This window comes from Carassius auratus, chromosome 27, assembly GCF_003368295.1.
Source record: "Carassius auratus strain Wakin chromosome 27, ASM336829v1, whole genome shotgun sequence".
NCBI lineage: Eukaryota > Metazoa > Chordata > Actinopteri > Cypriniformes > Cyprinidae > Carassius > Carassius auratus.
In genome coordinates, this window is record NC_039269.1 from 20,011,894 (window position 1) to 20,126,313 (window position 114,420).

Sequence of the window (114,420 nt, forward strand, 5' to 3'; positions counted from 1 at the left end):
TAAAAAATAACATTACATTTCGTTTGCAATAACATCTCTCTAATCTTGTGTGATTATGAATAATGTTCATATAATCTGTCTACTTAATTGAGAAAAACAAAGTGCTGGAATCATGACAGTTTCTTTTTTCCAAAGCAGCATGACATACTGTGGAGGGCACTAGTAGAAAACATGCAATCCACCGTTGCCCATGTGAAAATTCACCATAGCAACCATGCCACTGAAGCAACTAGAGCGTCATTCACTGCAATAGACGACTCAGCTTGACATAGCGCAGACCAAATACAGTCACATCCCTGCATATCTTTTAATATGTACAGTATATCTTTGAATTATTAAGTGAATAATTAATTATTAATTCATACATTGAACATTTGCATACATGTTTTGTCATGTATTGTTTGTGCTGATATCAGTAGGCATGTTTTTGGTGTGTGTCTGAGTGTGTAAGTGTGCATATGTGAAGGTAGGCAGGCGTAGGCATGTTATCATCACAACCCGTATAAAAGAACACTGAAGTGTTATTTGGCGCTGCCCCAAAACCTTTGTTAAAGCAAATTGGAGTGTGTGATTAAGGCTACATCAGAGGCATTAGCATATTAAAACCGTCTGTTCCGTTGGTGAGGTAAATCCATTGTTATTTTTAAGCTCAAATGAGTCTGGACAGACTGAATGAGAAGGTGAGGGCCTTTTTGTTGAAGGTGCCATCACATCTGTTTTCCTACGCCATGAAAATGCTGCAAAGAATAGCTCTTGATACATCAGTGGAGTGAAGCAGCTATTCAAAACTACAAGCTTTATATCAAATTTTGCAAGGTCAACACACTTTCAGTATGTGGGACGTTTTATTTCCATAGTGCTATTGCTGAACTGAGTCATCAGAGTGCTATGGAGAACAACACTGCCAGTGTTGTAGATATGCTACTTATTTTCTTTACCTTTTGAGCAGTCAACCTGGTTTGAGAGCAGTGCCATCTACTGGAACTTTGAATAATGCAAAATTTATGAATAACATTTATAAAATATTTTCAACTGGAAGATTTTCCTGAGATATATAAATTAGTATCATTATAGGTCCATAATAATGTAAGTACATACGTCAGCAACATATATAACACTTCGGGCCCTATCTTGCACCCAGCGCAATTGACTTTGTACACCGACGCATGTGTCATTCCTATTTTGCACCTGCGCAAAGCGCGCTTTTCCCTCCACAGAAGCACGTCGCTAAACTAGTGAATGAACTTGCGCTCCCTGGGCGGTTCAGCGCAAAAAAGGAGGCGTGTTCCGGCGCAAACAATCGCTGGTGCTATTTTGCTGTTCAATTAAACAATTGCGCCACTGACCAGAAAAAACCTAGTCTAAAGTCAGTGGCGCGTTGCGCGTTGTTCATTATGCTATTTTAAGGGCGCATGCTTGACCATAATGTATAGCGTGCACAACGCGCATACACTTTGCTCATGTAATCTACACAGATGCAACAGTTATTTTTGCAAATCATAAACTGTTACACTAAAAAAAAATATTAACACATGAGATGACGGAAATCATTGTGGTGTGCCACGAAGATGTGAAAAAATAGGCATAAATCTAGCTTACAAATGATTCAGGCTAATTTTAGTAATTAAGGATCAGACCTGTTTGCCCAATAGTGGCAAGACATATAGGCTATGTAAGGACATCTGACAAATATGTTTGTCCGTCAAGAACCAGGAAAAAAAATCGATGAAACAATTGTGGCTATTTCCTCCCACGCCTGTTTAACCGACGCTATTTTGGGTGGGTTTCTCTCATCGCCATACAACACAACTTCTCTGTCTTTCACTGCTCTTACAAGAACATCAGTCTCCTCGGCTGTGAACCGCTGGCGTGCGCCTGGTAAATACGTCATAATAATAGCAATCCATAATGGAACTTGCGCACCTGCTTTTAAAGGGAATGTTGGATGACGCTCCGATTGGTTTATTTCACGTTACGCCCAAAACACACCTATGAATAATGAAGTTACTTCAGACCAACCCATTTTAGATTTGCGCCGGGCGCAAGAGCCATTTATCCCGCCGGGAAAATAGCAACAGCGCAGAGACCCGCCCACAAAGTTACTTGCGCTTCGCGCTTTGACACTTGCGTTTCAGATCGTTAAAATAGGGCCCTTCAAGTGTTTTCCTTTCAAGGAAACTTCGAACTGCGTCCTCTAGGGCTCACTATGGGGGAAGGCCTCATCGTGACCCGTTTTTAAAGCATACATTGAAAAAACACCAACAAGCTGGCCGGCAACAGCCCCTGACGTCACTACTGGTGTGATCATCCTCTATCAATCATGGAGATCTGTGTGCATTGCAAGCGTTTTTCAATGAAAATCTCTGTTCTTGTTTGTCTCTCTTTTCGAGAAAAGAGGGGCAGCCATCTGCTTCCAGCAGTTCAGGGCCCACTGCTTCTGAGGCACAGAGGAGAATGAGTTTGTGGGGATCACAGGTGGATCTGGCTGTGGACTTTAGAGAGGGACTCTCCCTCTCGCCATGGGCAAGAAGGTAGGAAAGACCTAAGAGAAGTGATCCAGACAAGACGTCAGTGCTTTTGTCCGAATCAGAGTAATACTTGAGTATTGACACGTTCCCTTTGGGGGTTTTACATCTGCCCTTATCTTCCCCTTTCTAATTCCCCTATAACCACCAGCTCTCCACCTGATCGAGGTTAGGTGGGATCTTCTTGCATGACAGTCTCCTATGCTGGACCTATGATGTTTTTGGATGGTTCTATGGTTTCATTGGAACATGCTGCAGGCTGAGTCCCCTCTCTCGTGAGAGTTGGGTTGTGCTCTCTCAGTTAAGTAAATTATTGCTATCTGTTCTAGTTTTGGGTTGGTCAAGCTCCCCACTCGTTTGAGAGTTGGGTGTTTGCCCTTCCCCTCAGCTAGATATTTACTGCTAGCTGCTCCAGCATTATTACCATAGATTGAGTTGATGACTCTCAAACATGTTGTTTTTGGGAAGCACCTTTTCATCTAATGGAGTCCCACGAAAGCCCCTTAGAACATTATCTTAAAATGCATGTTATGGTAAGTGTGCACGAGAAATCTTTGTGCATTTTCTAAAATCCACACTGGTACCTATTTAAACAGGGTGTTAATACTAGGGATCTGTTTAGACAAGATTATGCAGGAGCAATCAGTAGTCCCTGTGTGACAGACCAAGACTTAGTATATTCCCAGGCTCTTGGTCGTATCCCTTAAAAGGAATCTATCTTGATTCCAAGCCTTGAGCTCTACCCTGGGCCCAGGAGTCTGGCCCTAACAGGTAAGTTTGGGTATGTAGCCTAGGCCTTTTGCTGTAATGGATAATGTCACGGACAGCCGGCTAACGTCCCTGGGGCAACTCCCATGGAAATAGTACAGTTGGTACTGAGTACTCGCCATAGTTCTGTCCTGCACTCCCCTCAGCATGGTGCCATGGATATACTCTTCCCCTTAGCGACCCCTAGAGGATGTGGTTCGAAGTTCTTGGTTACTCTCCAAAATGGCAGAAGACATAACTCGGGGGAGAAGAATTGTTATTTTTAAATAAATTGAAATAAATTATGTTATTTTTCTTTTCTTTGTGCAAAAAAAAAGTATTCTCGTAGCACTAAACTAACTAAAGTTGTTTTACCAATATGCAGTATTTACTACGTTTCTGGACCTGGGTACCATTCAGTTGCACTGCTGTCTATGGAAATTCAGACAACAAAATTTCCTGCACACGTCCTCTGAATAAACGCATTATCTTGTTAGCGAAAAGTAGCTGTAGGCTATATTAGGTGGAAAGTAGTTGTAAAAAAACAGCGGGAAGGCCACCGGTCGATAAACGTGTACGTGACTCAAAAGTTAAATGTGTATTTACAACACACTCTCACTGACTGCTCACTGACAACATCTGTCATTCCTCCATGTTGAATGAGTGACTCCTGAGCAGGCTCCTGATTAGTTAACGCGGCGCAAATTGATGGCTAAGTTAAACATTTTCAACTCGGGCGGCAGACGGGAATTTGCGTCAAACACATAAATGTACAACAGCACAATTCACGTGTAACGTGCCTATCGAGCCAGACACTCAATTCACATCATTTGCTCGAACTAGACACGCGAATGAGGCAAATTTGCATCGTCCAGGCCGTGCTAAATGCCTCATTTGCACCGCGTGACCTCCAGACCCGCGTAAACACGCCTTTGCATTGACTTAACATCGAAATCATTCGTGCCAGACGCTCTATTCGCGTTTGGTGTGAACACAGCATTACAGGTTCGAAACAACATGAGGGTGAGTAATTAATGACAGAATTTAAATTTTGGGGTAATTAACCCTTTGATAGTTAGTAAGGTAGTTGATAAATGTAGGTATTGAGTAGAATAGGAACGTGGAATATGGTAATGCAGAATACTGTATTTTTCGGACTAGAAGTCGCACTTGAGTATAAGTTGCATCAATCCAAAGATACGTCATGATGAGGAAAAAAAACATATATAAGTCGCACAGGACTGTAAGTCGCATTTATTTAGAACCAAGAGAAAACATTACCGTCTCCAGCCAGGAGAGGGCGCTCTATGTCTTCAGTGTAGACTACAGGAGCACTGAGCAGCATATAGCGCCCTCTCGTGGCTGTAGACGGTAATGTTTTATATTGGTTCATTTCTCTTGGTTCATGTCAAATTAATTAATAAATAATCATAAATAAGTCGCACCTGACTATAAGTTGCAGGACCAGCCAAACTATGAAAAAAAGTGTGACTTATAGTCCGGAAAATACGGTTTGTGCTTTGTAAGTATTAATAAACAGCCAATATGTTAATAATAAGTATACTAATAAGCAACATATTAATAGTAAGAATTTGTCCCTAAAGTGTTACTTTTATTTATTTTTATTATTTTTCATGTCCATCCATTATTATGTAAAGTTTTGATGTCTTTGAATTCAAATTTTCTTGACCGAAGCTCATAATTATATTTTACTTAAAAAAAATATTTCATATACACAAAATCCACTCATTGTTTTATAATTCCAAAAAATCTTAAACAGTCTCACCACATGAGCAGTTCCAGACTATGACGACATAGTCGGTGAAAGTCCTTCCCATTTGGGATGCTCTATGTCCTATTAGCATATACACAACCTTGAGTGAGAAGCTGTGGTGCGTCATTACTGTTCTCTTGCTGTATCTGCTGGAGGTACAATGTCAGCGCCAAAGAGCCTTTAAAAATGTTATTTGTTGGGATGCACCAATGAACATATGAGTCTCCATAGACTGCTAAGGACACGGTGGTTACATTTTATTTTCAAAGGATATGTCCTATATAAAAGTCCTATACTTTGTGCTAACATTTTACACTGAACTGCCTCACAAACGAGGGTCAGTTCAGTTTCGGAGTTGTGCAAAGATTGCTTCTGAAAGACGGATCGATACCAACGCTTTGTGTGCAAATAATCAGATTCCAGACAAAGTAAGCATCATGCATAATATTTTGTTTTCCAAAAGAGATTCTCAACTCTCTTTAAGGCTAATGTTGCTAAAGCTACCATTGTCAGTGACTGTTTTCACTAATGCTACCTTCACATGCTACCAGAATGATTGTAAATAAGAATGTGGTAGTTAAAAATTGTGTTTGGAAGCAATGTGTGAGGTCAGTAACAAGGTCACCGTAACATTAGTCTTGCATAGCCAGACCTTCAGACTGAAGGTCTGGAATCTATGGCAGCTTTCATTTGCCAAGACCTTTCCATGAGGCCATTTGACCGACATGTCAAATAACCAATCACAGTTTGTTTTGTTCATCATCACATTTTGAGGCATGGAAATGTCGGAAGAACAACAGAGGTATTTTAAAGATTCTATGCTGCGAACTTAAAATATTTCACATACTTTTGAATATCCAGCATTTAGTTGATCCTGATAAGCACTCGTCAGTGATGCGTGGGTCAATCTATAAACAACCCGTACCCGACCAATGTTTTCAACTAAATTGCCCGCAACTCGGACCACAAAAAAAGAAAAGGAAAATATTGTACCTGACCCGCTTCCTGACCCACATTTTTTTAAGTAGTAAATGCTTCGCCCCTTTGTATTAATTTAATTACTTAAATAAGCTATAGCCTACAAGATAATAAGCATTATAACAACACACATGAGGCTTGCCACCTGTTAAAGTAATGATTAAGAATGTGTCTAAATTAGCAAGGAGACATTTAGTTGTTTAGTAATAAACTGGTGTTTTCTGTGTCGCTGCAAAGATGAAGTTGACGATTCAGAAGCCATGAATGGCAGAGAGAAATGCACATTTCATATAGATTACATAATCAGAGAATAGCTTATTTATTTTGGTTTGAATATTTTCTTTTAAAAGTAGACTGTAGTAAGTTAGTGGGTGGAAAGGAAGAGGACAAGGGGTCGGCTGGACTGCTGATGACCTTATCAATAAATAATAATAATTTCCAAACACCAACGGTGACTCTTACACCGATATTTCAACACAGCATTCACCTTGCGGTAATCCACACAGAAACGGACCGAGCCGTCCGTTTTCAGAACTAAAACTATCGGGCTCACCCAGTTACTATTGGATTCTTCTAATACTCCCATATCAAGCATTGTACCCAATTTAGCCTGAACTACCTTTTTTTTGTGCTCAGGTAAGTGATACAACCAACTGCTAACTACCATGCCCAGCTCCATCTCGATATGGTGCTGAATCAGGTTAGTACGGCCTGGTCTTGTAACAAATTCTCCATTGATAGCTGCCCCAAAGTGTGTAGTTTTGTTCTCAAATCCAGCACATACTGAATTTCGTTTTTACTTTGAGATGGCCCCTCCTCCTAAGTTTCTCTCAGGACATCCAGCACCCCTCGGGGCTGACGTCCATAGAGAAGCTCAAAGGGGGAAAACCCAGTGGAGGCTTGTGGGACCTCTCGCACAGCAAATAACAAGGGCTCTAACCACTTATCCCAATTCTTGGCATCTTCTTGAACAAACTTATGGATCATTGATTTAAGCATGGGATTAAATCGTTCGACCAGGCCATCGGTCTGTGGGTGATAGACGCTGGTTCGAATCGATTTAATGCTCAATAATTCGTACAGTTCACATAGCATTGACATTTCAAGCTTTCTTTTTAAACCCACCGACTAAAAGATTAAGACACTACCTGACCCAAAACATCACCCAAAGATTCTACAGCTTTTTTCTTAGCTATTTCAGAATCTGGAAAAATTACTGGGGCTAATTTGTTACTGCAGTCGGTTGAGCGATATGAATGTGTGTGATGTACGGCATGATAAATGCTTGTCAGTTCTGCTGCCGAAACTTTGTCAGCCTGTGGGTCATTTGGTTTATTGAAAAACGATTGCATAAAATGCAAAAAGCTCTCTCTGCTTCGCCATCTACAGGTCTTAACCAAGAGTATGTTGGGGTCCATTCGCTATTAAAAGTGCATCTTCTCTTTTTCGTGGCCACACTGGCCATGGCTGCTTAACCAGCACGCGCGCTCTCCAATTTTAGATTGTTAACAATGTTGAGGAGGCGTTCGTGTACCAGTCAACAGTTTGATTGATGTACGACTCGACTAAAACTTTTATTTCTCTCCTCTGAACTATTGGACACAGGTTAACAGTACGCCTATGGACGTATCCGTGTATTTATTAGGTAGGGTTGAATGAAAAAGAGTTACAGATGCTCAATTTGCATGAGGTGGGACAAAGGGTAAAATTGCTGTACAGAACAACATAAAGCGGGACAGGTGGCCACTCTATTCATGCCAGTTATTCAGCCAATAAAGTGTAGGCCTATGTATTTAAAAATTGTGTCTAGTATGATATAAATTACAAAGGTTTAATTGGCCTCTTTATTTCAAACGACTGTCACGGTTGAGGAATTCAGTGACGATCCCTTGCACTGTGTGTGTGTATTTTTTATGAATGAATGAATGTGTGTGTGTGTGTGTGTGTGTGTGTGTGTGTGGCTGTGGTCGCTGATTATCCTCCGGGAAATCAGCGACAGGTGTTGTGCATTACCACTGTCTTTTTTTACCCACCTCATGTGTCTTGTGTTTGTCAGATCGTTGTTTTATGTATGTTACCTGTTGTGTTCCTGTTTCTTCAGCTCCTTGTGTCTCCTGGTTTGTCTCCGGCTGGAAGTTCACCGTTGCAGTTTATGTCTTCACTCTTCACCAACACTGGGTTCACCACTTCACCACTTGTCCATGCAAGCCTTCGCTGCCTAGTCATCATCATCATCGGAGATACACACTCAGAAGGATCTGTGTACTGCATCTGCATCTTCCAGCATTACTGAGAACTGTGTCTGCTTCCCTATTTTCACTCTGAGGCTGATGCTATTCATCCTAATAAAGATCTGTTTTACTTGCTATTGTCCCCTCTATCCATTCGTTAGAGAACGATCTGACCATGCAGGGAGCAGCAGGCGGATCTGAAGTCACTGATTAATTCACACACAATGCAGCCCGTATGGAGCGGCAGGAGAAGAATCTCGCCGCAACTGGAAGAGCGGTGCAGGCATTGGTAGCGCAGGTGTCCGGGCTCACCCAGCAGGTCCAACAACTGACACAGCCCATTGCGACCAACCCACCACCGATTTCCCCCGCATCTGTCCATCAACATGAGCCGCATTTGCCGATGCCGGAGAGTTATTCTGGTGAGCCAAGTTATTGTAGAGCTTTTTTGACCAAGTGCTCAATGTTTTTTGCTCTCCAACCCCAGACATTTTGCACTGAAGATTCGAAGGTGGCCTCCGTGCTTACACTGCTGTCCAGGCATGCGGCGCTAGTGGGGACGGCGGTGTGGGAAAACCATCGATCCTGTTGTGACTCGTTCGTGGCACTCTCGGAGGAGATGAGAAGGGTGTTTGACCGGGCAGTCGCAGGCAGAGAGGCGGCTCGCCGGCTCACAGACATCGGCCAGGGAGAAAAATCCGTCGCCGACTATTCCATCGAGTTTTGCACCCTCTCCGCAGAGTGCCGCTGGAACGAGGAGGCGCAATGCGACATCTTCCTGCATGAGCTGGCTGACCGCATCCAAAATGAGATTTATACCCTGGACCTGCCAGAGAAGCTCGACGATCTGATCAAACTGGCCTTAAGTGTGGATGCACGCCTGCATCGGTTGGAAAAACACACTCGTACAACACTAACACAGAGGAGCTTTGGGATCTCCCCACTCAACGCTCGTGATGTGGTCAGCTCCGTCAACGATCACGAGTCCATGCAGGTGGATCAAGCCCAGAGAAGGAGATCTACTGTGGTGGATCTGGACATTTTCTCAATAATTGCCCAGTAAAAGAGCGGGCCCGGCAGTGAAGAAGAGGATCCTGTCGGGCGGGGTCTCCATCCAGAAAACCTCTTCCACCCTCCTCCCGGTGAGATTGCAGTGGGCAACTCGGTCACGTCACGGTCAAGCTCTTCTCGACTCCGGGTCAGAAGGTAACTTTATGGACTGGTCATTTGCACAACAGCTTCAGATACCCACCATACAACTCACTAACAAGATCTCAGTCAACACACTCAATGGTCAACAGTTACCCACAGTATCTCACACCACCAGTCAGATAACACTCATCACATCCGGCAATCATTCTGAAGAACTGTCATTTCTCCTCATGGACTCCCCTCAGGTTCCCATTGTCCTCGGTCACCCCTGGTTGGTGCTACACAACCCCAGGGTGGACTAGGGACATAACTCTGTTTCTGCCTGGAGCACTAGGTGTTATGCATCTTGTTTAGTGTCTGCTGGTTCGTCTCTGTCTTGTTCTGTCTTGCAGGAAGAGCCGGTGAATTTGTCAAACCTGCCCGCTGAGTACCTCAACCTGAAGGAAGTGTTCAGTAAGTCCAGAGCTGCTTCTCTTCCTCCGCATCGTCCCTATGACTGTGCTATAGATCTACTGCCAGGTACGTCTCCGCCTAAGGGCAAGCTATACTCTCTGTCTGTTCCCGACAGGGAGGCCATGGAGAAATATATTTCTGATTCTCTGGCATCCAAATTCATCCGACCTTCCTCTTCTCCAGCGGGGGCGTGGTTCTTTTTTGTGGGGAAGAAGGATGGTTCTCTGTGACCTTGCATTGATTACCGAGGGTTGAATAACATCACGGTAAAGAATACTTATCCTTTGCCGTTGACGTCTTCAACCTTCGAGAGGTTGCAGGGTGCGTCGGTCTTCACAAAACTGGACTTACGTAATGCTTATCTTTTGGTCCACATCAGGAAGGGGGATGAATGGAAGACCACGTTTAACACCCCTAGGGGGCACTTTGAATACTTGGTTATGCCTTTCGGGCTCTACAATAGCCCAGCGGTCTTCCAGGCACTCGTCAATGATGTGCTGAGAGACATGGTCAATCAGTTCATTTATGTCTACCTGGATGACATATTGATTTTTTCTTCGTCTCTCCAGGAACACGTTCAGCACGTCAGACGAGTGCTTCAGAGGTTGCTAGAGAATGGTCTTTTTGTCAAGGTGGAGAAATGTGCTTTTCATGCACATTCTGTCACTTTCCTAGGTTACGTAATTTCGTCTGAGGGAGTGTGTATGGATCCTGACAAAGTTAAGGCTATGTGGGATTGGCCAAGCCCAGATTTCGATTGAGGCCCTACAGAGGTTTCTGGGGTTCGCCAATTTTTACCGACGTTTTATTCATAATTACAGCCAACTAGCCGCACCTCTGACTGCCTTGACCTCCCCCAGAACGACATTCAGGTGATCCGGAACAGCCAAAGCTGTATTCACCAACCTGAAGAGCCGCTTAGTTTCGGCTCCCATTCTTATGACCCCTGATCAGTCACGTCAGTTCGTGGTGGAGGTCAATGCGTCAGAGGTGGGGGTAGGCGCAGTGCTTTCTCAGCGCTCTTCTTCATACTACAAGATGCATCCTTGCGTGTCTTTTCTTATCGTTTGTCGCCTATCGAACATAACTATGACATTGGTAACAAGGAGTTGTTGGCAGTCAAGTTAGCATTGGAAGAATGGCGACATTGGTTAGAAGGGTCAGGGGTACGTTTTATCATCTGGACTGATCACAAGAACTTAGAATACATTCAATCTGCCAAAAGACTCAACTCCAGGAAGGCTCGGTGGTCTCTTTTTTTCGGTCGTTTTGCCTTTACTCTTTCGTACCGGCCGAGTTCTAAAAACATCAAACCCGATTCTTTATCTCGTATTTTTGATCCATCCGAACTCCCGGCTACTCCCGAGTGCATTTTACCGGAGACTCTATTCATATCCACACACCGATGGGAGGTCGAATCAAAGGTAAAGACGTAACGCCTCCGTCCGGGTGCCCACAAAACTGATCGTTTGTGCCGGAGGGATAACGGTCTGACGTTATTCAGTGAGGTCATTGTTCCAATGTAGCCTGTCATCCAGGAGTAAATCGTACTAGATTTCTAGTTAAGCAACGATTCTGGTGGCCATCTATGGCTTGCGACATTCAAGATTTTGTTTTGGCCTACTCGATCTGTGCGATGGGTAAGACTTCCAATCGACCCCCAGATGGGCTTCTTCAACCGCTGTCTGTCCCTTCGAGTACCTGGTCCCACATAGCGCTAGATTTTGTTACCACCCTCCCGCCATACCCAAGGCAATACAGTTGTTTTAACCATAGTGGACCGGTTTTCGAAGGCTCATTTTATTCCCTTGCCCAAAGTGCCTTCAGCCAAGGAAACAGCGGTGACTGTCATCGATCACGTCTTTCGGTTACATGGACTCCCGATGGACGTGGTCTCTGACAGGGGATCCCGATTTGTCTCCAAATTTTGGCAAGAATTTTGTAAATTACTGGGGGCCACTGTCAGCCTATCTTTGGGTTACCACCCCCAGAGCAACGGGCAGACCGAGGGAGCCAACCAAGATTTGGAGAGAATGTTGCAATGTATTGCCGCCAAGAATCCTTCCTCTTGGTGTCAACAACTCTCAATGGTGGAGTACGCTCACAACTCGCTACCTTTGTCATCCACGGGTCTATCTCCATTTGAGAGTAGCTTAGGGTACCAGCCACCTATTTTTCCTGGTATGGAATCCGAAGTCGCGGCCCCCTCTGCTCACACTTTTTTCCAGAGGTGTCACCGTACATGGACCAGAGCCTGTGAGACTCTGCTCCAAGTAAGGGCGCGCACCAAGGTTAAGGCCGATCGCCACCGGTCAAGACCTATTCACCCATTAATCCACCAGCCCCGGTTCCCCCACCGCCGCGATTTGTAGATGGGGAACCCACTTATTCGGTAAATCGAATTCTGGACTCAAGACGGAGGGGACGTGGATTTCAGTATCTGGTGGACTGGGAGAGTTACGATCCGGAGGAGAGAAGTTGGGTTCCTGCTAGGGACATTCTGGATCAGTCCCTTATTGATGATTACTATCAACAGGTAGGTTCCTCTGGGAGCTCCAGGAGGCGCTCCTAGGGGGAGGGGTACTGTCACAGTTGAGGAATTCATTGACGATCCCTTGCACTGTGTGTGTGTATTTTATGAATGAATGTGTGTGTGTGTGTGTGTGTGTGTGGGCGTGGTCACTGATTATCCTCCGGGAAATCAGCGACAGGTGTTGTGCATTACCACTGTCTATTTATACTCATAGACTCATAACCGCGGGGACACGCTCATTTTGCATCATCCCCCGTCTCACTGGCACTCGTTGTTTACAGTTGTAAACACTAGGCTTTCTTCTTTCATGAGGAGGTTTGGCGCCACTGTCTCGCGGAAATCTTGTAGAATTCAACCAATCAAATGAGGACTTCGACACTCCTGAAGTGTTTCCACTTTTGTGCACCATACTGTATGCATCACTTAGCCAGTGGTCAGTGGGTGAGACATCTGAGGCTGAAACTATCACCGTATCACCGGTATGCTGCGACCATGAGCTCTTGAAGCTCCACACTCTTCTGAGAAGGGAGGCGGGATCACCAGCTCAGTTTCATTTAAAGGGGACATACAAATGAACAGAGCGTTTTGACTTTTACCCTAAAAGTGGAAATTTCAAGAAGCTATAAAAAATTATCTATGGGGTATTTTGGGATAAATCTTTGTATACACAATCTGGGGACATCAGAGAACAATTTAAAATGTAGTATCAATGCATTCTATTGCAGCTTTAAAACTATTACTCATTTTGGATGTTTTAATTTTTATTTTATTTAAAGGCGCAATATGTAATTTTTCTGCTTTGAAAATAGCAGAAATCACTATCTATGTTATATAAATTTTTTAGTTGTGTACTTACATCATCCCGACAGTTTCCACGAACTTTCAAATCCGGAGAAAATTATAGTTTAATTAGAAGACACGGCACGTTTCTTTGTTTCTGTTTTGTCGCCCGTCTATGGTGTCATATAAACTTTGACCCCTCTAGTTTATCTAACTTCCTGCGGAACTGCCAAATACAAAGGTGAACAGAAACAAAGACGAGATGAAGAAGAAAAAGTAGTAGCCTTGATCGAGACTATTATATTTTATATTTATATTGTTTATATTCGTATTTAAACCTCAATCAATAACTTAGTCATGGATCATGATTATGCTTTGCCTGCACGTTCTGTGAAGCGCAAACGCACGGGTGAAATAAATGACCCGAGATGGTTTTGGGACAAGAGAAGCAACAAGACACGGGTAAATATTGGAGTTGCATTTCCAAGATAGAGAGAGCTTCGTGACAAGCTGAAACTACAGAGAGATGCCGAACTCGCTTGCATTCTGATAAACAGGTATGCATCCATTCAGCTAACTGTATCTATCCGTATATTTTGTGAAACGATGATGTCTTGTGTAAAACGCAGACGGACTAGCTCTCATGTAAATCTACATTTGTTCTATATCTAGCTGAAAAAAGAAGCTTCAAATGCAGTTCTCTAACTTGTTCGATATCATAGTATAACGTAATTATAATTATTAACGAAAGGCGACTGTGTTTTTTAACATATATTACTACTAGCTAGATGGAATATTGATTTGATAGGGGTCTCATAATTCATATAAACGGTTTCATTTGGGCGCACGGTCGTGTATATCGGTCTGGCTGCGGTGCCTTCTACAAACACAGTTAAAGGCAAGGTGATGAGTAGACTGAAGTTGGGCTCAGGTGGTTGTGCTGCGGGATGTGTTTACCATACATTTATTTATTTTTGGAGACTCGCCACAATTTTAAAACTGATCTTTTTTCAAAAAGGCTTCATTGAATAAACATGAGTAACGTTACTTACTGCACTTTTAATAATAATAATTCCTTACATTTATATGTTTAAATATCAAAACGAGGCACAGGTGTTTTTATATCGCTGTATTTCTGAAGGAAGACTTGCATGTTAGATGCCTGATAGCAGCGTATGAGCGTACCAGCTCTGCTTCGTTTACAGCTGTTACTGGGGAAACCTCTATTTCTCGCGCTTTATGTCTATGCTTTAAAACATCTCCTGTTGGCAAATAATGAATTTGCATTTTCATTAAGTCCGCCTGATCCACGCAGCAAACATTTTGTTTGTTATCAAAAAATATCTACTCTAGAGGGACTTGGCTGTTGTTATTGATTCTATTTGGAAGTCTACCAGAAGTTAAGTTAGGTCCACAAAAGCGCTCATGCGCAGTAACGTTTGTTTATGTTGTTGCCGTTGAAACCGTCTCTCCATTCGAAAAGACGTGACTGTCAAAATACTAAGTTAGAATGAGTGAGGAATGATAGGGAGTGACAGAGCGCGTGTTCCAATGAACAACAACTCCCATGAGCCTTACGCTCTTTCCCGACGTCATCAAAGTACGTCTTATGTTATTATTTTGATTGAGTGAACCCTGGTGGCCAAAAATTCCATATTGTACGTTTAACCTTTATTTAACCAGGAGAGTCCCATTGAGATTAAAAGCCTCTTTTTCAAGGGAGTCCTGGCCAAGAGGCAACAACATTTACACAATTATAAACATACAAAGAAATATTAAATTAAAATTATACAGGTTAAGAAAAACAATTGCACATTATTGAGGCAATCTCCATTGCTTTCAGCTTAGTTTTAAAGGTGTGTAAGAACAAGAGCTCAGTCAGTTTCCAGTCCTTCTGCAGCATATTCCAAGCAAAAGGAGCCGAGTGGACAAAGGCTTTCTTCCCCAACTCAGTGCGGGCAAAAGGAACAGAGAGCAACAGCTGATCATTTGATCGCAGGGAGTAAGAGTCAACACTTCTCTGTGTGATTAAAGTACAAATGTATGGAGGCAGTAATCCAATCAAGCATTCATATAAAATAGATCACCATAATCTAGCACAGATTAAAAAAAAAGTTGCAGTGACAAGGCGCGTTTTTTCTTTTAAAAAAAATTATAAAAAATTTATTACGGAAGAAAAACCCCAGTTTAAGTTTTAATTTCGTCACAAGTTGTTCTATGTGTGATTTAAAAGTGAGGGAGTTATCAATCAAGACACCAAGGTATATTCATGAACCACCTCTATAATATTCCCTTCAAGAGTAGACAGTACTGGAACAGTCTGAGGCACCATTGTAAAATTTGAAAACAACATTAGCTTAGTTTTGTCAGCATTAAGGACTAGTTTTAACTGAAGAAGTGAATGCTGTACAGCAACAAAATCTTTTTGCAGGGTTTCAATGGCCTGAGCAAGGGATGATCCATAGCAGTAATTTACTGTATCATCAGCATGAAAAATGCATATTAGCATCAGAAACATTTTGACCCAAATCATTGATATACAAGATAAATAGGAGGGGCCCCAAAAGTGAGCCCTGTGGCACCCCCTAATGGACAACAATAAAATCAGAACAGAGTCCCTCATATTTAATGCATTGAGTCCTGATTTTTCAGATAATTTGAGAACCATGCAACTGCATGCTCTGACAATCCTGAGCAAATTATTCTGTTCTTTAAAACAGCATTGTCGACAGTGTCAAAAGCTTTTGACAGATCAAAAAAAAAAAAAAAAAGTGAAGCACAGAACTGTTGAAGTGCAGCTGAAGTGACACAGAAGTGCCACAATAATATCATTTATCACCTTCATAGTGATTTTATTTGAGATACTGTGGGTTAAAGGAATAGTTGACCAAAAATGGAAATATGCTGAAAATGTACTCTTCCTTAGGTCATCAAGTCTATTAATGCTAAATATCTCCCCTACTGTTTTTGGTAGGATTGGAAGAAATGATACTGTCATACATACATGTACAACACAGGAACTCACTACTGAAACGAGAAAAAGATTATGCTTCATCATTTCAGCATTTAGGGCAAATAAATTAAAGGTCACTTTTGCAGTCTTTAAATTTTAAATCCACATTTGTTTTTGTTTTCTAAAAGTAGTGCCAGACTCAGTCTGTTGATGTCCAGTTCACTGTTAGTGACTAATGACAGGCTGCTAGAATGCTAGAATGTGGTGTCCATGGCAATCAAAACAACAATGAACAACATGCTATTGGGTTTGCCATATTCTCGTTTGCTATTTTAATATGGGTAACATTTCAGAATAATTAGAATTTTTTTTTTTTTTTTTTTTTTTTTTTTTTTTTATCATACTGTCTGTGTCCAACCCACCCTGAATTTTTTTTTTTTTTTTTTAAATCAGCTTTAGAATATCCACTTAAACTATGCAAAAAGCACTTCTTCACCTCTCATTAAATTCCTGTCACTGTTCTGTTCCTTCAAAGTGTTACATCACAAAATGTTCTTGAGAAGCAAGGGCTCACTGAAGTCATCTTGTATGACTTGACAGCAGAGCTCGAAAATCAGATGTCCATTTTTATGGGGATGACCAGACCTTGGTTGTCTCACAAGAACCCCACAAATGCCTTTCTGCTGTGTAACATGTGGCACCCACAGATTTATGAATTAAAAATGACAGGTTGTGGGAAAATATGGCACTGTATGCTCATCATATTGTAAATAGCAGATTAGAAACACTGCAATATTACAAAGTGCACAGAACGTAAATGGACTTCACAGAATCACAGTGCACAGAATCTAAGTTTAGCTGATATTATCAAATATAGTTTATAGATACATTTCACACCCACATTTCCATTTTTATGGAGACATTTTAAAGATGTAGTTATACTGTACAAACTGTATTTTCTATACCCTAACCCTCACGCTACCTCTCACACAAAAATGTATTTTGTTCTATTTTCATTTTCTGTGATTTAAAAGTTTCCTCATGTGGATCAAAAATGTCCCCACAAGGTGAAAATTTACTGGTTTCCTTGTGGGGACATTTGGTCCCTACAACGTAGGAAATACCAGATACACACACACTTACACACAGGGAAATACAGTTCCTAAGGGCTTGAATTAAGTATGAGGATCACGTCACCTTTGAACACACACTCCACTTGTCTGATCAATACCCTGTGGGAAGAGTGACAGCCTTATTGGATTAGGACACAAAAGTGGGTTAAGTGCCTTCTTGGATGCCACAGATATATCAGATGTAAAGGTGCATTCTGTCACAAGGACAAAAGTAATAGGCCTTGAATTCTGTAGAAATTTAGAGGATTAAAAGTGATAGAACAAGAGGTCTCATCTCTAGACAACAGTGAAGAATAGGCCTAGTCTTGCCACAACTGATCTGATCAGTGAATCTTGTATTAGAACAAATTTACACTAATTAAATAAATATTTACTCATAATAATATATTATTATAATAATTGTATTTTTAAAACCTGATTTATTCATGTACATGGCAGATGTTATCTCAAAAAAGAAAAAAAGAAAAACAGTTAAATGAACGGTAACCAAATTTACCAACAGCTAAAATGAAGAGTCTGTATTTTAACCTTTACAACAAACAATGGTAACATTTGTTATCAGTATGCTATGAAGCAGGCTTGCAGTCTGATGACCATTGCTGTTTTTTTCCGGAGGTCTCTGTAAAAGCACTGGGTGACCTCAGCTGTCAGTAGGGCACGAGCCTGTGAATGCCCCACCTCACACACCCTAAATATCTAAAAGCATGCGTCATTTGAGCAGAAAGCAGAAAGTATGACAGATGCTACTGTAGGGAGGCTTGTGTCGTTTTGTTTTACATTTGCTCTGTCTGTCCTGAACACAAAAGTGCATGTTCTTGAATATATATTGGCCATTTTTTTATTAGTATGTAAAAATCACCATTAAAGGATAACATTGTGAAGGATATCAATTTGAGCTGGGAAGTTCATGAAAGATCTCAGCATTCTTCATTCTCTTCATTAGATGCAGCGGTAGGAATGTCCCGTCCTGCTGTGGGTCTCATTTTCTACAGCTAGTGTGAATAAACGGAAAGTATGCATGTAAGAATGTCTGACACTTGACTGCAGCTTGTGAGTCGCCTCACGTCAAAATGATTTGTGACACGGTTTTTCTCTACTCAGAAAGCAGCTCTGAAGTGTATAGCCTAATGGTGTTTTGAGTGAAGAGACATTGCTATGTACACTCTAAAGCCCAGGAAAAAGGTTTTCATATTAAACTAAACTAGATTAAAGAACGGCTTGTCTGCATAACCATTGTATCTCTCATTCACAGGACAGATCATATTTGGATTTAAGTCAAAACTCACTTCTCTCAAAACTTATTTTTTATTAACATTATTACTATTATCATTAACTTTATTTTTTTTTATGTCTGTATTTGGACAGTGAGACAATTAGAAAGAGCATTTATTAAAAATTTACTATGGTGTGTTTCCTTCCAAGAAAATGCAATCTCCAAAGATAACAAACACAGAGGCATAAATTGTCCCAAGCTTAAAAGGGTGTGGGCTGTCGTCGTTCACTGTTGAGACTATAGAGACTGAATAACTGAAGCTCACTGGCATTTCATTGGCTCAAGAGAGGACTGTCAGTCTTGTCTACAGCACCTGCGTGCTCCTAGCTGCTTGACGGCTGTGCGTGAACTCACAAAACCCTTCTGGATATCCGTTCATCTTCAGCCACCCGGTAAGTGTGTTTTCTGCTATTTTACTTTTCTTAGTGAAGATCAATTAACTAATCCCATAACATGCTGTTTTGTACAGTACATTTGTACGTTAATCAATGGTCTCAGAAACCCGTCTGTGGATTGGGTGACATTTAGTTTTGGGAAAAGTGAGGGTTTAGACTTTCACCCATTATTTTAAGTCATTAAAATATTCAGTGACATTTTAAAATGAATTTAATTGCAACTCAGGCCCCATTTTCTATGTTTTCAAACACGTTAGCACACCTTGCATGCTCACAAAAATTTAGCAAACAGTTGTTTTACATATATTGATGAATTTTGGATAAAATATTGCATAGTTTTATAAAGTTCAAGATGTCCAATATCTGCATTCACATATAATAAGTGTACAGTTCCTGGATGTTTGTTATTTGAGCAGATGCCACAAGAGATTTATATCTTAACTGACTGCTAATCAGATTAGAGGAGATTAGAGAGAAACTTCCTCTAGGATAAAACTGACAGGAAAACTGACCATGTGCAGGAGAGGCCTCCACAGCATGAAGTGTTCAACCCCAGAAACAACTGATCATATAAGATTTCATCTGCCAATCAGCTTGCTCGGTTTGCTTTGAATGTGTGCTGAAATCAGGGCTTTTTCTATAAAACTGTAAAATGAAACTTAATCTGTAAAAATTGTTATTTTTGTGCCTTTTTCACTCTAGTTACACAGTAAAATGCAGTGGTTAAATTTACATTGTAGTGCTACTGGGTTTTAGACTATGCCCTCACCAATGACAATTTTCAAAAAGAGGGTATCTATTAATAATTTAATTAATTTCTCATTTTGTTCATTCGCTTTTGTTGTGCATTTTTTTTTCTCTTGCCCTTATATGCATTACTTTCTGAACACTTTGTGGGTTTTTGTGTCAGGGAGCAAAGCGACCCAATGGTTTGGTGTGCCACTGTGTCGAATTTATTAGGCAATGTTCCCCTGGGTGGCCTTGTTATTTTTAGATTGTTCCTGAGTCTAGTGGAGTTCTGGAGCATTATGGTTTACCAAACACATCCATAGGATCTGTAGATGATGCTGTGATATTAATTGAAATTATCAATAAGATCAAAAGAAATGATGTCTCTCCTGGAAATGTTTTTGGACAGTCATTTTCTATACATTTCATTTTATTACCTACAGGCAAATACTAAGCAACTATCCTGGACAGTTTTTTAGTATGTTAATGAACCGGGCAGTGAGCAGCCTTATAGTTTGAAACATGGACAGAGACAGGACGTCTGGAGCCGGTCTCACAATTCCTTGGGGGGAAAAAAGCAGCTTGGGGACACTGGCCTTGCTGTCACATGACAGTGTTAGTCTTCTAGACAAGTACTTGTGTTGGTTTAAAACTTAAAACTGAAGTATCTTTAGCAAAGATATGACTAAAAGTGTAGATCAAAAGATGAGGTGAATTAAAATGTATTCTATATAATAGTCCATAGCAGAGTTTTTCAGGTACTTCTAAATTTACATAATCATGGCAAAAACTCAAATAAACTTCATATTTGACCCTAGTGCAAAATAAAACAAAGACTGCATGTTGTTAGTTTTTTTTTTTTTTTTTTGTCTTTGTGGTTGCTTGCTAAAAATCAAGATATTAACAGCCATTGTAGCTTAAGTCAGCATTACTTCCATTCATGTCAATGATAATTTAAGTAATAACAGTGAACCTTATTTAAACTGTACATGCTGATTAAGAATTTAATAGGAAGCACTGATCCGGCAGTGCTTTGCTTGTAACTTTAGAATATTGTTTCATATTCCTGCATTACAGCTGATGTGACAGTCACAGGAGGTCACATCTGGCCTATTGTAAGAGATATTTAACTGGAAATCGGGTGAATGAAGCATGAAACTACTTCAAGGGGCAAGTTCTAGCCTAAGGCTTTACTTGGATGTCTATGAAACCCGGCAGTGCCTTCGAGGGGTCACCCACTCAGACAGGGGCTACCAAACCCTGTCAGGCAGATTATTTATGGTGCATCGCAGAGACTGTTTTACCGCTGCTGCTATTCATGGAACTACAGTGATCTTTAGAAAGCAGGAAGCAAGTGGTGATGAATGGACATTAAATCAAGTAGTCAAATATCAGTGTCACTGTATGGAGTTTGTCCTACATATCACCCAACAACCCTTTGAGACATTGGACAGATGTCGAAATGCAGCCCTGCTACTATTAGCGATGATTTTGTAATGTCATATAAAGGATAAATGTTTCTTTTTTAATCTCCAGTGGTAGGATGGAAGAAGCAGAACTCTTAAAGGAGCGCCTTCAAGCTATTACGGTAACCACATTGTCTTCTTATTTTTAATGCTCTTGAATTTAGAATAACTGTATTGCAACCACTTACATACAGTAGCTATGCTCCTTCTATGTATCTATATAAATTCTTAAATTCATTTTTTCACAGAATAAGAAAAAAATCCAAGAAGAAATTGCCCACAAGCGGCTTGAGATTGACAGAGAGAAACTAAAGCTTCAACATGTCAAGGTACCTTCTCGATGTTAGAAGTTTTCGTTTCCTGTTCATCAGCATTTTTCTGAATTGCTACGGTCTGGGATTTGAAACATCTTTATATGTCTTTCATAGAAAAGATCCATGAGAGATCTGTGGCTCATGGATGGGATGAATAGCAGTAATGCACAGGAAACCCAAAAAGCTCTTGAAGATGCACAGCAAACTAAGCACCTCAAGAGCACCATACATCGGTAAGATGAAAGAATAAAGTTTTTACATTTCATTACCGTAGCATTATTTACACTCTATTTAAGCCAGTGACTGTGTGATCTAAACCTTATTGCTATTTAGCAAATCAGCCAATAGAGAGATAATCAGTTCAAATCAGATGCACTGCCATCACTGTCTTATCATTGTGTTAAGAGTTCAATCTCCTAAAGTCTTTTGTGTTTAACTCAAAGAACTTCAGGGCTGGTGTGATGTTTCTCAGCTAGTGTGATTTGCCCTGTGGTGCCGTAATGAAATCTATTAGAGTGAAGTATGAGGCAAGAGATGTGCAATGCTTTGTAACCACATTGCTTTGTAGTAGCAATGAAGTCAGAGAAGGATGCTAAAAAAAAGCTGTTCCAATGTCCTTGAAAAGCTGCTAAATGCAGGTCGCAACCTAGCACAAATATTGCTGTCGGTTTTATTATTAGAGAGTGTGTTAAATGATTCAGACTGATGACTGATTCTGACTGAACATCAGTTGTATGAATAAATTCAAATGTCTGTTATTATATATTTGTTTATATTGCTTTCATGACCTTTTAACAACTCATTGCTTATTGGGTCTAGAATGTCTATGAAACTAAAAGTGCAAACAAAGTGACAGTTGATTTGTAAAGAATGGCACTCTTGTGTGACTTAGTAGAGTTCAATCTGTGTGTGTGTGTGTGTGTGTGTGTGTGTGTGTGTGTGTGTGTGTGCGCCAGGATAACTCTTTAGGACATATTTATGCATATTTAAAAAGTCTTATTTAAACAATTATTGTAACAAATTCTCTGTAGGATAGAGAAAGAGATTGAAGCGTTGGAGAGAGAGGAAATGAACATCTCAACAAATGAGGGGCTGATTTTAAAGAGGCTCAAAGTCATTGAAAGGTCTCCAGAGGACATCATTAAGGTACTTTTTTTTTTTTATGTGGTTAAAGGCTTACTTCCCCACCACAAAATGAAAATTATGTCTATAATCACTTTCCCCCATGTCGTTTCAAACCCATAAACACTTAATTCGTCTTCAGAACACAATGTAAGATATTTTTGATGAAAACCGGGAGGCTTATGACTGTCAAGGTCCAGAAAAGTATGAAAAGCATCATCAGAATGGTCCATGTGCCACCATCCGTGGTTCAACCATAACATTATGTAACAACGAGAATGCTTTTTGCACAGGACAAAAACAAAATAACGATTCAACAATTCATCTCCTCTGTCTTTCCACATCACCGGAACACCATTTGGGGAATATCCACTGAACATAAACTGCGTACGATATTCTGTGTCAACCGTGACACAAGGATACATTTTCTACCTGTATTTAGGCTTTGATCTGAACGAAAACAGCGCATCTGTGTAACGCTGCTGACACAGAAGAGCGTAAGCTGCTTGCATTTAGCAGATATTCTCCAAAATGGCGCTACGGTGATGCAGAGAGACACAGAGGAGATTAATTGTTGAATAAAGTCATTATTTTTGTTTTCTTCACGTACAAAAGTATTCACATCGCTTCATAACGTCGCGGTTGAACCACTGATGGCAGATGGACTATTCTGACGATGTCTTTCATATCAGTGTAACTTACTTGGCAGTCAATGGGACAGTCACAAGCCTTAAATATTTAACATTTACCTGACGCTTTTATCATGTCAGAGGTCGCATGCCTCTGGAGCAACTAGGGGTTAAGTGTCTTGCTCAGGGACACATTGGTGTCTCACAGTGTATTCGAACCCAAGTCTCTCACACCAAAGCCATGTGTCTTATCCACTGCGCCAACACCACCCCCATATAAGGTTTATACATATATAAAATTGTGTTCCAAAGATGAACAAAGCTTTTACGGGTTTGGACCAACATGGGGATAAGTTGATTATTAATGGGATGATTAATGAAAAAATGTTCCTTTTGGGGTGGAGTGTCCCTTTAATTAATTAAAATGATCAAACACCGCTTTTTGCTTTGATGAATTACTATATAGGCTTTAAAATTGGATGTGATTCTGTTTGTATATTCACAGGCAGTGCATGCAGATTTCACAACAGGTAAATATTTTAAAACTCCATCACAATGCTGTACAGACCATAAAACAAACTGTAAGCATATTGTTGGGATACATTTTGCCATATTTATTCATCTTTTCACTCCTTTTGCAGAGCCAATCTATATTCAGTCAACAATTCCAAACATGCGAAATCCCAGCACACCGCTAAAAAATCAGAGGAAGAAACAAGACCTGGAAACTGAAGCAAAAACCGACCAATCCAAACCTGGTAAACTGAAAGAAGACTACAGACTGTTTTCAATGTTTTATATAATGTAAAACAGCAAAATAAATATATTTGACAGGCTTTTCCAAACTGGGGTTAACAAATCCCTGGGAGTTCATGAGATGCTTTAAGGGTTAGTTCACCCAAAAATGAAAATTAGCCTGTGTTTTACTCTCCCTCAAAGCATCCTTGGTGTATAATACTTTCTTATTTCAGACAAATCAAATCTAAGTTATATTAAAAATTTGCCTGGCTATGGCGAAGACTTATTGTTGTAGAGAATGGGTGTTTCTGTTCAAAAGTCCAAAACACGTGCATCCAAGAGTTTTGTTTTCTTTCTGTGTTCGTCACTAATCATGCAAACTGCTTCTGCGTATGACAGATGGAGGAAGTGATAGAAAAGTGTTTATTACATTTGACAAAAATGCATGGATTTGCCACAGGAGGCCTTTTTTCATCCCTCAGAGCCATGTGAGGCATGTTTCATTTTGGATGTGCGTGCTTTATTTAACATGTTTTGGACTGATAAACAGAAACACCCACCCACTACAATGACAATGAGCTTAGAAGTGCCAGGAAAATTTTTTATAATTCCGATTGGAATCATCTGAAAGATGAAAGTCATATACCCCTAGGATGCCTCAAGGGTGAGTAAAACACAGGCTAATTTTTATTTTTGGGTGAACTAACCCTTTAAAGCTGATTAAAAAATAAATTAAATTGTAAATATCAATAATGAATTACAGAATAAATGTAACTGTAATTAGTTACTTTTACTGAGAGAAAAAATGTGTAATTAAATTACAGTTATTTATGAAAGTGTTAACAATTACAATTATCAATAACAATTATCTGATTTTTTTCACACCCACATACAGATGAATTGATTTCGTTCCCAAATTGCATTGACTACTCTAAAATATGCGACACCAGTGTTTTAGGACTTTAAACAGGGGACATGCTGTTGCAAGGACAACTGTTTTATTTCCTATTTGGGTTCATGTTTTTACTTTATTTTTTAAGATTAACCCCCCATGGAGGCAATGTTAGATTCCAGTGTTTCCTTTTATAACTATTAAAATTTTTATTTCAAAAACAGTATCATAGCTCAAAGTAAAAGGTGCTAAAGTCTGATTTAGTGGTGGCTTTTCTTTAAAATTAAATAATTATAATATTCAGGATTTTAAAAGTCTGATGGTAATCAGAATCCTTCTCTAAGGTGCTTTAAATGTTTGAAAATGATTAACAGTTGAAAACATTAGAAATTTATCAAAGTAATCAAATGTAATCCGCTGGTCAAAATACTTTTTACTGTCATGAGTCCAGGCCCTGCATTTCGCCCTCTTTCCACCAGTGGTCGCCATCTCCCAGACTCCATTCCCCCAACTCCATACACCTGTTCACTCATTAATCTCATTACCCTCGCCCTCAGCTGTTCCCCAGTGTCACAGACTCTATATTCTCCTCTCACTCACCGCTCTGCCTGGCTGAATTGTTTGCAATTGTAAATGTATTGTATGGTGTGTTTTTTTTTTTTTGTTTTGTTTTTTTTTGTAGGTTGTGGATGCAAGCACTTTCCTTTTGCCGTAATCGTATCCCATTCCTGAACCCGTTTTGTTTTGCCCTGTCGGCCTTTTTGTTTATTAAAGAGTAGTTTTACCTGCACTTGGACCCAGACCCTGTTTTTCCAAGGTGCTATCTAACCAGCCCGTGACAGAATTCAGCAAGCAAACATGAGTCTTGCAGGGAAGTTTCTCAACATCTGCCAGGGAGACCGGAGCATTGAGGATTACACCAGGGACTTTGTTGGAGCGGCTCGCTGGTTGGCTATGGTCTTAATGTTCTTGTTCTGGGGAGGTCTAGCCGAGCTGGAGGACTACATTAACCTGGCCCTGCATCTGAGCAGCTCAGCGGTCAGGGTGGAGTTAGCTGCAGAGCCCGCTCACAGTTCTCCCGAAGTGGCAATCCAAGGGGTGTCAGAGGCCACACCCAGTACCTTACGCTCATTCCCGTAGCAACCCAGGCTGTTAGGCAGCATTCAGAAACTCCCGTTGATGTTGGTGTAAACAACATGGTCCGCTTACTAGGCTACAGAAGCGGCAGTGTCTGCTCCGAAGGCTCCAGAGGTGGCGGCGTCCATTCCCGAAGGCTCCAGAGGCTGCGGCGTCTGCTCCCAAGGCTCCAGAGGCGGCGACATCCACTCCGAAGGCTCCAGAGGCGGCGGCGTCCGATTCGAAGGCTCCAGAAGCAACGGTATCCGCTTCAAAGGCTCCAGGGCGGCAGCGTCCGCTCAGAGTTCCCCCAGGGTGGCGGCATCCGCTTCAGAGTTCCCCCGAGGCAGCGGTGTCAGGTGGCCACTGTGGTGGCCACTGGTTCTGCCTTGGGTCCACATCTTGCCGGCTCTGCCTCAGTCCCTAGGTCCCCCTCCAGCAAATGGACCTGGCCCCCCATCCCTACTCCTACATCTCCCACTCCTCCCATCCCTCCTCCTCCAACTCCTTCCATCCTTCCCCGCTTTGCCGTGCCCCTGGAAGCCATTCCTTGTAGAAGGGGTTCTGTCATGAGTCTGGGGCCTGCGTTTCTCCCTCTCTCAACCAGAGGTCACCATCTCCCAGACTCCATTTCCCAAAATCCATAAACCTGAGCACTTTTCTGTTGTAGTATTTGTATCCAATTCCTGAACCCATTTTGTTTTGCCCTGTTGGCCTTTTTGTTAATTAAAGAGTCATTTTACTTGTACCTGGACCCAGACCGTGTTTTTCCATGGTGGTATCTCACCAGACAGTGACAATTAAATTTTAAATAGGGTAGCTTGTAATCTGTAACCTACTATATTTCCAAAATAACCTACCCAACACTGCTTATATATTGCACACAATCCATTTGTCTCTTACAGCTTTGCTCGCCATGGAAATTAACGTTCAGAAGGACTTGCGCACAGGTGAAAGCCAAGTCCTCTCCACCTCCACCATTTCTCCCCAAGAGCTCCAGCAGAAAGGCATCAAAGTCTATGACGATGGCCGGAAGTCCGTCTACGCCCTGCGTACGGATGGTCACCAGCCTGGTGCGAACGGAGTGGATGAACTCAGTCCTGTTGAGGTCGAGGAGCTGCTGAGACAGGCGTCTGAGAAAAAAAAGAGGTCCAATCACGTTCAGGTTCCCTACAACCTCTCCCATGAGGCCAGTAAATTCCAAGAGAGCCACAAATCCAACGGATACCAAGATCCATATAGCGTCGACTTATCGGCATGGCCTGAGCTTGTGTACAGTAATGGTGTGTGCTATCCAGAGAATGTAGGTCATGGACTTCCTCTCCTGCCAATGCCTAATTACAATGACAGACCAGAAGAATGCTATCACAACAGAGGGGAAAGACATATGCATGGACAGTATTACAACCAAAGAGAGAACCACCAGGGAATGCGACTTTTGGATTGTGACATCAGAAACCACAGTCCATGTTCGGCCTACTCTGAGGACTCCAAACTCAGCGTGCTGAATGCCATGCCATCAGACGAGCCTGTCACCATGATCTTCATGGGATACAAGAATGCCGAAGATGACAGCCAGAGCTGTGAGGGCTCAGTTCAGGCAGAGCTGGTGATCATTGGAGACGGTGAAGATGAAGCAAGCAAGAGCTTGATCCCCCATCAAAACTCCAATGCCTTTATCCCCTCTGCTGGACGAAAGGGCAAAAGAGACGGCACGGAGGACCCGTCCACTACAGGTACCCCAAAGATTAAAAAGGTCAAAAGGAGACACAAGCCCTGCTGTGTGTTGATGTAGTTTCACTAACACGCTATCAGCTCTTCTGTGATGCAGCTTCTCACCAGACTGGCTTCTCTTGCTCTGCATGCTGGACACTGATGTCTTACGTTGTGCTTTTCAGTTTTTCAGTGTCTTAACAAACTGCTTTCTATTGTTCATGTTGGAATTTGCTTATGGTGTCTGACAATGTGTGTAGAAACACACTGTTGTATAGGTGTAGCTTTAGATCAGGGGGCTTCAACTGGCGGTACTGCGGTAATCATTTAATGACAAATAAATTTTTGTTGGTGAAAGAACGGTATTAAATTAACTAAAAATCACTGCTGAAGTTCATCTAAATACACTACTGTTCAAATGTTTGGGGTCGCCAAGAGATTTTTTTTTTCCTTTTAAATCTCTTGCTCACCAAGGCTGCATTTATTTTATCAAAACCCCAGTAAAAAAAACGTAAATATTGTAAAAACGTACTATTTTTTTGTTTTAATAAATTTTAGAATATTATTTATTTCTGTGATGACTCCAGTCACATGATCTTTCAGAAATTACTCTAATACACCAATATGGTGCTAAAGAAACATTTCTCATCAGATTTGAAGATGGTTGTGCTGCTTAATATTTTGTGGAAATACTGATCTTTTTCAGAAATATTTGGTGAACATAAAAAAAAAAAAACATTTATTTGAAATAGAAATCTTTCGTTAACAAAAGTCATCTGTCATTTTTGATAAAGTAAATGCATTCTTGCAGAATAAATTTCAAACAGAGAACATCTTTTGACTCCAGACTTCTGAGCAGTGTTGTATGTTATTGTACCTGCTCCCATATTAAGATGCATATTATTGTACATAAGTGTGATCAGTACTGATTTTTAATGAATGTGCAATATAAGTATCATAGGTATGCAAATATATTATGTAGGGCCAATATACATGTTATCTGACTAAATATCCACCAAGGGATCCTTGAAAAAGTTTGAAGACCCCTGATTTAGAGCTGTACCTCCCTCTAGTGGTAAAAGGACAGAAATTCACATCTCTTTCAAAATAATTTACTCTCCTTTATTTTCACCTGCCAAACTTTCTATACTATTTCTTTAGACATTTTGTTAGCTGTGCTTTTGCCACTTGCAATAATTAGCATGTGACACAGCAGATTGCATGCTGCGTGTTCTATCTATAGCACACTTGTACATACAATTTATTCTTTTTCCTGTTTTATTTATATTTATGCATGTGTATTTTATTAACATCTTATTTTTATTATCTGTGTGTCTCTGTGTACTGGAAGCTTGTGACACTAAAACAAATTCCTTGTATGTGCAAACATACTTGGCAATAAAGCTCTTTCTGACTGACTTCTGACATACAGTCATGCTTGCTGTCATAAATTGTGCTTCTTTTTTCAAGCATCCGCTTTCTTTTGCTTTGACTTTGTGAATATGAGTGTTGTGTGAAAAGCGTGGCAGATTAACCTTTTTTCATGCCATTTTCTTTTCTTTTTTTATATTCTGATAAGTTGTGCTTAAAGGATGGTTCACCCAAAAACATGTATTAATATGTTATTTTAGTATTATTTATTTTATATACTATTATAGCATTTATTAATATAATAAATTTAGATAATTAGCATTTATCCAGAGTGACTTATACAGGGCATTCAGGCTACACATTTTTTTTTACCATTATGTCTGTTCCCTGGGAATCTGAACCAACAACCTTTTGCGCTGCCCAGGGGCGTCGCTAGGCCCTTTTTAGGGGGGCTTCAGCCCCCCTAAACTTATGCCCAGCCCCCCTAAAAAATTATTTGATTAATTAATTAGTGATCGCTTCAGTCCCCTTTAAAACTCATTTGAAACGGTGGCAAGCTGCATCAAGTTCCGGCTCCTCCCCTTATCTGAGTCTGCACGGATTCAGCGCGTTTTTCAATCCACAGGGGCGCCGAGCAGAGCGAACATCAGAGAGTACAAGGTGTGTGTGTGTGTGCGTGTGCGTGTGTGTGTGCGTGTGTGTGTGCGTGCGTGTGTGTGTGTGTTCTCGCATCCAATACCAGTACGTCTTCGCTGCGTTCACCTTCAGCCTTTATCACAGTGCGACAGTTGTTTTTTCTTCCAACAAAAATGAAGCGATTAACACCCATGAAAACATACTTTAGAAAACGATCATGATTTATTTTAATTCACTTTTTAAAATTGAAAACATATTATTGTGTATTTCGGCATTACATTATGCAGCCATGCAAAATAAACTATTAACGACACACATCATTGTCTGAAAGTAGGCTACTAAATGGCACAGAGAGAGAAACATCATGTGGAGATATTTTGTTTTCTATTATTAAATATAATTTTGTATTAAGTAATAATGAATCATTAGTGTATCATGATACATATATTAGAGTAAGAGTAAAGGGATCTGTGATTTATTTTTATTTTTTTAAGTAATTGAGTTATAGAAGTGGCAAATTGATAATGGTGTTATTTTTAATAAATTGAAATAAATATAGAACAGATTAAACATATTGCCAATAGACAATTACATTAATACATGTTTTGTCTATATTCTTAATGAATATTAGCTGGTTAGTTAAATGATTTGAAATGAAATAAATTTCCAGGGGCTGACTTGATGTATAACCAACCATATTGTTGATTATAAAGGCTAAAAAGCTAAAAATTTATAATAATAATAATAATAATAATAAAATATAATAATTTATATTTCATTGTAGATGGATATACAACATTTTTTTTGTTGTGCGGGAGTAGGTCTGCAAATGAGCAACAGTCAGGTGAGAATAGAACAGACAGCCTCACACACACAATACCACTGTGTTCCCAAGATGCATTGCAGTCATTGAACCCTTATGTTGTTTTAATATTCTGCCGATTTCCACGTACATTTCATAAGAAAAAAGCAGTGGTATCATCAAAGGATAAACATAAATGTCCTGATACTGAATCAGTTAGTCTTTATTGTAAAAAAAATAAATAAATCTACATTCCCAATTCAAAATTTTCCAGTGACTGGTCACATGTAAAAAACTGTATTAGTTTTTTTTACAGTGTTATATATGGCTCAGTCAGTACTCCTACTCCCATATATGAAATACAGGAAATACAATGGAATAGTGGATTGCAATAAGGTTAGTAGTATACAACCCTACCCTAATAGTCAAATAATATTTTTTAATCATACCCTTATTGGGGGCTGAGCCCCCCTAAAATGAAAATCTTAGAATCGCCCCTGGCGCTGCCAATGCAATACTCTACCACTGAGCCACAGGAACAGAAAACAACAGAATATTCATCTTTGAGTGACTTATTCCTTTAATGCTGAAAAACAGAATGATTACGACATCACCGCCCACACAAATGTTGCTTGAAAAGATAAATGACTCACGTTCGACACCACACAAACTTGCCATTATGACAATATTTTGCTGCTATTGCTAAATATGAATGATATAGCATGTTTTATCTAAAGAATGGTGGACACACTCCCACACATTACCCCCTCTGTGTCATCTCTTCATTGTAGAATACACAATCCAGTCATGTCAATCTTCTTTGGAAACACACACACACACTCACACACTTGTGGTGGGCAGATAATTTGCGCATTTCTTCAAAACCTTAAGAGGCTTTTAAGAAAGCGTGCCATGTGCTGAAACACTCTTATAATCAATCTTGGGGATTATATAAATGGGGATAGCGTGTTTCTGAGGACAAATGTCTTTATAGCTGGAGTTTATTAAGATTGCCCTTTACTTAAACTGCACATAAAAGATTAAACGTTGAGGAGGTGGAATGCTTCTGAGAGCTGTCAGTGAAAAGCTACTGGTGTTGGATCCAGTGTGCTTCCTTTAACTTGTGTTTGGTTGGGAAGATAGAATTGAACAGCTAAATCAATGTCTTTTCTCTCATGCTCCCTACAGCATTACAGATACAGATGGAGAAACTGGGCCAATCTGCATAACACGCACATTTTGTGTAGTTCACACTCTGGGAACTCTGAGATTGTTGTACGATGGTCAAGAGCGGCCAGCGAGACAAGAAACGTGAACCAACGTCTCAGCAGAGTCTTCTGAAAGTGAAATATGGATGTGTTATTAACACTTTTTGAGAAAATATTTCAATTCTAACTCTTGACAACTTTAATTTACTCCTATACATAATTTACGTACAGTTTTAATGACAATAGTGCTTGAAAGAAATACAACGCACACATATCTGTTGTAAGCTATATGACACTGACTAATGTTTGAAATGACTTGTCAATAAACTCAATAGCTATATATTCCATTTTGAAGGCTGCACCATAAGGAGGATGCGTTTGAAGGCCACATTCATCGAGGATGTCTCATTTAAGAAAATTAAAGAGGTTTTATGATTCGATTTCAAGTTTTCCTTTCTCTTTGGATTGTTACAAGCTGTTCGTGCATAGACAAGAACCCTAAAGTTGCAAAGACTAAAGTCTCAAACCCAAAGAAATATTCTTTATAAAAGTTAAAGGGGTCATATGATGTTTTTTTAAAGATCATTATTTTTTGTATTTGGTGTAACAGAATATGTTGACAAGCTTTAATGCTCAAAAAACTTTTTTTTTTTTCAAATACTGTACATTATTGTCCTCTATGCCCCTCCTCTCTCAAATGCGTCATTTTCTACAAAGTCCCTCCTTCTGACAAGCGCAGTCTGCTCTGATTGGCCAACTGACCCAATGCATTGTGATTGGCCGAACACGGCAAGCACTCATTGGAAGTGTAACATCCCTTTCCATAATTGCGAGCTTCATCTTTCAAAATAAATGTAAAGACAGTTAATAATGTCCTTAGTTTTACCATCAGTTCAAGCCTGAAAAGGAAACAGAGTGGCGTGACAGATACAGTCATGAAGCTTGTATGTGTTCGCAGTACACAAGCCATCAATAGTTAAGACAGCTGACTCCACTGTGTGACCGTCTCACTCTCTCTCTCACTCACAAACACTCGTGCATACACACACGGGACGCACAAAACTCTGCATTTGAACATTCAGTAGCAAATACTTAAACTAATAACTAAACACTTACAGTAGCTGATTCAGAAGTGACAGATTGTCATAGCAAAGTCAGAATAGGTTCACGAAACAGTCGTCCACAAAATGCGTTGCTGTTCTGTTGTAAGTAATCTTGCATATACTTTCAGAAGGCCAAATAAAGTGCTTTTGCTTTCTCATAGATACACAAAGCACCTTGCTGACATGGCTGCTTCAACGCTAACTGTGTTTACTGCACCCAGCCTTTTTTCTTTGCATTACCATTTGGGCAGGATTATGCAAATATTTCCAGATAGTGACAAAGACATGTGGGGGCGTGTTTGAACAAGACGTTTTGGGGGGGAGGAGCAGAGTCTTAACTTTGATGAAGAATATCTCTTTGTTTTTTAGTCTTCAGTCTTTGCAGCTTTACAGATCTTCTTCATGCACCAAGAGCTTGTAACACTCCAAAGATAAAGAAATAATTGAAATTGCATCATATGACCCCTTTAAGACTTGTCCATGCCCTCCTAAAATGCCTCATTTAAACACATCCCCACATGTCTAGTCACAATGTGGGAAGATTTGCATAACAACGCCCAAATGTTCACACAAAGAAAGAGGGTGTAATTTTGATTCTTAGCTTAACATTTCCATCACACGCTTGAGGTATTCGGCCAATCATGCACTGGATACCTGGCCAATCAGAGCACACCTCGCTTTTCAGAATGATGAGCTTTGTAAAAATCTATGCGTTTCAGAAAGGCAGGGCATAGAGGAGCAACAATAAAGTACATTAAACCACTTAAAAACAAAACAATGTTTTTTTAGCAACGTCATATGACCCCTTTAACCATTATAAAATGTTATATTGTTCCTTGTGAGACATAAATTACTGTGATTTCTTTCATACTCTTCAATGTAATAGTTACTTTTTTTAAATGAGATGGGCTAAATTATGTATTTGGCCAACAAATGTCACCTCTGGAGGCCGCAGCTTTTGAATTGAGACAGCACATTTTCTGAAAGCTATGATATTTATAAGACTGAACCTCCAAAAAGGAACATTTTGCTGTTATATGTCAAAATACTGTATGAGGCATCCTTTCAGAATGACAATCAGTCCTCATGACGTGTGTGTATGTGGCTGACAGCTGTTGCAGACACCTATCTGTGCTAAAGAATTAATTTGTCTTGTTTTTCAATGTTCTTTATCGGATGAGTCCTTATTTGATAATGTTATTAATATTAAATAAAATAAGTGGTGCCTTTATTAAAACAACTAACACATATTAAAGAGATATTTCACCCAGTATGAAAATGATCACTTTTTCGGCCTTGTTTTTTTTAACTCATATGACTTTCTCTCTTCTGTGAAGCAAAAAATAAATGGAAAAATGTAACTTACATTTTTCATTTTTATTAGATTATATTTATTTTTTATTAGTTTATTAAATTACATTTTCAAAATATTTTTTAAATATTTAAAATTTCTGATTTTAATTAGATATTTTTAAACTCCTTTTTATTGTACAATGAAAGTAGATTGGGACAAGGCCCTAGTTAAAAATAAATATACTAAAATGTATTTGAAATACATTTATTTCATGCTTAGTATACTACGGATACATTTACATATTTATGTGCTTTTAGTATGGTATGCGACTGATATATTTAAAGACTAATATTATTCAAAGATCATGCAATTCTCATTAATACTGACATCAAAACACATTTTAGGCTTCAGATTAAGAAATGTGCATCGTGCACATGTAGTAATTCAATAAAGTTAAATTATAACTTTTATATCAGTAAGTCTCAAAAGATATATCAGTAAATATGTTAATAGATTTTAACTATACTTCAAATGAAAGTATTTTGAATATTTACTTTTTTTACAAAGAGGATAGTCGTAGTTACCATTTATTCTCATTATATAGAAAAGAGCAAGCTTGGACAATCTGTTAAATATACTTTTTGTATTTCACAGATAAAAAAAAAACTTTTCTTTAACAACATAAGGGTGAGTAAATAACAACAGTATAAATCTAAACTTTTTGGGTGAACTGTCCCTTTTACAACAACAGAAATATTTGACTTTTATATATATATATATAATGTATAATGTTGTTTTTGGTTACTGCAAAACTGATGGTAGAGAGATGTGGAAAAAAAATAATAATAGAATAAATCAGATTAGAGCTGATCCTTTAATACACTGAGCCTCATTTGATGTGCACTGGCGACTTACAGCAAACTGTCTGATAACAGACAAGCTTTTTTTTCAGAGTGGTGAGGACTGTGTGCAAATGTATTTTTAGATATATTTTCCTTTCCCTATGTGCCTGTGTGTGTGTGTGTGTGTGTGTGTGATAGCTGGAGCTTGTCATGTCTGTCACTGGAGTAACTGTGCTGCCATTGGTCCATTCCCACGCATTCAGTCACAGCTGTAGATTGTGTCACACACACACACTCACACACACTAACACACATACATGCACTCAGAGGAAGAAACTAGACCTTCACTGTTAAAGCAGCCGACCTCACAGTACCATCACTGACAGTAAGTACATCCAAATTCCAAACTTTTCCTTTGATGTCTATGGAACAGGCTATGTGACACACCTGTCAGTCTCTGGACAGAGAGATGAGTCACTTTGCAACTGCATCTGGTGAGATTTTATTTTGCATCTATAACAGAGTTTAAAAAGGGGTCAGATTTTCATTTAAGAGTTTTTGCAGTTTTGTGTATTGTGGTGGGAAGGTCTTACAGGGAGGAGAGAACAATTTCAAATTGGGTGTTACAATTTCAATTTATTGGAGTGTATCCATGCTGCTTTTCTGTCAAGCGTGTGGGATGCTAGTTACAAAAACACTAAAGATGTAGGGGGAAAAAACATACAGAGCTTGAGCCAGTAACACAGGCAGCAAATAGACAAAATATCCTTCACCAAACTTACTGTTGTTATCTTTACCATGTTGTTCTGCAAGCAGATTGGAAATGCATATTCTGGAATAAAACTTTGTCTCTTTCCCTGACACATCCAAAGATGATTTCAATTTATTTGCAAGATTCTCTGGATCTTTACATTTGTCAGTTTTACATTCAGATCACCCAAGATGGATATTAATAATAGGTAAACGGTCTAAGGACCAGGATAAGTTTGGTTTTTTTAATGATTATTTTTTTTTACTATTTTTTTGTTACTGAAACAATTGAACCTTGTTAATCTTAGCATTATTTTAAAAAGACATATGGATATGAAGTTAGAATGTGGTATTACACAATAAATAGTGTTTGCATCAGAGCTGACATCACTGCAATAGAACAGATGTGGCAGGTGAGTAATACATATTTCTGGGTTATTCCTGGAAAACATGATGATATGAGGATTGATTTGGCTTAGTCTAAGTCATTGTCATTATTAATGGAGGATAGGTTTTGACCATAGAGATGGGTTTTTAAAAAAATCTGTCAATCAACATACCACTACATCAAATCTAACTTTATTATTAAAAAACCAAAAGTAAAAGATATGTCAGCACAGAGGATTCAAAGTTGAAAAAAAGCCTCAGAGGATTTATAAGTAGCCTACAAATGCGGATTTCTCCAGAGACATTTTTATTTTATTTTCTGAAAAAGCACAATATAAATGCACGTTCACGCTTTATTTATTTTTTTATTTTTATTTAAAATAGTGATACAGTAAATACTTTAACCTGTGCAGCGATCAAGCTTTTTATTTTAATAAACATATAATATACGACTGATTGCTAATAGTTTTGGTAACTATATAAGTCAATTCATTAAATAAAAAAGATAAAGTAAACTGCTTCGTAGGTTTCCCGGATGAGCGTGCTGTACCGTGTTGAAAATACATTATTCCAAAATTTGTGGCACTGGATGCTGATTGGCCAATCAGAATCAAGTATTAAAAATGTAAAATAAATATTTTTCGTCCTTGACAGTACACACATATATATAAACATGAGGATAATGTTGCAAAGCGAGAGTGACCTTGGTCAGAATTATGGACTGTATGTTCAAAATTGCGTGGGCAAAGCAAAGCGTTCAATAGTTGGTTGAGAAAGTGTGGGCGCCCAGAGGGACAGAGCGGCTCTGTAGCTCAGTGCAACCAGTGCTGGCGGGGCTCAGGCATTCAGTCGCGGCCGTTTCTGTCAATATCTGTTCTATCTGCTCTATTTCACATCTGACAATCGCTGAAGGATCGATAGGTCTGGAGTTTGTCGCGAGCTTGATTTTCCCTCTTGGAGTGCAACCATATGAATTACTCCCGACGCGTCGCCATTTGGTTACTCGCGTTATCTGTACAAATTATACAGGCATGTGCGTATTGCGGTAGATTGGAGATGATATCCGTTTGGCTCCTGTTTTTAAAGCTGCTGGTAGGTATGAAAATACTGAAGCTTTGTGCATCTGTTGCATCCGTATCTGCTTGTACGAACATTTGCATGCACGAATAAGGCACGAAGAGGGAATGATGCAGGGATTCGGTGTGCTGCATTTGTATTTCGTATGCAGTGTATTTAAAAAAAAAAGTTGTGATGCTCCGTTGTCTCCATCCGACATTTCGTGAGTGAATGTTAGTGCGTTTTCTCTGCTTGCAGTGTCAGTGCAGCAGTGATACAAACACACGATTTATCACTAATCATAGTCACTTCAGTAACATTTTCAAGAGAAAAGTTAAAGGGATAATTCACCTTACTCACCATGTCACGTTCTATGGAAAACAAAAAGAGATGTTAGGCAGAATGACTAGCATCTATCTTTTTTTCTTTTTTTTCTAGATGAACTATCTCTTTAATGTAACAGTCACATTTATTGGATAATATCTGACGACACCATTTTGCGCTCTGCATAATTCCACCTCTGGCAAAGTGGATGCACTGTAATGTTCAGACATCAGAAATGTATTTTTCAAAACAGACAGGATGGGTCTGGGGTTAATGGTGGTCACAGCACCAGCAGGCATGCATAAAAGAACATCCCAACCACTCGATATGAGCAATAGATTTGTTTCTATCTCTCTCACTGGATAAACTCAGGCTGATAGCCATAATAAACCTACGGCATGGTACTTTGATAAGGTTGGCTCTGACTAGTGAGCTGCTTCTACATGGCTCATAAACAGGACAGCCTCCTCAGATCCAGCATGTTGCCAAGCAACCACAACTCTTCAGGGGTAAAAAACTCGAAACAGACTCTGAAATCATATCATGCCAATAAATTATGACTATGACAGTATCATATGAAATGGCATTTTGATCCTCCACGTACTGTTAGCTTTATATTGTTTGAGTGAAACACTGAAGAAGGAGACGGCAAACTGCTAAGTAATAAATAATAAAACAGAAATTTTAAATGATTTTAGCTATAGTTCTTGTAACTAAATGCAGTCATCTCATTAGATTTTGGATTAGTACTTTCAAGAATGAAGTGTACTTCCTCAGAAGTGCTCCTCTTCAGTTTATTTAAGCTTAGGAAGTTTTGTTATCACAACTTGCCATATATGATTTTGATTTATATTAGAGCCGGGATTTCAAGACTATTAATAGAGTTCTCCCTTGTTAAACCCAGTTGATCTGAACCAATTGAACCCAAAACTCATCAGCATATTACCTACTTAAATCGGGTAAAATTAAAGAAGAATTATGTGTTCTCTAGAAGCCACATATTTTGTGGCTCTGAATTTCTTTGAGGCTTCTAAAACATACTTTAATATAGATTTTCAGCCCACTTTGAGATTGCATGCTGTTAGAAACCACTTCTCATGGTTATTTGCTATCAAAGAGGTCCACCCACTTCTATCGCACAGCATGAATACAAGAATAGCTTGATCACTGACACTTTACAGTTCCACTAGAAACAGCACAAGGCTGGTTCTTCTTGCTCAGTATTGTCTAAATGAATTGCATCCAGAACTTTTCAAGGAGCAGGAATAGGAAAAAATATACTGTATATTGTTAGTGTTTGAAATGTTCAATGATTTTAGTATCCCTAAGCTTGGTGTTCCTTTAAATCTAAACAGCTCTTTTCGATGTAACTTCCATAGAGAGCCACAGCTGGTGTGCGAAGGTCATATGAAAGTGAACTAAATGACGGCAAAACCACCTCTGTAAATCAGCAACAAAAAGAGCAGGAATACCTCTCTGAAACAGTCACCATGGAGACCAGCCAGCTTTCAGAAATGGCTGATCTAACAGACTGTAAAATGGATCCTGGGTTTACAGAGGACCAGCCATGCCAATTCACTGAGGAGGTGAATGAATGTGTTGTCACATATTTCTCAGAGTGCCTGGATACCAAACAGACCAACCCACAAGAAGATCTGTGTGGGCAAGAAAACATAGCCATAACTAATGAATGTGATAGCTCAGGTGAATCTGATGAAAGCAAAGACTCTCAAGAAGGTATTCTGGTCAAGGTCAATGAACAAGACGACCCAAACAGCAGAGTCTCTTTGGCCTTTGAGTCTAATGAAGTCTCCATTGTGAACGACAAACCAGAAGAAGAGATGAAAATCAAAAATTCGGATAATGCCCAGAAGGAAGATCATGATGAACCTAAAGAGAGGGTGGAAGCACAAGACAATTCTGTTCTGGAAGGACAAGAAGGATCTGTGCTGGAAATACAAGAAGAATCTGTGCTAGAAGCACAAGAAGAATGTGTTCTGGAAGAACAAGTATCTGTTCTGGAAGCACAAGAAGAATCTGTGTTGGAAGAACAAGTATCTGTTCTGGAAGCACAAGAAGAATCTGTGTTGGAAGAACAAGTATCTGTTCTGGAAGCACAAGAAGAATCTGTGCTGGAAGAACAAGAGCAATCTGTGCTGGAAGAACAAGAGCATTCTGTGCTGGAAGCACAAGAAGAAACTGAGCTGGAAGAACGAGAAGAATCTGTGCTGGAATTACAAGAAGAATCTGTTCTAGTAAAACGAGATGAATCTGTGCTGGAAGCACAAAAAGGAACTGAGCTGGAAGTACGAGGTGAATCTTTGCTGAAAGCACAAGAAGAAACTGAGCTGGAAGAACAAGAAGAATCTATGCTGAAAGCACAAGAACAAACTGTGCTGGAAGAACAAGAAGAATCTGTGCTGGAAAAACAAGAAGAAACTGTGCTGGAAGAACAAGAAGAATCTGTGCTGGAAAAACAAGAAGAAACTGAGCTGGAAGAACGAGAAGAATCTGTGCTGGAAAAACAAGAAGAAACTGAGCTGGAAGAACGAGAAGAATCTGTATTGGAAGCACAAGAAAAAGCTGTGCTGGAGCAGCAAATTAATGAGCTTGTGATTTCTGTAGTCCCATCTGAATCTTGTCCGGATATGGATCGAGATGACCTAAGTGACTGTCTGCTTGTGGAAATGGCCATCATTTCATCAGACAGTGATGCTGAGGAGCCGTGGAGGTCTTTAGCTGTTGATAAAGAAGATATTGAAGAGAATGGTGATCTCTTGGGTATGGATGAAGCAGTAAACTCAGAAGACCAAGCAAGGCAGGAAGACAATGAGGTGATTAATAGCAATGCTGAACTTGAAGAAGTAGCTCTGGCTTTGAACATTAATGAAAGTGACATTCTAGAACAACCAGAGTGTCCCACTGAATGTGAGCTGCAAGATATTTCTTTGGAGTCCTCTTCCCAGTACTGTAGTTTAACAAAGATTGCAGAGGATGAGGAAGAGCTTGGTAAAACCTCAAAGCACAACCTTCAGCGCCTGTCTTGTTCAACTTCAGAGCTTGACAAAAAGTTGCCAAAAGACTTCTGCGTGGTTCAGGAAATAAAGAGCGAGAATGTCAGCACGGAGCACCTGGATTTCAGGGTGGCTCGCAAGCAGTGGCAGAAGATGGAAGAGCAAACAAAGGGTCTGGTGCACCGGCCAGTGATGAGGCAGACATTTTGCCAGGGTGGACACAGCTTCATGTATACGCCTGTCCGCAACATTGATCGCCCCAGAAGAGACCCTGACATTGAGACTCTTGGTCTGGGGGATTACCAGTACACTCAATTCAGCCCCTGTTCAGAGGACTCTGGTCTAGATGATACAAGCTACAGGTCTCCATATGATGAGCCAGAAACTCCAGTGGAGAGAGAGATCCGCGAAGCTCTCGAGCGAGAGGAAAATTTCAGACGAGAAAGAGAAATGGCAAAGATGTCTGTTGGTGACACTGTACAAGTTAAACCCAGGCCTGGTGTTCTTCACCAAAGCAGGTCAGAGCCTGGAGATAAAGGACGCATATTTGACACTCCAGAGGACAGAAGCAGATCTCAGAGGTCTCCTAGTGCAAAGACTCCAACTTTGTCCGTCACTGGTACATCTGGAAAAAGTCCCTCGTACCATGAAATGATTGCCAACAATGTCATTATACTTGATCCAGATTCGTACCCCACCAGCCCACAGAGCCGAGGAAAAGGAGGGATGCTTTCTCCAGGGACAAGCAGCTTCCACGAATGGCCATCAGACATGAATAATGTCATTATCCTGGAGACATCAAATCTCATCATTCGAAGTGCCTCAGAATTCTGCCTGAGCTCTGCATGTCAAGAGACACAAGAGAGCACCTTTCAGAACAACCCCTTCTTCAAATTGCGCTCCCACAGCACCCAGTCTCTGGTGGATCAGGAGATCAAGCTGGTGAAGCAAAGAGAAGAGGAGCTTAGAAGGCAGAGAGCACAACTATATGTAAAGGAGAGATACGACACAGTCCTTGTGTCCCCCAACCAACTGCAGAATTCCACTTATGAGAAACCAGGTACCACATTTAGCTACTATTTGGGCAGGGGTGTCCAAAGTCGGTCCTTGAGGGCCACTGTCCTGCGGAGTCTAGCTCCAACTTGTCTCAACACACCTGCCTGGAAGTTTCTAGTATGCCTAGGAAGACTTAGATTAGCTGGTTCAAGTGTGTTTAATTGGGGCAGAACTTCAGGACAGGGGCCTACAGGACCAGAATTGTACACCCCCTGCATTAGAGCATTTACTTCACTGATGTCATTACATAAAGATTTAGTAAATGTCCTTTCTTTTATTTGGACACTTAACAGGAGTGGTGCCAGCAAAATCCAAGTCATCCCCCTCATCTCCATCAAAGTCGCGCAAAATGGATCGCTCCGCTTTGTCCTGCGACCACAAGGTACATTGCATTTAGGCATGCTATGATTTAAAGTTGCAGATTTTTGAACTGGACATATTTTTTTGTTTGTCCTCTCATGTATCATATTTAACTGTCATGAATTCCATTGCAGTGTATCTTTCTGTTTTTCATACGCACGTGTTTGACATCTCATTGATCTGTGCCCATTTCACCTTGAAACTGGAAACTGCATGCAGTTTTACAGGTGAAGCTTTCTCCTTTAGTTTCCTGAGGCACCTTACCCTCGAGTCAGACGGAAAAGTGCCCTGGCCCAGAGGTGGGAAGCAGGTATCTTTGCCAATCATCAGCAACAAGACTGAGTGATTTGCCTATATGAAGCACAAATCAAGTTTCCATTACAGTATAAGCATGTGCAAGTAGTTTTAGAGTAAAACATTCATTACTTATACAAACCTAGAATTTAATAGGTGAGTAAAATATTCACAACTGATGTCATACCTTTTTCAGTTTTTTGAATGCTAGTATTTCACTCTGAATTTTATCCTGGATACACTTTTATATTATTGCAGAAGAAGAATTTATAGAGTAACATAATCCTAAATTGCACTATGTACAAAAATGATGCCAAACATTATTGAGAAATGTATTATTCTAATTTCCCATTACATAACATGTTTAACCATATTAACCATACAGTGAAGAGAAGAAACAAATAAAAATTCATTTGTCTTTGATTTAATCTGATCAAAAGTGCAATTTAAGACAGGAGAAGATCGCTGCTTGGAATGTCTAACAGAGTATATTGTGGATGTAGCTTCCAGAGGTGTTACAAGAAAAGTAGCTGGCTTCTGTACAATAATTACATTGCGAGCCTTTTAAATGTTTTATGCTTTTATTGTCTGAATATAATGTGAACATTTATTCTGCTGTGAAAATAATTTGAAAGATGTGTGCATTTTAATTCATAAAATTCATGTTCGAAATGTCTTAAAATATATGCTTCTTCCTTGCAGGATGTTTTCGATGCAAAAATACTGTTCAAACCTTGAATAAACTGAAACTGATAATGATTTGTCTTGCTCTATCAATAATTAGGTCTTCATTCCAATTTCTGTAGTGCCATATGATTCATATGTTGGTTATAACTCCCCTATGGAGGCGAGCAGTGAGATACAGAACGCTGAGTTTCCAAGCACAAAAACAGCAAGGACAGCCACTCTAAACTTAGTATCCTGTGGAAGCAAAAATAAGAGCATTTTGTTAAGATGCTTAGAGGAATGCTTCATTTTGAGCCTTATTGTAGGCCTTGATGGTAAGTTGTTGTGTGTATTACAATACCAATTTTTTATTATTAATATTAAAGAAACAGTCCACCACAAAAATAAAATATTGTATATATAATCTATGATCTATGATGTAGATGTAGGTGAGTTTGTTGCTTTATTGAAAGAAACTTTGAGAAATTTATTAAAGAAATTCATTAAATCATATGCCTATCAATGGATCTTCTGCAGTGGATGGGTGCCTTCAACAGTGAGAGTCTAATCGGCTGATAAAAACATCACAATAATCCACAGGTAATACTCATGACTCCAGTGTCCAGTTCATCAAATGAACATCTCGAAACAAATATATCAATAAGACATTTTTAACTTCAAATTGTTGCTTTCAAATAAACAATGAATGCTCTATCCATAATATTGCTTTCTTCAGTGAAAAAGTCATCTAGTCTAAATCAGGAGAGAAATATGCATAAATCAAGCACCATTTAGAAGTCAAAACAGTACTAAACAAACATGTTGATGGATTTTATTATTAATACACTACATTTTATTATTATTACATTATTATGGATTATGGACTGTTATTTGGGCCAGACATGACAGATTAAAGTTAAAATGCCTCATTGTTGGATTTCTTTCTTACCGAAAATTTACAGCTTTTTGCTTTGCAGGACAGTAATTGTTAGACTGGAAACATTACTTGTAGATTGTTGTGATGTTTTTATCAGCTGTTTGGACGGCACCCATTTACTGCAAAGGATTCATGGGTGAGCAAGTGATGTAATGCTAAATTTCTCCAAATCTGTTCAGGTGAAGAAACAAACTCATCTAATTCTTGGATGGCTTGAAGGTACGTCAATTTTAGCCAACTTTTCATTTTTCAGTGAACTGTTCCTTTAGTGTGTTCCTTTCATCTCCACCATTATGTTTGATTAAAGTGTAATATCTTACCCAGGTAACATCCTCTGAAATGTCTGAGAGAACTGGAAGTTCATCTTCCTTTCCACTCCCTGCTGAAACAAGAGAAATTGCTAAACAAACAAATACATTATTTTGAACAACAAATTTTGCTTCATTTCACTCTCAGTTTGAATCATCTTGCAATTTATGTCTGAACCACAGGCAGAGGGAGCATGTCTCAATAGGCACCGTGTACTCCCAGCTGATTCAGATGGGAACTCGCAGTATGAACCAAAAACTTTTAAACAAATAAAATTAAATTACAGTTAAATGAGGTTTAACTGCTTTTGCAGTCTTTCAAATGAAATAAGAATGAGATACATACAAACCTTTTCTAATAATATCATGCTTATGAAGTTTTAACACCAGCTTTAACACAATGGTCCAAACTACAAAAGCAGAGAGAACCCCTGTGGTCCAAGGATAAGGCAGCAAAAGAGACTCTTGCCTTATTCCATAAAACATGGAAACCACTGAAATAATAATAATAATAAAGTTATTTGATATAAAAAAAGATTTCAATTTTATATTACTGATAGAAATTGATTTGAGATTAACTTTCTAAACAGCTAAATTACAAAGAGCAAATTCACCGGCTATGATTTCAGCAGCATTTCCAACACCCCAGTGCAACCAGTTGAAAATCCATCGCCTGAGAAAAAAGAAATGATTGTCCTTTGTTAAGTTCTCTTCTTATGTTATTAAGTTTCAGATATGTAAAGCAGAGGAGGTTAAAGCTACCAAGCTGCATATTGAAGTGAACTGAGGAGTCATTACCGTGAGGTATTTGGAGCTGGTCTGAATGCAGCCATTAAAGGCTGACAGAAAGTGAGAATCACAACAGTGCAGCCGAGGTATGGATGAGCACCAGCTCTCTGCACAGAACCAGTGTCATTTCAGTATTGTCATCTAAAACTAAAACTATATATATATATATATATATAATAGAATATCACACAACGAAATGTCTGAGATTAAAAAGGAAAAAGTCACATAAAAAATGAAATAAATTAAACTGAAAAAAAAAAAAATATATATATATATATATATGTATATATATATATATATATATATATATATATATATATATATATATATATATATATATATATATATATATATATATATAGAGTAAAGAAATACTAAAATAGTATATAAATAATACAAAAAATAACTGCATAGAACCTAAACACACATCGTAGACAATTCAACACAGGCTACAATATTATAATACAACACCAGGATAACAAACACTCTCTGATCCTGACATTAGTCTTAAAAGAAACAGGGCCCCCCAATGGCAAGGAGTGAAACTGTGATATGTAATATATTTAATATTGTCACTGTTTTAAAGATAAATTTCATTGTATTACAGAGCAGAGCCTCAGGCAGAAAACACAGGCTTTACTCACTGTGCTCCACTTTCCTCTGTAGACAAAAGGAAACACGAAGCCCACAGCTGTCAGCAAAACTGTGAGAGACATCAACATGCGATGCACCTGTGAACATAAAAAAAATTTAAATTATGAAACAATATTAAATATGAAGAAAATTTATAAAAGTTAAAAAGAATATGCAAGTAACTACAAAAACATAGATGCTGGTTTCATAGATTTAGAAGCGTAATAGAAGTGTATATAATGTACTGTATAAGTGTATACACATACTGTATAAAAGCATACCTGAAACCATATTTTTTGCCCAAACAATGTTTGTTCTGGCCAGTCAGGTTTAAAATAGGCAGCCATTAATTTCCCAGTGCTTCCTGCTAGCATCCAGGCAATCAGCATTAGAGCTCCTGCATTTAAATGATGTATCTGATATTATATCTGCAAACTCGCAAATCAAAGTATTTTGCATTTTACGCAAACTTCTTGTAAAATGTATAGGTTTATTAAATAAGCAATTTGTCATTTAACTGATTTTTTCCACACCAGCTGCACTTTTTAAGGACACAGTGGTGATAATTCTTGGATTGCCCATTCCAGGGTTTGAACATGCAACGTTTCCATTTCCTGACCATATATTTAACCATCCGGGGGATTCTCAGTGTCCTACAGTAAACTTAATTACAGCAGAACACTTACCATGATATTTCATGAGAAGTGGCGATCGAGATCCTGTCAGTATCTCAGAAGGGCCGGTAATGATCTGATTATGGGATGATATCAGTGGCTGCCGCGTGTGTCTGTGGATCATACCTGCAGCACGATAACAAAACTGATGAGATAACTTGACTAAAGCTTAATGACACACATCATTTCGGTCATATCATAAAGATAGCATATCAACAAAAATAAAATGTATCCGAGGTTCCTCTAAAATGTAAGACAATTGCTGTAAACATTCAGTGCATCAACGGATTGAAGTGTTTTATAAATGTATTCATGCTTGTTTCTGCACCCAGTGACCCGGTCATAAAATAGATGACAGGAAACGAGTACTGATTGCTCAGGCCTTCGCAGACACTCGTTAAACAGTAAAGTCAGAAATCCGGATCTCCGGAGTAACACGCAGTTGAGGAGGCCATAAAAACAAGGTTACACGTGACACTGTATCTGATGAGAAGCGTAATGATTTGCCAAAACTTTTTCCAAGGAGAAGAAATACAGCCCTTTTAGAAAATGCAGAAGGATGCCATGACAATCGAAAGACAATGGCTGCTTTAATTTAGCATGCTGTAAATCTAGAAGTTAAAAAGGACTATTGTTTAAAGCCATCGTTTTACACACATAAGAACATTAAATCTACAGTTGCTATTGTAGTATGGCATCAGTAATAATTTAGTATTATTTATATACTATTATAGTATTTCTTAATATTTTGTTTGCAATGTTTTATTTTTATAATTTCAGCTTTTATTTTAGTCACTTTATGTGGTTTTGGCATTTTTATTTATTTACATTTTTTTTTATTTTTCTATTCAGCTTTCTGGTTCGAATTTCTAATAGACCAATGGCTACGAGCAATATTTTGGTTACCAACATTCTTAAAAAAAAAAAAAAAATCTTTCTTTTGTATTCAACAGAAGAAAGAAATTAGGCTTGGACTGACATGAGGGAAATTATGAAAACTATCCCTTTAAAATTATTATATTTCTGTTAGTTTCTCAGGCAATATTTATCATTTTTGTGTCAGTTTCTAAGAAAGTTTTTCACCTAATATTTATATTTTATTTCTGTATGTCACTGATGCAGTTAAAACGCTCACCATATTCGGCAGTCCCGTGTGCTACAAACAGGTAGTAACTGTTGTTAAGGCTGAAACGGACCGGATCCTGAGGAGTGTAGATGGACCTAGAGAACTTGCACTGAATGACCCCATCAGAAACTCTCCAGCCTACATCAGTCAGCACAGACTGCAGGGGAAGTGAATCATGCTTTTACATTTACGACTGCATAAATCTTAGAGGACATGCTGACATCTTTTTTATATGTCTTAAAATGAATCTGTAACATAATGCAATACTAAAAAAAGCATCACAACCATAAAGTGCTCTCTCACCTTGGATGATAGCTCTGGATATGTCCGGCCTGTTGTGTGTGCAGCCTCCACACTCACACGACCCTCGTCATTTATGCATAAGTACGTATCATCATCTCCCTACCAAACATCAAGATCTTCAGGGTCACATGAATATGTCTAATCATAATGCACTAAACACAATTTGATCATCCTCACCATCCATTTATCCTTGGACAGAGCAAAGGAGACATATCCCTGTGCAGGGCCACTGAGCTCAAACGAAACTGTCTGATCCATAGTAGAATAAGAAAGGAAGAAGCAGTTTGTGTCCACAGAAGGGTTACAGCTGACGGGGTCAATGAGACAAGACTTCGACACGCCACATCCCTCTGAGGTGAACTGTGAGAGAATTCTTAAAATGAAAAGCGGTGTAATGCCGATTATAGAAGCTGATAAGTTTATAATTTGTATTTTGGCACATACTGGCTGAGGAAGTATAGAGGTGCTTGCAGAGTTTGTAGACATGACGGTGGTTGATTGAGATGGAGCGGGAGTCACGTCACCCTGAGATATGACAGGACCAGGAAGCTTGAGCCAGAAAATCTTGTAGTGGGCAAGAACTGTGGCACTTGATGTGAAAAAAAAAGAAATATAAACACAAATATCGGTTTGAATGTTAAAATATCCAGTATGTATCCACTACATGGTTTATGAATATTTTCAGTGTTTAAAGTCTGAATGGCACTCACAGAAACTGTACAGTGGGAGGAGCATTGGACGGGGCTTTCCAAATCACCTGAATTTCGGTCTTTTTGGCATTACTGGTGTGACTAACTGCAGAACCCTTTAAAAGATAACACACTTGCTTTGGACAGAAACTCTTGAGGCACATTTCTCTCACAAAATAGTTTGTAAACAAAATAATCTGTGCCAGTTGTAATTTATACAACATCACGGTGATGATCACCTACAAGCAAATGATATTTAGTACAAAAGCACCCTTGCTCATGTGTTATTGCTTAAATGCACAACCAAAAAAGTCACTTTTGCTCACCAAGATTCATGTATTTCATAAAAGCTACAATAAAATATTATTATAATGTAAATAAACTATTTTCTATTTCAATATAATTTCAATTGTAATTTATTGACAGCCTTATTGGATTAGGACAGAAAAGTGGGTTAAGTGCCTTCTCGGATGCCACAGATATATCAGATGTAAAGGTGCATTCTGTCACAAGGACAAAAATCCACAACTGATCTGTTCAGTGAATCTTGTATTAGAACAAATTTACACTTATTAAATAAATAAGCTGAATTTTCTGCAGCCATTACTCTAGTTTTAAGTGTCACATGATCCTTAGGAAATCACTTCAAATACGCTGATTTTGTGCTCTAGAAATATTTCTTATTATTATCGATGCTGAAAACCATCGTGCTGCTTAATATTTTTGCAGAAACATTGATGCATTTTTCTTCAGTATTCTTTGATGAATAGAAAGCTCAAAAGAATATAATTTACTTTAAAGAAAATATGTATATATCATTTTGGTAACAATTTAAAGGTCTTTATTCTCACTGTTGATCAATTTTATGCATCCTTACTGAATAAAATTCTTCTTACTGGTGCTAATATTTTAAACTGTAATGGATATTGCAGGATTTATAATGAAAGTTGCCTTTACTATATGTACCTCTATGCGGTTGCATGTCAAACGCTGAGAAATCACAGGATCTACCAATGTGAATGAGCCAATAGCTGGTCCATCAGGGTTTGTAGCATCTCGAGCCTGAATTAGAAAGCCCTCAAAGTGCTCGCTTCCGGAGAGAGTGACTATGGACATTAAAAGGGGTAATAAATAAAGGCAACCGGGAAGCAGTCATTGTTCAACATTACTCAACACATTTAAACTGGCAAAAAAAAAATTGTAATGATTGGTTAATTCATAGGTTTTACCTCTGATATTGTCCCCTGGGCTGAATTTTCTGGCATCCACCGTCAGTGTGTATGGGCTGCCAGTAGTGTTGGGTTGGCTGTGATGTTCTGGCATCATGCTTTCACAAGATTTCTCCACCTTTCCATTTTTGTATGCACTTATAGAGGTCAAACACAAACTCCCAAAAATCGCCAGAATAGTTTGTAGATTCCACATTTTTAGCAGAGGCAATGCGATCCTCATCTGTAGATATGCTAAGAGAAGAAAAGCACGTGTCAGATTACGCCCTTTTTTTTCCTGATGTTATAGTGTACACTTGCTTATTAAAAATTCATTCAGGATTCACATATATATTGACAAATAAATTTCCATGATTTTTCCCTAAATTTTACAGTTGTTCGTAATTTCTGGAAATGTTTTTGTTCTTTTTTTAATTCAACAGAAATTGCCGGGGTGTATTTTTATTTATATATGAGTTTTTGTTTTGACATTAATTTTTGCATTCTGCATTAACTTTCCCTAATGAAACAACAACAAACATTGGTTAGTAACATATTCAGCTCAAAACTGCATGACAATACCAATGACAATATATAGTATGAGTGTAAATAAATATGTTGGAAAAAGTGAGTGCAGGCTTTAGAGACTAAGAAGTAAGCACTGCTCTTACCTTGTCAACAATCAGTCTGCTCAGGTAATGCTGATAGATAATAATTTTATGGTTTGAACGTGAATGGGCGGGTATTGTCACATTTTAGGACCTACAACCAACCACAAGATGGAGACAAAATCTGGAGGAAATCACTGGAGATTAGTTTGTTTTTATATTGTATATGCTTATTTGTTTATTCATAAAGTGAAATTAATGTCAGCACCTGACTGGCCTACACTGTTTTTTCTATTTAATCATCTAATTATTTGCTTAAACATATACCGTGACTAAAACATTTAATCCAGTTTGCCAATGTGTCTTATACTTGTGTATTTACGGTAGAGGGAAGGAGAGAATTACTGCCGTGCACACGCCTCCTTCACCAGCAACAGGAATTAACGACCCTTAAACCGAGAACAGGAAAAATATACTGGTGTGTTTTTTAATCCCACTGCTCTTTAACACTGTATTGTCATGCAAAAATGATCGAAATGTTTGTATCGATTTAGATTTCAGACTGTCGTGCATCGGAAGAGAATAGTAAGCATGCTACTGTCTTGGCTTTGCAAATGTTACAGCTGCCCTTATTACTCATTTAAAATAGAATTGCATGCCATTTATCCGCTAGATTCTTAACCTCGACCAGTCTGAGTTAGAGGATACTTTTTGGCCGTGGCTTTAAATGGCAGGTATGTTTACTGTAGTGATGGGAGTCCGATTCATTTCAGCTAAACGGTTCTTTCGATCGGTTTGTTTCAAAGAACCGGTTTTATAAGAAAGGATTCAGTGATTATTTTTTCTCCTTGGTTTAGCATAGCGCTTTACATGAAAATATTTCTAATTTACATAGACATATTGCCGTTTATTTTGTTTGTTTATATTCATTAGTGTTTTACAGCCATGTACACTTTTACAAGCTAAATAAAATTTGCATTTAGGTAAAAAAAAGAGAGACAAATTTATTAAATAGGGTGTAGTCATTTCTGCAGTTGCTATTAAAGTAGCCTAATTTTTATCCCCATCAACCAAATTAATATATCTGTTCACTCACCCGTTCTCGACTCGTTTTCGAAATACAGTGAACCAGTTCAACCGATTAAAAAGATCCGACTCAAACGAATGATTCGTTCACAAATCGGAGAGCGCTTGAGCGCCGTTGTTAAAAACTTGCCAGAGATGGTCCGGTGATGGTGCACTGAGCTAGATACTACCGTACAGATAGAATTCCCGACGGAGGTATATTCATGTAGCCTATTCCTGCAAAGATGTCCGGCAGTTTGGGTTGTTGTAATGGTCACTCATGTCATGTTATATGGCTCTCGCATTCTGTCAGACGGTCAAATGTTGCAATAATTTGTCCTTGTACAGGAAACGGTAGCAAACAGTTGCTACAGTAGGGCTTCTGTTAAATGTAATTGTCATCTTTTAAGTAATACAGTGTGATGATTTGCATATATTTTGGTTCTCTTTTTAGTGAAAGGGGTCCTGTTGATTTCCTGCTCTTCGGTGTATTAAGGACGTTCTAAAATAAGGAGGGCAAACATGACAGCAAAGCAAATAAGAGTGATGGTGCTCAATGACATGGAGAAACTTGAAAGAACCCTCTTCCGTCTGGAACAAGGCAAGTTTCAGCTCAAGTTTACCGCTTTGCATCGTCCTGAGATATGAGTGATAAAGACCAGTAATCAGTGTAACGTGCTGAACGTTTGTGGTTATTTATAGACGGTGTTGTGTTTTCACAAGCCAACTTTATGGCTTAATATCTTTTCATTCATGCTCTAATAAATAGCAAATATAGCAGAAGAGTTTGGCACTGACTATATGAAAAGGTTACTATACTGCATTCATCCATATGAGAAAGGTAATCATGTCATAATGGAACATTCAAGCAAATACATTGTGTTAAGAACTTTTCACTTTTAATTCCATGGATGTATTTTTGAGGAGGTTATCATTTGGCTTACTTTATTTGGTCAAAATCATATGCATTCTCTTCCTCCGATACAGTTATTGCTTTCATACGAGCTGAATAATATAGTTGGCATCTAATTTGTGTCCAGATCTAAATTCCAGATCTTTTGAGAGACAAGCGTCCCTGTTTTAAAAAGTTTTATGCAAGTTCTAAATGTAATATTTGTGAGAGGAGGACAGTTGTAGCCTATATGGCTGGGATCCTCAAATCTGGACCTCGAGATCCACTTTCCTGCAGAGTTTAGCTCTAACCCTAATCAAGCACACCTGAGCATGCTAATCAATGCCAATCATTGTCTTTGGGATCATTCGAAAATCAAAGGCAGGTGACTTTGATCAGGGTTGGAGCTAAACTCTGCAGCGCATTGAGGAAGGGAGCTACATGGAATAGGCTTTTGCCTTGATAATTATTTTTTGGGAGGGGGGGTTGTATCATGCTAATACAAATTAATTTGTGAACAATACTATGATGGGAAATAATGGAATTTGGACAGTACAGAATAAATTACCATGGTTTTGCCATCTGGTACTGTTAATGTACTAGTGTTTATATATTAATTTCACTGGTGCCACCATATGTTTTAAAAAAAACATTCACTTGTTTAAAAAAAAAACTTTAGATCCCTGGAACATTTTGTATTGTAGCTAAACGTCTAGCGTCATTGTCTTTCCTTAACTTTCTTTTTGCAAAACCACTCAATTGACGTCTGTCCATTTTGATTCATTTTCTGTAGCCGTTAAAAAAATGACACATTTGCGCGGCGTACTTGTTGTGGACCAACTCAACTCTGACAGATTGGGGACGGAAGGGGGGTACTGATAGTGGTCATGTAATCTTTTTTTTATTTATAATTTATTATTATTGTTGTTGTTAAGTTAGTGTTCATAAACGAGTTATGTATGGTCTTTTAAGAATTTCAAGTTAATAATAAAAAAAAATTACGAAAAATATTTGTAAAACTTGTTTCATGTGGTGCCCCCCTAGTTGTTGTGAATGGTTGGTGCCCCTGGGCACTGGCCCAAAGTGCCCTTATGGATAATCCGGCTCTGCCGATATGTGATGGAAATATATATTGCTGTTATGTAACATGTTTAATAAATACATACATGTCATCAAATGTTTTGAGACACATTCCACCATTATTTATATTAACTGATTTATTATTTATTTATTGTATCCCAAAAATGGCAAAATATGAGTTGCAAAGCTTATGTTTTGTTTCTGCTCAGGTTTTGAGCTCCAGTTTCATCTGGGCCCCACTCTTCAGGGTAAACAAATACACGTTTACACCAACTACCCCGTGGAAGGGGAGCGATTTGAGCGCCTCAAGTTCCACGTCTTAGACTGGATTAACCCTACTGGCAGAGAGGATGATTCAGACAAGTTCTGCACCCTTGACCTCAAGATTTCAGGCTCCTACCAGTATTACTTTGGCCATGGGTCAGTTAGATGTTTAAACGTTTTTATTAAAAGGTTTTCATTAGTTCTACATCTACATTTTGTTTAAACTGTACAAAATATATTTAATTTTTACTCTTTAGAGATAAGGAGAAGTCTGGTGGTGGGTATATTGTGGTGGACCCAGTGCTCCGAGTAGGGGAGGACAACCACGTCTTGCCCCTAGACTGCATCAGTATCCAGACATATCTGTCCAAATGCCTCGGGCCCCTGGATGAGTGGCTGGACAGGCTAAGAGTTGCCAAAGAGGCAGGTAAGGAGACAGCTGGTGATATTAAATTAATTACACTTTTACCCAATTGTTTATCCAAAAAAATGACACTGACTGCATTTTAACATTCTTAACTTAGCAATCTATTTGATTATATGCATTAATCAATAACCAACAAACAAGCATGGAGAAATTCCATGAGATGAAGTTAGTTAAAAATTAGTACCGTAGATTTCTTCATTTCAGAATAATGACAATATATAAATCATGCATTACTTTGCATTTTTTATTGTTGAAATCTAAATAGATTCGAATTCTCTTAAGCTAACTGAACAATGTTTCACAAGAGCAATGCCTTCATAATTCATTTATGTTATTAAGTTATATTGCTAACTTACAGTACTACTGTAAACAGTTACTACTGTAAACAGTTTTCTATATATTGCATTTATGTGGTTTTATCACATTGGTACATTAGCTGAAACATTTTATATCATTCAGGTAGTAATCGGTTTCAGAGTAACTGATTTCATTTTTTCATATGCATATTTTTAGGCTATAATATGATTCACTTCACACCACTGCAGACGCTGGGTGAGTCTCGCTCTTGTTACTCTCTGGCTGATCAGTTGGAGCTCAACCCAGACTTCTCCCCTCCCAGACAAACTTACACCTGGACAGATGTTGGCAACCTGTTGGAGAAAATGAAGAATGAGTGGAATATGCTTTGCATCACAGATGTGGTTTACAATCACACGGGTGTGTGTTTTAATTTTCTGTTATCTTTTCTATAAGTTTCTAAACATCTTAGTAGACAATGTATTAGGTAATTCCATATATCATGGTAATGAATATGCATGATATTGTTATCGTGGGCACTTCTAAATACCATGAATAATTATACTGTATTTTACAAATTATTCGGAATCTGGAATGCATTTTAAGAATACTATTCCCATCAACTGATCAAAATGCACATCACCGCTGTGCTCTCTGATGTAAACAAGCACCCATGAGAAACACATGGGGGAACACGTGAGAGATGAGCTGAATGAAAGCATATTCACTCTCTGACAGAAGATTAAACACACCCACAGGATTTTCCAGAAGTACCTATATTGCATGTCAACTATCTGTCTGCAGGGTCCAGCTATAGTGGGTCCTCTTATTCCAATGGAAAAGACCACAGTTCAAAACTGACTGTAATCTCCTGTAAGGTCCCACTAAAAGCCTCTGCACTGACAATTCTAAAAATAGTTTATTTACAGAGAACAGGAGCTGTTGGTGCAACATTTGGCATGTCTGATATAGTACTATGCTGCAGATCAGCTGTTACATAAGGCTGCTAGTGAGTCCCGATATGTGAACAGAATTCCAAAGAAAAACATTTAACATTTTCATTCGGATGTGCCAACTGATTGTGAAGCTTTAGAGAAGAGTGTGTTTATGGATGACCTACTGCAGGAGAATTTGAATTAACTTGCTGTGCTTAATTTTAGAACTTCTTCAGTCTCTGTTTAACATCACTATGGATGTCACTGTAAGATCATCCCAAGTTTAGTTTTCCTTAAACTCTTGAACTTTTTCCTTGAGTTTCTGTACATTGATCATGGATGTGTTAGAGTAATCGGGCTTAATAGAAAGCAAAGTTCATAGTTCATTGCCTCTACCAGAGCTCAGCAGAGTTAAAGGTCAAGGACTGCATGATACCTTATCTGAAGCTGTGTGCAAATGCCATGCATTTAAACAAGGGAAAGTCCAGTGTATATTTACATTTATATATTTACATTTATTAATTTAGCAGAAGCTTTTATCCAACGTGACTTACAAATGAGGACAGTGGAAGCAATAAAAAACAGCAAAAAGAGCAATGATATAGTTAGGTTAACTATATCAGTTAGGTTAAAATAGTACACTTGGCATGGGCTTTTAAATAATATAATAAATAAAAAGACTGTTAGAATAAAAAAAGAATGGAGCAAGCTAGTGTTAGAGGTCTTTACACACACACATACATATACAATTGCATAATAAATGAAAAGAAAATAGAATACAAAAAGTTTAGAAAGGTAGTTAGATTTTTTTTAAGAATAGAATTAGAATAGTGAGTGTTAAAGTTAGAGGGTCAAATAAAGATGGAAGAAATGGGTTTTAAGGCAATTCTTGAATATATATATATATATATATATATATATATATATATATATATATATATATTGTGGGGAGAAGAATTTATTGAAGGTAGCAGTGTAGCAGTTCTTCAGCAGTGATGTTAGCACGTCTTCCTTCAAACAATCTTGCCCCCCCCCCCCCCCCAAAAGAAATCAATTCCGAATTGAAACTTGTGACATATAAATGTGCACAACAGCCCGATCACTTTATTTAGCATTCATGTAAACACTACATTCTAATTCATAAGTTGTTCAATTGAAACAAAAAATTGTGCATGTAAACATAGCCAGTGTTACATGATCCTTCAGAAATAATTATAATATTCCAATTTAATGCTAAATTAAAATTTCTTTGTCCTGCCTAATATTTTTGTGGAAGTTATGATGCATTGTTTCAGGGCTTTTTGATAAATAGAAAATTCATTTATTTATTTGTAATAGAAATCTTAGTATTAAAAAATTCTTTATGCATTCTTGCAGAATAAAAGTATTCATTTACTCAAAAAAAAAATCTTACTGAATCAACTTTTTAATTGTGGTGTAAATAATAAATAAATTAAATATTTATGGTTCTGCATGATTTTGAGGTAGCTAATGAAATTATTATTGTTGCATTAAATTAGGAAAATACTACATAGACACTTTCATTAGTGGTCTCAAACTTTTTCACCTCATTGTGTATAGCTTGTAATATATCCAGTCATTGTTTATACTGTCTCTTAAGGACCAGCAGATTGCTTTTAAAATACATCAGCTTTAACTTAAATTTAATAAAGTCAAAGAAAGATCCATACATTTTTTGTATCACATATTCAGTCATTTGTGATGTCTGTTTCTTCATCTTTGTTCATTTTTGTTTTATTTGGTTGACAATGACATGATAACCGCTGTGTTTTCCTGTCTTTCTCAGCTGCTAACAGTAAATGGATTAAGAAACATCCCGAGTGTGGTTATAACCTGGTGAACTCTCCCCATCTGAAGCCGGCCTGGGTGCTGGATAGAGCCCTGTGGCACGTCACCTGTGCTATAGCTGATGGCAAATACGAAGACAGGGGTCTTCCAGCCCTAATCCAGAATCACGAACACCTCAATGTGAGCCAATAACTATCTGTGGAAGCTTCAAAACAGAATTCATTTTCAAGTATATCCTGTTCTTATTTCCATCAGAACAAACTGTAATGTGTTTTTACTAGGCCATTCGTGGAGTTCTCTGGCAGGATGTGTTTCCTAAGATTAAACTGTGGGAGTTCTTCCAAGTCAAAGTGGAACCGATGGTGGAGGAGTTCAGAGCTTTACTCCAAAGTGGTGAGTTCCTGGAAGGTTCTCAGACACTTAGGTTAAGAGACATGAAAATGTTAATGTGTTTAGTGGTTTGTTTTAAATTGTCTACACAGGAGCCAAATCTGATAGGAGCCAGACTGAGGGCAAACAGCAACTGAAGATCATTCTGGACCCTCAGTTCGGACGTTTTGGTAACACCGTGGACATGAACTCTGCTCTAGAAACCTTTGTGCCCCATGGGTCAGTATGCTGCTGCATGCATGTTTGAGTACGTGTTCACTGTAGTCTGCCTATTGATTTTATGTTGTTGAATTCTACATTGGTTTATGTTGTTGTAGGAGCAGTCCTGGTGCCATTGAAGATTGTTGTAACTGGCTGAGGAGAAGACTGGAGGAACTCAATAATGAACAGTATCAAGAAATTAAGCACCATCAGGAGCAGGTGAGTCTCTTTTTATACATTTCCCTCTGATTTCTTTGGAAAGCAATGCAATGATGTCATTTCTTTACCATCAGGCCACTAACTGCATTGCTGGTACTGTAAGCTATGAAAGACTGGCAGACCACGGACCCAAGTTGGGCCCCATCACCAGGAAACATCCCCTGGTTACTAGGTAGAACAGTTCCATCAGCCCCCGTTGAAGTTTTAGAATCCTATTTCTTTGTGTAATAAAGTTTGTTTGTGCTGATATACAAAACCATTATGCAGATATTTCACTTTCCCATTTGAGGAAGCAACTTTGGAGCAGGATTTGGAGCTGATGAATCAACCAGAAAAGTCATGTCACTTCCTGGCCCATAATGGCTGGGTCATGGGGGATGATCCACTCAGGAACTTTGCAGAGCCAGGTTTACCATTTTGCCTTTCTGATTCACATAAACATATATAGAAAAAGGCGAGAATATACAACCATCCCTGACAAAAGCTCATTTCTGAATGTGAAACTTTGAACATGTATTACTGTTCAAATGTTTGGGGTCAGTGATGTCATTCTGATTGGAAACACAAGGTGGTGATATCAACACACTTACTAAACCCTAATCATTGGCAACACTTGCCAAGCCTTTTGGCAGTAAGGTGAATCAAAGTTGCTTTTTTTCACTTCTTTCTGGTTAGGGTCCAATGTCTACATCAAGAGGGAGCTGATCTGCTGGGGTGACAGTGTTAAACTGCGGTATGGCAATGGGCCCGAGGACTGCCCCTACCTATGGGCCCACATGCAGAAATATACAGAGATTACGGCCAAGCACTTTGTGGGAGTGCGTCTGGACAACTGCCATTCAACTCCACTTCATGTGGCTGAGGTACTGTGGCAATGTCAAAATATGGATTATTACTTTTGGCTAGATCACAGATGAATAACGTGTTTGAGATTAACTATGTGTAAAGATGAATATTAGACATGGGTGGGGGGGCGGGCAGGAAGGATTGATTTTTTTTTTTTCTTTTTTTTTCTTGACACACTTTTATATGACAAGATCGTTATTTACTCTCTTGATTAGTACATTTTGGGTAATGATTGTTCCCCATCCACCCATTGCTCCGTCTCTGGGTATAATTCACACAAAAAATATTAAGTTGTGGCTTATTCTCCATCCTTTGCTTATTGATAAACCAGTGATGGTATAAGGGTCATGCTGTGCCACTGGTGCTATTTCCAATTTTAGTATGATGGGGGTTTTTTGTAGGGGGTGGGGGGGTTATGAAAGATTTGAATCTGCACCCATTCACTGCAGAGGATTTATGGCTGAATGAATGACTGTACATTACAATTAAGATTTTTTTATCAGATGTGACTGTGTCAAAGTAATGTCCATTTAGCAGAAATGTAGAGATTATTAAATCGGTAGCAGCTGTTTATAATTGACATAAATATCTCCCAACAAAACACTTTCGCCATCAACCCCTCTCACTTTACTCATGTTGTGCTCTGCAGGCCATGTTGGCAGCAGCCAGATCAGTCAGGCCCAATCTCTATGTGATAGCCGAGCTCTTTACAGGCAGCGAGCTGATTGACAATGTGTTTGTTAACCGGCTGGGAATAACCAGTCTTATCAGAGGTATTGGACTGTCTTTCAGCATGGCACTAACAATGTCTTATCTTTTTGTCTTTCTTTTTGCACTCCATCATCTGTCATTTCTTCTCTGAACTATCTCTCCTGAATATGTCCAAAAACTCTCAAACCTGTGTTCTCATTTTGGCTTCATTTGAGGCATGACTCTCTCCCTTTCTGAACCCAATTTCACACCCCACCTGACATACTAACAACCGTGGTTTGGTTTCCTCGTGGCTGTGCCCTAACCCTGCTTGCTGCAGTTCATGCTGGATGCTGCTCGCACCCTCAGACCTGACCTGTACGTGGTGGCCGAGCTCTTCACAGGCAGCGAGGAGCTGGATAATGTCTTTGTGACTAGATTAGGAATCTCTTCACTCATCAGAGGTATGGCTTCCTAATAATCCTGCTCTTGCATTGTGTATGACATGAAATCTAACTCCATCAAATATTTTGAATATTTTGTTACCCTTCCATCATCACCAATCTAAAGTTTGGGTCGGAAAGATGTTTTTAAAAGAAATCTCTCATGCTTACCATTTATTTGTTAAAAAAGACAGTAGAAAGAGGAATATATTTGAAATAATCGTTTTCTGCTGATTTGGTGCTGAATAATAATTTCTTATTCTTATCAATGATTAATAATTTTGTGATTTTTTTTTTTTTAATTTTTTTATCTCAGTATTCTTTGGTGAAGAGAGTTTAAAATAGAAGTTTTTTGTAACGTTCTTAATAGACCCAAACTTTTGATTGCTAGTGTAAGTGTACAAAAATTGCCATTTATGATTATACCTAGCTTGACAGCTTAACCACAAAATTATTTTGATCAGTGTTCTTTAGCTTTTCATCATTTACTCACCTCATGTTGTGCCCAACCTATATGACTTATTTTTCTTCTGGATTGGAGCTTTCAAACTTAAAAAATGGTGGCACCTTAAAACTAACCAAAAAATTAGAAAGTATTCCATATGACATGCACACTGTATTCCAAGTCTTATGATGTCAAACAAAAGATTGGCGTTAAAAATGGGCCGGATTTGAAATAATTTATTGAAAATCTTGACATCTAGCTCTCCTTGGCGTGTTCATGAGAGGTGGCAATGTATAATTCATAACAGATAACTTTTTTAGGTAGATCTTTTAAAAAAATCGATTTGATTTGGTCCACATTTCTTTATTATACATTTACATATAATAGTGAATTTAGAAAAATGAAGGTTTACGATGACATGAATGAATGAATACTGATAAAGTTTTCATTTTTGCGAGAAATAAGTAGCACATATTAAATACACTCAGTGTTCATATTTTGCGTAGTGCCATCCTTTGTGTTTTTGCAGAGGCGATGAGCGCTGGAGACAGTCATGAGGAGGGTAGGCTGGTGTACCGGTACGGAGGGGAACCCGTGGGGGCTTTCCTTCAGCCCAGTCTCAGGCCTCTGGTGCCCAGTATTGCCCATGCCATGTTTCTAGATGTCACACATGATAATGAGTGCCCTATTCAGGTATAGCATTTCAAACACATATTACAGTGGGTTAGTGGAGCCATTTCAATGTGCTCTTATTTTGATGCTCTGTGTTGTAGATCCGCTCTGTATATGATTCATTGCCCAGCTCTGCTATTGTTTCTATGGCCTGCTGTGCCACTGGTAGCACCAGAGGCTATGATGAGTTAGTACCCCACCAGGCAAGAGATTGACTTCACACACACTCACAAAACATGGATTGAGTACATTTTTTGAGCACATCTCAAAAGTTCTACTTTTTTGTATCCGCCATCAGATCTCAGTGGTATCAGAGGAGCGCTTCTATAGCAAATGGAATCCTCAAACTAAGCCTTTGTCCCCTGATGAGGTCAACCTGCAGTCAGGAATCATCGCCGGAAAGCTGGCCCTCAACCGGCTACACCAGGAACTGGCATCAAAAGGCTTCAACCAGGTAAATGCAGTCTACATTCCTCCTATAGGTTTACATTGACAGTTATGCCACATTGACTATATAGTAATAGTCCACTGTGAAGTCTGCACCAGTGCAGGTTTGGCAGAAGGGCCGCAGATGGGACACATATGTGTGTAAATGTATAAAAATAAGAATGAAGATAAAACCCTAATTATTTAAAAACTTAATGAAAATCAAGTAAACACAAATATACAGTAAAACTATTAACACAGTTAAAAACAACCAAAATAGTCATAATAGTTTTGGTGTAATGAGCTATTTGCACACGAGTAGGAGTAGTTCTGTAGGCATCACACCTGCAGATGGCGATGTGGCATGTGACACAATTAACGTTGCCAATATTTTTTTTAAGTTCATCTAGTAGGTTTTGCCAACACATTAAAATAATATGTTTACATATGCATTTACATATTACATTTTAAATAGAAGCTTAAAAAAAAGCCTGAAATTAAGAGTACATTAATATTACATTTTATTTAATAATAATGAAAGATGCTGAACTATCATATGAACTTGGTTCTCCCAGCCCTGATTCAGATAACAATCTCGTTAGTAGAAAGCTAAGTGCATGAACTGTGTTCCGATTGATATGATCCCTACAAAGTGTTCATTGCTCCCTGATCCCTGCAGGGGAATCCATTGAAGTTTACTTCACTTTGGAACATTCATTAATCACAACTGGTGAATTAGAAGTAAATAGTATTAAAATACAGCTGAAAATGTGCTGTACTATAATAAATAAACAAATTTAATTAGGTAATTAAATCAGCTGGAACTAACTAATTAGCTAAATAAATGTTAATATTTATAGATAGTATTTAACAATTTATATATTATGTATCATATTTGTTAGGCATATAATGTTAAATAGTACAGTATATATAAAATTTTAAACTATAAATGATTTTGAAAGATTTGAAGTGAGTTTGTAAATCGCATTAAAGGGATAGTTCGGCCAAAAAAAAATTACAATTCGGTCAATACTTGCTCGCCCTCATGACGTTTGGAAAACAAATTAAGGTATATTTGATTAAATCCGAGAGCTTTCTGATTCTGCATGTATGGCAACACAACTGACACATTCAAGGCCCAGAAAGGTAATAAGGACATTGTTAAAAAAGTCCATGTGTCATCAGTGGTTCATCTTTAATTTTATGAAGCTAGGAGAATACTTTTCATGCACAAAGAAAACAAAAATAATGACTTTATTCAACCAGTTTCTTATCTTCCGTGTCTTTCTTCAACACACACTCAGGAGTGTATCAGGACGCATGCGTGTGGATGCTGCTAACGCAGGAGCCTGTGTTCTGATGTAGAGGTTTGAACGCTGTACATAAAGCAGTCTTTGTAAACATGTATGAAGATTTCCACAGGAGAATTTTTTCCCAGTCTTACTCATTAAAAAAAGAATATACAGACAATGAACAAGGACACCAGCTCCTGCGTCAGCAGCATCACACAAATGCGTTGTGATACTCTCAAGAACGCTTTTCGAAGACTGACATGGAAGAGAAGAAATGTGCACACAAAACGTATTCTCATAGCTCATAAAATTAAGGTTGAACCACTGATGTCACATGGACTATTTTAAAAATGCTTACCGTATTTTCCAGACTATAAGTCACACTTTTTTTCATAGTTTGGCTGGTCCTGCGACTTATAGTCAGGTGCGACTTATTTATCCAAATTAATTTGACATGAACCAAGAGAAATGAACCAAGAGAAACATTACCGTCTCCAGCCGCGAGAGGGCGCTCTATGCTGCTCAGTGGTTCTAAATAAATGCGACTTATAGTCCGGTGTGACTTATATAAGTTTTTTTCCTCGTCATGACGTATTTTTAGACTGATGTGACTTATACTCAGGTTCAACTTATAGTCCGAAAAATACGGTACTATGTTTCCGGGCCTTGAACATACAGTAGTAGTTGCATTGCTGTCTATGCGGGGTCAGAAAGCTCTTGGATTTCATCAAAAATATCTTAATGTGTTCCTGAAGATGAATGAATGTCTTAGGAGTTTGGAACGACATGAGGGTGAGATATAATGCCAATGAGAGAATTGTAATTTTTGGGTAAACTGTGATGTTAAAATAAAAATAAATGTGATATGCAAAACTATAATAACCTTTCAAAAGCTTATCAATATGTCTTTGTGTGTTTTCTTAGGTGTTTGTAGACCAGGTGGATGAGGACATTGTGGCGGTCACCCGACATTGTCCTAGTACGCACAAGTCAGTGGTGGCTGTGTGCCGCACTGCTTTCAAGAACCCCAAACACCATTGCTACACAGACGAGGTTCCACCAATGTGCATCCCAGGTGTGTCAAAAATCCAGTGCTACTTATCAGAGAGGCTGAACCTTCTTTATGTTTAATGGGAAGAGATTTCCTCTCTCGCTTGCCCTCATTGCGGTTCTGTTCTGTCTCAATATTGTGTCCTTTCTTAATGCCTAACTGGAAGCCAAAACCCTGAATTTGTTCTGAAATCCCACAGGTAAGATAGAGGAGGTGGTGCTGGAGGTGCGTACCGTAGAGAGGCAGACGGACTCCTACAAAAAAGATGAGAAGAGCATTAATGGCATGCCTGGGTATACGGTGGAGATTAAAGAGCACATCCAGGTAACCTGAGTACTGTGAGACCGCTCTAATTATTAGTGTCCTAAGCCAACACAATGGCCTCCACTGAGAACACTCATTCACAAAACAGCTAAGCTCAACCCCTACCCTGCAGTTTAAAGACCATATCCCTCATAGAGCTCTGGTTTCATCTCAACAACTTGTTCTGGTAAACCTCCCCTTTCCTGCCTGGTTGTAAATGTCTGCCGCCCAGACTTGCATGGCCTTTTGATTGCCTGTACTGTCAACACTGCACAAGTCAGTCTTATCTTTTGGTCTCAGAAGTTCCTTTGTTTGCGTCTCTGTCTTTTCTCAGCTAAAGGACAGTAAGGTGGTGCGGCAGGCTGGGGTGACGTCTCGAGGGCGCAGTGAATATGTGCAGGAGATCGTGTTTGAGCAGCTGACGCCTGGAAGTGTTATTGCTTTCAGGTTAGACTCCAAAAGCATTTACTGTCCCTGAAGTGAATTAGGATTTTACCTAGACTCTGCAATGAAGACGTGATGCAACATTGTTCTAAAATTTGTACAAAAAGAAACAAAAATGCTATCAAAACTTGAAATGTGTTTGCTACATTAACTTAAACTGCATAGTCCTGACAATACAGAAATTAAACAAGTAATAGGCTAAAGAGGACAATTTAAATTTTTACATGGGGATTGACATTTAATGATATTGGATAGTTGTCTTGCTAAAATGGATTTTAATTGGAAACGCAATCTTTGAGGTCAACAACAAACAACTGAAAGAGTGGGGTTGGTAGGATATTTTTAAAAGTAATTACTTATGCTCCCAAAGGCTGTACTTATTTGTCCCAAAAAGTAAAAACAATACTTTTGTAAAATATTATTGCAGTTCAACCTTAAAATAACAAAAATAATATATTCTTGTGACGGCAAAACTGAATTTTCATAAGTCATTACTCTAGTCTTCACTCTTCAGTTTAACATGATTCTTCCAAATTTTATTTTAATATTTTGATCTAGTGCTATAGAAATATTTCTTATTTACAATGTTGAAAACAGTTGTCCTACATAAAGGGGTCATATGATGCGATTTCTAGTTTTCAAGCTGTTCATGCATGTAAGATTTGTAAAGATACAAAGACTAAAGTCTCAAACCCAAAGGGATATTCTTTATAAAAGTTAATACTCATCCACGCCTTCCTAAACTGCCTCATTTAAACATGATCCCCACTCACTAGGTCACGACGATTTGCATAACACCACCCAAATGTTTATGAAACGATGGAATGCATTAGAGCTGAAGATATTTGTCCGAACCTGATGGGACCCGATGGGTTCGGTCGGGTTCGGGCTTAATTTATATCATCTTACACGAGGCTCGGGCTTGCGCTCCGGTTTGCGAGGTAAACGAGCAGTCATGTAATGTGTTTCGATTAGCGCGAGAAAGATGCAAAAATGAATGCTGAGTAGGTGTAACGTTACGCTAATGTTGGCATTATTATTTTATTAAATATCATCTGCTAGTGACAAAGCAAATCCAGCGGAGCCTTTATCTTAATTTTGTTATTGCCAAATACTCATCTTAATTTAAAATTTATCTTAATTTAATTAGTTAAAAAAGACTCGTTTTTATTGGTGCGTTGGTCTATTTATAGGTTAAATGAGCCTATGCCTATTTAGAGTGCTGAGATGTTACTATGTTACACAGGACTTATTTTATTTCTTTATTCCAACTTCCAAGTGGTCTAGTCTACGTTAGTTATGAATAAATTATGTTAAAACATGTATAAATTACTCATTCTTGACAAAAGGCAAAAGAGCTGTTTGTGCGCGCACGTTTGAATAATGTTGAGCTGTAAACGGGTTTGGGCTTTAAAAAAGCTGTAAATCAAAATGTACTTGTCGGGCTCGGGCCTAAACCTGTCGGGCCTAACTTTTAAGGCCTGATTACAGCTCTAGAATGCATAACTTTTATTTTAACTGTAGTATTGTTTACGCCTCTGCCACTTCAGGGTGACATTTCCATCACATGCTTGAAGTATTTAGCCAATCACAACGCACTGGATGGCTAGCCAATCAGAGCACACCTCGCTTTTCAGAATGATGAGCTTTTTAAAAATCGACATGTTTCAGAAAGGTGGGGCACCTTAAACCATGTTAACACATTGCATTACACCAAATACACAAAATAATGTAATTTTTAGCATTGTCATATGACCCCTTTAATATATTTTGTCTAAATAGGGAAAAATGTTGTGCCATTAGCCTTGTGGGCAGCACATAGCTTCGAGCAGCATTTGGCTTTTGAAATAGAAAACTTTTGTAATATTATGAATCCTTTACCTTCACTTGTGATCAATTTTATCCATCTTTTCTGACTGAAATTCTACATTTCTTATAACAGTAGTGTTTTGTTTTTATAAGTTTAAAAGGTGAAGTATCTTTCTTTGTCAGGGTGAGTCTGGACCCCAAATCTCAGGAGCTGGTTAGTGTATTAAGGCACCATCTCATTCAGTTCAATCCACTGTATAAAGCAGGAAGTCTGCCTGATTCAAACACACCCGACATACTGAAGAGTCCACTGACACAGTGAGTTCATTTCATCCACATTTACACTCTCTACCATTATGAATCAAGGTTTACACCAAAAAAGCTAATGGACATCCTGATCCTTTTTTTTACTTTGTGCTTAAAGGGATACTTTGCCCCAAAATGAAAATTTTGTCATTAATCACTTACTCCCATGTCATTCCAAACACTTAAAACCTTAGTTCGTCTTCAGAACACAATTTTTTGGATGAAAACAGGGTTGTTTGTGACTGTCCCATTGACTGCCTAGTAAAATAAACTGTCAAGGTCCAGAAAAGTATGAAAGACATTGTCAGAATAGTCCATCTGCCTTCATTGGTTCAACCGTAACTTTATGAAGTGATGAGGATACTTTTTGTATGCAAAGAAAACAAAAATAACGACTTCATTTAACAATTTGTCTCCACCGTAACGCCATTTTGGAGAATATCCACTGAACACAAGCAGCTTATGCTCTTCTGTATCAGCAGCGCTGCAAAAATGTGCTGTCTTTGTTAAAATAAAAGTGTAAATGCACATAGAGAATGTATCCTTGAGTCGTGGCTGACACAGAAGAATGTAAGCTGCTTGTGTTCAGCGGATATTCTCCAATATGGCTCAATTGGACAATCACAAACCTTACCGGTTTTCATCCAAAAAATCGTAAATTGTGTTCTGAAGATGAACTAAGCTTTTAAAGGGTTTGGAACGATTTGCGGGTAAGTGATTAATGACAAAATTATCATTTTTGGGTGGAGTATCCCTTTAAGACCTACTGTAGCCTTTTAGTCTTGATCTCTTATATAGATTTTCACTTATGAGTTCTGAAGACGCTGTTTGTGTTTATTCTCCAAACCAGGATTATGTCTGAGATGACTCTAGCTGATATGAACATTCTTCTGTTTCGCTGTGATGCAGAGGAGAAAGAAGATGGAGGGGGCTGCTATGACATCCCCGGCTGGAAGCCGCTCAAATACTGTGGTCTGCAAGGTACAGATGCATTGCATTTTTCACATAAAGAAAACAAATTAGGTTTGTATTTTGTGCAATTAAAATCTTTTCAGGTGTCTTTAAGAAATCATTATAACTGGCAAAAAAAATTGTCATTTCATTCTCACAGGTCTGTTGTCAGTGATGGCAGACATTCGACCCAAAAATGATCTTGGCCACCCATTCTGTGACAACCTAAGGCAAGGGGATTGGATGATTGACTATGTGAGCAATAGACTGATATCTCGCAGGGGCACACTAGCCGAGGTAAATGACTCAAACGATCGATATAAATACTGTATATAGCTGATAATCTTAGGGTGTTAGCTGTGGGTAAACTATGTGGAAAGATCCAGATTTACCAATTGCTGCTCCTAGTCTCATGTCCAGTAGTTAAATTAGTCACTAATGTGTTCTTAGGTGGGTCAGTGGTTCCAGGCTATGTTTGCATACCTGAAGCACATCCCTCGCTACCTCATTCCCTGTTACTTTGATGCCATCCTGGTAGGGGCCTACACTACTGCACTTGATGTGACCTTCAAACAGATGTCAAGGTCAGTGTCTCAAGAGGACTGAGACAGATCATCCTGGTGTTTGTGTCAAGGAAATACTATTAGCAGAAATACACTTATTATTGGCAGGTTCGCACCAAAGGTACAAGGACCGATTTTAGATCTGGGAACTCCATTTAGTGGAACTAAATTGGCTCCTCAGAGTAGGGTCTAAAACAGTCCTATTGGAAGTACCAGAGATGTAATTGTACGCTGATTGGACAAATGCATACGAAACACCGGCTACCCAGCATTTTCTTAAAACCTTGTAAACATATTTACTTCACAAACATGGAAAACGGTGATAATGGTAGTTACCTGTTTTCTGCAGTGTGGTGTTCTTTTTTTCCTCATGATATGTAACACTGCAAGTTGTCATAGGAGACTTTGTCTCTTTGCCCAACTTTTAATCATGTAAATGTACTTTTACATTCAATCTCTATTATCATGAAACTCATGAAAAACAACAAAAACTGTTCCAATCAAAGCGCCCTCCAATAACTGGTTGTTTAGGTTTTTAAATGTTGTCAATAAAGTCGGTCGCTACAGAGTTCCTGCTGCCGGTGCAAATGTTCCTAGTTCCTAGTCCCTAGAACATAGAGCCTTTTCTAGAAGTACATTATGTAAAAGCCCCTCATGATTATTACTATAAATCCATCCTCGAAATGAGTAGCTAACTGGTTCTCACGAGCCAGCAGTGCAGCCAATTAATCTGTTATATAGCAACCTTTCTATTTACTTTGAACCTGGTCCATCTCAGAACTGTGTGCCATGTGAATTTTCTTAAGCCCTCCTCCTCCCCAGCACCACCTGTCTAGATCTGCTATGGTCCTATCTTCCTTAATTTGCAGAAGCAATATAAATCCTAATCCTTGTCATTATTAGCATGTTTCAGCAGCGTACCATATCTCAGTCTGCCAAGATCAATCCTACCTACACTAATATAAAATTATGTTAAAATCTATTTTAAGAGTTATGATTGAAAGTATGCTCAAGTGTCTATGATTCTAGAGGTTTCTGTGGGCTGTTATAAGATTACCTATATTATGTGCGTGTGTTTGTTAGTTTTGTGCAGAATGGCTCATCTTTTGTGAAGCTGTTGGCTCTTGGATCAGTCCAAATGTGTGCTGTCGGACGTTTTCCAGCTCTTCCACCTCTCTCACCAGCCCTGAATGATGTGCCTTACCGTGTCAATGAGATCACAAAGCAGAAAGAGCAGTGCTGTGTTACCATGGCTGCAGGTGACTGCAGAATAACCCACAGAAAACCCTAAATATGTCAGAATGAAGTTCAACAAGTTGCCAGAGGATATGAATTGTTAAGTGTTGCTTACAAAGTAGCGAAAGTATCTGGGCTGCTAACACAGGATTGTAGGATTAAACGTAACAGTGACTTAGTACATTGAACTGTTATTATTACTGGTCTCGATGATTTCTTCATTCCACAGGCCTGCCTCATTTCTCTGCTGGAATTTTCCGTTGTTGGGGAAGGGACACATTCATCGCCCTGCGAGGACTAATGCTGGTCACAGGTCGTCACATGGAGGCCAGGTAATCAATTAACTGAGACCAAGAATGCATGACAATATTTAGCCACTTCTCAGTTTGATATTGGTTCAGAGAATTGCCATCATATTCAAAAATGATTCTCAAAACATATCACTTTTTCAGCAACAGTGCAAATGGACACATTTTTGGCAAGTTTAGGTATAAATTTAGTATATGCTTAATTTATTATTTTTAAATATCAATCTCAACCGACCCAGAATCATTTGGGAACAATGTGTGATGCATCATTTCCCCCCTCTATGGATGATTGTGGATTTGAGAAAAAGATAAAATCATTTTATTCTTGAGATTTATCCCTTTCAGTTAATTTCTTTCCTCTTCATTCTGCTTTACAGGAACATCATCCTGGCTTTTGCTGGTACAATGAGACATGGACTGATTCCTAACCTGCTGGGAGAGGGTGTAGGGGCCCGTTTTAATTGCCGTGACGCGGTATGGTGGTGGCTGCAGTGCATTCAGGACTACTGTACTATGGTACCCAACGGCACTGACATCCTCCAATGCCCTGTGTCCAGGATGTACCCCACAGATGACTCCAAACCCCTGACAGCTGGCACTGTGGTGAGCACACCACCAAAGTTAAAAACAACAACATGGTTGGCGCCAATAGCCATGTGGGCAGTGCACCGACATATGGTGCAATTGCGCTTCAGGTGTCCCGAGATCGAGTGCCACCTTGTGGACCTTTCCCGTTCCCACCCCCCATTTCTCTCTCCCACTCACTTCCTGTAATATCTCTACTGTCCTGTCATAAAAAATGCAGAAATGCAGCTGAAAAAAGTGCAATGTTGTTAAGACATTCATAATGTTAGAAAGCATTTCTGTCACATTTGATACATTTTGTGTTCTTGCAGACTAAAAGTATAAACTTATTTTAAAAAATGTACGATTGTAGTTACAGTAGGTGTCAACCAATATGTTTTTCAGGGCCGATGCCGATAATTACAGATCAAGAAGTCCGATAACCAATATTTTTGAACTGGTATATACTATGTCTGCTGTAAAAATGAAAATTCATGTCAAAATTAAGAAAAACAAAGTCTCTGACAAAAGCTGTCTTTAAATGCTTTTAAATAATTTTATCTTCAAATTGGTTTTGAAAATAGTCATTAGTGATAACCAAAAAAAATGCTTAATATCAGCACCAATATTCAGCCAAGTCGATAATCGGTCGATGCCTAAGCATAGTTATAAATAGACTATAACGCATTGTGAATTTGAACATTTTGGTTTTACTGTTACCTAGATGTCACCTGTATTGTTTTGTTTCGGTGATGCCACAGGATCAGCTGCTGTATGAGGTCATTCATGAGGCCATGGAGCGCCACATGCAGGGTATAGAGTTCAGAGAGAGGAACGCTGGACCACAGATTGACAACAACATGAGAGACGAAGGTTAACGCCTTTTAAAAACATTTTTTATGACTTTTTTTTTTTATTCTTTGGGGAAATTTTGAATGTATTGTATTCTAAACCTTCTCAGGCTTTAACATTGTGGCCAAGGTGAACGCCGACACTGGCTTTGTGTATGGCGGAAATCAGTTCAACTGTGGGACTTGGATGGACAAAATGGGAGAAAGCGAGAGAGCTCGCAACAAAGGGATACCAGCTACACCCAGGCATGTGTTGAAATCTCTTAAAGCCAAATATATTCTTTTTATAAGATGCCATTTATAAGTGGATCTCTTTTCTCAGTCTCACTTTCTATGTCTGTTGCCATCATTTAATATGACTCTTGTGTTCCTAATGCAGAGATGGATCAGCAGTGGAAATAGTGGGTCTGTGCAAATCTACATTGCGTTGGCTGGTGGATCTACATAAACAAGGGCTCTTTCCTTACAATAGTGTGGCCATACACAAAGACAGTAAGCTCAGATGGTCCTTACTAGTTCTCATTACATTAAGTTTGTTCCAAAACTTAGCTATCTGCCTTTTCTACACAGCCATTTTAAGGCCTATGTGCAGTCTTCCCAATGTGCCGTCTGTTACAAAAAGGTTGAAAGCAAAATAATGCTACACTCTTAGATGTGTTATAGTCAGTGAAAAAAATTAATCCATGATGGGTAGACAAGTTGAGAGTAATGGCAGCTATATTTAATTTGACTCAGAAAAGTAAAAAAAAATGTAAGGAACTCACAATTGTGAGCATCACTTACCAAGATTCCATTTCAAATCATAGGATGCTGCCTTAAAATATATCTGCCTATGCTTTGGATCAAATCTAATATTTGTAATTTACTCCAAATGTGCAAATACAGAATCTCTTAATCACAAACATTTATGTTATAACTTTAGGCAAACGGCTGTCTATGTCTTATGAAGAATGGGACAGAAAAGTCCAGCAGAATTTTGAGAAGATGTTCTATGTGTCCCATGACCCAAATGACCCCAATGAGAAGCATCCCGAGCTGGTTCATAAGCGGGGCATTTACAAAGACAGCTACGGAGCCTCCAGCACCTGGTGTGACTATCAGCTCAGACCCAACTTTCCCATTGCCATGGTGGTGGTGAGGATTTGTTCTAAAACAAAACACATTTGATTAGATCTGAAAGATATCAGGGGGAAAAAAAGCCAATGGGCCCTATAATACACCCGGCGCAATGCGACGCAAGGTGCAGCGCAAGTGTGTTTGCTAGTTTCAGTCCGGCACCGTTCGCATTTTCCCATCCAGTGCGATCGTCGTTTATAAGCAAATGCATTTGCACTCATTTGTGCTCCCATGGGCGTGCTGGTCTAAAAAAAGAGATGTGTTCAGGCGCATTGATGGCGCAAAGCTATTTTAAGGAGCTGAAAATAGATTGCGCTATAGACCAACTCAAACCTGGTCTAAAGTCTGGCATAATGTTTTTTCTTTGTTATTTAAAGAGTGTTAGTATAGGCTGGTCTGCAACGCGCATACACACTGCTTATTAAACACAGGGACGCACAGCACCACACAAGCATGCCAAATATTAAAAATTAAAGGATTGCAATGCATAAGATGGCTCTCTCAGGAAATGGACCCAAAGATTTGACTCTGACCGGTTAATTGCATTATACGCCCATAATACACCCATTACTCATTAAGAGAATAAGGACAACCCCTTTAGACCATGTGCCCGGGCGCACCAACTGTTTTCCGTCGTTAAAATAGCAAAAGTGGATTTGGACATGCCCTGAGTGCACCTGCGCCTTTGCATTTAGATTGTTAAAATAGGGCCGATTTTAGACGGTTGAGATCGACTATTAAAGGTGGGATTTTTTTTCCTATTGAAAGAACGATCATAGCTCACTATCAGCAGTTATTTTATCTATGTTCGTAACATTTCTTACATATTAATGCTTGGTGTAAGAGGTAAATAAAGATTAAAGGTAAACCAGTATTAGTGATTGCGTGTGTGAATTAGTCTCTATATTATTGTGAAGCTCGGGGTTGTAAATAGCCTAGTTCCTTCAAAAGTAGAAAAATATGCTATAATAAGTTTTGAGATGCTAAGATACTTTAGTGATAAATCACAGGACAGTTCGGACAACTGCGTTCCTCTGTGTCCTCAGAGTCGAGTCAGGTTCCGGTGGACTCTCCGGAGTCGAGTCAGGTTCCGGTGGACTCTCCGGAGTCGAGTCAGGTTCCGGTGGACTCTCCGTAGTAAATGCTAGTCACCGCTGACCCTCCAGAGTCAGGGCTAGTCACCGCTGACCCTCCAGAGTCCTGACCTCACGGTTGTGGTGGTCTTCTGCTCTGCCCTGAGGGGCTTCCGTCCTGACCACACGGTGGTGGTGGTCTTCTGGTCCGCCCTGACCACACGGCTGTGGTGGTCTTCTGCTCCGCCCTGGTGGGCGCCACATGATGTCCTTCATGGACTTCTATTTTGTGTTCTTGGTTTCTGCTATGTTTCTGTCTGTTCCCCTCAGCTAGTCTGGCCCTCCGTCCCTCCCCCTAAACCTCCTCCGGTCCTCCTCCCTCCTGGTCTCCATGTTTTGTGTTTACACTAATGATGTCTGTTCCCCATGTTTTTCTTTTCCGGCCCTCCTCCCTCCCCCTGAGCCTCCACCTGTCCGCCTCCCTCCTGATCTCGGTGTTGTGTCTTGTCGTGGAGTGTCTGGGAGCCGCTCCATAGAGGGGGGGTATTGTCACAGTGTCTGGGTTGTGTTCCCTGGGGTTCCACTAGATGTCCTCCTTTCTCACGGTGTCTGTCACCATATCACTTCCTGTTCCCTTATTTGGTCACCTTCCTCCTTGTTGTGTAATTGATTGTTCCCCACCTGTCTCCTGTTCCCTCATTATCCTTCTGTGTATTTATACCCTGTCTGTCTTAGTCTGTGTTACGGAGTCCTTGTTTAATGTCTGAGTATTATTCATGTCCGTCAATTCTTGCCTTGCCTTGCCTTGTCTTCGTGTCTTGTTTATGTTGTTTGGATCTTCTGGTTTTGACCCTGCCTGGACTGTTTACCCCTTTGGATTATCCCTTGCCTATTATGACTTACCTGCAATTGGTTCCCTCTCTGTGTTTCCTGTACACAGATCGTGACACTCAGTGCGTGTCCAAATCCACTTTTGCTATTTTAACGATGGAAAAACTGTCCGTGTGCCGGGACGCATTTTTTGAAAGAGTTGTTACCTATTCTCTTAATAAGTAATGGGCATAACGTTCAATAAACCAATCAAAGTGTCATCTCCCATTCCCTGTAATAGCGAGATGTGCTCGTGTCATGGCGGATCTCTATTTACATGGATTTTGTTGGCAGAAAAGCTAAATGCTTATCAAGCGAAGAAACCAATCTGCTCATGTGCAAAGTTAAAGCGTGCGAGCAGATCATCTACGGGACAAGCAGGAATCCACTAAAGCGCATTTTCTACCAAACGCGCTCTTTATATAACAAAAAAATATTGCCTTGACTTTAGACTTTATACTAGGTTTGAATTGGTCTACGACACAGTCTATTTTCAGCTCCTTAAAATAGCATGCGCCTGAACACACCCCTTTTTTAGACCAGCACGCCCATGGGCGCACAAATGTACGCAAATGCATTTGCACTGAGCCCAAACATCTGAAGCACTCGCACAGAAAGCGTCTCACACTGCATGCAAGTAATAAACTAAGTTCTCATTCATGTTTTATTGCACTTAAACTGTCAAATAAACACAATTGTATTAAAAACACACAAGAATTACAAAAAAGTAAAAGTAAACAGCTGGGAAAGAAATCACAGTTATATTAGATCTGTGTGGAGTAATATACAGTAAATAAATCAATAAATCCACTGCTCTCTTGTCTCCTCTGAGGCAGGGACTCTAAAGAGTGTTCTGTGCTCATCAATGCAGTCAAAGACAGAACAGTTAGCATGTTTTGCTCAAACTTCCGTCATGGCATTAGAATTGGTACCACGCTGTCGCCATACAATGGTGGCGCCGTGGGTGGAAACTTGCAGTTTAAGGTGATGTAATAATATAAGATCCCCTTTATACGTCACAGGGGGAGCAAAATTTGAGCGGCTCTTTTTCACAAGCTTGCAGAGAAAGGCTTACAAAAAAATGTACTTAAACACAGAAAAAGTAGCATTTTCATGATCTGTCACCTTTAATAGTTATACATATATATTTCTAATGGTTTTCCTTCCTAGGCTCCAGAGCTGTTTACTGTGGAGCATGCTTGGGAAGCACTGAACATTTCAGAAGAAAAATTGCTTGGCCCTCTTGGAATGAAGACCTTAGACCCAGAGTGAGAGTCCTTAAATGAATTATATTGCATTACCTGGAACATTATTCCTGCTTCCCGTTTGTGACTCATGATTTGTTTGTTTGAATAGTGACAAGGTTTACTGTGGCGTTTATGACAATTCTCTGGAAAATGACAACTACAACCTCGCCAGAGGCTTCAACTACCATCAAGGCCCTGTAAGATCCATTTGTACTGCTTCATCAGCCCAACTTTAGCTTTTTTTTTAGGATTCCTAACGTTTCTATACATCTACTTCATTAGGAGTGGCTCTGGCCTATTGGTTACTTCCTCCGTGCAAAGATCTACTTTGCAAAGAAGCTTGGAAAAGACACCTATGACAAAACAGTGTATTTGGTGAAGAATGTCCTCTCTCGCCATTATCTCCACATGGAAAGGTAAACGCTACATGAACAATAATTGCCTTCAGAAACAGCAAACAATATCATTGGTTGACCAAAATGGGTTTTAAAAACACTGGTGTCATGACTTACAGCTGGAATATTATAAATATTTAGTCAAATTTTAACTTAGCAAATGAGATACAACTTTTTTAAAAATTAATAAACACCTATTTTCAACACATATAATGCCAATATAATGGTCTGTCAATAGTTGCATTTCCATTACAGATTTTCACAAAACTTTTGCGATACTTTATAAATGCTGATAAAAACTATTGCGAAAAGACGGCGTCTCCATTAACTAATTTTATGAGACTAAAAAAATTTTTTCCTCTTGCGAGAAGTCATTGCAACATATGTTGGTAGGTTTACATACTGTATATCGCAGGCACTGCACTACCCATTATTTTTAATCGAATGAGATTTAGTAGTAAATGTGTTTCCATTGCAGGTTTGCAAAATATTATTTTTCAATTTGCCTAAATATCCACCTCATGCAAGCTTAAAAATGTTAATGCGATAAATGTTTTTTTGTGTGTGTGTGTGTGTGTGTGTGTGTGAAATTAACATATTTCCATTCTACGTATTTTCATTTTGCTATTTCAGTTTGCACAAATTGAATTGTAATGGTAAAGCAGCTATTGTTCCACATTCAATTTAACGCTGAAGTGTGTAATTTCATTACCACTATCATCACCAAATAGATGATGTTTCGACAAGTGGGGAACTATGCTAAACATTTTAAGTGTTGAAGGAATAATAAATGATTGCAAAATGATAATGGCTTGTAAAAACACATGGAGAATGCTCTATTAATTCTTATGTTGTACATGGAGATCAAATCTACATGATGTAGCCATGTAATCAGGATTTTTTATATCTGTTTTCTGTTCCTCAGGTCATCCTGGAAGGGACTGCCAGAGCTCACTAATGAAAATGGCCAGTACTGTCCTTTTAGCTGTGAAACTCAGGCCTGGTCTCTTGCCGCTGTGCTTGAGGTTCTTCATGATCTGTGAGCAGAGGTCATGCACCCTTATCTTGTTTGAGTGCTGTTTACCTAAACAGGTCTGAGGACACATTAATAGAGCTAATAGCAGATAGAGTGTAAAGTGCAACGCATCATCCTGTACTTCCGAATTCCTTGTTCCTCATTTTCCCCTCCCTTGCCATCCAGCTTCTACTAGACTACTAAAGACTGTGAGTTTGACTTTTATAGAGCTGGGGTACATCATTTAAATGTTGATGTTATTCTGTCAGAATGTTCAGAACATGTCTAGTATAACCTATAATTAGTTTGTGTGTAGTGATGGTCCTACTACTTTGCACACAAACATCTTTCACTGTGATGTAAGGTTACTTTTGAAACTCACTATATGTTTTTGTTCGCATGTTTCGAAATGAATGAATAATTAGGAAAACTAAAAATGGATATATATATATATATATATGAGAAAATAAAAAGAATGTTTAAAGACTGGCTATTTGGAAAATATATTTTTTTTAAACTATAACTTATAAAAGTTATATTACTTAATACTTTACTTAAAGGGACCCACTTTATATTAAGTGGCCTTAACTACTATGTACTTACATTTTAATTAATAATTTAGTACAATGTACTTATTGTGTACATACATGTTTTTACATTGTACTTATATTTAAAAAAAAAAACTACATGTAATTACATCTGTATTTAATTTCTGTAATTACATTTGTAATTACACTGTTGACCCATACTTTACACCTTAACCCACCCTTAAACTTACCCATACCTCCAACCCTCTCCCTAACCTTACCCCATCCCACCTCAATAGCAGCAAAAGTGTTTTACAATACAATATGAACACAATAAGTACATTGTACTTATTTTTTTATGTAAGTACATAGTAGTTAAGGCCACCTAATATAAAGTGGGACCACTTAAAATATTCTCTACAGTTATTGCGTTGCTATATTCTATGAATTCTGTTATTAGCACGTTTTGTTGCTTTTAATCTAAAATATTTTCATATAAAACTAGTTAGAATGATCAAAGGCTGATCTGATCAGAAGTAAAAGTGAGTGCAAAATTAGTGCATGCAGAATCACAGCTTGCCACTCAGAGTTCTGTTGAAAAAAACCATCACCTGTAAGAGAAAATAGGAGCATGTCTATTTGAATACTCATTGGTAAAGAACTAGTTTGCTGATAAGCAGCTGGGGGTTTTATTGTTGTAGACAATTGAATGTGAATTGTAGAGCTGTTCACCATGGTCCAAAAAATGTATACTCTGACAAATGTCACACTGGAAGGCCATTGAAATAATGGAGAATTATGATCAAGTGTTTCATTTGAGAAGATTACGAGTGGATTTGGCTCTTTAAACAAAAGTTAAACACATTCAAGCACTGAGTATCACCAAAGGAGGAGTTTGCCAGTGCTTCCCATGTAGCCTTAAACTGGGATTTCTTGTCTGCAGATGCTTGGCTGAGAGTTGAGTTCTGAAGGCCAAAATCAGAGCGTTTCCATGACTCATGCCTCATTTTAGCGTTAAAGCAAATACCGCAGCTAATATTTAAATGTCTGTATTGAATAGGAATGAGAAATGTAATTCATTATCTCCATCTTAAAATAACAATAGAGCACCTCCATGTTGAAGCAGTTCGAAGCATGGGATTGGTTGATATTTATTGATGTAATGTGTCCCACTGCAGTTTTTCCATCCACCTCTCGAGCCTGTAACATGAAGCCTTGGAATTCAGAGGCATTCTCTGCCGCCTGCAGGGTTACTGAGAGTTAAACACAGAGATGTGTATTGACCTCTCCAGGTCTGTTGACCCCTGCTGCTTACATAATCATGAGCTTTCATCACTGAGAAAATGGTGATAATATGAGACCATGGAATGACCAAGAACATCTGACAGCTGTTTTACTAGGTGGTGATTTCATATGAATTCATTCAAATAAAAAAATAATAATAATGTAAACATAAAGAACGTGAATGAAATGCTACAAATTTGTTTGAATTCCTACAAACAAGCCTCCAATTCACCAAAATGTTAAATGGCTACAAATTTCCATGTGATTGTTGGAAATTACACTTAATAATACAGCCTAATTTCAAAGGTAGATTTGCTTAGAGATTCTGAAGAAAAACCCAATAAATAAATAAATAAATACTACTGCTGAAAATTGTCTCTTGCTGGTTTATTGAATGCTAAATGATGTGCTATATATAAACACATGTCTCTACAAAGGTAATATACTGTAGGCCTGTCTGTTTTTTCAGCTGAATGAAAGTAGGCCAAGTAACCTGGCAACATGTGATGAATCCGACCTCTTATCTTATTCTTATCTTATTCTTATTTAGTCACGTGTGGCATTTAAATGGAATATAATCTATAACAGCAGATTGCATTAGTTTTATGTGAGCACTGTACAAGATTTTATTTCCACATAAAAAAAAAAAAAAACCCTTTTAAGTTCACCTTTTTCACCCGGCTCATACTTCACATATCCACTCCCTTTACTTTATGATTTCCCTGTCAATAAGGATGTTTTCCTGTGTGCTCATTGTTTACCTTCCTGGTATCAAATTCATTCAAATAAAAAAATAATAATAATGTAAACATAAAGAACGTGAATGAAATGCTACAAATTTGTTTGAATTCCTACAAATAAGCCTCCAATTCACCAAAATGTTAAATGGCTACAAATTTCCATGTGATTGTTGGAAATAACGCTTAATAATACAGCCTAATTTCAAAGGTAGATTTGCTTAGAGATTCTGAAGAAAATCCCAATAAATAAAAAAATAAATATAGTTTTGAACAATCTATGTTAGTGTAGCTACCCATAAAAAAATATACGTGTGTGTGTGTGTGTGTGCGCTCTTGTTTTTGTGACATATCAGTACACAACTCTGTATAATGACATGGGTATGACAGGTATTACAAGGAGAGGGTGACTTATGAGGACATGACCAATTGTGTTCAATTTTGGAGATTTTATTTCCACATAAAAAAAAAAAAAAAAAAACACATTTAAGTTCACCTTTTTCACCCGGCTCATACTTCACATATCCACTCCCTTTACTTTATGATTTCCCTGTCAATAAGGATGTTTTCCTGTGTGCTCATTGTTTACCTTCCTGGTATCAGGCGCATATAAACCCTCTTATTCCTGACACGCATAAGCTGTACTGATATTTTCTGGAAAGCAACCCAGCATCGCTGTTTGATTTTGTGAAGGTTAGTAACTCTTACATGATTAAAACATTAACTGGAACCAAAATAGTGCACTTCATCTTTTTTCTTTCTTTTTTTTTTAACTAAAATTTTAATTATTGTCAATTTTATTATTTATAATTGCTGTCAATGTGCCATTGAAATTGTAATCTTTTTGATGTATCCTGTTTTAGATGAATAAACAGTTTCTCATCCTGGTTTTTGGGCTGAATCTTCATGCTGTAACTGCATACACCAATGGAATGGTGACTCTGGCATGCACATCTATGACTCCTAATCATAGAAATAATACTGCCTCTATATTAAAACCTCCTTATAGAGTCACCACAGACGTCTCAAAATACACAGCGGGTCAGGTGATCAAAGGTTTGTGACAGGACCTGAAAAAACATAAATTGAATTTCATATAAAATATTAAACAAAGTGGTATCTACAAACACATGATACTAGAGCCATCCTGGCAATGGCTTTTAAGCATCTAACTGTCTTGTGATTTTCAGTTCATGTATGAGTCAGTTTCTCCCAAGTCCACAGTTCGCATCACTGTTTTATTCATATTGCAGTGACATTGCAGGCAAATGAGACTGGGTTCAGGGGCTTTCTTCTTCAGGCCAGGGATGAGACGGGTCCAGTAGGAACTTTCACAGTCACAGGAAACGATGCTCAATTACTCAACTGTGGAACAGCGGTAAGATGTTTACTTAAAAATTAACAATTCTGTTATCATTTGCTTACTGTAATGTCATTCAAACCTTAATGATTTAGGGAAAATCCTTTCAAGAAAGAAGTTTTGCTTTGCATTACATTGTTATTTATCTCTGCTGAAGTGTCTGGATACATATTTACACTGGAAATGCAGACAGTATTGTACACACTGATGTGAACCGGCATTCTTTATCTTTCAGGGCTCAGCTGTCAGTCACACTTCAAATGTTAACAAATCAACTATTGTGGCTCTATGGAAAGCTCCTAACAACAACAACACAGATATTCGGTTCAGGTAAAACTTATTTCACCTGTGTTCTTTTTATTTAACTAATGCTTACTTTTTATTTTGCTTACAATAGTGCGATACATTTTTCTTCATAACATATGTATGTGTGCTGTGTATATTTAAATCAAACACATCCATGTATATATTTAAGTTTGTTGTTTATACATTAAATATCTTTATGTATATAATATATGATAAACATATAAATATATAAATGTATATCCATGTAAATATTTTCAAAATGTATAATATATGTTTGTGTATTTATATATACATAATAAATATACACAGCACACATACATATTTAATGTAAACAAAAAAATGTATATACATACAGGTGCTGGTCATATAATTAGACTATATCATCAAAAAGTTGATTTATTTCACTAATTCCATTCAAAAAGTGAAAACTTATATATTATTATATATTATATTCATTCATTCAACATTTAAAGTGGGTTAATATATATATATATATATATATATATATATATATATATATATATCAGTGTTGTCTTAAGAACACACTTTGTCTTAAGAACACATTCAACTTTGATGAAAGGTTTTGATCCACTTTAAATATATACACACACACACACAGACACACACACATAAATTAAGGTTTGTTTGTTGTTTTAGAAAACAGTGCTTTCAAAATTCTGCAGGAGGATTTACAGTTCACCTGCCTCATTGAAAGATGCTTTCAACAAATAATCCATGTATATGGATTATTCAATACAGTGACTTTTCTGGTATCAATTTTTTTCTCTGTCATGGAATTAACGGAATTTACGGTCCTTTGCAGGGCAACATTTGTGCAGAATTTCTCTCTCTTCTGGGTTGATGTTCAAAGTGATCCTGTTAGATTCGTGGGCACAAATACAACAGTCACCTCACCCCACGGCTCCAGTCCATCAGTGTCTCTCACAATCTATCTTCTTCTTTTACCTCTGCTTGCAATTATTTAAAAAAAAAAATTGGTGAAAATGTTCAGAAATCATATCTGTTCAATGTAAAATCATTGACGTTTAGTTTCTTATTCAGTCATGTTATATATTTGTTGAAGTACAATGGGAAATAATATTTTAATAATATATTGATTTTACATTCTAATATATAAATGTTCATTTTGTTACAGCAAAATATCGGCCTCATTGTACCCTACTGTTATATTCATATTTACTGTATAAAATGAAGCTTGTATGACATAAATTGATTTGTATCAAATGTTTAGAATATTTTATAACATGCATGAAAAAACACCACATAGATCTCAAAACCCCTTTAGTTTTATTTCTTCTTCTAGAGCAAAAATGAACACCAACCAAAACAAAATAATAAAAAAGACTTTGTACATATATCATACGATGTGTGTGTTTTTATTTTGAAGTGTGTACGAGCAGAATGGAGGCTTCTACAGTACACATTACAGTTGTTTGATCAGAGGACAGTGTGTCTCTATCATCAGTAGACCCACGGCTCCTCTGCAGTCCAGTTACAGGAGCTGCCTTTACCAGGTCCCTGCAGGACCACAACCAGGACCCTGATATAGCACCTTTTTTATGAAGGAGAGGTTGACAGCAATGGGGTTGGAGGGCTGGATATGGTCAGTTCTGTGTTCAGTGCGTCCAGTATGTGGAGGAGGGTCTTCACATTAACTGCAAGGCCACAGTGAGGAGCCAGACAGCCTTCACTGGCTCTTGTTCTTGCAGGACAGACAGCAGGCCTTCCTGTAGTACCAGTGAGTGCACAGCTTCACCCGCAGGACAAGGGCACAGTTAGCTGTTGCTTTATCCTGACAATCATCCTCAGCTGGGGGAAAATATACAAAATAGACAGATTAAAAACACATAAAGTATGTGAAAACATAATTACATCATAAATGAATTCGTATTAAATACAAAATAAATATCAAATAATTTATTGAAATGTGTTTATTTCATAGTTCAGTTATTTTTAAATGTTCAAATTACAATAGCTAAGACTTTATGAATAAATAAAATATGTAAATTTATTTTTTCAGTGTTTCGGTGTTATAAAAGTTATACATCCGTGCATTTAAATATTTAGATTTATTCTCCTCATGTAGAAAAAAATACTACTTTAATAGCATAATGAATACATTGAAATATGTATTTTTAGAAGTTTAATAGCAGTGAAAGTTATATTAGTTTTAAATGCATACATTTAAATATTTACATTTATTTATTTGTTATTTTGCCCAGGTTAAAATCTCTTTAACTGAATAAAAACATAGCAGTAAAATATATAAAATATTATATATTTAAATATTTTAAGAATTGTGTAATGTTGAAATAAAAGTTTAATGGCAGATATAATGTAAATAATTGAATATAAAACATTTAAATATTTATATTTATTTATTCCCATGTTAAAATCCCAGATAGATAGATAGATAGATAGATAGATAGATAGATAGATAGATAGATAGATAGATAGATAGATAGATAGATAGACAGTGTACACACTTCAAATCTTTGCAGGGATGTCAAGAAACATGCTTTAAGTAGATCTCAGTGAACATCAGCAAGCGCAGGACTGTACCATGCTCTGCCTACTAAATCTCTAAAGCTGAACAAGGAATGTCATTGCTTTCCAAAAACACAAAATTAGCTGCCAAATTGATGACACGCATGATGCACTTGCTCTGCAAAGATTAAAAACAACAAAGCATTAATCTGGCCTAAATTTAACAGGAATTAGCTTGTGTAGAGCAAAGATGAATTCACATGTGCTTTTAATTGAGCTGAGCGTTTTAACACGCACTCGTTGCTGTGTTTCATTAAAAGGTACAGCGTAAACTACTTAGAACTGGCATGATCATATAACAGCAATGCCAGGGTGCGTCCTTACAGCATCTTTCCAAATAAAGATAGATTGGATTTCTTTTTAACTCACTCAAGGCCTGTCTTGCTGAAAGTCTGCTATGCGTAGCCAAGCTTAGATTGGGAGAGCTCAGTTAGTTTGTATGTGTAGTGCTGTGGTTTGCTGTAAAGTACCTGGTGGCTCAGTAGTGCAGGGCAGCACCTCACAGCTCTGCCTGGCCTCTGGTCTCAGTGTTGAATCACAGCTATGCCCCAGTTCTTCTCCTTGATAACACTTCACCTCTCGCACACGCACTCCAATCCCACATGTCTTACTGCACTGCAGGGCAAAGACACAAACACGTGAGAGGCAAACATTTCAATGAGCCATTATCCAGAACAGATCCATCTCTATTTGCACTGATGACTCCCAAAGTGATGTGCAAAAGTCACTTTTATGTAAAGAACACAATGTTTGTTTAAAAATGGCATAAGAAATATTTTGTGGAATACATAGTATATCATAATTTTCACTGTATGAACCTAATGTGTCAACATCCCAATGCAGTGAATACACTATAACATGGCATAAACCCCCTGAATTCTGTAGAAGATAAAAAGTTGAATAAGAAGCCACACCCCTCCTAACCTGGGACCAGGATGTGGTGAACCACTTGGAGCAGGGTCTCTCAAAACAGGCCGCACTGTCGGCAGGTCTGAGGGATCTGTCACACATCCTTTCAGGGAACTCCTTGAAGACGCCACCCTCCAGCCCTGCACACACCACCTGACGCGTCTTCACCCCACGGCCACATGTGGCATTACACTGGGAACGTTCAAGACAAAATACTGCAGTGACCAGCTCATTAAACACATAGGAGCAGTGCTGTTATTGTTAAATTATACAAAAACTATTACAGTTGTTGGTAACACTTTACAATAAGGTTCATTAGTTAGTGTTAAATAATGCATAACATTAACTAAAAATGAGCAATACACACAACATAATCACTTAAAATGAAAATATAAAAATACAAACTCAAAATATTGATAAATACTATCGTGGCATATAAATAATGCTAAAATAACAATGCATAGGAGATGGATGGGAAAAGTTACTATAAACTGCTGTATATAGGGGCAGCTCACCTGTTCCCACTCTTGCTCCACCCAGTGGGCGGGGCAGTTTTTATCTCCACATGGATGCACGGCCAGCGGCTTGAGCTCTGGATCACACTGGCCATCAGAAATCACCTTCCCACTGCTGTTCTTACACACCACATAGCGCCTCATCCTGCCCTCCCCACACGGCCCTGAGCACTTAGAGAGGGAGAAGCAAAGACACATAACGTCATGTGCAATAGACAATCTAAAACTTTCATATTGTACAGGACATTTTCTAAAACCCACCGGCCCCCATTCAGAGATGGTCCACCTGCGGTCACAGGGCGGCCCCTCGCACTCTCTCTGGCTGTCCGGTCTGGTGGACTCGTTACAGAGTCTGGCCTCCATGGAGCAGCGCACCTCACGGCTCCTCACCCCACGACCGCCGCACCACGCTGAACACTGTCAGAATGACAAACAACCATCACTGTCGCATTTCACACACTATTGGGTCTAAACTAAAATTAAAACTAAATCTAAAACTTAATTTGCATTTTAAATGTAAAAAAAATGTATTACTTGAAACATGATCATCGTTAACAGAAAAATAATAACATCTAAAAACTTTTTCAACATAATTACTAAGTTTAGTAAAGGATTAGTTTACTAAATGAAATCCAATATAAAACTAAAACGAGAATAAAACTATTATAATATATAATACACAGTTTATTTTAAGGTCCAATTCTCGTTATTAACAAACCATTAACTATGACTTTTCCCTCCATAACCTTCTAATTTGCAGCTTATTAATAGTTAGTAAGGTAGTCATTGAGTTTAGGTATTGGGTAGGATTAGGGATGCAGAATATGGTCATGTAGAATATGTGCTTTATAAGTACTATTAAACAGCCAATATGTTATTAATATGCCTGCAAATAAGCAACCTGTAAAAAGTGAGAACTGGTACCTATACTAAAATATTAACTCAAATTTAAAATGGAAATGGAAAATATAAAAATAAAAAAACAATTCAAAACATTTTGAAATATATGTCATTTACATTAATTTGCAATTAATATTGCAATCAGTTCACACTCAATTTACGCTTTATTTGAAGGTTTCTTTGTTACAGTGTAATTATACATGTAAGTACTGAGTAATATTAACATGCATTTACTCTATGGTTAGGGTTAAGATTGGGGTTTGGTTTAGGGTTACTTGCATGAAATTATGCACAATTAATTGTTATTTTAATAGTAAGTAAATGTAATGTGTAACAAGGAAACCTTAAAATAAAGTGTTAAAGCATATTCTTTTAAAGTATAATATTTCTGTAATAGGTGCTCTTTTTAAAAGCATGCTAACTTTACTTCTTTTTCACTAGAGTTTTCTTCATAAAGCTGCTTTGGAGCATTTTATATTGTGAAAAATGATACACAAATAAACTGAACTAAAATCAAAGTAGCTAAACGTGCATAAAGGCATTAGTTTTGGGCGGTTAATATTCAATCCATGTGACATATATACATGAATTTAAACAGAGCCTTTACACACTGACCTCAGACCAGTCTGAGATCTCCCACTGCGGGCCGCAGCTTTTGCTCTTGCAGGCTTTCCGTGTGATGGGTTTCTGCAGCTCCGCAGCCTGACACAGCTCATCATAAACTGAGCTGTCAAATCCAGGCGCCATCATCTTCCAGCAGCGCACCGTACGGAACTGAAACCCCTCTCCACATGTCCGGGAACACTCGCTCCAGCGACTAGTTTCCCACCTGAATACAGAATAGAGAATACAAAAACTTAAGATCTGTCATCAACAGCATCTGCGGCTTCCAAACATCTACACCTATGAATGTACCAATAGTAAAGCAAATGAAATCAAATAATCGCATGAAGTTTTCAGAAACAAACCTGGGCAGGCACTCTTTCCCTGTACAGAACTCATGTGTGGGCTCCGGCCTGGTCAAGGCATCACAGTAGCTCTCATCCACCTCTGACCCGTCATACTTCACACATAAGGCATAAGATGTGCTTATGCCTACAGACACAGTGTATAGTGTCAGGTTGATTGTGGGTCTGTAAAAGTGTCACTCTTTCTGTGTGTGCTTGTGATTTCACCTGTTGTACATGTTGAGCTGCAGGGCGCATACGCAGAAACCTTCCATCGGTACTTATCAGACATGCTGATATCACGATCTAGAGATTCCACCTCAAACTCATTACTGCTGGAGTAAGAGAAGAGAGAAAAAAAGAAATTGTGATCAGGTTCATTTTTTATTTTTACTTATGTCACACAATTAAAATATTAGATATTATATTTTTCTTATCTAATGTTAAAACAATGTTTTTCACGAGTTTCAACTATTGACAATTTTTGTTGCTTTCGCTTAATGGTAACAGATAAATTAGTTACATTATAGATATATAATTCTGCACATTGTTACAAAATGGTTTTGCAAAGTAAATTGTTTTGTCCAAAAAAATTAAGCTTAATATAGAAACAAAAATTTACATTTATATATTTTAATATGAAATATATATAAAAATGAATTGCCCTGAAAGAAAATGTTCGTTCAATGTGGTCAGTCCAGTCAAAATATCGGCTTGACAAAAAAAAAAAATAATAATAATCTTTTTTTCTTTTTTTTTCTGAATATTTATGACAAGACAAAATATACACCTGAGAAATTGCTACAAGATTTGATATGCCATTTAAGTAAATAATGTAAGATTGGAAATGGCCAGTCCACGTTTGAGTTGTCTTGTGGTCCTTTCCCAGTTCTGTTCTCCTCTCAATTCAAAAGGCCCAAATACAGCTAGAAAAGCCAAAAAATTTTACTATAAAAAATTCAAGCTTGTTATTTTACAGTACATGGGCTAAAATGAGTGCACTTATAACTCAGCCCTTGAAATTACCCACCCTGACGTTTTCACACTTTGTGTGTTTGCTTACGACTGAACAAGAGTTTGATTCACTGGTCTACATTATCATCAATACAGTTTCTATAGCAGAAAATGTAAATCCCTGAGTTCCTACATATCCATAATTTAAGAAAGGGGTAATTTATTTTTCGTAATTTCATGTTAACTTGCCCTTTGAGAACTGAAGGCTGGGAAAGAAAAACCTTTCTACCTTTTTTCTACCCTAACAAGCACATCTGTGGAAAGGATGCAGTGACATTTTGAAAGATTGGCGCACATTTCCATTCATAACAACTCAAGCCAGACCGTGGCAATAAATATGTCAGAGCATTCATCTAAAGGCTCAATCCGCTCATATGCCTTCCATCTGACCTCTCCCTGTGGGGGGTTTGCACTGGCTCCACCTGGTGGAGCTGGAGAAGGTTGGACCGGTGGCCTGTTGAGTCATTAGTCCTGGCCTCAAATTCAGACTCTTCATCTGGACTGTGCATGTCCAGGTTGCCTGGGTAGATCTCCAGCGTCAGGCTGTTGTCCAGTGAAGAGTTGAGCTTGAGTACGGCACAACCTGTGAGTGCAGAACCGTCTTTACAGGGCTGTCTGGAGCCTGAGGGCCAAGACGCTCCATCATAGAAGAGACTCTTCAGCACCGGTGGAGATGTGTGGTTGGAGTCACTGGAACTAGACGAATCACCATCAATCAGGTTGGAATCAGGGCCTGGACAACAGCAAAGCATTTTTAAATGCGAAATCAATCAATCAATCAATCCAAAACAAATTAGTCTTAGACTTTTCTTTATAGTATTCAATTTATGTACAATATATACAGTACATTAACTAAATATTAAATGGATATTTTTGATGACTTTCACAAAATGTACTCTGTATTTAACAAAATATAAACTACAATTCAAAAGTTTGGGTTCGGTAAGATTAAGGTAAGATTAAGGACACATTAAACTGATCAAAAGTGACAGTAATGTCAGTAAAAACATTTATAATGTAAAGGTTTCTTTACACATAAATGCTATTCTTTTCAACTTAAACTTTGTGTGTGTGTGTGTGTGTGCTCTTGTTTTTGTGACATATCAGGACACAACTCTGTATAATGACATGGGTATGACACAGGTATTACAAGGAGAGGGTGACTTATGAGGACATAACCCATGTCCCCATTTTTCAAAACGCTTATAAATCATACAGAATTAGGTTTTTTTGAGAAAGTAAAAATGCACAAAGTTTCCTGTGAGGGTTAGGGTTAGGTGTAGGGTTGGTGAAGGGCGACAGAATATACAGTTTCTACAGTATAAAAACCATTACACCTATGGGATGTCCCCACTTTTCACAAAAACACGTGACACGTGTGTGTGTGTGTGTGTGTATATACTGTATATATATATATATATATTCACCAAAGAATACTGAAAGATATCATTGATGTTTTCAACAAAAATCTTAAGAATATATTAATATATTAATAATATATTATAGATAATAATAAGAAATGAGCACCAAATTACAGTGACTGAAGGGGCATGTGCCACTTAAGACTGTAGTAAGCTTTGCCATCACAGGAGTAAAATAAATTTTAAATATATTCAAATAAAAATAACAGTTATTTTAAACTGTAATAATATTTAACAATATTACTGTTTTTTATGAAGTGGGTTACATTGGAGGGGTTTTGTTAAATGTGAGCCAAAATCATCACAATTAAAAGAACCAAAGATTTAAACTACTTCAGTCTGTGTGCATTGCATTTATTTAATACACGAGTTTCACAATTTGAGTTGAATAAAAGTGAACTTTTCCACAACATTCTAATTTATTGAGATGCACCTGTATATTAAGCATTTACAGTAAAAATAATATTAGCATATTAAGCATGTATTTAATAAACTCTTTAGTATAGCTAATAATAATAAATGATTTTATAACTGTAGCTACATCCATCATAAACTGTAATACAATTAACCAGACTAAGTTATACCTGAATTATTGTACAGTACGCCTAATTATTGCAATATGAACACTTTTCAGAACCTTTTTTCTGTTACAGAGCATAAACTGAAATATATATACATTTATACCATACCTCTTTAAATTCAAGTTCTGACACTGATGTTGCTTTCACACTTTGCTTTTTTTAAAACTACATTTAGCTGAGTTTGAGATCATTTTTCTTTTTGTCATAATTTTCCCATGTTTACGTCAATAATGACCCATACTGTAGTTCATATGAAAGAACACCCTTTTCCCTAAAAGACCCAAAAGCAGGTTTCAAGCAAAACAGCTTTTACACAAATCAAATGAAGCTAAACTTTATGGTCAGAAAAAAACCCAGTCAGTCCGTACCAAATCCTCTAGAGTGGAAGCAACATGAAATGCCAGTGAATGAACCCAAAAAGCATACTTACCAAAACTACCTTGTGCCTCAAGACGGTGCATTTCATCATCTAGCTCGTTCTGGAGGACTTCACTGGCAGGTCTAAACAATACCAGACCAGGCAGCTCACTGAAGTTTACAGAGGCCTTGAGCTCCCACAGCAGCTCCTCGTCACCCACATGCACATCCACATTATCTTGAGGTCCCAGTGAAGTGCTCTGGTTGCCTTTCTTTCTATACTCCTTACGAGCCTCAATTTCATTATGAGTGGAGGAGAGCTCCGTAGAGGACGCGTTCACCTTCTGCTCTGCTGCTGAGGGGTCCTTGGCTGTCTTTGACATCAGGTTGCTTATTTGAGGTTGCTCAGGTGTAGAGACCATGGGAGGTGCCACCCTCAGCTCCGGAGCTCGAGGAACTGTATATTCATATGTGATGTGAGGCATCTTTCCATTGAGGTTGTAATACTGAACAAAGAGAAAACAGGAACTTAAAAAAAGACAAAATGATACTATATAGCAGCTGTCTGAGATATTAGCATATGAGATAAAAATAAAAACCTGGTTGTGATGATTTTACATACCTATATACCTACCATGACATTCAGGGCCTGATGGGTGGGACCCTGAGCCATGATGTACTCAAAGCCATCAGAGAAGAGGTTAGCCGGCCTCCTATACTTAAAGACGGTCCCAGCAACATGAAAGTTCTGTGGATTGTCAATCATGCTGTTCCCATTGAAGAAGAAGTGGCCGGCTTCATCAGACAGAGCTAGAAGATGATCAAAGATGCATTTAATAGTTTTTCTCTGTTTTCTTTGCCCACCTGAATTTTGACAGATCAAGCCAAGAAACTCGTACCCAAGATGTTTTCAGTTTTCCGCCGCTCTATGATCTGGATATCAGTAGCACCAACCGGTATATTGGTTATGAACACATAACCTAAAGACACAATGACAAATGAATACAATTGGAATTATCTGTCATCTGTTCTTCAAAATATTTTCTTTTATGTTCTACAGAACAAAGAAAGTGATTCAAGCTTGGAATGATATGAGGGTCAACAAGTAATGACATAATGGATTTGGCTGAATCCATCAGTTTTTGTTATCCCTTTAATCTATAAATAACTGTATAAATGGTAACAAATTTGGCCTGGTCTATTCAACTCTTAATGCTAACATAAGGTATACCTAACTGTGTGATCCCTCTCCGGTAAGATCCTGAGACACGATAACAAGAACCTCCGTTTCCACCACAGACTCCACATTTGTCTATGGTTTTACTGGAATACAATTTCCCATCACACCCTACCACCTGCAACCAAGAGAATAGAAAAGTTAACCCTTGATTTCTCATGAACTGTCAATTGCAAAACTGCTTTGGCTAGAATGTCAAGCATCCTCAATATATAGCATTAATGTAGCCTTCACAACTGTACATGACCCTGGCTACTTGAAGCTTGGAATAATCTTTGCACCAAATATTATTCCGACCCACCTGACACTGGCCCTCAATGCAAACCCCCTGGTAGATCCCGTCCCTGCAGAACGTCCCATCATGGGCAGGCACCAACAGCTGTCTTTCTCCTGTGGTTGTGGTACACTGGAGGTCACATGGCTTGTTGGAGATGTTGATGTAATCATCTGAACAGGAGGTGACATCAGCAAAACATCATTACGATCTAGGCTTCAGAGAATTCCTTTAGAGATAATAGGTCTTTATGGTCTTTATTGAGAGGCCTCTTTTGTACATAACAAGGGACTATTGGCTGAGGAAATAATGCTAAAGGGGCATCTGTGAGCTATAATAGAGCTGGCCAGGGGCCAAGACAAGAAATTCAGAAGAGTCTAAAACACTGAAAGGCTGAAAGACAAGGAAGCAGAGATAATTAAAGAGATTTGAAAAACAAAAGCATGGAGAAAGAGTTGGAAAAAGAAAACACTGAGGGACGTTTTTTTACCCGGATAAAGTGGAACCCACTCATAGTGCTTCCTGCCGAAGGCTTTGGCATTGAACTGAGAGCACTGGTGCTGTTTGAAGCTGATTCTGCTCTTTGGGCACGGCTAGGCAAACATCCAGACAACAATAAAGACAGCTCGTGAGCCAGGCAGCAGGTCAAACAGCCTGCAGATATTAGAGCTTCAAGCCAACATGTGTAAAAATGCACAGTTATGCCAGATGGCTTGGATGGAGTATTCCACCCAACAACACAACCACATTACTATGGGTTATCCTTTAATTACATTGTACACAAACATCTTCATAAACGTTTGGCCATACCTGATTCGTACATAGCTGATACTGTTTGGACGGTCCAGCGCAGAAGGAACTGTTGATGTTTTGGGTCGACGTCAGTCTGAAAAAGGGTTTTCTGTATATAAGTCCTCCAGATCTTGATGGGACATTCAATATTTACTCATTAATGAAATCATATGAAGATATCAAAAGTTCTACGAATGCACCTACCTGAGTTGATTACGATTTTACTGTTACAATGGACTTTTTTATTTTGTCTTAAAAAAAAAAAAAGTACAAATAAATTCAATAAAATAAAACACTTCAAACTTAAATCAGTCGTTTTCAGTGGATTTAGTCAACTCAACATTAAAAAAATGATATTCATTTTCAGACTTGTTAGATTGTATTTAACAGTCAATAAATGATTAGTTGTTTTTAAAGATAAATTTAAATTTAAACGAGTGCAAAGGCGATATAAATGTAAGCATAAAAGGAAATGAGCTGCACAATTAAATATTCAATATCAAACATGAATATCCTTTGAAAATCTGTACTTTTTCTACTTTTATCCTAGGGAACACATGTTAGGATTGTTAGCCTGAATGCAATGTAAGTCGCTTTGGATAAAAGCGTCTGCTAAATGCATTCATTTATTAATTGAATTTAATTTACTTTTCTATCATTACTACTGAATAAAAACTGGGGACCAGTTTAATATAATTGATATACTGTTATAGTTAATATTTTTAATTAGCTTTTATTTTCTCTACTTACTGTTTTCCTTTTTATTTAATTTATTTATTTATTTTTATTTATTTTTTTTGTTATGTGCTTTTGTCATTTTTATTGTGTTTATTTTCTAAATATTACAATTTGGATTTATTTATTTTAGTTAAGTATTTGTAGTTTTTTAGTTTTCATTCCAGTTACTAAATTTAGTGCTTCAACTTATTTCTGTATTTCAGTTAGTTGCCAAAAAACATTTATGTTTATTTAGTTTCATTTTCGTTATTTTATTTTATATTTCAGATTAATTCCACATAGTTTTAGGCAATAAACTTTTTAACCGGTAACAGGAGTACTTCAGCATCCCATACTGGTAACCAGCATCCATATCCACAGCATATGCCACTGGGATCCCTCTAAACGTTTCCATACATGATTCTCCTCATCTTTCTAGCTCTCTCTGTCCCCTTCCCCCACACACACACCTTTCACTGCCTCCACCATACTGGGAAGTGCTAATGGGAGCCAGCTGGACTGGCTCAGCTAGGGCCCTTATCTCCAGTGGAATCTCCCCGAAATGTTTGACCATTTGCTCTAAAAGCCATTTTATGTATATGTTTGTCATTCTGAGCAGAATGCCCTGTGTCATGTGGGCCAGTGGATTGATGTTCATTCCACATGACATTCCTCTAGGTGCTCTGGAGGATATTAGTCAAGGGGGGATTCTCTCCCATTTCCCCCTTTTCTCATGTGAGGGTTCACTCGGGTTTAGTCTGTGCTCCTGTATAGGCTGATTAAGGGATATGCTGATCTATACACGTTTTATCTTAAATGGATGAAAAAAAAATCAGTTTTCATATTTTCCTGTTTAAAATAAACTAAAACAAAAAATACATTTAAATAAATTGACTAGCTACAAATGTAAAAATACATTTAAAAATGAAATAATTTAAATTAAATGTAAACAAGATGCAGATCAATCATGTTAATTAAGTCAAACAACATGAAAGAGAAACTGTGCATTCAGGGCCAAATAATCCCACATCAAATGAATTTTGTGACCTTCAAGTTGATCGTGAGTGACATTACCCGGTGTGAAAAGAGAGAGGGTTCAGACCAGGGTCAAATTGACAGCTCTCACAATGCATCAGACCTGTCACTTCTGATTAGTACAGAATCAGAGGCTCATTTTTCCTCGGGTGAGCTGGATCTAAATGAGCTTGTGTAATATCTGTGAGCGGTGTACCTCTGCTGCAGACAGTGACGCTCTTGAGAGCGCACTCCTCCTCCGCAGGTACGGGAACAGGTGGACCAGCTGCTCCATTCACCCCACCACTGCGCTACCTCGTCTGGCTGCCTCTGGAAATCCTCCCTCCCCTCACTGCTGTCCTGGCAAAGACAGAGACACAGTGCTTCACTGCTGCACACTTGCATGATAACATGGAAAATCTGTAAACAATGGCAATTATTGTCAGACACAAGCAATTCTCTGTGTAACTTGTGGGTAAAAGCGGTCATGACTCTCAAGGCACTAATATTAATCAAATGTTGTTGTAGTACAGATCTTGTTTCCTATGTTGGAATCAAGCATTTATAGTAAAATATTAAAAACTGCACCTTATTTAAAGAGAACGGTACAAATGTTATTTAATAAAGAATATAGAGACATTGGAATTAAAACCACTTGTCATATCGCAAAGTTTTTATATATTTTTAAATAGATAAAATTGGGATATTGTATATTGTAAGTATTAAAAACTAAAAAAAAATTATTACATAGTTTAAGACTGAAAGCAACTTAAGACAACACATTTGCATATTTAACATTAATAAAGTAAATAAATAAAGTATTTATAGCTTGTTTGTTGGACTCAAATACCTGCTGTGAAGTATTAACAACTCACAACTTCATTAACAATGCATTTGCAATATAACACAGAATGTGAAGATTCCGTAGTGGTGATCCTCTTGTATATAAGTAGTAAAAATGAAAGGGTAGAATAGAGTCTGTTGTGAATAGAAAATAAAGGGCAGAATAAAAAAGAAAAATAGGACAGTAAAAAAAAAAGATCTTTGGCTAAAATCTAAAACAGACTGGCTGTCTATGAATTTTCATCGAAGAAGCCCAGACAAGCCTAGACATTAAAGTTTAGAGAGACTTTGTGACTTGAGAGAGAGAGCACAGTGGAGGGCAGTTTTAGGGAAGAGATGGAGTCGAAGGTGAATGGAGCCCCCCTAATGGCCCAGATGAAAGGGCCAGCGACTGTAGGCAAATTAAGCAGACTCCTGTTGTCTAGACAGCAGGTTAATCGCTCCTCTTCAAGCCGTGCATCAGTGAACTTTAACACAACACAGGCATGGCTCCATGGAAAGTCTTGTGAAGCTCTCAAAGAAAAGAGTTAGATCTCATACCAGCTTTAATGGTCAACGTTCGGATTTTGGTATAAGGAGGAGGATTTACACAAAGACCATTTTCTTCCTAGAGCTTTATGCACCCGTTGACCCATCCTGAATAGTGTGCTGTTTAATCCACAACTGACATTTGGAAAGTTATGGTATGTTTAAGCTTGAAATCCACTTGTCTGAAAGGGACATTTTGACATAGATGTCCACTTACTGTCTTTTTTCATGACTGAGTCTCTTTAGAAACACAATTACAGCAGAATATAGACTTACAGTAAAGTATGACCCTTAAAGCAAAACACTTACTTGTCCTGCAGGCTTGCAGAAATGCATAATTGTATGTTTAGCTGTAAGGGAGTCTAGAAGCCCCTCTACAAACCCAAATAGCTTGGCAAGAGCAAATCCAGTGACCCCCGCCCAGAACGCAGGGGATGTTAAGGGGATCTTGTCCAAACAAGAGTCTGCATGTCCACATGTTTCTTATCTGAATGCCCTCTGGATGTTTAGATTCTAAATATACAATAGACTTTTCCCCACTTTCTAATGCATCCTAAAACGGAGACCCCCTAAGGAGACCACATGGGGCCCGATGAGTTTCGAAATGTCACTTCAGTTGAGTTTAGTTTGCTGATGCTTGAACACGGCGCCAGTCAGGTCGAAACGGTCATAAACGTGCTGAACTGAGCATCAAAACATATTTTATCGAACAACAGTAATATTGCTTTCAAACAGCACGGATGAATAAGGCCCATAAATGTTAGACCAAACAAATGAGGGAAGGACAATAAGCTATTTACGGACTACTTCCAGAAAACGATCTAAAGCTCCACATTGACATTCTTTTGATTCGAATCTTTTCAGTGAATCAGTAGAATCCGATTCAACACCTCTTTGAATGATGCATTCATGAATTGTACTGAATCAACGGTTATCTAGTCAACAACTTCGAATGGCTCTTTTAAATTGGGTGAAATGTTTAATGGTAACCAGTACAACTTGATTGAATTTAATGACAGCTTTATAAAAATATATATTAGTTTGTTTTAAGAAAAAAATAAAATAAATAAATAAATAAATTAGTAAATTATTTTTAGAATCATTCAGTATAAATTCTATTTCTTTTAACGATCTAAATGACTAGTGTGGCGATGTTTTTAAGAGATGAATCATGGCTGCAACAACACAAAGTAACAAAATTAGGTCAAATGTAGGCCTAACTTTACTTTAAAAAATGCTTTGAAATGTTTATAAAAAGCTGAAATGTTCATTTATTTATTTACGAACATTATTTAAGGTTACAAAAAAGTTTCTTATTTCATCAAGTACAACATTATAAGGACATTTTGAGAATGCTAATCGCAGAACGTTTTTTTTTCAACATTATGAGAATGTATATTAAATATTAATGAAGTTATATGAACGTTCCATAATCATTAAGTATTTATGTAGCCTAATGTAAAAAAAATCGTAAAGTGTGAGAACATTCCCCGTTAGTTGAGAAAACATTTTTACCTTTGAAGAAGAGTACGTATACACGGGACCGTTTGATGACGTAATTACGTGGTCCCTGAATTTGTTTTTTTGAATAAGGTTCTTTGAAACTAACTGTTCGAAAGAACCGATTCGCGGAAATGAGTCGGGGTTCTAATCACTAGATTCACCTCGATTCAACTCACTCTTGACTCAAACATGCAACAGAAAGAAAAGTTGTCACCGGCACAGAGTCCAGAACCCAAGTAAAAAAGATTTTCAAGATTATTAATTCACTTGTAATTCATTAATTAGCTCACGAACTGTTGAAGTACGCTCGCAAAATATATAAAAGTGCACGCGGTTTAATAAATCGCTATCAAAATCGTAAAAAAATAATGTGCAGCTTTAATATGGGAAATTCCAGACATAAAAACTCCAGCTGGGCTTTGATCTCAGAACCCTAAACACCACAAAACGCGGTTTAAAAGAGCAATGCCGTGCTCGTGCTCGTGGTCAAAGCCGTGTTTTGGGGTGAAAGTTTGATGTTAAGCCCGCCACAGTGGCTCTTCTCGTTTCCCGCATTGTAACCGGCATTTGTAACTGAGTGCTTATTCAAACCAGCGTTAGTACATCAAGACTTCGACTTCAAGCTCAAAGAGTGTTTCACAGCGATCTGTACAAAAATGAACGCGATTTACCTTAACATTTGCACCTGCTGCCGTATTATTAATCCATAAGTGTAAGACAAAGTAGTGTAGTAGAATATGTCCGAATCTTGCAGTCCAGAGACAGTACATGGTTCATTTGAGAACAAGGAGACCTCGCCCCCCTGATCTTAACCAAAGACTAAAGAGAGAGAGGGGCTCGCACTTTGAGGTCTAACGGTGAATGAAACCCTTGATGCATTAATGGCTTTACAACCTGCTGGAAGAAAAGAAAAGGGGGCTGGTCAGACCCACTGTGATTGACCTTGTAGATTTCAAAGTACAGCATCCATCTCTACTAGGATCCAGAAACAGACGTCTGCCTTCATTAGTCATGTGAATAGTCTGAGTGAACTACTAATAACAGGACAGTTACACAAAGGCGCTTGGAATCACCTGGCAATTTTTAGCAGCCTTATCCCCTGATCACAGCTTTCATGTTATTGCCATATTTTTCAAAAAACATCCAATTAATTTGAGCTGCAAACATAAAGAAATGCAAAGGAAATATTTACAAGGTGAAATCATAGGATTTTAAAGGGTCATTTGCAGTTTTCCCTTGTGCATATAGAAAACATGATAAATTGATGGCTGTTGTGAGAGAAATGTAGATCTAAGCACCAATTTAACTGCAAATTAACCTTTAAATCGTGTTGACTAATGTCTAATGTTTCACAGCAAATCTACTGCACTACACATACATGCCCTCAAATATTCATCATAATAATCATAGTATTTTTTGTTTGTTTTGTTTTGTTTTGTTTTAAAGTCAGAACACCAGAAAATTCTGGTTAAAAGCTTTTTGTAACTATAACAGACACAAAGGTTAAGAGGAAAATCAAAATGCACATTATTGCAACTTTGACTGTATTCCAATCACATAAGCTATGTTCTCATGCAACAATAAATTTAGGTTTCTGACAACAAAAGCATGTTCAGACACCCCACCAAAGAACCTGTGTTGTACCACTGATTTCCTAGACTGTACATTCGGCTTGAAAAATTACAGCTGCATAACTTAAACCCACTATTATATAGATTTAGAAAACATGTATATAATATAACTTAGTTAACTTTACAGTAAAAACAGAAAAACATTGCATCTTGTAAAGCTGCAAGCTGCAAGCTGATAATAAACAAATCCATTAAGACGTTTTTAACGTCAAAATGTTGCTTCTGGATAAAACATGCAATGTTACAAACAACACAGATGGTAGTTGATGGACTGGAGTGCAGATTACTTGTGGATTACTGTGATGTTTTTATTAGCTCTTTGGACTTTGGGCACCCATTCACTGCAGAGGATCCATTGATAAACAAGTGATGTACTGCTAAATTTCTTCAAATCTGAACTGATGAAGAAACAAACTTATCTACATTTTCAACAAATTATCATTTTTGGCTGGACTATTCCTTTAAACAGCCATTAATGGATGAGGATGTATTTTTAGGATCCATCAGTGACATACACAGGATGAAAACTCCACACTGGAACATTGCCAGGCTGTTGCAGATACTTGATATATTGAACAATAGACACCTGTGATGAAAAACATGACTTTTGATTAAAGACCTATGGCAGCATACTTGTAGGTTTGAGTCAATGACAAGAACAGCTTCAGTGCCGGTTCACACTGCTGAAGGGCATTGTACCTACACAATAGACTTTTGTATGGATCTGCCAAACTAGAGGAATCTTTCTCTTACAGACACTGACATATGGACATTCCCACTAAAATAATATGAAATGCAATGATCAAATGAATAAACACAAAGAGCTATCTGTCAGGTATTTTGGAGTATCCAGGACACTTAAAAATCCATGACACTATCATTATGTTAGACAGCTATGAGAGTATTGGATTAATAATTGGATCGTAAAGCAATCAAGTATAGTATGAGGTGTTTATATGCCTTTATAATGCAAGCAGATTTAGAACTTACATAGAACAAATACATAGATTGAAGAGACTTATTTACAAATAAAGCATTTAGAATTACTAAACTTTGGACTGTTGTTGCTTTTTGCAAAAACAACAACAACAATAAACTTTCTCAGAAATAATCTTCTAGTCTTTTTATTTATGCACAGTGATATTCATCAAGTCAGTTTGCCTCAGGTTCACCAGCATCTTAGAAGAGAACATATCCACTGATGTACTTCATTAATCTGCATGTTCTACAAATTTTGACATCCAGAAAGTGTATAAATAATTAATAAAAATTCATTATATGGTTTATTATTTGAACCCTAACAGACATTGTCTTCTGCTGATTTTATTGTATTAATTTTTTGTTTTTGTTTTTTTGCTTGAAAAATTTGCATGTTTGCACATGCTCTTTGAACGTTTGAGTTTGTATCTATTACTAACAAATTCTATGCACTTACATTTACATTTACTTTACATTTATTCATTTAGCAGACTGTTTATCCAAAGTGACTTAAAATTGGTGAATATATCAAGTGATTCATCTTAAAAAGGCAAATAGACACAGAAAGTGCTTGTGCTTGTCATAACAAGTTTCAAGCATTGTTCAAATAAGAACAAGCTAGACATAATGGATGAAGTCAGATAGTGACGAAAGAGCTGAGTTTCTGGCTGTCGCTTAAATATTGTCAGGGATTCAGCATTCCGGATAGGGGTTGGAAGATCATTCCACCAGCCAGGAACGGTAAACGAAAATGTTCTGGAAATTGATTTTTGTTCCTTTTTGTGATGGCACCACAAGGCGTTGCAAACTAGTGGATCTCAGACTTCTGGAGGGGATGTAGATTGGTAATAGTGAGTGAAAGTAGACAGGTGCTGAGCCTGTGGCTGTTTTATATGCAGGAATCAATGTCTTGAACTTGATGCAAGCCGTAACTGGCAGCCAGTGCAGGGAAATAAAGAGAAGTGTCACATGGGCTCGTTTGGGCTTGTTAAAGACCAGTCGTGCCACTGCATTCTGAAACATTTGTAAAGGTTTGACTGTGCATGATGGAAGTCCAGCCAAAAGAGCACTGCAGTAGTCCAGCCTAGAAGTGACAAGGGCCTGGACAACAAGACGTGTAGCATGCTCTGTTAAGAAGGGCCTGATCTTTCTGCAAAATATAACAGTTTTTGCAATGTGGTCTTTGAAAGTCAGCTGGTCATCAAAGATTACACCAAGATTTCTGACCAAACTTGATGGGGTAATTGTTGATGAACCTAACTGGACAGTGAAGTCATGCTGTAGATTCGGAGTGGCCACTTTAATAAGTTGTTTAGGTAAGATTAGTTCTGCTAAAAACATACATTTTAAAATTGGGAGAAAAAAAGGGTGAATTAAGGTAATCTGGGACCCCCCCATCCCCCACTTTCAACTTCTGTGATGTCACCCAAACACTTTATGTCAAACAAATGTCATTTTTCTGAAATTGGCAAAATTTATGTACATATTTAATGTGCTCTTATTTGCTTTTGGTAATCTAGGACAGTTCACTATGAGATTTATGACAGTCTGGGGCCCTAATTTAAGTGATCTTTTGCAATGGTGAGAGCATGTGTACATGAGAAATGAATTAATTTATCTGTGAGAGAGGAAGAGACAGAGTAATACGATTTAAAATGAGAGAAAATAGTTGCATATCCTGTTTCATGGTCCTGTTTGTAGCAAGGGTGTCTGAATAAAAATGATAAATTGAGTGAAATGACATCACAGTTTCACTGTAATAAATACAATAAATACCTTTTCATAAATGAAGGTTTCATCAAATTAAGGTTTGGTGAATATTTGGAACATTATTTTATGTTTGAAAAATCTTGCCCATTACAATAATCTTTTGTCTCTGACCATTGGTTTCTTTTTCCAGGGGTCCTTTACAATTTGCTAACTGGCCATTAAATTAGATTAGAATGTCATCTTAATTACATCAACAACCAGGTAGAATATGTTAATAATCAGGGTATCTTCCGTCCATTCCAAATCCGTTTCAAATTAAAAAACAGAAAATGAAAAACTCAAGAGGATTCAAGTGAGAGAACATGAATTAAATAACAAGAAATGGAAAAATGGCTCGTTTATTCGTTATTCCATCTAGGTTAACAAACGGAAAATGAGTTTTTGACTTGATTTCTCATTTTGTCATTTTGGGTTTAAAAAACGGCTTATGGCTTCAATATTTCATTCGCACTTGTGGGCGGAGCTGAAACGCTCCTTTCATCTGATTGGTCGGATCGCTCCGCCTTCAACTCGATCTTACATTCTTTCAGAATAAGAGTCTTATAAGAGTAGTGTCTGAAACCACCGCTCACTGTTAATTAACATAATATTTGAGTCAGATGTTACTGCGCACATAATTCGTGCTGCTGTGACTTGCAAGTCACGCCTTTAAATTATTTCTAGGTTATAGTATTGTATGAATATTGTCCCACTGTAAATACAGTGCAAATAGCTTTGTCTCCTTGGATAAAAGTGAAGAGGAAATAAAAATCAATAATAGACTGAACAGTTCCATGATAATATGTCTGTAACATTTACCACTCTCATCTTTTAAGTCAAAAGGCACTAGGTAGGTGTGTGTGACATTAATAATTAATTGGGAAAATTACTATAGTTAAATTTATGAAATAAATTAGTAATATTCGTTTTATTACATACTAAATTGAATGGTTTTTCTTTTAGTCTTCTTTGTTGGCCTTGAGAAAGCCAACATATATTTGAACATTATTATCATTTATTATGAGAGTAATTGACAGGACTAAAATTTTAATGTTTCACCAAATTTCCTTCTCAAAAAATCCTAGTGACTATCATTATCTGAGCAATGAAGGTCTTACACTTAATGTCCACTAGAGGGGGAGACAGGATTCCTATTTACGTAAAATGGCAAAAAAATACATTAATTTCATGTGTACTACCATGAATATGCCATATCTGTGTACAAGAATAAACTTCACACTTCAAGCTGTACTTAAAACTTCCCATTCTGGCTTTTTCAACCTACCTTCAAATGTATTTTAATATATTTTTTATTCACGCTGGTTTATGCATTTAATGTTTGTCCATCTAGAACTTTTATTTTTCATGAGCTGTACATTTTAAGATGTACTCAGTGTTGATAAATCACATGCTCCTCCTCCTAGATGGCCAGTGTCCTGCAAAGTTTAGATACCCCAAATAAACAGACCTAAGCTAAGCAAGGTCTTCAGGATCAGTAGCAATGTCCAAGCAAGTGTGTTGGAACTGAACTCTGCAGAACATGGTTCTCCCGGTTCAGGACTGGGTTTTAAATCTATAAATGAATTTGTACAGTTGGGTGTCTGCATGCAGAGGTGTACTTCAGTAAGTACAATGTAAACTGTAATCTATAAAGACAAATCTTCAGATAAGCATTAAGGCCACTGCCTTGAGGTTTCCATCCATTGGTCAAAACAGACCTCGCACCCCACCACACTCCTTCTAGCTGTCAACATTAATTGCGGCTGGTGCCAAATAAAAATTATTATGTATCCCTTGTGCATTGTTCAAATTCACTACCCTTTCGTTATGTTCGGGATGAAAACATTCACTCAATTAAACTGCTATAAGCATTAGATAAAAAAAATTTCCCCTAATTTATTGTTGGTGGATGTTTTTTTTTCACTGACTTCCATTATAATTACATTTTTGATTGCAAAGTCATGAAACATAATCATGCATTCTTGATTGTTTGTGGTTTTCCCTGTTGGGAAGAGGTAAAATTTGTTATTTTTTAAAGTTGATCACTAGGTGGGACCATCAACCCTTTAGATAGGCCTGTGCAAAAAAAGCTTAGTTTCTGACTTGTATATAGAGTTATGTGGAGTATAACAGCAAATTATATTGTGTGTATGTGTGTAGGAGAGAGAGAGAGAGAGAGAGAGAGACTTTTGCGCACTTACCTTGATGTATTTGAGAAAATCTAAATGTACACCTCAGCTCTCAGAACTACATGGAGTAAACAAAAGTGTATTTATGCACCTGCTGCCTTTTAATGGTGGTGATAAGTATAGACTAAACAAAAACAGTACATGGATTTAAACACTTGCATGCCATCCTTCTGGTCATTTGATGGTGAGAAGAGCAGCAAGCAATACGAGAAAGGGCTTGACTTGAACCAGAGTTTTAGAAATGATTATGCAGCTTGACCCCTCCAGCGAGTTGCTGCTTATTTGAAGTTGGTATTGCATTTTGGTCCATAATCAATTATGTTCAAAGTAGTTTTTTTAATAAGATTTAAAGGTTTTAAACTGGCTACACCATCAAGAAAAGACAAGTATTTCACACATAGGCCCTCCGTTCTTTTCACCATCAAAAGTCAGCAGGTGCATAAACACACTTCTTTTTTTTATTGTTTAGTCCATGTAGTTCTGAGAGCATGAGGTGCATATTTGGATTTTTTCAGATACATCAAGGTAAGTAAACAAAGGTCTCTCCCACACTCTCTCTCTCTCAAACACACACACACACACACACACACACACACACAGACACACACACTATAATTTGCTGTTAAACTCCATATAACTCTATATACAGGCCAGAAACTAAGCCTTTTTTTGTACAGGCCTAAAGGGTTAATGGTCCCACCTAGTGATCAACTGTAAAAATAACAAATGTTACCTCTTCCCAACAGGGAAAACCACCAACAATCAAGAGTGCATTGAGCTAAGGTATACCCCCCTACCACCCCATCTATCATTGAAGAACCTGTGTTACACAGATATGGCATATTCATGGTAGTACACATGAAATTAATGTATTTATCTGTCATTTAAACTGACATAAACAGAAATCCTGTCTCCCCCTCTAGTGGACATTAAGTGTAAGACCTTCATCGCTCAGATAACGAAAGTCACTAGGATTTTTTGAGAAGGAAAAAGTCTGACCAGTTACAGCAACGAGTCAAACGAGTCTGAAGATCTGAGCTGAATTTGGTGAAACAATAAAATTTTAGTCGTTGTCAAGGCCAACAAAGAAGACTAAAAGAGAAACATCATTCAATTTTGTCTGTAATAAAACTAATAATTCTAATTTATTTAATAAATTTAACTATATTAATTTCCACAATTAATTATTAATGTCACACACACCTACCTAGTGCCATTAGACTTAAAAGATGAGAGTGGTAAATGTTACAGACATATTATCATGGAAATGTTCAGTCTATTATTGATTTTTATTTCCTCTTCACTTTTATCCCAGGAGACAGAACTATTTGCACTGTATTTACAGTGGGACAATATTCATACAATACTATAACCTAGAAATAATTTAAAGGGTGACTTGCAAGTCGCAACAACGCGAATTATGTGTCTACATCTGGTTTCAGATATTACTCTTGTAAGACTCTTATTCTGAAAGACTGAGGAGCCCGAGTAGAAGGCGGAGCGATCCGACCAATCAGATGAAAGAAGCGTTTCAGCTCCGCCCACAAGTGCGAATGAAATATTGAAGCCATAAGCCGTTTTTTAAACCCCAAACGACAAAATGAGAAATCAAGTTAAAAACTCATTTTCCGTTTGTTAACCTAGATGGAATAACGAATAAACGAGCCATTTTTCCATTTCTGGTTATTTAATTCATGTTCTCTCACTTGAATCCTCTTGAGTTTTTCGTTTTCTGTTTTTTAATTTGAAACGGATTTGGAATGGACGGAAGATACCCTGATTGTTAATGCTGCCACTGCGTGAGATTTACGAATAAAAGTACACATCATATGTTTTACATTACTCAGGTCAAAAAAAAAAAAAAAAAAAAAAAATGAAACAACTTTTGAGGACTTGCAATTATTTGAATTGCCAGCAGATGGAGAAAAAGCACTACTTCAGATGCAGTGTCTTCGGCTTTGGGAGAATTTCATTCAGTAATTCTTGATGTTTTGCTAAAATAGATAGAAGCATTTATTTATTTATTTTTTGTTTGTTTTTGTTTTTTTACTCACGGATAACTAATTAATTTATCTAACACCTCTAGAGAATTATTTAATAATTAAGACATGTTGTCATATTTAATTAATGTGCTTTGTACTTTAGCCTGTCATGAACACAGTATTTTATGTTTACATTTATACGTGTGCGTAATTAACATTATAAATTAATTTGTTTATTGTGAGGCAGTAAAAGGCGCGGGTTTGGGTCATTGATCTAATGGCAGAACTCCTCCCTGTCTTTAGGTTCCTCCCCACTCACTTACAGCAAACCTTTCAAATATCCATTCATCACCGGCAGTACAACACAAAGAAGGTCTTCTTTCCGTCTGTAGAAACCATAAGCAACTGATTTTAACCAAACCTAGGACCATTTTGACGTCATTAGGGAAACTCTTTACATATTCAGTAATTAATGGATTATTGATTGACATATGGAAATATATAGGTTACATAAAGAATAATTGCATTTTTGTCTGGGACGAGCACCAAAAGAATCTTAATCTTAACTTACTAAAATTGGCAACTCATCTTGTCTGATAAATTTGCATGATGGAATTATTGTTTTTTATTTTTTGCTGGGGCTCGTTTTGTTTAACACGAGCCAATGTGATGGAGCAACAGACTGCTGACAATATAGACAACCGTCCAACTCTAGAAGATGAAATGGACAATCAAGAAAACATCTTAACACAGGTAACTTTTCCTGATTAAATATTACAATGATCACATGATGTCAGGATCACAGGAGAATTTTGCAGTATTGCTATTATTATTATTATTGAAATTTCTATGTAAATACTAAATTATATTAACTGCTTTTTGACCAAATATTCTATGTAAATGTAATAATAATATTATTGTTTGATTCTATATAAACATGTTTGGTTATTATTAAAATTAAATAAGGTGATTTCTGACCAAACAAGTGTTAAAAATAATAGTAATAATGCATTTGATTATTATTGGAATTTATAGGCTATTAACTAATAGGCTGATTACTAGTTGTTTAAAGTGATATTTGGCCAAAAAAAAAAAAGTTAAATATGTATATAAATCTAATAATATATATATATAAACCAAAATGTTAAACTGTTACAAGAAAAAAAACATTATTCACTGTCATTATTTACTCTTATAGCTCATTGGAGACTATGATAAAGTGAAGACTCTGTCTGAGGGCTCAGACTGTCAGTGTAAGTGTGTAGTAAGGCCTCTGAGCAGGAGCGCATGCAAACGCATTGAAGAGGGCCAGGCAAAAGCTGAGGACTTCTACACAGTGGAGACAGTCACTGCGGGACCCAGCTGTAAGAAGTGTGCCTGCATCGCCCCTCCCTCTGCCCTCAACCCCTGTGAGGGAGACTTCAGATTCAAGAAGCTCCAAGAAGCTGGACGGGACGATATCAAGGTAAAGGGTTTTTAACTGAATCAGGATTCATGCACTGGTGTTAATAGATAATTCTTAAAAATACTGACTAGTTCTATTTAATTAGATGACTTTTAGTCTTTTTTAGACATAAATTAGTCAATATTATAAAGAACTTCTATTAACCCACTCTATTATCCACTTTTTATATCTTGATGTTTCAGCTCTCAACCATAATGGACCTTCTTGAGGGAGCATTTTATGGGATGGACTTGTTAAAACTTCATTCCATCACAACAAAACTTCTGGAACGGGTTGATAACATAGAGAAAGTGAGTGCAATACTGATACTTGTTCTCAGAATTAATTAATAGAATATATAAGCATCTATGATCATTAAACAGTATTCTGATAGAAGATCTTATATCTTATGCTTATAATAATATAAAGTACATTACATTTATTAACACACATGCTTGAAAAATAAAGGCTCTTTATTGCCATCTTTGCTTTCATTATAAACCATCCATGTAAACTCTCCATTGCATTAAAGGTCTTTAAAAATATATATATTATATATCGTATTCTTTTGAAACCTTCATTTTTTGGAAGAGTGAATATAATATCCACACACTTTTTGACACAATTTTAGAATATATAATTTAGAGCCTTCTTTCCACATTAGCGTCACCACAGGAAGGCAAATCCAGTCACACACACACACACACACACACCCACAAAGAACAGAGTATGACAGTATTTATTTTTGATTATGCTGTTCCCTGAAACAATCGCACTGCTTTCTATACACTATTCAGAATTACCAGGGCACCAAAAAATCACTGCTTTCAAATTTTGCCACTGGACAAAGGGAAATTGAGTTCAGGTGGTTGGGCAGAACTGCCACCCATGGACATCTATTGTGTTTATATTCTCCTTACAGTCGTTTTCCGGAAACCTGACAAAGGAGAAAGTGAACGTGAAAGGTGAAAAAACACAAGGGAAGGGGCCTCGCTCCAACCAACGACAAGAGAAGAAGAAACGTCTCAGCGTGCTGGAGCCCTCACTGCAGAAGAATGTGGCAGCTGCTTTTGCTCACAGTGAGGTACAGATACAGCACACTCTAGCTCAATCCATTAGAAATGCCCTATAGGCTCTTATTAGTCTCACTTCACAAAGATGACAACTGCCAACATGTACAATGCACACTGCAAATGTCACACACATTACCACCAGTACCAAACTTTTCCCAATGGAAACAGTGGTCAAATTCACTGTTCCAATGAGTCTGGAAGACACGTCAGTAGAGAAATAGCTGATCAAAGCCGTACAACTTTCCCAAAATGTGCTCAAGACATTAATAGGCCACAAATTCCCCTTCTTCTCATTCAGGACATTTATGCAGCCACAAAGTGGGCAACTTGGAAAGAGACAATTAATGCTGCTTTTATTTGATGCAGTAATGTGATCAGGTTTAATAACGTACATTTTTGAAGATAATAATTTAACGGACAATTTCACTATTTATTCCTGGCCAGAGGAAATATGAGGAAAAGTTTGTTGGGAGTCAGGGCTCCAGCAAACCTGTGCTGAAGAGAAGCAACTCTGAAGGTAAAGAGGAGCCGCATAAACCTGCAAAGACCAAAGCAGGTTCCAATGGCATGACCATCAAAAGTATGACCTTCTACAAAGCCAACACAATGGAGGACAACGAAGGGAAAGAGCACAGTGAGTGTCCGACAGCTCATTTCATTGTAATAATGACTGAAATGCAGCTTTTATAGCTGCAGCTCTCAACTGAGAAAAAAAACTAAAAAGGGTCAACGATAAGTTCTTGTATTTAGGGTTAAATGTAGGATGAAAAATGTTGAGAAGCTAAATGCAAGTTCAGCATCACTAACAATCATTACACAGGGACCGCTCATATTATTTATTTATTTATTCATTCATTCATTCAACAACCTTGGTTCCGGTCGGAAGTATTTTCCCCAATTATTTTATCTGTAGGGATACTACAAAACAAGCAAAGAGTTCTAAACCATAAACTAAACCAACAAGTTCTTAAATGAATGATAATATTTGATTTCAAGTGCAATTTGATTTAAAACAAAAAGATATATGAAAATGAGTCACCAGTTTATTTAACATTTACTTAAAATGAATGACAATCCCATAATGCACTACAACTTACATTATTAAGTTATACAACAGAAAACCAAAGTATGCTAATAGTATATTTCAAATTTGTTGTTAAATATTAATTCATTTATATAACATTATTGCATATAAATACATTACTGTATTTTACTATTTTCCAAATAAGTCTCATATGCTCAGCCAGTCTGCATTTATTTGATTTAAAAAAAAATAAGTTTAAAAAAAAAATCTTTCAGAAATGTTGTTTTCAAAATATTTTTGTGGGAACTTCATGTTGTTGTTTTTTTGTTTTTGTTTTTGATGAATAGAAAGTAGCATTTATTTTAAATAGATTTCTTTGAAACATTGTAAATGTTTTACCGTCACTTTTGATCAATTTTATATGTGTATGTTTTGGCTGAATAAATATGTGAATTAAAAAAATATAAATTACCCTTACAGAGTCAGCAGCATTTTCAGATTAAAAACAAGAGTACGCCAAAGTTAAACTAAGCATTTTATGTTTCTTCCCTCAACAGTTTCCACTGCAGCACATGAGGTTGTAAGTGGTGATGGCTCGGTGGATTTAATAATTGAAGACCAGCTCCATAAGCATGAGCTGCCTGCGACTGTTACAAGACCTGAAACCGCTTCAACGGTGACCCCCACACCGTCAGTGAACCTCGACACACAGAACGGAGACCCTACTGCTGCAAACATGCCAAATATAACAAGGCAAATCGAAGGAGAGACTGTAAAAGCCAAGAAGTCAAGCACAACCACAACAGCAAGGGCAATTCTGCCAACGTCAATGCCTTTAACTACCACAATGTCACCAAGCATCAGTGCAACAACCATCGCAACTCCTCTTGCAGTGCCTCGTCTGGCCAGTGTCACAGCACCTGCAAAGAGGTCCAAACTTAGCTGGGATGAAGCTACAACGCAAACAAGCACACAAGCTCCAAAGAAGCCCAAAGAACAAGGTAAGCTTGATTCCAGATCCAGACTGGAAGAAAACGAACTTAAAAGAGTTTAGAGGGGCGGTGATATGTAGATGCTTCTCTTCTGGATTTGTTGTTTACAGGGATCTGCAAGGACACACTAGCAAGCATCGCTGATCCTGTTACACACAACTCGTACGGCAAAAAAGAAGGTGCATGGATGAAAGACCCGAAAGGCAATGGAAAAGTGATATATGTGACTGACTACTACTATGGAAACCAGCTGCTGGAATTCCGTGATATGGACACCTTTAAACAAGGTACATGTATTTGTAAAATAGAAACTGCTGCATTTGGCTGCTGTGGCTGCTCATTTGAAGCAAACTGTACTGTATATCTTCCTTTTTTGTACCGTACAGAAAAAAAAAATAATTTTCAGAATACTTTATACTATTGGTTAGACTCCAAACTCGTTCAAAATAATAACACATTTACATATACAGTACTGTTAAGCGTCAGACTTATTATTTATTTATTTTCAAGAAATGTGTACTTTTATTCAGTATAATAACAATAATAAGATAACATATATTTATTATTAAATAATGCTGTTACTTTGAACTTTCTATTCATTAAACAATCTTACAAATATTTAGCATAGTTTCCACAAAAATATTAAGCCGTTTTAAACATAATAATAATAATAATAATAATAATAAAAGATATATTCTTATTCCTGAAGGATCATGTGAAACTGAAGACTGGAGTATTGCTTGAAAAGTCAGCGTTGCCATCACAGGAATAAATGTACAAATATATATATATTCAAATGGAAAACCTTTAATTGTAATTAGTGTAATATTTCATGAAATTGCTGTTTTTACTGCATTTTTAATCAAATAAATGAAGCTTTGGTGAGCATAAACTTACAGACCTCAAACATTTGAATAGTAATGAAGTTTTGTGGGGGGAAAAATATCTTTTTTCAGATTTCCCTAAATTGAAATTGTTTCTCTTCAGATTTTACAACAAACAGATCTACAGCTTACAGAAAACATCTGAATAATTTATGTTACTACAATTAAAATATAAAAAGCCACTTCATTTAGGAGACGATATGTTACAATATCTTTTTCTTTTTTCACAAAGCATGAAAGAGTCATTATACATACAAATATACATCTGCCTTTATGTTTTGCAAGAAGATCATAACCAGTCTCTGCAGTATAGCCTATAACAGTTGTTCCTCTTTTTTTATCTCACAGGGCAGTTTAGCAACTCCTACAAACTCCCCTATAACTGGATTGGCACTGGCCATGTGGTCTACGGTGGCTCTTTCTTCTACAACAGAGCCTTTTCTCGTGATATAATCAGGTTTGATCTTCGTCTCCGGTATGTAGCAGCCTGGACCACCCTTCATGACGCAGTGTTAGAGGAGGAGGAGGCTCCCTGGAGTTGGGGAGGACATTCAGACATTGACTTTGGTGTGGATGAGAGCGGGTTATGGTTAGTGTACCCGGCTCTGGACGAAGAAGGATTTCACCAAGAAGTGATCATCCTGAGCAAGCTCCGACCCTCTGACTTACACCAAGAGAAGAACTGGAGGACGGGCCTGAGGAGGAACTTCTATGGAAACTGCTTCATCATCTGCGGCGTTCTGTATGCTGTCGACAGTTTCGAGCGCACGCATGCCAATATTTCCTATGCATTCGACACGCACACACACACCCAGATGATTCCCCGTCTCCCTTTTGTGAACAACTACACTTACACCACACAAATTGACTACAATCCTAAGGAACGTATGCTATATGCATGGGACAATGGCCATCAGGTGACCTATGATGTAATATTTGCTTATTAACAGTAATTTAAACACTTGAAAACTTTATCGATGTACTGCGTGCAGCACTTTCTGTATAAAATAGTAAAATGATTATGTGTCGTAGTGGGTTGTAGATCAGTCTACATGACAAATATTTTTTATGGATATTTCATTATGTCATTTTGTCTTTTGCATGTCCTTTGTATTTGCTTTTTTAGTGAATGTTTATTGATCTCAAAGGGGTAAAAATGGGATTGAGCTATTCATGACAAGGTTCTCACTGCTCATATGAAGTGTAAATGTATGTTGTATATAATGTAATTAAAAATAAACCTTACAGCAAGTTCTTTTAATCCTGTTGGTTCAAGTTTCATTGCTTTAGCTTCCTTTGAGGTCAGCATAAAACATAATTTGCAACTCATTTAACTTTCATATTATGGCATACTTCAAAATGAAACGATATACTCAATGAGAGAGTAAAAAGTAAATTTCTTTCAGGAAAGTAAGAGGGATTTGTGATGCCAGCCACAAATAAAATCCCCTTAAGCTAACAAATGACAAGGGCAAACATTTGTATCTTTGGACTAACATGCATTAATGTATTTTGCCCAAAAAGACCATATATTGTGCATTAAATTGTGCATTGTTCTTAAGGACTGGTCCTTCAAATAACATCTGTTGTCAGCAGACTCTACTGTAATCTCCACATCCTTGAATTTCTCCTCAAAGGAATTCCTGAGAAAACCAGATGAGAAAGAGGAAGGATCTTGAGCTTGACGGCACCTTGTGGAATTGACAAAAACATCACCATTACAAAGCACTAGTGTTGTCGAAATCAAAACGTCCGTAGTACAAATGGAAGTAAAATTTCAAGTGCCTCCGTTCATATCTAGGTACAATAGCAAAGAAAAACTGGAGGAAATTTTATTTAGGAATATTATTTAACAATAAACCTTTTGGAATTGGTACCAAGTAATGTATGTTTGACAACACTATAAAACCATTTTCAATAATGCAAACATATAGTTGGCAGAAAATAGTATCTTACATGTTTACCATTTTATTTCATTTGACCAGACTGTATATATTTTATATTATAATGTATAATATAATATATGACAAATCTAATAGAGACCTGTGATCTGAATATCAGTTATGATAGAAGGCTATTAATAGACTCACAGTTATTAGCATTGAGCTTGGTTGAAACAATCTCAATGAAAACAGCATGCTCAGTCTTTCTCCTTATCAAACATGTGCAATCAGTTTCCTTTTTGGAAATATTGCCGTGAGAGTTAAAGCTGCTCCATTAATGTCAGTCTGGTTTGAGAAAATGACTTCTCGAGTGAAAAAAACTAAACTTGCTCAATCGCTGACAGAGTCTGAGTGTTTGACAAGATGAAGTGACAGCTCTGATACGCCAGTGACAGTCACTCTAAGTACTTTATATGACTTACATGACAACCTTTGGATCAAAGCGCCTTAAAGCATTATGAGAATGGCAGAGAAAAACGTTGGCTGTGCAGTCGAGCTGTGGGGAACCGTTCAGACAACTACATATTAACAGGGCTCTGAATGGCGGCCACATCTGCAGAGCTTTGAAGAAGTACAGTAGGGCTTGAAACCCAAGAGGTCTCCACAGAGGCTTTACTTTGGCCAGGTCCACCGTCTGTCTGGGCGAGCTGAGTTCATTATGCTAAATAACTCTGATGTCAGCCAACACAGTCATTCACTCATGTTGATAATGGGCTTCCCTGCTCTTATTCTTCTGACATAGTTATATTGTCCTGACTGCTGTGGAGTCATTCATTTGGTTCAGGCCCTTCTGTTGGATAGCTCAGTATCATTTTACCATGAACCCTAGACAATTAGGGTCCTAGCACATTAGTTATGTGCACCAAAGTCCAAAATTAGTACCCCCAAATGTACCTTTCCTCAGCCGAGAAAACAGTAACTCACCAATTGGCCAGAATTTCAGCATCACATGCTTTAATTTGTACTGAAGAAGTGATAATATGACTGAGGTAAGCGCATGTGACATCGAAATCGATCTGTCTACCAAAGAAATCATTAGTAACTGTCATGACTTTACCATTTTTCCTCAATGAAAAATTACTGTTAAAAAATGTATCTGATTTAAAGGGATAGGTCACCCAAAAAAGAAAATTCCTTCATCATTTACTCACTCTCATGCCGTTCCAAACCCATAAGACTTTAGCTAATCTTTGAAACAAAAATTCTTTTTAGTCAACCTGAAAGATTTCTGTCACTCAATGGAAAGTCCATTCCACAAAAATGTAGAAGATTCAGATAAGGTTATAAGGTCATCATAAAACACTTTATATAGATACATGATAGGTAAAAATGTATAGCCTGAATTTACTGTAAGTCGCTTTGGATAAAAGCATCTGCTAAATGCATAAATGTAATTTTTAATTTTAATTTAATTTTAATTTAGGCTTTTATTTAATGGCTTGCTTCATATGGATTGATTTTATGATTCCTTAATCTTTCAGTGGAAGGATAGAAACATCTCAGGTTTTATAAAAAATATCCTCATTATGTTTTGAGGATTAACCAAAGTCTTAGGGGTTTGTTGCACCGTGAGCAGATGACCGAATTTACATTTTTGGGTGAACAGTCTCTTTAAATG

The 114,420-nt window shown here is 37.8% G+C and overlaps 7 protein-coding genes across 19 annotated transcripts; 5 read left to right on the forward strand and 2 right to left on the reverse strand.

Moving 5' to 3' along the window:
• The first annotated feature begins 18,789 nt into the window (after positions 1 to 18,789).
• Positions 18,790 to 32,222, forward strand: palmda (palmdelphin a). 2 transcript variants are annotated; one of them, XM_026206444.1, is made up of 9 exons: positions 18,792 to 18,924; positions 21,193 to 21,244; positions 21,371 to 21,451; positions 21,551 to 21,669; positions 22,468 to 22,582; positions 23,693 to 23,717; positions 23,829 to 23,945; positions 26,839 to 27,669; positions 31,644 to 32,222. In XM_026206444.1, the coding sequence occupies exons 2-9, from the start codon at positions 21,200 to 21,202 to the stop codon at positions 31,682 to 31,684; spliced, it is 1,374 nt and encodes a 457-aa protein (XP_026062229.1). In that variant the 5' UTR covers positions 18,792 to 18,924; positions 21,193 to 21,199; the 3' UTR covers positions 31,685 to 32,222. The 2 variants fall into 2 exon arrangements, with proteins under 2 accessions (XP_026062228.1, XP_026062229.1); XM_026206443.1 differs by lacking the exon at positions 31,644 to 32,222 and having other exon boundaries at positions 18,790 to 18,924; positions 26,839 to 28,060.
• Positions 32,223 to 35,139: 2,917 nt separating this feature from the next.
• LOC113045794 (trichohyalin-like) lies at positions 35,140 to 42,902 on the forward strand. 6 transcript variants are annotated; one of them, XM_026206453.1, is made up of 4 exons: positions 35,140 to 35,287; positions 38,799 to 41,493; positions 41,783 to 41,871; positions 42,096 to 42,902. In XM_026206453.1, the coding sequence occupies exons 2-4, from the start codon at positions 38,910 to 38,912 to the stop codon at positions 42,189 to 42,191; spliced, it is 2,769 nt and encodes a 922-aa protein (XP_026062238.1). In that variant the 5' UTR covers positions 35,140 to 35,287; positions 38,799 to 38,909; the 3' UTR covers positions 42,192 to 42,902. The 6 variants fall into 6 exon arrangements, with proteins under 6 accessions (XP_026062238.1, XP_026062240.1, XP_026062237.1 ...); XM_026206455.1 differs by lacking the exon at positions 35,140 to 35,287 and adding an exon at positions 35,317 to 35,396; XM_026206452.1 differs by lacking the exon at positions 35,140 to 35,287 and adding an exon at positions 36,767 to 37,131 and having other exon boundaries at positions 42,069 to 42,902.
• Positions 42,552 to 51,305, reverse strand: frrs1a (ferric-chelate reductase 1a). 2 transcript variants are annotated; one of them, XM_026206457.1, is made up of 16 exons: positions 51,181 to 51,305; positions 49,498 to 49,731; positions 49,235 to 49,374; positions 48,290 to 48,384; positions 48,024 to 48,168; positions 47,757 to 47,939; positions 47,580 to 47,678; positions 47,286 to 47,433; positions 46,163 to 46,276; positions 45,758 to 45,873; positions 45,488 to 45,574; positions 44,853 to 44,950; positions 44,669 to 44,727; positions 44,405 to 44,548; positions 44,067 to 44,125; positions 42,552 to 43,064 (listed from the first exon to the last, which is right to left on the reverse strand). In XM_026206457.1, the coding sequence occupies exons 2-16, from the start codon at positions 49,718 to 49,720 to the stop codon at positions 42,972 to 42,974; spliced, it is 1,803 nt and encodes a 600-aa protein (XP_026062242.1). In that variant the 5' UTR covers positions 49,721 to 49,731; positions 51,181 to 51,305; the 3' UTR covers positions 42,552 to 42,971. The 2 variants fall into 2 exon arrangements, with proteins under 2 accessions (XP_026062242.1, XP_026062241.1); XM_026206456.1 differs by having other exon boundaries at positions 44,067 to 44,128.
• Positions 50,473 to 77,068, forward strand: LOC113045793 (glycogen debranching enzyme-like). 4 transcript variants are annotated; one of them, XM_026206447.1, is made up of 34 exons: positions 50,473 to 50,562; positions 51,604 to 51,750; positions 53,331 to 53,541; positions 53,643 to 53,812; positions 54,326 to 54,529; positions 56,852 to 57,033; positions 57,135 to 57,246; positions 57,336 to 57,462; positions 57,561 to 57,663; positions 57,738 to 57,835; positions 57,931 to 58,070; positions 58,339 to 58,526; positions 59,540 to 59,663; positions 60,617 to 60,780; positions 60,861 to 60,962; positions 61,058 to 61,213; positions 63,402 to 63,552; positions 63,728 to 63,852; positions 64,166 to 64,278; positions 66,268 to 66,402; positions 67,241 to 67,371; positions 67,502 to 67,638; positions 67,792 to 67,925; positions 68,988 to 69,163; positions 69,370 to 69,472; positions 69,826 to 70,051; positions 70,774 to 70,885; positions 70,974 to 71,109; positions 71,243 to 71,355; positions 71,786 to 71,997; positions 75,093 to 75,190; positions 75,279 to 75,366; positions 75,452 to 75,585; positions 76,490 to 77,068. In XM_026206447.1, the coding sequence occupies exons 2-34, from the start codon at positions 51,672 to 51,674 to the stop codon at positions 76,605 to 76,607; spliced, it is 4,602 nt and encodes a 1,533-aa protein (XP_026062232.1). In that variant the 5' UTR covers positions 50,473 to 50,562; positions 51,604 to 51,671; the 3' UTR covers positions 76,608 to 77,068. The 4 variants fall into 4 exon arrangements, with proteins under 4 accessions (XP_026062232.1, XP_026062233.1, XP_026062230.1 ...); XM_026206448.1 differs by lacking the exons at positions 50,473 to 50,562; positions 59,540 to 59,663 and adding exons at positions 51,275 to 51,365; positions 59,159 to 59,282; XM_026206445.1 differs by lacking the exon at positions 50,473 to 50,562 and adding an exon at positions 51,276 to 51,365.
• A 2,662-nt stretch (positions 77,069 to 79,730) lies between these two features.
• On the forward strand, positions 79,731 to 82,169 carry LOC113045798 (putative defense protein 3). Its single transcript, XM_026206462.1, has 5 exons — positions 79,731 to 79,820; positions 79,991 to 80,183; positions 80,381 to 80,505; positions 80,723 to 80,817; positions 81,617 to 82,169. The coding sequence occupies exons 2-5, from the start codon at positions 79,991 to 79,993 to the stop codon at positions 81,777 to 81,779; spliced, it is 576 nt and encodes a 191-aa protein (XP_026062247.1). The 5' UTR covers positions 79,731 to 79,820; the 3' UTR covers positions 81,780 to 82,169.
• si:ch211-267e7.3 (ADAMTS-like protein 2) lies at positions 82,085 to 97,757 on the reverse strand. Of its 3 annotated transcripts, none has more exons than XM_026206459.1 (18): positions 97,585 to 97,757; positions 94,257 to 94,399; positions 92,327 to 92,402; positions 92,007 to 92,109; positions 91,544 to 91,689; positions 91,237 to 91,360; positions 90,905 to 90,985; positions 90,640 to 90,815; positions 90,079 to 90,511; positions 88,037 to 88,379; positions 86,861 to 86,964; positions 86,654 to 86,780; positions 86,301 to 86,514; positions 85,047 to 85,202; positions 84,786 to 84,956; positions 84,286 to 84,462; positions 83,832 to 83,976; positions 82,085 to 82,623 (listed from the first exon to the last, which is right to left on the reverse strand). In XM_026206459.1, the coding sequence occupies exons 1-18, from the start codon at positions 97,681 to 97,683 to the stop codon at positions 82,502 to 82,504; spliced, it is 2,940 nt and encodes a 979-aa protein (XP_026062244.1). In that variant the 5' UTR covers positions 97,684 to 97,757; the 3' UTR covers positions 82,085 to 82,501. The 3 variants fall into 3 exon arrangements, with proteins under 3 accessions (XP_026062244.1, XP_026062243.1, XP_026062246.1); XM_026206458.1 differs by having other exon boundaries at positions 86,861 to 86,967; XM_026206461.1 differs by having other exon boundaries at positions 86,861 to 86,967; positions 94,257 to 94,394; positions 97,585 to 97,715.
• An 8,042-nt stretch (positions 97,758 to 105,799) lies between these two features.
• Positions 105,800 to 112,120, forward strand: olfml2bb (olfactomedin-like 2Bb). Its single transcript, XM_026206463.1, has 8 exons — positions 105,800 to 106,195; positions 106,641 to 106,907; positions 107,090 to 107,197; positions 107,809 to 107,970; positions 108,404 to 108,593; positions 109,541 to 109,984; positions 110,086 to 110,262; positions 111,208 to 112,120. Exons 1-8 carry the CDS (start codon positions 106,049 to 106,051, stop codon positions 111,804 to 111,806), a joined length of 2,094 nt encoding a protein of 697 aa, XP_026062248.1. The 5' UTR covers positions 105,800 to 106,048; the 3' UTR covers positions 111,807 to 112,120.
• The last annotated feature ends 2,300 nt before the right edge of the window (positions 112,121 to 114,420 follow it).

Excerpts from the sequence above, each read along its gene's own strand:
- palmda (XM_026206443.1), top strand. The coding sequence starts at position 21,200 with ATGGAAGAAGCAGAACTCTTAAAGGAGCGCCTTCAAGCTATTACG. Across the intron at positions 22,583-23,692 it reads CTCCAGAGGACATCATTAAG|GCAGTGCATGCAGATTTCAC; the intron begins GTACTTTTTTTT and ends GTATATTCACAG. Across the intron at positions 23,946-26,838 it reads AACCGACCAATCCAAACCTG|CTTTGCTCGCCATGGAAATT; the intron begins GTAAACTGAAAG and ends TGTCTCTTACAG.
- LOC113045794 (XM_026206450.1), top strand. The coding sequence starts at position 37,009 with ATGAATTACTCCCGACGCGTCGCCATTTGGTTACTCGCGTTATCTGTA. Across the intron at positions 41,494-41,782 it reads TTCCACTTATGAGAAACCAG|GAGTGGTGCCAGCAAAATCC; the intron begins GTACCACATTTA and ends GACACTTAACAG. Across the intron at positions 41,872-42,095 it reads CTTTGTCCTGCGACCACAAG|TTTCCTGAGGCACCTTACCC; the intron begins GTACATTGCATT and ends TTTCTCCTTTAG.
- frrs1a (XM_026206456.1), bottom strand. The coding sequence starts at position 49,720 with ATGAGGATCGCATTGCCTCTGCTAAAAATGTGGAATCTACAAACTATT. Across the intron at positions 48,385-49,234 it reads TGACATGCAACCGCATAGAG|GGTTCTGCAGTTAGTCACAC; the intron begins GTACATATAGTA and ends TATCTTTTAAAG. Across the intron at positions 47,434-47,579 it reads ATCCAGAGCTATCATCCAAG|TCTGTGCTGACTGATGTAGG; the intron begins GTGAGAGAGCAC and ends CTTCCCCTGCAG.
- LOC113045793 (XM_026206447.1), top strand. The coding sequence starts at position 51,672 with ATGACAGCAAAGCAAATAAGAGTGATGGTGCTCAATGACATGGAGAAA. Across the intron at positions 58,071-58,338 it reads CAGGAACTTTGCAGAGCCAG|GGTCCAATGTCTACATCAAG; the intron begins GTTTACCATTTT and ends CTTTCTGGTTAG. Across the intron at positions 63,853-64,165 it reads AGATTAAAGAGCACATCCAG|CTAAAGGACAGTAAGGTGGT; the intron begins GTAACCTGAGTA and ends GTCTTTTCTCAG.
- LOC113045798 (XM_026206462.1), top strand. The coding sequence starts at position 79,991 with ATGAATAAACAGTTTCTCATCCTGGTTTTTGGGCTGAATCTTCATGCT. Across the intron at positions 80,184-80,380 it reads AGCGGGTCAGGTGATCAAAG|TGACATTGCAGGCAAATGAG; the intron begins GTTTGTGACAGG and ends TTCATATTGCAG. Across the intron at positions 80,818-81,616 it reads AACACAGATATTCGGTTCAG|GGCAACATTTGTGCAGAATT; the intron begins GTAAAACTTATT and ends GGTCCTTTGCAG.
- si:ch211-267e7.3 (XM_026206458.1), bottom strand. The coding sequence starts at position 97,683 with ATGTACTGTCTCTGGACTGCAAGATTCGGACATATTCTACTACACTAC. Across the intron at positions 90,816-90,904 it reads GAAAACTGAAAACATCTTGG|CTCTGTCTGATGAAGCCGGC; the intron begins GTACGAGTTTCT and ends ATCATCTTCTAG. Across the intron at positions 86,781-86,860 it reads CAGCTCAACATGTACAACAG|GCATAAGCACATCTTATGCC; the intron begins GTGAAATCACAA and ends CTGTGTCTGTAG.
- olfml2bb (XM_026206463.1), top strand. The coding sequence starts at position 106,049 with ATGATGGAATTATTGTTTTTTATTTTTTGCTGGGGCTCGTTTTGTTTA. Across the intron at positions 106,196-106,640 it reads AAGAAAACATCTTAACACAG|CTCATTGGAGACTATGATAA; the intron begins GTAACTTTTCCT and ends TTACTCTTATAG. Across the intron at positions 106,908-107,089 it reads CTGGACGGGACGATATCAAG|CTCTCAACCATAATGGACCT; the intron begins GTAAAGGGTTTT and ends TTGATGTTTCAG.